Consider the following 144,179-nt stretch of genomic DNA (forward strand, 5'->3'; position numbering starts at 1 on the left):
ATGATAACGTCATAGCACACTGACATTAAGGAGCACAAAACGGGCCCAGCTACAGAAAATAAATATTACACTCGTAAGAAATAAATACGTCTGTAACTTGTTAATTACAGAGACGAACACACCTCTGAGCATCTAAGCTTAATAGTATGTGTTGATGCATTGTCATATAGCAGGACATTTCATATACGTCACTTGAGCAAACGCCAGCTTTTCATTTGAGAAACAAACCAAAAAACACTGCGATCAAATGCAAGCTATTGCAACGAAAGCAAGTTATATCGAAATCTTCAGAACTGCCAATTCGTAGAATTGGCAATTAGTAAAAAAGGTTAAAGATCGCAGGAGCTTCCTCGCTAAAAAATGCTGTGATTATTCGGTGACCCAGGGCTGAAACAATTTCCCCTAGGCCCAACACGCGCCGTATACCTTTCGTTATGATTCTCAGAAATTCAGACTTTCAAAGGAAGCTAGAAAAATGCGAAAATTTTATCCTAAAAGCTATGTGGAGCGCTAGTTCGTCTGCTTCTTTTTGCAGGGGTTGTGATGACGTCAGTACGCCGAGATCTGAGTGGCTCCGATTGAAGGAGAGGGTAGACCTAAACGCAAGCTGCCTTGACGTCTTCCCACTATTCTTTATTCAGAACCAATCATAGCTCGGCATTTTGACGTCACCACAACCCCTACTAAAAGAAGCAGACGAAATTGCGTTGCGCATATCGTAAAATCGTTGATTAGTATACTTGAGAGTTGTGTGAATATTTATACAGCGTGTACTTGGTCAGCCATTTCAAAGTTGCGACAAGTCACTCGCTGTAGATGAGCAATTTAGCCAATGCACTATAACCGCTAGCTCTATAGGTCTTTAACGTGCATCACGCAGTAGTGATACACAACCGCAGGCCGGTACGATGCTCATCCAGATCGAAACGGGCAGGGGTGGGAATTGAACCCAGGTTCCCTGGGTGATTAGTACAAAACGTAAACATTGCAGGAGATTAATCGCTAAAAGTTTGTGATCATGCGGTTACCTGGGGCCAAAACAAATTCCCCAAGGCCCAACATGCGACGCATAAATTTCGAATCGATTCTCAGACACTCCAACGTTCAAATAAAGCTAAGAGAATTCGAAAATTGCATGCTAAATGTCTTATCGATCCTCAAACACATCCGGAAACCCGAGCACCGCTAAGGCGATATTAATGATTCTGTCGCAGAGGTGCTAATATCCAGAGCGATCTTGCACAGAAAAGGTATGAAGTATCCGTCCTTGTCCGTCCTTTCTGTTTATTCTTTCTGTATTAAGTCATCTAAACCAACGCGCTCACGTTTAACTATATCATTCTTTCAGATCTTCACGTTATACCTACTGTCAGAAAGCACGAAGAAGCCCTAAATCGTCGGCAAGCTGCGGCACATCACGACTCCGCGCACCGAACAAACTCGCATCCACCAGCTCTGGGTAAAGCCCCTCGATGTCTTTGCGTTTGTCTTGCAAGTAGCGTCAAATGCGCGAGTGCACGAGGCCCATGTCTCGAGCGGCCCTTGGAAGCAAATGGCGGCGCAGCACTGAAATGAGCGGGGCTTGGAAGCGAATGGCGGCGGAGCACCCGCTCATGGCACGTGTCTCGCGCGCTTCCCCAATAATGGTTGGCGGTACTTGTAAAAAACGCTTTTATCAAGGGGCTTTAGCTCTGGGCGCTGCCATCTTACCGATGACATCACGGCTCTTGAGAGGTCACGTGACGAGTCGTCACTCGGTTGCTACGGAAACCGAGCCAGCTCAGCTCGTTGCTATGGTACCGCGTGTGACCAATCGCGGTGAGAGGCGGCACAGGGAAAAGCGTGGCGCTACTCTGGCAGCTACGCTGCCATATCGAGTGGCTCTAGTTCTAATTCACTGTAATAGACCCTTTCCGAAATTCAGTCTGGCCACTTTGATCACTATCATCATCTGAAAAAAAGGCATACGTGCCGCACTAATGCCGGCCTTTTGTTTACTGATGAAGGAAGAAGGTTGAAGATGCTCCTTAGAAGATGATTCGAGGCTTATACATCCGTGACGTTAGCACGATACGAAGAAGGAATTGAAAGCAAGATCTGCGTAAGCGTTTATTTCTAGCTAGAGCCCAGTCAATCTGTTGGTAGCATCAAGGTGCTCCAAAGCTCCTTGAATTGCATAACTTTATCAAGCCGTGTGCGTGGACCAGGGGTGGCCAGGCTGGCCTGGCCTAAGAGCCGCGAACAAAACCACGGAACTTCTAAGAGCCGCGGGGGGGGGCAAACTTAATTTTTGTTCATAGTCTGTCGGTATGTATGAGTGCACAAGGCTGTACGACTGTACGTATGGGAGTACAAGGCTGTCAAACTGCAAGCTGCAGTGTGTTTTACTGTGAAATCCTTTCAGAATAGAACTTCTAAGAGCCGCGGGGGGGGGGGGGGGGGGGGGTCCCCTTAAGGGGTATTCACACGAGGGAGAAATCCCGGGGATTTCTCCCTGACACGCGCATCCCACGACGAAAACGTCAGGCTTTGCGATGTGCAAAAGCCTCGCGTTTTCATCTCGTGATGCGAGCGTGCCGGGGAGAAATCCCCGGGATTTCTCCCTCGTGTGAATACCCCTTTACGAGGGATCCGCGAGCCGCACTTGGACCAGCAGAGAGCCGCATGCGGCTCGCGAGCCGCGGTTTGGCCACCCCTGGCGTGGTCTGACGCTTCGTTCTGACTGGTTGCATCTTTGTTTCTATCGTCATTGAAAGAGATCGAGAAGGAAATGTGCAGTGAAGCGCACACTGTCATTTGCCTTTGACTTGGCAAAGTGACGGCGCCCGATAAGATATGGCAGAATACATTTTCATTGCCGCCATTAGCACGGCAAAAGTTAAACTGCCGCTATAGCCACCAGGTGGCGCTGAATTTCGAGAAGGATATTAGCGTACTGAGTTGCGGTGAGCGGACGTGTTTCCTGGTTCTCCTCGAGCATCCGAAGCTAAGTGCCAGTTTTTCTTCTTTTCTCTCTCTTTTTTTGAGAGTTGATTGGAAGTGACTATGCGGTAGCAGTATTAGGTTTGAATAGCAGCTGTTAACGTTAGCTTCGCAAAGTAGGCTCTGTTTGAATTTTTGGCGGGAAGGGACGGTTTGTTCCCGGTCTAGACATGGGTCTAGATTTGGGTCGGCATGACAAGGGTGGGGACGAGTTGGTGCAGTGCGAGGGGTGTGGGAGGTGGTGTTACCTGGAGGAGACGGGTTTCGGGAGCCTGGAGGAGGCGGCGGGGGTGAGTTTCGAGTGTCGGCTTTGTGTGAAGCTTCAGCAGGTAACTGGGGAATGGGAGGGTAGAGTTCGGGAGATTGAGGCCCAGCTTAAGGCAGAAGGAGAGAAGCGGGTGGGTCTCGAGGCCCAGGTAGAGGAGTTGACTAGGCAGCTTAATCATGAGAGGGAGCAGCGGGTCGGCCTCGAGAAGCAGGCGGAAGAGCTGGGGGAAGTATGGAAGGCGGGTTTAGAGGAGCGTAAGAGGGAGTGTGACAGTAGGGTAGAGCGCCTGGAAGGGGTAATTCGAGCGAGTGAGAGTAGCGAGGGAAGAAAGGAGGAAGTGTCAGTTCTAGCGGGACGAACCACCAGTCTGCAGGCTGGGGTCCCTGGTGGTCGGGAGTCCGGCCTGTTGGCAGGCGGGCTCGACGACGCTGGAGAGCTGATTGAACCTCAGCTCAATGGCGCCTTCGAGCAGCAGGCGTCGGGCAGTCAGGTGACAGGAGATAAGTCGCAGGACAAAGGCGCGCAGGCACCAGGGGGATCTAGGGTACTGGTAGTGGGGAGCTCTAACGTAGCACGGGTTAGGAGGGGTGTACATAACAGGGTGAAGGGAGACCAGAGGGTAACCGTAGAGGTCCAGCCAGGGAAGTGTATGGTGGATGCTATGACCGCAGCACGTGAGGGGGTGTGGGATAACCGGGAGGGAAGGAACCTAGTAATAGTTCATGCGGGGCTTAATGATGTGCTGAAGGGTAGGAGCCAGAACCTCGGAAAGCAGCTAAACGTGGGAATACGTAAGCTGAGGGACGTGTCTGAGAATGTGCATGTGGTTGTGTGCACCATTCCAGAAGTTCGGGGGCAGTCCGGGTTAACGGAGAGGAGGGTTGTCGAAGCCAACGGAGTAATTAAGGGTATGAGTCGACAGCTTCGGTACGACGTAATGGAAGTAAACAGAGAAGTGTACGAGGCTGGCTCCCGCCCTTTTGCAGATGGCATTCACTACAGTGAGGCCACGGGTTACAGGGTGGGGGATAGGATGGGCCGCACGGTGACTGCTTTTTTGGGGGGACCGAGGGCCCTGGGGGCACTGAAGTAACTGAAAACCCAACAAAGTCAGGAGAGGCACCCAGGGTTAAAAAGAGGAGAAAACGTAAGAACAGGTATAAAAAAACAGCACAATCAGACATTGGATATATTAACATGCAGGGTGGTAGAAATAGGTTAAAATGGGAAGAGGTAGAGGAGCAACTAAGAAAGGAGGATTTAATGGTGTATGGGTTTGTGGAAACACATCTCAGAGACATGGAGCAGCCACCTTGCAACCCTGACTATGTGTGGGAAGAATGCAACAGAATGGAGGGAACGAGGAAGGGAGATGGAATTGGAGCATTTATTAAGAAGAATATGAACTTTCAAAGGATCAGAAAGGAGTGCGCCGAACATTTGTGGCTGAAAGGAAAAGTCGCTGGGGAATCAACAGTCCTTGGAGTGGTTTACTTATGGACAGGGACAGGTGCTAAAGAGGAAAACAGAAAAATGATTGATTGCATATCAAGAGACATTAGTGAACTAGGGAAAGGCTCCGAAATAATTATTATGGGAGACATGAATGCCCATATTGAGGGTCTGGATGGGTATACGGACTCAACTGGAAGCATATTACTAGAACTGGTGGAAAAACATGACTTAGTTTTATATAATACCAGTCAGAAGTGTGACGGGCACATAACTTGGGAAACTGGCAATCTGCATTCAACTATCGATTACGTACTCATGTCACACAAAATATATGGTAAGTTACAAGTAATGAAAATAGATGAAGAAGGTTCCAAAAGTCTTGGTAGTGATCACAAACGTATTAAGCTGAATTTTGCCAGAGAAGTAAATGCTGAAACTAGACAACATAATTTAAAGCAAGCTTTCTGCAGCGACAAAGAGTTGGAAATAGTTGTTGAAAGAATAGAGGCAGCAGTTTCAGGGCAACCGCATACAGATTGGACCTATGAGAACCTAACTAGGCTTTTTGCTCTAGATCTAGACAAAGTTAAGAGTAAACGAAAGGGGAAGCAAGGACATAGACCAAAAAGTTGGTGGGACAAAGAAGTGAAGCAAGCGATACAAAAACGTCAGGAAGCCTCTAGAGAACACAGGTATTCCAAGCGTAGTGGGGAGTCCGAAACGGAAGTAAAAAGAAAATGGGACAATTTTATAACATGTCGCCGAGAGGCATCCGGTTTGATCAATGCGAAAATTCAGAGAAAGGGTGAGGAATGGATGACTAATGTAAGTAAGAAAGATAGAAACGCTGCCAAGAAGTTTTGGGAGCACTTGAACTCACTCGGTGAAACAACGCAAGCTAGACAGAGGTTCATACTCTCGCATCAGGCAGATCAATTAGAGGGAGATGATGCGATACAATATATAGGAGCAGTGATGGAGGAGAAATTTCGGGAACGGGTACATGTGGAAGATAGGAGAACCGAAGGAAGTAGCAGTCCAGTTTGTGACATCGCGGATTTTGGACAAAGAGAATGGGAAAAGGCGGAACGAAGAGTCCCTAGTGGCACGTCGACAGGCACAGATGGTATCCCTATCAAGCTGGTGAAGAATTTGGGTCCTAAATCTAAGGCCAAACTAAGGGAGGTAGTGAGTACCATGATAACAAAAGGAAATATTCCAGATGAATGGAGGCTTAGTAGGATGAGTATGATATATAAGGGAAAGGGAGATAAGTCTGATATTAGGAATTATCGTCCTATAACCGTGACACCGGTTATTTACAGGTTGGTAATGCAGATTATAAAGAACAGACTGGAGGAATGGGTAGATTGCGAGGGCATACTGGGCGAGTTACAGAACGGGTTTCGAAAACAAAGAAGGTTGGAGGACAATTTATTTTCTCTAACACAGTGTATAGAAATAGCGCAAAAAGAAAACAGACAGCTCTGGCTGGCATTTCTGGATATCAAGGGTGCCTATGACAATGTGAACCAAAGAAACCTGTGGGACATAATGGAGAACTTAAACCTAGATGAAGGACTAACAACACTATTAAGGAACATTTACAAAGATAACAAGGTGATTATAACATGGGAAGGAAAGGCGACAGGGAAAATAGAGATAAGACGAGGCCTTAGGCAGGGGTGCCCGTTATCGCCTTTGCTGTTTATGTTGTATCTGAGAGGATTGGAGGATAGACTAGAGAAGAGTGGGCTTGGGTTCAACCTTTCTTACAGTAAGCTAGGCCAAAAAATTCAGCAATCCTTACCGGGATTGATGTATGCGGATGATATTGTACTAATGGCTAACAACAGGACAGAGTTGCAGGAATTAATGAGCATCTGTGGTAGGGAAGGAGAGGAATTAGGTTTAGAATTCAGTAGCGAAAAATCGGCAGTCATGATTTTTAACGAGGATGAAGTTGAGAGGCTGAAGATACAGAATATTACAGTTGAGATAGCTAGTAAATACAAGTATCTAGGAGTATGGATATGTGATGGTGCAGAATATCTCAGAGACCATGAAAAGTATATAATAGGTAAGGGCAACAGAAATGCAGCTGTAATGAAAAATAGAGCACTTTGGAATTACAACAGGTATGAGGTGGTGAGAGAGATTTGGAAAGGGGTCATGGTGCCTGGCTTGACTTTTGGAAACGCAGTGCTATGCATGAAATCCGAAGTGCATGCGAGACTAGAAATAAAACAGCGCGGAGTAGGTAGACTCGCTTTGGGGGCACATTGCAAAACGCCAAACCAGGGAGTACAAGGAGACATGGGATGGGCATCATTTGAGAGCAGGGAAGCGGTGAGCAAGGTAGAATATGAGGATAGGTTGAGGCAAATGGACGGGGAGCAATGGGCACGAAAGGTTTTCAGCTATTTATACATGAGGAGTGTAGACACAAAGTGGAGACAGCGCACTAGGAAATTAAGAGGAAAGTTTTTGGGCTATAGCGAAGATACGGAAGAGCAAGTCTCAGTTAAGAAGAAAGTTAAGGCCACAGAAAAAGATCGGTGGCTAGAGGGAATGCAGACAAAGACGGCTCTGGAAAGCTATAGATTAAACAAAAGAGTTATTGCCAAAGAAAGCATTTATGACAATTCTAGGGGAAGCTCATTGCTGTTTGAGGCAAGAACGGGTGTTCTGCGAACCAGAACATACAGAGTGAAGTACCAGGAAATTGATACAGTGTGCACTGCTTGTGGAGAGGAGGACGAGACGGCTGAGCACTTGATACTCTACTGTAAAGGGCTTCACCCTATGCCTACCGAAGACAACACAGATTTAATAAAGTAATTGGGTTTTAGAGACAGCGAAGGGAGAGTGGATTTCAAGACTGTAGAGATTACCAAGCAAAGATTAAGTGAATGGTGGCAGAAATCGAGAGAAAACTAGGTATTTTCTTATTCACTGATGGCAAGGGGGTTTCATAGCCTCACTTTCTTTGCACTGCGGAGTGAATATAGATTTCACATTTAAATATTCTAAGCTTAAATGATAAAACAAAATGGCTAGGTGGCGTAAGCTACCGCCCGATTCAAAGGGCTCAGCCGTATTCATCCATCAATCCTTCATCCATCTATCCGTCTATTGAATAGTGGAAAAATTAAGCGGCGGCGTCCGCTTAAAGGCACACCGTATTGAACTTACTCTGTGACGCTAGCGCTCTTTTCCCCAGCACTGCCTTGCCTCGCTCGCATACGACGACCACGGGCCACAATGCTGAGCTGAGCATCCCCGGCTTTTAAGGCCACGGTCCCACTGAATGTGGCAGTTTAGGTACTTCTTGGCAGGTCATTACTCATCTCCTTTTAAATACTGTTTTGTGGGATTGGTATCATTCGAAAGGCAATACAATCCTCTTTCATTTGATATTATGTATGTCTTGGTTTTTACTGTACATGCGCATTTGTAGCGTTGCGAATATGATGGCGCGGACCCTCACTTGCTCCGCTAGTTCATGTTCTATGAACGATCCATTAAAGATAACACGGTTCCAATATAGCAGTTTTGTTTAAATGATGTCGGAACAAAATGTAACGATACACTTTTTTGGTATTTGCACTGCTTTGTTTTTTTCATCCCTCCAAATATTGCCCTATAATTGACATTTTACAGCACAAATATGTTTTTAATGAAAAACGCTAGGGTAATGAAATTAGATACAGATGTAGTGCTTATAATTGGTAATACGCAGAAAAAGATTTAATGTTGTGTAAAAGTTTTTTTGTTTAGATATTTCATATCAAATATAGCACTTTTTTGTGCTTCGAGTACTTCAAATGCCGCTGAGAAAATAATTAAACTATGATAAAATCTTTTATAACATTTAAAGCTACAATGGTTGCCCAAAAGGTGGACGATGGCTTTTTTTCAACTTCAAAGTCATAACGCTCCAGGAGCCCTTCAATCTTACCTGCTTTGACGCGTATCTTTTTTGGACATCAAACATATTTATTGGCATCTAATAACATTTATTGGTTGGAATAGATATACATTGGAATGTATTACATTTTCACAATGATCTTGATTTGGTTTCTTAATAGGTGTAGAGCTTAGTTAATTTTAAAAACAATTAAAAACTGTTTGGGTGTTTTGTTGCGCTACCTGGCGGATGGCAGACAAAATGCTGATTTCTAATGTTCAAAAAATTTCCGAGGGCGGCGTTGGCGTCTGTATCATCATCTATCTCCGTGTCTTTTTACCTTTACATTTAAAAAATATATTAAAAGATTTATTATCGATAAATGAATGATTTAAGTACTGGGTCAGGCTAATATATCTAAGACAAATAATTACACAAGCGTAGCGTGATATAATGTGTTCATTATTCGATATGGTTGAAATCAATAAACAATAAAGACGAAGAGGAAAAGAATACACCCGAGTTCACTTCATGCCTAGAGTGAATAAATTTTGGGCGCCGCCATTTCGGGTCTTGTTGAGAGCAAACGCAACTGCCGATCGTCATGGTCCAAAAGTACGACTTCCTCAGCATTAGATGCGGTGCTAGGAAGCTGATTCACTATTGCAATGCTCTGTCGCGGGTTGTTTAAACATTTGTGGGGGACGGAAAAGCGTTTCCCTATGATTTTAGATAAAGCTTCAGATAACTGGCAACCATGATTTTAAGCCACAACATGGCCAAGTGTCGTTACTCTGAACTGTAGCTAATTTACTGACACAAGCGGGAACAATGAGGAAGAGGCAGGTGTCAAAAGGTAGTGGCTTGTGGAATCCACGGGGCTTACCTCATGGCCCCTACACAAGAAACGCTTTTCCGTCCTCCACTTTAAACAGTTTGCGACAAAGCAAAGCAACATTACACGAGCTTCCTAACACCGAATCTAATGCTGAGGATGCCGCACTTTTGAATCATGACGATCGGCAGTTGCGCCTGCTCTGCACAAGCACCAAAATGGCGGCGTTCACAACACTGTCGGGGAAGAGAGTGCCGATACTCTAAGCGCAGCTCATTTATTGGCTCTAGTTCCCGCGAAACTCCTTTTCCCTGACTGAAACTGAAAGTAAATATGAATATGAATAAGACACCATTATTATAGCTTATTTAGTTATAACCAACTACACATGATGAGAGGAGGAAGCGGCCGGGTAGGAGAAACGCGTGTTTTATGTGCGACCGTTCTAACCGTCTCAAAAGAGAAAACGCGCGAGCTTGCGCTGGTTTAAAAAAAAGGCATCCAAAGAAAAGAGGCGGCACGCTGTGTTCTTTGTTATTATGCGTCTAATTGCAAATTGTTGTGTGTATGTTTATACAGCCGGTAGTTAGTCTGCCTTAGTGAGCGTCTGGTGTCTCAGCTGTAGATGAGCAATTTAGCCAGTGCGGTACAACCGCAAACCTGGGGTCTTTAACGTGCACCACGCAGTAGTGATACACGACCGCACGCCGGTACGATGCTCTTTCAGATCGAAACGGGCAGGGGCGGGGTGGGTTCTGCAGCGCGAGCTTTCGCTCCACGTGCTCCAAGCTGGTGTGCGCTAGACCATGCACTCGGCCACCGACCCCCCCCCCCCCCCCCCCCCTTTGTGCGTCTAATTTATATACAAGTATAAGTATTTGAAGATCGACGATGGACGTCGATCGTCTCGAGGTAATATAACGTAATAACAATATATAAATAATAAACTTGTTGAAGGACTGAACGACTCAATTTTTCAATTCTTGGATTGTAATATGGCGGTAGCCTATTGTACTTACTGTTGATGAAGAGCAATATGAGGTGACGGTAATGATTAAATGATGAGGCTCTATAAGGACGACGACATTAGTGGGTATCGAACCACAACGTACAGTGCCAGACTTGTTTCAAGTATCGTGTACCCAAAGACTTCCCTCACCCGCAACAGAATATGGTAGAATCAATGAGGATGCTGCTTTACAACTGTACGTGGAACAGGAAAACTGCAATGCGCAGAAGTGCGGCTTATTCGTTAATATGAAGCACGGATTTCTAGGAGCATTCCCTGATTGACTACTTGGAACAAATGGCCTCGTTGGCGTAAAGTGTCCCCGTCCCAAAAGATTCTTGGAGCATACTTAAACCGCAAAGGAGTATGAGGCGAAAAATAAGAAAAAGGAGCCTGGTGTGAAAGATCCAAATCACCACCATGGCTTCTACTATTAAATACAAGGGCAGTTACACAATACACAAAGAGGGTTTTGTGATTTAGTAATATTTACACTCAAGGGCATTGATATCCAACGTATTCAGAGGGATGACACCTTCTGGTCAACCAACATAGAGTCTTTTCTACTCAAGTTTTACATGGAAGGCCCGACTTCCGCTGCAATTCCTCACGTAGACGAGTTGTCTGACCGAATAAACTGCCATTACTCCCGATCTGGGAATATCTCGATCTTCGTTCGTAGGCCATAGTATCATAAGATCGAGTGGTGTGGCTCTTCGTCCGCCGAATATTGCTTCGGCGGGTGTTTTTACCGTGTAAGATGAGACCGTCGGCGTGCTGCTGGGACAATAACCTGGTGATTCTTCACTGAACTGCTCCTTCCGTAAGCTTCAAAAGGGCTTTTTGTTGTTTCGCACACCATCTGTTCTGCTTGTCCGTTAGTTGCAGGATGCTATGGTGCACTAATGTGATGCCTGATGCCGTTTTTTTTTTTTCTTCAGAAACTTGTTGATTTTATTTGAAGCAAGATTTGGCGCGTTTTCAGAGAAAATTATTTTCGGTAGGGCAAAAGTAGGTAAAAGAGACCGTAGAACGTCAATGACATGTTTGGACGTCGTGGCAGGCATCGTGTAAACTTCCAGCCACTTAGAGTACGCATCGACCATGTCTCCGCAGATGTGGATACGTTTCGTCACCCACCGACTGAATAGTGGATTGTTTTCAGTTACTGTTCATGATGGCGTTGGACTCAAGGAAGACTTCGAGTCTTTCCAGAAAGTTAGCCCAGGTGCCAGGGCTTTTGTCGAAAGCGGTAAGCGTTCGAAACGTCGACAGCGTCGGTAGCCACGTGTTGTGCTTGACAGTGGACACTTACCATTCGCTGAGAAGAAACTTGCTTGTTCGTTTGCCACGAGTCGTCCGATATCAGGTCTAAAGTCCCTTGATAAAACAGAAACACATCGAGGGGCTTTAATCATGCCATGCCGGCGTTAACAGTCTTCATGACGCAGATGCTGTTGCTCCTGTTCACGGCATCACCAAGTACCTCGGACGGCGATGGGGCCTGCCCTTCGTCATGGTCGCGGGAGCACTCGTTCAACACCGACCCAGCAGCGCAAGAGGAAGCTCCTGCTGCCTCACTCCTGACGTGGCCAACGTGGTCCCTCACCGACAACAACCGCAGGATGGCGCACCGTGGGACGTTTCCGTTTCCGTCCGTCGGTTGCCTTCAAAAGCGTCTTCCACCGCTGCAATCGCTGGGGCACGACAAAGCCATGCCGGCGTTAACAGTCTTCATGACGCAGGTTAGTTACATGCAAAACGCAAATTGGAAACAACCAAATAACACCCTACCTTTTGAAATGTCGTGCCCCATCGACAAATGCCCCACGGGCCCTCAAGGAAAATAAATGATGATGATCACCGCAACACCATCTCCCGACAAAACTGGTCTTCATTGTCCGCATGTCCATAGTTAGCAATCACGTGAACTTATAAATTCCCGAACGCTCATAACTTGCCGTCGCTAAACGCCGTTCATTCATAGCGGCTTCATTGCAAATAAACGTCTTCCTATTTCTTCTGATGATTTTCATCATATTCCTCCTAAGCTGTACTTACAACATTACGTGTGTCGGTACTTCCGAAAATATTGCAACGGCGTTTGTTTTCTGGGAACTATAATGTAACAACCTTTACAACATCTTCCGGACCCCGTGAAACACAATATTTCATGACGTTGTTTTAGTCGTCAATAAAATGGTGAGGTAAGTACCGCAAATCGCGAAGCAGTTTACTTGACGTCCGCTTCCACTGGTGTCTTGGAAGATTGAGTCTACTGAGCGTGCATTCCTGCAGAAGAAATTTTCATTGATAGAATATTAACACGTCAATCAACATTTGATTCCTTCTTGGTAAGATTTATTGCGAAAGCCCGTTACAACCGCCGAACCGCATCTCCCTATATCAGAGAACAATTTATACCCAGCCCGACATTCTCGCATACTTCCGTTTGCTGGGCCACGCTACTTGAGCTAGCTGAGCACAGCTGGCAGCGGCGCGAGCAAGGCCACAAGGGGAACGTGATGGTGCTCGAGCCATCCCACTGTGAACCACTAGGTCTGTTCGATTCGTCTGAACTGGCTGAACTAGTTCAGCAGTGCAGGAACTGGTGCATTCGATTCAACCGGAAGTTGTTCGGCCGCTGCACTGGCGCGTTCGATTCATCCCAGTTCTGAACGAGTTCAGACCCAGTTCCTGAAAATCTTGCACCGGCTCCGGAGTTGGTTCAGCGTCCGTGCAGAAGCACACGACAAGAGCAGACGGCGATAGCAGACGACACTCCTCGCCCGTCTCTGCTGGAGGTTCCATTTTTCGCAGCTCTCGCTGAAATGTCTGCGATGTGTAACAATAACGCTGATACGGAGGTTGCGTTTCCTCTCATTTAGGATAATAACGTACCCGCGGTGGACGCGGAATTGAGATTATAACCGAGGGTAGGAATTTGATTGATTATGATGCTCTGAAAGCGTTTTAGGCACCTGGTCGTGTAGGTTTGGCTCCCTGTGGTAAGTGTTGAAATGTTGGCTCACGTAAATTGTTTCGTTTTGATGCTATGTGAGGATCCAAAGTGTTGATATTCTTCCTTACAGAAACGGGAAAGGTATTCCGCTCTTGATAGTCCCCGACTTCAGTTGCTCTTGGATGCATACTGACGACTCCGATACATTGCGGATGTCTGGGATTTAGTACATTGGACATTGGCCCTCGCATGCCCCATAGCTGGGCATAATACAGCATGCATTGTCCGCTGGTATCTGTGGACGCCCACTAACGAGCCTGAGAAAAACGTCGAGAATCGGAATTGGCTTGGTAGTTCCACGCAGGTCTTTCTCGAGAAGCAGAATAAACGCTTCAGCTTGACGCCAAAGTTACGGCCGATACCTGTCTTGGCCAAAACCTTATAATCAGGCCTTTGTCTTCGAGGTGACCGCTACCGACCGCGCGCGGTCGCCAGTGAATCCCGGCGCAAAATCATCCTGATGCCGCGAACCTATCGTCGAAATGCGAGACTCGAAAGACTTGGAGTGAATCTACTATTGCTAAATGAATGTGAAGGACACGAACGCTTACGGAAACGACAGGAACTGAACGGCCGTTAAAAATGCAGACAGAAACACATTTCGTGCAGAAAACGTTTTTAGTACACTCCAAAAAAAATATTCACAGAAAATATTCAGTTGTTATACTTTAAAAATAAGAAAACACGAATGGTCTCATCAAACCGCGACTAATTAAATGTAGCATACAACGTGGCGTGGAGAAACAAGAGCCAACAGATGCAGACGACACTCTGCGCTTCCGCTCGGAAAGCCGATCACAGCGCCATACCTAGCGCGGCGGCTGCACTGGTTCTGCGCCGCCGCTGCACGACTCCTGCACTCCTCTGAACTCGGACAGAACTGGTTCAGAACTTTCTGGGCGAATCGAACAGACCTAATGTTTCGGCCACCCCACGGATGCGTGTCGCCATCTATTGGTTGAACAGCCTTGTTCAAGATGGCTGCCGTGAGACCGCAGCCTTAAGGCGAAAGCTTTACTTGTCCCATTGAGCGAAAAGCCATAAAAATACGATTGAGCCGCACGCGCCGCTCAATCGTATGCTCAGGGAGGACGCTGTCCTTGGCGTCGTCCTTGAGCTCGTCCTAGAGGTCGTCGTAGACCTCTAGGACGACGTTACTGCCCGTTACGCTAAAAAGCGACGTCCTTGTGCCCGAAAGATGCTTGGATGGAACAGCGCGGATTAACAGTCACACTCACATGCACACAAAAAGCAAACAGACTTGCAGCGGTGACTTTCGACCTCAGTTCTATATTTCTTCTTCCTCAAATCTTCAACTTCTTCACCTTTGCCGTTAATGAGAACAATTTAAATTTTTACACACGAGAGACCAAATAGCCAATACACCTTAATAAATAACTAATAATTAAATAAATAAAAGACAACTAAATAAATAATATTAAAAATTAAATTAAAAATTAAATTTAAAATTTTAATAAAAATAAAGCGAAAACTTTCTCATCACTATTGGTGCTTTGATGATATCTCTAGATATGGAGGAATAAAATTGGCTGAGAATGGCGAGGGGAGGAATCATACCTTTGATTTTATATTGTTTTCTTGTCAAGGGGGCGCATCCTACCGCTCGTTATAAAGGGTGCAAACGTCAGCATCCATCTTTCAAGTCTGGCTATGCACGTCTGCACGTGCCAAAGAAGGAAAGATGGCGTCCGAAGCTTTAGAACATGTAACTATTCCCTTGGGATGCGCTCGAGAAGGGACGAAGAAATGGACCGAGACGTGGCTTACTCCTGTTTTCTTCAAGCAACTGACCGCCTTCGTCTTACTGACTGCGGGCAGCGCCTTTATCATGTGGGCGTTCATGGCGCACATGCGTCGTGTCATCACAGCAGAGAGGCAACAGCAACACCGCAACGAGTCCTTCTGCTGCCTCGACGTGCTAAGCGCACTTCCCATCGACGCCGACCAAGACCCCTGCGTTGATTTCCGGAGCCACATTTGCTCAAACGACGCCATGCTTAGCAAAGGTCTCCGTTGGTCTCGGCTAGGAATCAAAGAAACGCTGGAAGAAAGTCAGAATCGCCAAGGTGCATGGGCCGGTCACGTCCTACGCCAGCATTACCAGTCATGTAAGCGTACTATACCGCATGCCGGTCTCTTCACGTATAGACTCACATACGCGATTCTCAAGGCAAGCATGATCGGCAAAGACGCGAACGCGGCAGAGTTCCTTGGATGGATGGCCCTCTTATCGATTCAGCTAAAGACGCCCTCAATTATTTCTATTGGAATCCGGGAAGCCCCGGCGACACCGAGATGTGCGAGAGGCACTCAGATAGACGTATTCGACAATAGAATTTTCACTTACCAGCTCGTCAACAACTGCATAAAATGCATAGACGTGTTTTTGAAGGCGTTTAACAGCGCCCTTGGTACAAACGTCAGTAAGGTTCAGCTGTTGCGGTTTCAATGGCGAGGCATCATGCGAAGTTCGAGTTTTAGGTGTGAGTGTAACAGGTCCGTGCTCCTCGACATCTTGCCCGAGATGGGGGCTTGGAATAACCTCATGGCAGAGTACGAGAAGAGTAACTTCAGCGGAGTCAGTGCCGTGTGTTACTCTTCCAAGCAAGACCTGAAACGGATTTTCGAGACCGTTATGGATCCCACGAGCAGAACTGCATCCATCGCCAGCGCCGCGTTGTATACAGTCGCGCTTGCTTATAAAACAATCGTCCAGGAAGAGATACACTTCGATGCCAGCAACTTCACCTATTTGTGTGAGAAGTACCTGGCTTCCTTTCCAAACCTGTGGACCTCACTCTTCGAGCAGGTCTCCACGTGCCCGGTGAGGGACAACCAAGTACGAGAAATATTTTCCAGTGTCCGTGACACCATCATCTCCATAATCGCTAACGCTAATGCACCAGAGAGCAGCGACCTGACCGACATCAAGGCGTCGCTGAAAGGCATGCGACTCTTTGTGCCGTCCGATGCTGCGGTTGGTGACCTAGAAATTCCCTACGTTAACAATAACTTCGGCGTCGGCTACGTAAATATGAGGCTGTTCGAGTACGCTATCCATCGCCAGCTCAAGATGAAGGGCCAGCCGAGTGTGAACTTGTTGAAGAACCGCGCGGTAGCTGGGGATACGTTTTTGGCAGTGTCTCCTTTCGCTTATGAGCTCTTGGACATCAGTCATCCCGAGGGACGTTTGCTGAACACACCCGTGGTTGGGACGTTCATAGCTCAGGCGATTTGGAAGTATGCATTTCTCCAGACGAATTGGAAGGAATCTATTTGGCCCGTGATTAATAAGTTCTACCGTTGTCCGCTGGCACTCGAAGAAGGCAACCAGTCGTCGACTTACCAAGAAGTCATGGAATTCGCCTTTGTTGTGCCCACATTGCTGGTGAGCTTAAGGGCATCAGAATGGTACAAAGAACACCTTCACGAATGGCATAGCGAAAAATATGTACCAGGTCTGATGAACGTGTCGTATAGTCGAATATTTTACCTGAGATTAGGAAGCACAACGTGTGATGAGTACTTCAACTGGGGCGAAGCTATGAATCCTGTAATGCATTTTATGAACGATTTTTCATACGCGTTCGCCTGTCGCGATCAGTTGGACAGCATCCCAACTGACTGTAAGCTCCCTTGGGTTTAACAGACATCAACTCTCATCAATTTGCATCAAACATTTTGTACTGGTTCCTACCAATGTTCTTACAATAACCTTCTTCAAAATGTTTTACGTTGCGACTTTTTTTATTAGGTGTGAAACTTGTCACGAGGTTGGAAATTACTGGAATGGTAAACCACGCATATTCTGTAATGGTTTTGTGAATTGTAAAAGGCGAAAACTAGAGTTCGTAGCTTTACCGAAAGTTCTTTTTTTTTTTTTTTACAGTTTTTCGAGTGTTTTTGCATGCAAACCATTTGTACGGATACACTTTAGCTTTTTTATTATTAATAGAACTGCATACAACACGTGCCACGCAATGGCGTTTGATCAGAAGACGGTTTCACTCACGGGGTTGTAACTCAAGAAATGTGACAATGCCTTCAGAGGCAGCACTTTGTTCAATGTTTGTACTGTTCATTCGAACAAAATCACTGGTTAGTCTGCAGGTGATCAATGCTCCACCTAACAAGTTGTTCGCAGCGTTTTGCGGGGCTGGAGTTTGAGTACGTAATTTTTATAAATGTTTGCCATGCTAGAGTTGTCCTACAAATGAAGTATTTTACTGAATCACAGTCTCACTCCTGGATTCTACGTTTTCCTCTTCCACTTAAATGTTATCTATGTCCACCCTCCTCCTTTGATAACGTTGCACAGATGATTAAATAAATCACTGCTGGTGTTGATGGTCAAATATGGTAATCATCTGTACGTTAAACGTTAACTTTAAGAACACTTTGCTTACGTTTATTATTGGCTTTGGCGAATCTGGTAACATTGGTGTTCTTGACGAGCGTGGACCTCGAACACTTGTTTCTTAATATTTTTGCAATCAATAAAGCTATTAACATATACTAACTTAATATATATTCGCTAAGAGATATTTCTACTCGTGGTGAAAGAGCCATTCACCGTTGCAAAATCGATATCGAATGCTACATTTATAGCCACTGGCTATATTGTGATCTCACGGAGGTATGTTTAATCATAGGTTTAATTCATCAAGCAAGTTCTTTGCAGTGTCGTGAAGGGAGAAAGGTGAGGGCGTAGCTTTGCATCACGCGTGTTTTGTATAAGCACGTATTTGTGAAAGCAAATTGTTTCTCACAGCCTTTCTACTCAGAGCAGACACTTTTTGAAGGCTGTGCCTACGCAGTGATAGCAAAGCGCAATGCGTGCATGACGCTTTGCATCTCGTAATGCCACAGCGCAGGCTCCATTTTTAGGCCTAAACGAATATTCCGCCTCCGCGTTCGCTGAGCTGATTTCGTAGATGGCAGGGATGGACTCTTTGAGTGTTTGGCGGGTAAGTAGACGCGCAGGCATTTCTTAGAGTGTAGACGTCGTTTTAGAGGCATTGTTCTCGACGTCGTCTTTAAGGTAGTCCTAGTCGTGCTAGAAGTCGTTCTAGACGTCGTTATTGAAATCGTGCTTTAGGACGTCATCCTCTGCGTCGTCCTAGACGCCGTTCTTGACGTCGCCCTCGTCGTCGTCCAAGACGTCATGATTGTGGTCGTCCGAGAGATCGTCCTCGGCGTCGTCCTAGACGCCGTTCTAGACACCGTCACTGACGCCGCCCTTGAAGTCGTCCTCAACGTCGTCCTAGACGCCGTACTTGGCGTCAATCTCTAGGACGTCGTACTCGACGTCGTCCTAGAGGGCACCATGACAGAACAGCACACGACATAACAGCACGCGACAAAACAGCACGGTCAAAACAGCACGCGTCAAAACAGCACAGCGTCAAAACAGCACGGCGACAAGACAGCACGCGTCAAAATAGCACGCGACAAAACAGCACAGCGTCAAAACGGCACAGCGACAGAAGAGCACGGGCCAAAACAGCACGACGTCAAAACAGCACGACGTCAAAACAGCACGACGTCAAAACAGCACAGCGACAAAATAGCACAGCGTCAAAACATGACATTGACAATATAGCTAGAGTTCGGCGTTTTCGGTTTGTATTATTTCAAATTCCGCGCACATTTTTTAAGTTTTTATTCAAAATGTTTCGGTTTATTGCGGTGAATATTTGTAGACTCATAAACTTCTCAGTTATATTAGGTTTATTGACGAAAACCAGTATACTAACGAAAATGCAATAATAAAAGCGTTTGTGTAAAATGTATATTGAGTACCAGGTACTGGTCTTCTTATTTGTTTCCGTCTTTGGCAGCCGACGCGACCTGTTCTGTAAGACGCACTGGGGCCTTATCGTGATCTGACATTATCGTCGTGTGCTCGTATTTGCACACAGGACGAGCATGAGCATCAGTACCACTTCGGTCGGAGAGGCAAATATCAAAATGGAGAAATTAGCAAGCGTTGTACTCGGTGCGCTTTCCCCCATTATCACGACTGCGACAGGTGATAAATTCGCGCCGACTGCAGAAATGAATATGAAACACTCGTAAAACACGCCCTCCTCTAGTAGACGGAAGCTAGGGGTGTTAAAAAATGCGCGGCATTTACGGACGCTCTTGATTTCCGTTGTTTGATTTCACGATTAAACTCTGTTCTTTTAACGAAAAATTCGGTACAAATCCCAGGGGAAAAACCCAGATTTCGTCCTGAAGACCCCTGCCCCCCCGGAGCTTTTGTTGAAAGTTGAACCGATCTTGCAGACAAGCTGAAAACTTCGAAAGGAAGTGGTCATAAGGTTAGTAATGAGTAGGGTTCCGTATTTTCGGAGTTTAGTTTTCGTCAAATTCGGAGGGTGTTTTTCTGAGTTTATTTTATGCCAAAAATTCTGAGTTTATCGGTGTTTATTTTTGTTTGATTACGAATTCTCCGAAATTCGGAGCTCAATTTCGCAGTGTTTCTTATTAAAAATAAACAAATAATATCCAAATGTAAACGTATCCTGGACAAAAAAGAAAAAAAACGCGATTGTATCAATTAATATTTTCTTCAGTTGGATTTGGCGTTGGTGCCATTACTACTGGCAATACTAATTTGTCCTAATATAAAAGTGGCACACAAGTGTTATATCGATAAATGTCTATACCTTAAAATCAATATCCTACTGGAGGTAGTCGCTGGGAAGCCTGTATTTATTCCATGCTATTCCATCATCCTACCGCGCGGCTGCAAGAGGCAGAGTGGAAAAGGATGAAATGGAGAAGTTTCAACTGTCCGCTTTCCCACTTTATGTAATTTCTATCGTCCAAAGGTTTCACGGTTACAAAAACACAACCTCTCCTTCCTCTCAGGCACAAATAGTATGACCCAAACCGGAAACATAAACAGTGACATTTGTCTTGACCCGATAGTACAATGACCTGTTGTCCTGACCGAAATTTGAAAGATATGTGTGGTGGCATTTTCCCAGGAACATTTACTGCACGCGCTGATTAAACCATTAATTGTAAAATATATGTGTGTGTGTGTGTTGGGGGGGGGGGGGGATTGGCACATCGAAATTCAGAGTTTATCAGATAAATCCGAATATACGAAACGTTTACCGGCGGGTAGCACGAAACCCTAGTTATGAGTCACATTCTCCTCCCCCCCCCCCCCCCCCACAGACACACAAACACACCACTCCAAACGCCCTAGAAAACACTGAACTTTTTCAGCTAAGACCGAATTCGGAAAACATTAATTCGGCGTACTTTTACCGGTGATATTCGGTTTAACCCGAAAACGCTGAACCCTAAACATAGCGTTTGAAGTAAAAAAATGCACGTCTCAAATAAGGCACTGTAAAGGAATTGAGGTTCTAGGCCAATTCGTCGAAAGCCAACTCGTCGACGGCCAATTTTTTTAATCTGTTCTTTTGGAAGCAAGTTCGCAGTAAGGAGTATACTCGATGCGCGCATGAGGGTTCCCTGGGCAGTACCGAAGCCCCCGCTGGTGCTTATTCTGGCTAGTTTGTAGCGTGAGCTACACTGGCCGAGGTTGGGCAGTTCGCGTGACTCGCATAATGAGCTGTGCTCCGTGCTGCGCATGCGCGAGGAGCAGTGACGTCACACGGCACACAGCTGGCGCGCCGGAGCCGCCGCCGCCGCGCGCTCCGCCGCCGCCGCGCCCGCCTCGGCGGTCTGCGCATTCCAGAGGAGAGGCGTCATAGCCGCGGCAGACGCACTGGCGCCTCCGCGTGCCCAGCTGTGCGCCTCTGTTGCGCAGTGGGCAAGTCTAACGCTGCACCGGAGCCGCTTGATAGCGCCTCTCATTTTGTGCGCATAAGCTCACACACACTACATATATCCTGGCAAAGCCGAGCTAAGCCATCGAAATTTTTTCGAGCAGTTTTGCTCATTTTTACGCGTAAGTTTGCTGGTGATATCGTCTACAATAAATAATCCAATCGCACGGCAATGTGCTGTTGTTAGTTGTTAAAAGAAAAAAACAGAAAGCGTGTGCGGCAACGGTGTGTTCAGCCCATGCTGCAGTGTAATGCTACAGCATAGAGGCTGCGGCATGTTACTGCTTCACCGGTTTCCAGTCGATCAAGGCCTTCGTCGGCAATAATTTGTGAATTTAACTCAAAGCGTACAACTTCTCGCCTGCAAGCTACAGGCGCGTGTTTCTAGGAGATTTTATTCACGGCGAATGTACCCCGGAGAATCGGTGCCCATGGTACACCTTGAATACGCTCCACATTAAAGTCACCTTATCTTACCATTTCTATGAATGCGTTTGTAATCGGCGCATCTCCCGCTTTTTTCTTCTTTTTTTTTTTGGGGGGGGGGGGGGGGGGAGAGGGGGGGGGGAGGAAACGTTTTACGCTTAGGTGGTAATGACGAAACGAGGAGTACTACGGAACCTCACCGGACCGCCACAAACCAGGAAGTTCATAACTTGAACTTATGGATATCTTTGTCCCAATAACTTTTCCTGTTTCCCTGATACTTCATAAAAGACCAGACAACGCAGCCAACATCGACGCGAAGGTATCCCCTCTAACTGCCCAATCTCTTCAGAGATTAGCGTAGTTCAGTAGTAGTAACTACTGCTAACTTCATTTGTTTTTAGCAATCACACAGCAGCAGCAATCGGGACACTGACTTGAGTGCGATCCCGTCGTCGCCAGCGTACTTTTTTTTTTATTGTTTCTCCACTAGCTGTTAAATAGTGCCTTGCAATGTCCAACCCTTTTTCTTTACGTTCTGTTTTGTTTTCATAAAACGCTACCTATTACAGCCTTTTTACATGCGTGCTGTTTTGTCGTTGTGCTGTTTTGACGCCGTGCTGTTTTGGCACGTGCTCTTCTGTCGCTGTGCCGTTTTGACGCCGTGCTGTTTTGTCGCGTGCTATTTTGACGCGTGCTGTTTTGTCGCCGTGCTGTTTTGACGCTGTGCTGTTTTGACACGTGCTGTTTTGACCGTGCTGTTTTGTCGCGTGCTGTTTTGTCGTGTGCTGTTCTGTCGCGTTCCCGTCCTAGAGACAGCCTAGAACGCAGTCTGCCTCAATGGGAGACTTGTCTCCCAGCTGTAGATGAGCAGTTTAGCCAGTGCAGTACAACCGCTAGCCTGGGGTCTTTAACGTGCACCACGCAGTAGTGATACATGACCGCACGCCGGTACGATGCTTATCCAGTTCGAAACGGGCAGGGGTGGGTATGGAACCCAGGATCTCTGGGTTCTGCAGCGCGAGCTTTCGTTCCACGTGCTCTGAGCTGGTGTGCGCTAGCCCACTCGTACTCGGTTGCAAGAGTGTGACGGGCCTTGAAGCGTAGCTAATTTAGTGGCACTAGCGGGAACAATGAGGAAGAGGCAGGCGTCATGACGTAAGCCATGACGTAAGCCCTGTGGAACCCACAGGGCTTACGTCATGGCCATTGCAGGTATTACAAGCACCTTAAAGAAGGGCATGAATAGTGTCATTAAATAAGATGCGCTTCAGAGTAACGACACTTGGACATATTGTGGCTTAAAATCATGGTTGCCAGTTATCTGAAGCTTTATCTGAAATCACAAGAAACGCTTTTCCGTCTACGACAGAGCAAAGCAGAGTAAACAGTCCTCGACAGAGCAAAGCATTATTGCATCAGCTTGCTAACACCGGATCTAATGCTGAGGAAGTCGCACTTTTGAATCATGACGATCGGCAGTTGCGTCTGCTCTGCACAAGACCCAAAATGGCGGCGCCCACAACAATGTCGGGGAACGGAGTGCCGATACTCTAAGCGCAGCTCATTTATGGCGAATTCGGGTGGTCAATCGCCAGCGAGCTCACGCCGGCGGCACAGGCAACGAAAACCGCGCCAGCGGCGCACCACGTGACCCTCTCCACCCGAACACAAAGCGCCTGCAACTGGCGTTTTCGTCTGCCTGGGTCGCGCGTGAACTTCGTTAACTTCTTCCACGATTATTTTATGATACAATAGGCACGCTCTAGGCATCAGCAACATATATTCGGACTCTGAGATGTGGATAAACAAATTGTAATATATTTTGTTTAGATTCTCGAGGAACTGTTGCCATCTTACAAGGATCCTAGAAGGCTCACCAGCGTCGCCATTTTATATTCCATTTTCTTGTTATTACCTTTTTGCTGGAATCCTCAGCATTTTGATTTGACCCAGCCCTCTAAAATAGTAATGCGCGTTCAAGTGTCGAGCTGCAGCACTATCAATACATTTTTTACAGCGGTGCAATAACACGCTGTGTCCCATAGGAAACTGATCTTGCGGAAGCTTCCTTTAAAATATTTTATCTTTATCTTCGTTGTTTTTGCTGTCTTTCTCGGACCACAGAGGGGTGTCTGTCTCAATGGCTTCGTTTTCTACTCGAACACGCTCTCGGCGACCATTGTTTCGTTTGGTTCCCTTTCCCGATTCGGATATGACGATACCGGATACAGTCTGGCAGACAAGCTGCCCGACCTCTTGGAGCTCGGGCTAAAATTGTGCCGGTAAATTGCCAGCACACGCCTGAGAACTGCCACCCGAACGGCGCGCACTCGCCAGCCTTTGACCACGCGAACGCCCTTGGCGGAGATATGGCAAAATATTTTGCCGGGAAATGACCACGCGAATTCGCCATTAGTGGCTTTAGGCATGAAGTGAACTCGGGTATATTCTTTTCCTTTTCTTCTTCATTGTTTATTGATTTCAATAATATCGAATAATGAACACATTATATCACACTATGCTTGTGTAATTATTTATCTTAGATTTATTAACCTGTCCCAGTACTTAAACCATTCATTTGTCGATAGTAAATCTTCCAACATATTTTGTCAAAAAGTCAAAGTCAAATTGGACGTTTAGTGTTTATACAGTGTAAGGTTGGTCTGCCAGGATGAGGCGACACTGGTTTACACTGTAGATGAGCAATTTTGCCAGTGCAGTACGACTGCTAACCTGGGGTCTTTAACGTGCTCACGCAGTAGTGATACACGACCGCACGCCGGTACGATGCTCATCCAGATCGAAACGGGCAGGGGTGGGGCTCGAACCCAGGATCCCTGGGTTCTGCAGCGCGAGCTTTCGCTCCACGCGCGTCGAGCTGGGTGTGCGCTTCAGCCCACTCGGCCACCGATCCCCCCTATTTTGTCAATGTGAAGGTAAAAAGACACGGAGATTGATGATGATACATATGCCAATGCCGCCCTCGACGATTTCCTGAACATTAGAAACCAGCAGTTTTGTCTGCCATCCGGCAGATAGCGCAACAAAACACCCAAACAGCTTTTATTGTTTTTAAATTTAGCTAAGCTCTACAGGTATCAAGAAACCAAAGCGAGATCATTGTGAAAATGTAATACATCGCAATGTATGCTATTCCATACGATAAATGAGATGCTAATAAGTCTGTTTGATGGCCATAAAAGAAATGCGTCCAAAAAGGTAAGCTTGAAGGGTTCCTGGAGCGTTATAACTTTGGAAATGAAAAAAAAAAAAAAAAAGCCATCGTCCGTTTCTTAGGCAACCATTGTAGTTCTAAAGGTTATAAAATATTTTATCATATTTTAAATAGTTCCTCGGCGGCATTTGAAGCACCGTGACTCGAGGCACAAAAAAGTGCTACCTTTGATATAGAATATCTAAACAAAACAATTTCACACAACATCAAATCTTTCTCTGTATATTACCAATTATAATCACTACATCTGTAGCTAATTTCTTTGCCATAGCGCATGTGATTAAAAACATATTTGTGCTGAACATTTACAATTTTTGGGCAATATTCGGAGAGATTAATAAAACAAAGTAGTGCAAATACCAAAAAAGTATATTGTTACATTCTGCTCCGACATCATCTTAACAAAACTGCTCTATTGGAACCGTGTTATCTTTAATAGATCGCTCTTGAAATATGAACCAGCGGAGCATGTGAGGATCCGCGGCATCATACTCGCAACGCTACAAATGCGCATGAACAATATAAACCAATACATGCATGCTATCAAATGAAAGAGGATTGCATTGCCTTTCGAACGACATCAATCCTACTAAACAGTGTTCAAAAGAAGATGAGTAGAGACATCCCAAAAAGTACCTAAACTGCCACATTCAGTGGGACCGTGGTTACTCATCGGGATCTGACACCAACGCCACGCGCGGCTTTTAACACCCTTGGCTTCACATGGACCATGGGGCACCGCTGCTGCTTTTCCCGCTACTTTTAGTTCTAGTTGATCACTGGAACTCAACGTTTCAAGTTGACTCTAGTTTGTTGTGGTTGTATGTGTTTCTTTTTCTCGTCCGTGTTTACTGAGCAGTCTGTCCCTATCACGTGAAACGTTTACTAATTAATTCAGTTTGCTGCCTTAGTACACCAGATGAAACTTTAACTAAAACACGGTCGCGCATTCAATCTTGAAAACGACACCAAATAAACCAATTATTCATTCCTTATATACAATTAGATGTAAATCAAAACTTAAAACACTAGCTATTTTTTTTTTTTCATCTTTCAGTTCCAGTTAAAGCATTTCCGATGATGATATAGTTTTCCTGTGCGTGATAACGAAAAATAATTAATAAGAGCTTTTAGTACTCGAGTTCCGCGTCCACCGTTGCGCCATACTCCGAGTGGTCGCCTTCACCCCGAAGCCGGCAGGAATTGGTTGGGAGTCGGCCCACTTTGGAGCTTGTTCGCAGGGGGCTGGAAAGTTGGGCACCACAATGGGACGCCTCGGCGACGAATTTGTTACGCTGACGTGATCGATACAGCCCGTTTCATTTGGAACTGATGGCTCGGCTGAGATTCAATCAGACTCTCCCCAGCGGGAGCAAATTGCCTTCACCCTGCCCTACGCTTTCGCCTCTTCTCCTGCCTCCACCACCTCGTCTCGTTGCAGCCGCTGGGGGTCGTTCCTTTTTGTCGCCTCGGTTCTCTCGATTATTAGCACACGCGGACCTATTTGTCAGGCTGGCGCACTCCCTTCTTGCGCCGTTACAGCCACCAGACTGCGAAAAAAGACTTTGGCGTGGTCCGTTTGATCGCATTAGCCTGTTTACTTTTCTTTGCCCCCCCCCCCCCCCCCCCGGGGGGGGGGGGGGGAGGGTACATTATCGCTGCGTTTGAAAGAAGAGTAGTAATTACGCAAGTCGCGCTTCGTAAATGCACCGTTGTTGAAACAATTTGTCGCTTTCCCCTGGCGGGCTGCGAACCTTTGTTCGTTTGTAACTTAGTTGGTCTTACTACGGCTGCTGGGTTCTGGTTGCCGCTCGGCTGGAAACGGCCTGCCGAGTGACTCTTTTTGCGGGGAGAAACGAAAGTTCTCGAAGAGGCCGCAGTGAGCGATATTGTGCCTGGGGCGTTGACCAGAGTCCACGGTAGCCCTCAGCGATCGAGTGGAAGCGGCGCGAGACCCGAGCGACGCAAAAACATTGCACGTGTCCGCTGAGCCGCACATCCGGCGGCCAACTCGGGAAGCTCAGCTGAGTATCGCCGCTTTTTTCGCGTCTCGTGTAGCGGAAGGCCGTAGCGAAGCGGCAGTGATCGCGCGGCCGTGGGTCAATGCCAGCTCGAATGATCCAAGCCACTAAGATTCTGACGTAATCAGAGTGAGGCCGAACGAAGACACTGATTGGATACGAGTGCTGCGCTAGCGTTCGGCTGAGCCTCGTGTCCAATCAATGGCAAGAAGAACGCCCGGCATTGGGCTCGGGTCCGATTGCTGAGCTGACGTCATCAGAGTGTGATGACGCTCCACGAAGGAAGAGGAGATCGTTCACGGTTCTTGATCACTCTAGGTAGTTTAGCCGTGGCACTACATTATCGGGTACTTTAGCTGAAACGCCTATTTTTGGGGGCTGCACTACTTTACGGTCTGCCTATCGAACGAAAACAAGCAAACGTAACGTACTCTCTTTTTCGGCATAACCTGGCAACTGGCGAAAGCTACGACCTCGGCGAGCCAATCAAGCAGTAGAAAAGAGATTTAACTCGTAAAAGCAATAATATAAAAGCGAATTAGGCTATTTTAGTTCATTACCCAGCTTATCTTGATGGTTGTTCTCTCATTTAACGTCCGCCGAGCCTGATAATCACGTGTTGAAGACGACACCTGCGTAACTCTCACCCACGTTCTGAAATAAATCTGTTCCAATTAAAGTCACGCATACAATATAATTTCTCGTTACTATCGTTTTTATCCCAGGTCCCTGTCTTTTTGTGTCGATGTTTTTCTAACGAGTCACCATCGTAATATTTAATAAACATAATTTTTTTCTCTTTCCCTTTTTCTCAGTACTTGAAGGTATCGCTGCGCTTTATTACTTGAAGGCCCGTTGCGCTTTATTACTTCGAGAATATATATATATATATATAGATATATAAAGACATGTCTAAAGTTGCTTCTCAGATTGCATTTTTGTCCCACATGCGGACACTGCAATAAAGTGCTGCTCGAACCCCCCTGAAAACATAAAGATGCTGAACCGAAGCAGACGTCACATTATGACAGAATCCGGAAGATCCGTCTCTTTATATAAAGGCGGCGCCTTGGAGAACACGTCAAAAGTTCAAAACGGACTTCCACTAAGAAGAAGAAAAGTAGGCGCGGTACGAGCTTATCTTATAAAATACGCTGCGTCTTGTTTGCCGGCCTCGACTGGAAAATGTTTTTTTCTTCTTTTTGTGCTAAATCTCGGCTCTACCCGTCTCCAGATTGACGCCTTCAAAGAAGTTCCCAAACCTTATGAAACGGGACGGCTTCATATTCAGTTTGAGGTACCGGAAACGCCTTACTTTATAGTTTGCTTATCTTTTATCTGCCCATCTTACGAATGTAATAGGCTGGGACGTTTACATGAACTGTCAGACTTTTGCAGGAGGAAAACAAAATTATGAACATTTTGAAGGAGGAGCTCTTTTGTGCGACGGTGTGTTATCGAGCCTTGACAAGCTCATGGTGAGTTAGGCGCACTTTTTGGCTAGTTTGGTGCGAAGATGTCAGGAGGAATATTGGCACACACACACACACGCACACACACACACATACACACACACACACACACACACACACACACACACACACGCACACGCACGCACACACACACACACGAGCACGCACACGCACACACTTGCAAAAAAAGGGTTGGGTTACGCTTGTTATTTCTTGCAGCCTTGTAGAAAGACGACTAAATTTCATAACACCGGTTGCTTTTCACAGTTTTGATTTTATAGTGTTGACCGCTTTGAAGAAGCTATTTCTGAGGGCTGAATCGGAAAACTTGTTTACAGATAGAGTTTTATAACGGGTATTTGTCGGCTATTCGCACGCGCAAACGCGTCATGGGCAATGCGCACTTCAGCAGGTCGATTTTGTATTTGTTTAGGAATTGCTATGTTCTAAAATATAGACAAAATTTAAGTGCGACACTATCTGATCTTTTCTGTTTTGTTTTGTTTATTTGTGGTTGAATTGTTTATTGCTGCAGATGTTAGGAAGGATGTGCTGCACGCGGCACTGCCGGAATGTGACTTGGTGATTTGGAAGCATTTCAGAGTCTGGATAAAAGAGGCAGCTTCCCAGACGGACTTGCAACCCGGGAATTCCTTGATTTTCTTGTTCACGTACATGATGCAAGCAATCTCTCGCAAGTTTCTAAAAGGTCGGAGTAGACATTATTTATTTCCAGATCAACAAAATTGCAAAGGTTTCGGACGTGCAACTAAAACCCAGAGGCGAGTGAAAGGCTCATCAGAATGGTTCTGTTCGGCATTCAAGAAGTGCACCAAATAGTTGCATCTTGCTGCAGCTGTTACTTCATTGAAGATAATTAAATATTTTTTTATAGTTCGTCAGTAAAACAAATTTAAACAAAAACACTTGAGCAGACATCTCACACTCGCGCATATAGTATTAATTTTGTACGAATTCGTTCAGTTGCAAAACAAGAATGTCAAGCAGCTTTAGCAAGTTTTGACACAATAAAATTTCAGCGGAGATACATTCTGCACACGAAGAAGTGTAAATTTACAAACTTGTTTTCCCAATTTAGAAAATATAAAAGCGTCCACAGCCACGAGTACCAAGACAATTAGTAAGGCAACAGAAGACAAACTCGCAACTGTTGTTTATTTGGAAGGAACAGATATAAGCAACACAGATATGAGCAACTGCAAGAAACGTATAAACAAATATAAACAAAGGACACGTATAACAACAGTTGCGAGTGCACGTTGTTTGGCCTTACTGCTTCTTCAACCTTTTTTTGAGCGCTTTCATATTTTTAAGCTATGACCCAGCTAGTCCAGTTAGCCACTTTGTCGCCTTCCCATCCGCGTCATGCGTTGGTTCCTAACCCACTAAAGTACAGCTCATAACAATCCGGAAGCTCTCGATAACTTCATAATAGAGCAAAACAAAAACAAAAAAAGCAAGCCGTTGTGGAATTTTAATATATAGCCCACAGCCACGGTGGTGGAATTAAAGGGATGGACGGACTTCCGACGTGTAGCCCGAAATGCTTGCAACATTTGCTCGGATGCTTTCATCGTTAACTCATGCGTACTCACTGGCTGCCGCACACCATCACCCTGATTCCAGCGTGAAGTTGTTTTAGCGGCGAATACGAGGCACTGAGATACTTACTGGCACTGAACGGCCACTTTTTGTCTTTCCGTTTCAAAGAGCGTCGTAGCAGTTCCCATGGAGGTCTACGATCTCACTGACCTCCGATCAAGTTAGAGCCGGTTCGCTTACGTCTTTACCCATTGCGACGATGACATTCGAGGAGAGACTTCTTGATGACCCTAAACCTTTTCTTCCTCTTAGGCACGAAGCCCCGGACAACAATGGGTGGACTTGAGGTACCCTAAAACCCCGAAATACAACCTAGAAAAGAGCAAGCATAGACGCGCTCTGGTTCGTCTTTGTTGTATATTTAGTGACACTGGACGCGAAACCACAAGTTTTCGATCATGACATTAGCAGTGTATCAACTGTTTTCTGCTTGGTATTCATGTGTTACGGTATCAACTGGAAGGCTAGCTTCCGTTTTTGTTTTGGCAGCACTAAATTATTCTGATTAAAAAGAGGATTGTTACTTCGTGGGAATGAAAACCTTTCGGGATATTACGTCTTCTTTTGACAACTAGGGAAGCCTTATGGGCACCCGAATTACAAACCACCTATTCAATACACTCAATATAAATCCATCACAGATCATGAAGAGCTTTGTCAGACGACGTGCTCGCCCAGAAGCGCACGGACTATCGAGAAAGAAGTCAACGAACGTCTCAAAACAAAACTTTAATTAGGCCAGCCATACTTCGTAGACAAAATAGACGCCACCATCAACCTGGTGTTTTGTTCTCCATTTACGACGATTGCAAAGCTTCGAAAACAATCTCGGAAGAAAAGTGACATAATGATGAGAATCGCGACATTCGTATATCATAGCACGCAACCAAATCAACGCAATCAAATCTAGGCCCGGAAAAACTAAGTTATTCAACTATAGTTGCAACGTCATATTGCGGACAATGCGGGATCTTGTTATTTGGTTGAACAGCCGCACCACCATAGTTAACGTCACGATTCATTGAGCACTTTGATTGATCACTCGATAGACAATCGACGATGACATTCGCTTCGCTGCAGACCCATCGTATTTGTCCGCTCCAATGGTCAAACTCGGCTAACATGTACGAGCAGTCATGCTGCTCACACATTATACAAGAGACACGGAGTTTCTGATGATAAAATTTTCTACGGACACACCTGAAGCATGCTCGAAGCCATCTTTGCTTCATGCATGCTTGGAACTTGTCCGCCGACAGTTTCTGTATGACTAATGTGGCAATCATAAAAGGAAGAGCCACGCCTCAGATAGTGGCTCCAGGCTGTCTTTGGTATAATGTATTAGCAGCGGGACCGCGACATAAATGTCGCGTGCGTGGTTCGCGCTGGTCACACAAAGCGGCTTTGAACACATACATTTGCAAAATTGATGGGGCGCACAGTTTCTAACGCTCGGACGAAATACACGAAAGCAAAAACTAAAGCTCTCGTCTCTAGAGCGAGAAATTTGGTTGCTACGCGGAGGTAAGTAGCAAAGTTATAAGCGCGCCTTTAGCAGCGCTTTCCTTCAGCTCGAATGTTTTTCCTATAATGGTAGCCTGGAACTTCCTAATCTTGTTATGAAATCACGCCGGCTGTCTAACCACTACTATCGGTCTCTCGCTCGTGCTAACGATATTGGCTCTCGACATTCACTGAACTAAAAAAAATAAAAACAATCTGAAAAAAAACAGTGATAAGATAGAACGTGCCTTATTTGTTCTATAAGCACCAGGCTCCACGTGAAGTGTCGCTGTAGCCATGGGCACGCAAAAACAGCACTCCTCACCTTACTATTCTACATTATGTTAGCGCTTTCCTGCGAAATTGACAGTACTCATGATTTTAATAAATTTTGTCATAAACGCTGATGATGGCTGAGTCTCGAATATTGTATACTTTCCGGAACATAACCTCCTATAAAATCGGGGGAAATATTTTTCCAGGACTTGCACCGCGGTCATGGGGACTTCGATATGTACGCGCATCAAGCTGCGATTTGAGCTTCGGTGGTGATGAGGAACCGGTTCCTGCGTTAACGAATACGTCGGGCTACCGCTCGAGTGTTGTCGTTAAGGAAAGCGCTATAATTAGTACTGCGAAATGTCTAGCTATACCCCGTCACGCAACTCTAAAGTACCCTATCGTATTACATGATGGTTTCGAACATTATCCTGTATGATATTGTTCTGCGACTACTTGAAAGCGAATGTTGATTATCGTTTGCAGGATTGTTCGGTTAGGCGGACAAGGGATCGCCGCAAGGAATGCTTTACTGAACTTCAAGGCGTCGGTGCTTGGCCCGTAATGGAGGCTCGTAAACCGAAATAATAGCCGGCAATAACGATCAGATAAGCGTCCCAGTAAATAAAGGTGACGTATATGGCGGAATTATTTCCACTCCAGCGCAAACGTTCCGTGATACATTGTTTGAGGTGCAGGCGTGATGAGAGCGGTTTATAAAATGGACCTCGTTTCCGCCAATGCTCGTGAAAATAAAGCACTTGGCAGATCTAAGTTCTAATGCCTGTAGAATGTATGACTCCGCACAGAACGCCGCCAAGGCAAACCATAAAATGTTTCACCTTTTGAATTAGTTAATACGAAGTCCCAGATAGTTGTTATTATTGGCAGCACTCCTCGAAAGTTCGAGTATTTATTGCGACAGCCGTCCGCAAATAGTCCCTGACATTCCTAGAACAAGATGCGACGGGCAACTCTGTATGGCAACAATCGCTACTGGATTTCAATATGACTAGCAACGTCGATTTGACGTCACAAAAATTGTTTTTTTGACACAGAGCGATTAATGGACATGCTTTTTCACTCTGTGAATGACAATCGTCACAATCACACAGCGTAACGAACCAGGTTCTTCACAAGCTAAGCGCATATGACCGCGTGAGTGGAGATCCGCAAACAGAAGATGCCTGACTTCGGTTCACACACACACACAAAATGTCCCATTAGCGCACACAAAGAGAAGTTTGGATTTCGAAGACTCATTCGCAACGCTCAAGTAAAACATGGTTTTGAGGGATATACACGCACGAGATGAATATAGTATATTTTTGTAACACGGTTCCTCCGCTTCACGGCTTTCTTGTTCCCAGTCACCAAAAGTTCAGAAGTCGGTGTCCGTTCCCCTGGCCGATGTCGACGCAACTGATGCAAACTTTGCCACGGCCAACATTCGGACCTCTCGTCACAGTGCGAGGATTTTGGGCGTATAGTAAAATATGTGAAGCAACAAACGGACTGGCCTTGCGGAAGCCAGAATGAAAGACTATAGTTTCTCGGATCACCTACTGGACCTAGACAGCTCCTTCACGTAAACACGAGGGTCACTTCTTTAGGAGAGACTTCAGTCAATACCGCCTAAAAGACAAGGCCACCTCTTCCCCAAACGTCATCGCTACGTTCACCCTAAGGCTCAGAGTGCAGCCAAAGCTACAAGCGCGAGCTAGTTCGCGCTCGTTCCGCGGAAGAATATTTGAAAGCAGCGACGCCTCCAATTTGCTTGCGTCTGCGTCGCCGCCAGCACGTCTCGCAGCGTCTCCGACCAAGCTACGACGCTAACAGGCGGCGACGCCAAGAAGGATGCGTCTGCCGCTGTGCGGCGTTTTTCGTCGAGCTTCAGCGTGTTTGCTGTTTGGGGTGGGTCCACTAGCGATGACGTCAGGCGCAGGCCTTGTCTTCTAGGTGGTGTTACTCCAACACCCCAACAGTTCCCGCTGCACACCGCTTATTTACATGCCTCCAGCGATGTGGGGGAGGGTGGTTAAGGCCAGTCTACTATGAATAGTTCAAGAGTGCGCGTTATGCGGAGTGCACGTTCGTCTGCTTCTTGCACAGGGGTTGCGAGGATGTCGGAACGCCGAGCTCCTATTGGCTGATTGAAAAAAAAAAATTAGTGAGCAGACTTTGAGGCGTCTAGCATTGAGGTCTACCCACTATCCTTTCAATCAAAGCCATTCAGAGCTCCGCGTCACTTTGGCCTCATCGCAACTCCTACGCAAAAGCAGACGACTTACTCTTCTGATTGCTCTGAGACATCTTTGTGGCAGTTGAACTCTTATTGGGTTTACATGCGAATTTTTTTTTTTTACAAAGCATTTTTGATGTGTTTAAAAGCTTATTTTATCGAATGGCAGTTTAGACTCGATATTTGTAGTATCTGTTTTAGCTTCTAAAAATTCTATTAAAACGTAGATAGCTAGACAAGGTTAAGAATATATTGTGCTTAACTAACAAATTATAAAATTATTTGTAAGAAAAGAAAATACAATTCAGTAATTAAGTTAACTATCCAGACACGAATAACAGCATGGCTCAATTAAGAAATTTGTTCCAGTTCTCCATTTCTGCGTTCCACAGCCTTGGGGTATTGCGGCGTGAGAGTTCACGATATATAACACGCCAGGGTTGTCTAGAAGACCACAAAAACCAAATATCTTATTTCGGTTGATTTGACCAACTGCTCTCGTTACTATTCATAGATCGGTCTTATTGTACCGCGAGTTCAACTGGTATCCTTATCGAATCCCGACTGCCATTGAAAATATTGTCCATGATCTTGTCAAGATTCTATTCCACCATACCTAAGCCGTTCTGTGTATCGTCTAAAAGTCGAACCACAAAGGATGCGAATTATTCGGTGCTGCTTCAATCTTGCAACTTTCACACCATCGGCGTTAAACGAGGAAATCACTTTCCCAGGGTACAATGTAATTTCGAAGCTGCCACATGCTCTGAGAGAGTTATGAGGGCAACACAGAACAGCACCCCCTCTAAGACAAGACATGGGCCTCCCGACCTCCGTTTCCCCAAACATCATCGCTAGAGAATCCGCGCAGCAACGTCTACCTTGCGTCAGCATCGTCACCTGCGCGTCTTGCAGCGTCTTACAACGATACAACGAACGCAACACTAGCACGCGGTGACGCCAAGACGGACCCGTCTTCCGCTTTGCAACGATTCTCGGCAAGTTGCAGCGTCTATGCCACTTGGAACAGGTCGGGGATCCACCGACGATGACGTAAATCGAAGGCCTTGTCTTCTAGGTGGTATTGCGCAGAATGCCCAGCTCTAACACTACACGAGCGCTCGTGCGAAAAAGAAAAAAAAATCATAGAAGGACTAGACTCGATGAAACAATGCAAATGTACTTTGGCTTGCGTGTTCATTGCACAACGCAATGGTTTCGGGCTCGGGTATTTCTAAGAAAGAGGCATTTCGGCTGAACGTCCCCATCGCTGCACCATTGTCCAGGGAGTGTTGGACGTTCATCAGCTGTCGTACGCGTGCTCGGAACAGATGCGGTTGAGCAAGATTTCACTGTAGATGGCGTTGATCTCCCCCTCCACGTGAAACGAAGGTTGAGGCGGCGGTCGCCCCGGGGGTCGATGTTTGGGCGTCGGCAGTGGGACGACCTGCGGGAGACGGTGGAAAACAGAAATTGTCCGTTTCAACCACAAACAAAATACTCGGGGACTATACTTTCTGTGGCAGAGAAGAGAGAGAGAGAGAGAGAGCTAGGGGGACGGAGCCAACGGCTCTGTGTTATTGCGCCAAGTAGTTCCGGACTTTCTTGATTTCGGTTTGGGTTTCTTTTTGAGCTTCAGCCTCTTTTCGAGCTGAGACTGCAGCCAATGCCACACGCATGAGAACGCAAAATCGTGACTTTGAAACGTTCTTCCGCAGAACGAGCGCTCGCGCCAAAAAAACACGTCTCAAAGCCAGGAGTGCCTGGTGAGGTTGCGCTCATATATATATATATATATATATATATATATATATATATATATATATATATATATAGCTTTGGCTGGCAGTCTCAGCTTAAAGGCCGACGTACAACCTAGGTTTTCTGCAAGGAAGATAATACTCTTAGCGCTCCCCTATCGTAGGCTGCGAGGAGAGCCAAGTTGGGGTGGTTGGGTCAAGGTAAAAAGTGGAGAGGATACAGGAGAGGAGGAGGCGAGCAAAAGTGGAAGGCGCGATGTGTTACGTCGGCCAGTAAGGGTGAACGGGGTGAGTTTTATATCGCTGTCAGGACGGGCACGGTAAAGGCCGAATCAGCGCACGTCGATAAGGGCAAGATCATGAGCTAGCCCGCCGATTCCTTAAGGGAGTTCGTTCTGACGGCCTTTGATGTGCCATTTTGACCCAGATATCTTAAAGGGACCATGAAATGATTTTAAAATCGAATTTCATCCACCGCACGTTGTAAAAGGTGTGAAAAGGAACACAAAAACACAAGACTAGGGAGACAAAAAAAATTATTTGCTATAGAACTTTTAAAAGAAGACTGGACTCTTTTGCGACTTCTTTCCTTCGAAAGCTCTGCCTTTTCACTACGATGCATACGCAGAATCGGTGCACGTCAGCCGAATCCACATCGCCTATTGGGTAAGAGCCTACCTCACCAGCACCGCGATCGTAAACAATAAATAGCCGGCGAATGTTTCCTAAAAGTTTTGTTAAATAATATTCAGATCCACATTTTGTAGCATAATTAGAGATGTGTGGCGAAAATTGCCAAATTTGATAATGCTGAGAGCCAAGCGCCATCTATCGTGTGGTAAACGAAGCAACTACTGCGCGTGCGCAGTAGGGCAGGGCCAAGTTAGAACGGTTATTTCCTTTGGTTTCCTTCCTCTCAAAACTCTGACTGACTGAACGTTTATTTTTCTACGTGTTCATCTCGCGCGTGCCGACTTCAAGCAGCAAGAAAGAAATGTACTTAAAACAAACCACGACGAACAAGAACGCTGGATCCACAAACACCCGAGAAGAGCGACAACAGCCGCGAATCCCGCTCCGACGAAACTCTCAGAATATAGGCCTAGCAGGCACTCCGACTCGGCGCAGCGTTGCTTCGTCGCAAGACCGTCTGCCTACGACCGGCTGGCGTACTGAATGGAATATGCCCGCGCTACCCTTGTGGACCCTTCCGTATTATAGTTTGATCGCTGACCTCAATTTTAGGTTAAGAGGTGAGGTCAATCTCTTCCCCTTGTTTTCCGAGGCAGTGTTGACGAACACTCGTCGAAAAGGGACCCTCGTCGATCCTCTCCTTGTTTTGTGTGATATAAAGCTGAAATAAACGCTGTATGGATTACCTTCGTAGCACGGTATGTACACTTTGTTATTGGTATGCCATTTTTATTCTGACAGACTGCACGTCACTGTCGAGCTGTAACAGTTCGTGGGAGGTATACGTGCAATACCGGTCCAACCTTTCTTTGCCGAGTGTCGCGTCAGTATCGAGTTGCAATTGTAAAAGATCGGTCCCGAAGCGCTTACCAACAGCGCGAATACAGCACTTCATCAAACGCGCGCGTCCGCTCCGAGTGTGAACAGGTATTTACGTGGCTCTTGCTGACAGTTCAAACGTATCTTTTTTAACGTCGGCTCGCTCCTGCATCTCCGAGACCGCGAAAAACGCCGCGGCAAATTGTTCCCATCTGCACTTCCCAACAGGCATACCGGCGTATGGGACTAGTCCCATGCTGTCGCTGTAGCGCAACGTATCTCATTGAATTTCGTTCAGCTGCGATGCGGCGATGAGAGGCGCCGATTCAGAAAATACGTCGGTGACATCGGCGCAGTAAAACCCACCGGCGCACCCCAACTCGCTAACACTCCCATCTCCTACTGCAGAGAGAACTTCCGGTTCCGGAAACATCGTACGTCACGGCTTGTTTTGCGGTCAAGAAAAAGTCGATATTTCATTAATTTTTTGTGTAGAAGTTAATAAACCGAGACGAAAACGGATGCCTGTTCGGCATTCAGTGAACATTGACGGTTTATTGTAAAAGTTATGTGGAAAAAGTAAAAAAGTCATTTCATGGTCCCTTTAAAGACAAGCAGTTGATGCTCCGCCTCCGCCGCGGGCTTTTTGTTCGTGGTAAGACTTCACCGCACGTGTAGCCAGAGCCCTGAGGAGGGCGACGAGCACTTGCTGGATGCCAAACGTACACTGGGTTTCTAACCTGTTACCGACTATTGGTGGCGAGATGTTTTGGTGGCGCCCTCCTATGGTTACCTTTCGTGACGTCATTACCTTGTGAACAACAAGTTTGAAGGTGTTTGTAAAGAGCATGGTGGAAGCTTGAAATCATAGCATTCTCAAACCAACACTGTCAACACCGTCAAAATTGAAGTTCTTCCATTCCTCTTATTTCCATCGATGGGAAATCCTTTGCTGACGTCATAGTCAGCATTCGGCCTATCGTGGAAGACCGATCACAGCGACGCTTTCGATCGCTCACGCCGCCAATATCACGTAGTCGACGCTGGTTTAAATAGCGAATATCGCAGAAAGACGTTCGCACCTTGTGGAAGTGACAGGCGCATTTTCCCTGGAGGAAGTCCTTGTACCGGGCCACGGTGATGTTGAACGTGTCGATGACGTCGAAGTTGTAGTGGCGGGCAAATTCCGAAAGCCACAGGTTTTGCATCATTAGCTTCTTTTGCTCATTCTGCCCGGGAAAGAAAAAGTATGGAACCACGCAGCATACTTTATTGCTTCTCTGAGTTTAACTGTATTGCGCTTGAATGAATATGTTTATGATAATTTAAATTTCCACATTACGAGCTGTAAAGTTACTCGACAAAAATATAACAGCCAGCGCAACAAACTAAGTGTTGCGAACAATCCTTAACATTATTTTGGCAAAAAGCAAGCGGAACATCAAATACAATAAAGCATTAATGCGAAACAGTCTCTATTAATCACGATTTTATGCATGCATTAAACCTACAAACAACGCTCGATTGTATTGGCTGTTTAAGGTAGTCGACGCACGCACCATGTTCAGGCAGTGGATTCCTTCTACTGGCTGATGAAATCCAGCACCCAATGTTTTGATGATAAGCCTGATTCCCTGAAGATTGTCACTGGAATTCATATACAAAATAAACAGGTTAGTGTTTGACCAAAATCGTGTGAACGTTTTCGAACCTAGAGTTCAACGGGTATCAAATACATTTGTGTGGGCCTATAGTACAAAACAAGAACCACCAATAATATAAATTGCCCCATGGCTTTTTAAAGGGCAAGGACAACTCCGGTCGAAAACAAAACAAAAAAAGAAGAAAAGAGAAAAAAAAAGACTAGTATCGCTTTGGTGGCACGAATAATGATGAATAACGTCAAATTGAAGTCGCGTACTTCACTAAAACCGATTTTATTTTAAAGATGCGACCAACTGCTCTTTAGCGGGTGGCGAGCAGGTTAGTTTTTAGTCAAGCAACACTGGGCGACGCGTACCGCAGCATCCCCGTGACGTCCCGTCGCGGTGGTACTGCGGTTGATTCCCCACGTTGTACCGCGTATCGCAGCACTACGGTGACGTCACGTCGCGAACGTAGAGCTGTTGATCAGTGTTGCCATCCCTCTCAAGCAAATAGTTTCGGTTTTGCCGTAGACGCCAGAAAATCAAACTTTGAGCCCGTGATATTTATAAAACTACACATAATATTGAGAAGAAAAAAAATTATAGCTTGTAATTCAGGATCACTGACTGAGCTAAAGCAGTCTTGATTACAAATTCGAAATATTCACCGGAGTTGCCATTTAAAAATGAAATTCTTACCTTCTGAGTGCTTTTACTAGCATGTGTAGATGTTGTGTTGCCAGCCAATGGACCCCACCCACAATGAGGATTGTGTTGGAGTTGTTCTGTAAAGGCCTCGATCTGGAAAAGAACGCTATGATTTATTAACCCCGATAACGTTCTCTCGAGAAAAGTAGAAAGCACGTTTAAGAGTGATTATTTAAGAGCGCAATTGAAGTCACTCGTCTCCACTAGCTTGGAGGCTACTGCTGAGTAAGCGCCGTAACATGTAGCCTACTAGTGTACTTTCGAGTCCAAGAAAACAATTTTTGTTAATGTACAAAACAGGTTTCCGTTTGATGCCAACTGGCCAATAGGGAGAGCTATAGCTTTGATTTCAGTATTGACAAAATACCGGCACATTTAAAAAAAAAAAAAAAAAAAAAAAAAACTAGATACGTTTGAGTGCGTTTTACTTTTTCGCCAATCTCGTCATGGCGGTTTTGAAAGTTCGAAGCAAAGATAGGAAGGCTGGGCTTGCCTCTCGATGAGCTGGTAGACGGCCTTGTCGAAGACGGGCCTCTGGCTGGTGGGCAGCCAGAACTGGGGGTAGTAGGCGAACGAAGCCGTCGTCTCCCCGCGGTTCAGGTTGCCGTAGAGGCGAATGTCGTGCGTCTTGTCCCAGTGCTGCAGGCTGCCGTTCAGGCGCTCCATCACGTAGTGCATCATGCCCCGGTTCGTCGAGTCCCCGATGAACAGCAACTGATGGACAGATCGCCCAGTTAGGAGTTGTAATATACGACTAGCCTTAAAATGACACTGTAATCCTTAAGGGGGAATGAAACGATATAGGGTTGGAAGATTCATGACTTTGCAGAGACGTACTGGTCCCAGTCTGGCCCAAGTATACTCGCACAGACCGCCACTCATTCAGAAGCCTCTTGGTCGCGTTGAAATTGCGAGGATAAGAGGGGACTATTTCTTTCGGTCTTGCCTTCGCAAAGCTTGATGACGTAATTGCGGGATCGAAACCACCCGCCTGACGAGAGTCGAGCGCGGCTCATGAGTTGGACACAAGAACTGCGTGAGCACACGACTTCGGCTCGTAACAATCAATGCCTCGGCGGACGCTCGGGTAGTGAGTGGCTCGTGTCCAACTACTGCGGTGATGGGAATAACCGAACTCTAACAATGCCTGGAGCTCAGAACGCATTTCCTACTTCACCAACTCCAGCGTGTTGGCATGGTTAACGTTGGTGGCATAGGAGAGGCGCCAGGCCACGTGGCCGCTTCTTCCGGCTCCTAGTTTAGAGGATGAACGTAGCTCATATTTCTTTAATTTCTTGGGGGACTGCTATTGCCTTAAAAGGAAAACTAAAGCAAGTTTCTTCAGTTATTAACGTTAGGGAGTGGTAATAAGTACTATTTAGCGAAAGTAGAAAAATCGTTTCATGGGAATTGTTAGGTTCTGTATGTCGCAAAATGAACTTCCCCGATAAACAAAAAAACAAAAACAAAAGATATATTTCCGGAATATTTGCGTCGGGAGACTCGTTTTAGCGATTCACAAACGTATTCCGGGGTCAAAGTCCGAAATAAAAGCAGGTTCGATAGGAACCGCTCCCAACGAGCCTTGCGATGCAAATATTGCACTAAAATATTTTTGTTTTTCCGGGGAACGCTCATAATGTTACATACCTGCCCTTTTCAAACGTCAAATAAAGCTTTCGTCTTTTTTTTTTTTTTGGGGGGGGGGGGGGGGAGGATTTTTATTAGTGCTCTTTAAAGAGCAGAAGAACGTCCGAGCAATACCTTTTTCCCCGACATGCATCGGGACAGTGTCCTCTGTGGCAGGTGCACGTAGCGGCAGTGGTAGGGTTGCCATCGCGCCTCCCTCCAGAAGCAGGAGTCCTTGTTCGAACACTTCTCGCAGGGCAGGATCCAGCGGCCTGCACGTACAACCGGCCACGAATGACATACTATTGTCGGATGAATTGATCGGCACGCAACGAGAGTTTGTAAAGTCACGTTACGGCAAAGCACTAGCGTGTTTTAGAACAACGTACCCAAAAGCTTTGCGCACGCGAAGCTTTGGCGTACGGTATTCTAAAGCTCGCTGTTAAACGAGTAAACCATACCGCAGCGCCAAAACTAAATAAACCAGAGAGAAAACAAAAAAAAAAAAAAAAAACGAAAAAGAAAAAAAAAAAAAGCGATGTTTCCGCCCGGGATCGAACCGGGGACCTTGCGCGTGTGAGGCGCACGTGATGACCACTACACCACGGAAACGGGGACACGGAGCGGTCACCTAAAGTGAGGTTTTGTACGCGTTGTTGCTTTTGACACCTATGCATGTTTGTAGTGTACGGTTCCTTTCTTGGCGTAGCGATCTAAGTAAAGTCTAAATGAATCTTAATTCTGCGTATATGTACAGTCGGAGTACTCAGAATACGTTCTCTCGCGGCGTGTATATACACGCCGATTCCACTCTCTGCCGTCACACCGCTGGGGTGGCGCTCCTGTCTGCATTACCAAGCAAAGATTAAGTGAATGCTGGCAGAAATCGAGAGAAAACTAGGTATTTTCTTATCCACTGATGGCAAGGGGGTTTCATAGCCTCACTTTCTTTGCACTGCGGAGTGAATATAGATTTCACATTTAAATATTCTAAGCTTAAATGGTAAAACAAAATGGCCAGGTGGCGTAAGCTACCGCCCGATCCAAAGGGCTCAGCCGTATTCATCCATCCATCCATCGCATGCGCAGGTGCGTATTCTCTCGGAAATTCTGTTTCTGCGCAGGCGCAGTGTGGGCGAAGCGGGCTTGTTTGCAAACAGTGCGTTAGTGTATGTATAGGCCCATGCGCCGATGAACCTAACGCCGTGGTTACATTGCTACTACGTGGTTCAAATGACAGTCTCCAGACCCTGTCTGCGGCCTTTCTCGTATGACATCATACAAATACTGTCTGCAGACAAGTGCCCAAGCATGTATGAGGCAAAACGTGCTTCCAACATGCTTCAGGTATGCCCAGATATTTTGTCGTCATGTCCGTAGCAAACACCGTGTATTTTGTATGATGTAGGAGGAGTCGGACAGCGGCTGAAAACGCACCAACCCTGCCCATCTCATACATATAGAATGTAAGCAAACGCGTTCTCAGTCCTCTGCGTTTATAGACGTGAAAAAACTACAGTTAGTTTTTTGTTTTGTTTTTTCAGTAACAAAATATGATGGTAGGCGACAATTCGGATCAATGCCGTATAGCTGCTACTCTCAATGCATACACTTCACCAAATTCTGCGTCTGGCTCCCCCAGGTTTTACGACATGAAAGTTCGACTCCCCTCCCACGCTGTCCTGGAAAGCCGAAGGACTGCAGTTTCCTCGGCGAGATGACGAGACCGGAAAACACTTTCGACCTCAAAATAAAGTACGCTTGCGTGGCATGAAACGTGACGTACGGCGTGCTTGATGTCATATTGAACGTTTTATTTTGGGTTATAGAAACGTTTCGGCGGCCTCGCTGTTCTTCGCCGAGGTATTTTCGTAGATCGCACGGATTGTGTGTCAGGGTGCTCTGTGGACAAGTAGACTCACGCGCTTTTTTCCAGTGTAGTTGAATGCAACAGTCATTAGGCAAGTAACTGAGTAGCGCCGCAATGATTTGTAAAATGTCTTCAGGTAACGCTTGCCGTGGTAGCCTGACCATTGTTCAGCTTATAACGGCTAAAATGCAGGGGGTTGGATTTTAATTCGAACATCTTTCTCAAAAAAAGGGGACAAGAAATAGGCGAGTGCTGTCCTTACCAGGTATCTATTAGGCTCGTTGTTCATTAAAAGAGGGGATAATCGTCAGGGTAAGTAGGCTAATTAACTAAAGCAGTTAATTACCTTTTTAATTATTGGCTCTAGGGGTCATGTTGCAATTGAAGTATTGACTGTAATTCTTAACAACAGGCAGACCAATTCAAAGAAGTTACGAACGGTAATTTAAAAAAAAAATGTTATACAAAAAACGTTCGCGTTTTTTCGTCCGATTTAAAATTTGCCCGCAAAAAGAGTACCGCAAGTCCCGCCCATTATGACGCTTGGAAGAGTGACGTAGTCGTTTTAATCCTGTCGACACTATTTCAGCAGCGTATCCTTGGTGGATGTGCTGACGACAAAAGTGACGACGTGACTGAAACGACTACGTCACTCTTTTCAGCGTCATTGTGGGCAGAGCTTGCGCAACACCGACTAGGAGACAAGGCCGTAGTGCTGACCTTTATTGCGTCACCAGGAAAGGCCGTCGCTGGACCGAGATTGGAAACGAGTGCTGCGTCAGAGATCGGCTCTGAGTCGAGTGTGAGACGAACGTTGACACAATCGTCGTGTCCAATCTGTGTTCAGCGTTGGCCTCCTTTGATGACGTCATCTCATTCAGCGTTACGACTTTGTTATCTGGGAAGCGCTCTTTTTGCGGGAAATTTTTAAGTTTACGAAAAGAAAAACGCGAAAATTGATTGAGTAATATTTACAAAAACAACACTACCTTTTCGCAAACGTTTTAAATTGCCCTCAACTCCAACAGTAATTGCCGTCAATACTGCAATTGCAACATGATTCCTAAAACCAAAAAGCCAAAAGAACAGTAGCAAGACGCCAGCAAAATGAAAAAAAAGGTAATTAAGAGAGGCTATTTCATTAGTCAACTTAGCCTCGGGATCATGTTCTCATCTAATGTCCGCCAAGCCTGATAGAGACATGGTGAAGACCGCTCTCGTTTATCTTTATTCCTTCTGGCTGAATTAAAATCAAACACTCCCTATATTGGTCCAGTTTAGTTTTGATTAGAAACGTCACCCAACCATGTTTTGAAGCAATAAAATGAGCACAATTTACATATAAATAAAACTCCACCAACAAGAACCTGTTTATTTGCAAACGTCAAATAACTACGAGAAAAATACAATTAACTGCCCACGTTTCATTATAGCACCGTCGAATGTTTCGAGAAGTAACAGTAATTTGACCAAGTTACAATATGTAAAACGTTACAGGATCGATATCAATCAATCAATCAATCAATCAATGTTTATTAAAGTGTCCAGGAACAACCAATCGGTATTAGTGCTGGCACACTAAAAAAAAAAATGAGCAAAAACACACACATACAAACACGCATACACACGAGTGCAGAAGGAGAACGTAGTTCTCCAGTCTGAGAATAAAAATATTAACAAGTATGAAAGACACTCAGATTAACAAGGGAAATCAAAAGCACAAAACAGAGACATCACCAGGTGTGAGAGCAAAAAGCAAATACTACATCAGCGCTTTTCCGAACTTGCTCCCGCATGAGTTAAAAATATCAATTGTGTCAGAGTAGCGATTATAACACTCCGCCGATCTTTGGATCGGGTTTAAGTTGCTAAAATGTCGAGCTATATAAAAAGATGATTGGAGCCGTGTAGGCACACGTGGAACTCTGAGCCTCACTTCGGACAGAAGGCTGGGAGAGTTAATCGAGCCGTGCAGGGTCTTAAACAAAAACAACAAATCTGCCTTCACCCGACGCTGCTGGAGGCTCAACAAGTTGACAAGTTGCGAGTTACACACACCGTTCAGACAAGGATCACCATTCTCAAGGTAACGATATTTAAAGATAGAAATAAATTTGTTTTGGACTCGCCCGACAGATGAGCTGTTAGTTTTGGAAATGCCGTTCCAAACAACCGAGGCGTACTCTAGCTGGGATCTAACTAAGGAACAATACAGCGTAAAAAAAGCGGACGGGCTTTTGAACTCCTTCGTTATGCGAGACACGGCACCTAACGTGCGCAAGGCCGATTGAACCACTTTGATGACGTGAGTGTCAATCTCAAGGTGGAATCAAAGACAACTCCAAGGTCCCTCAGTTCACTTACACATGACAGCAGTTCGCCATGATAACTATACGGAAAGAATATATCACGGGTCTTGCGAGAATGTCATTATTTTTGTTTTAGAATGATTCAAACGGAGGTCATTGTCTAAACACCAAAGACCGAAGGAATATGCGTCATTCTGAAGCGCGATGCAATCCTCTAAGGTCGATATTTTTTTGTAAAGTTTTATATCATCAGCGTACTGCAGAAATGAAGAATTTAATATAACTCGAGAGACATCATTTACAAAAATATTAAAAAGGAAGGGGCCCAAGACAGATCCCTGAGGCACTCCAGAGCTTGCCTTGTACAAGGACGAGGTAGTATTGTTGACGCGGACGTAGGCTTGCCTATCAGACAAATAGCTTTTTAACAAATTGTATACCGAACCACATACTCCGTACGAAGAAAGCTTGTATAAGAGGATGTTGTGGTTGACTACGTCGAATGCCTTGCTCAGGTCGAAATAAAAAACGTCAAGCTGACCTCTATTACAAACTACTTCAGAGGCAGCAGACATAAAAGATACGAGATTGGTGGATGTCGATCTGCCGGACATGAAACCATGCTGATTAGGAATGACTATACTACGAAACTTGAAGGAGAGAAATTGATGGATTACCATTTCAAAGAGTTTGGAAAAAGAAGAGAGAAGAGAAATCGGTCTGTAATTAAGAACATCACCACTATTTCCAGATTTCAGGACCGGAACAACCACTGCCAGTTTCCGGTCGTCAGGGAATATCCCTGACGTCAAAGAGTTATTGAAAATTGTGCACAGTATAGGCGTAAGTAATTCATGATAAGCCTTAACAATTGCAGCGGGTATCCCGTCATGACCTGCAGACAATGTGGGTTTCATTTTCTTAATACATAGCCTAACACATTCCTCATCGACAACCACAGAACCTAATGAGTCGCCAAAAACGTCCGAGTGAGGCAAAATAGATGAGGAGCAGTTATTATTATTAATGTAAACTGACGCAAAGTGATCAGCAAACAACTCAGACATGCCCTTCGCACTGTCGCTATGCTGATTCAAGACGATTTCGGACTCAATATTCTTCCCCAAGCGCGATTTAGCGTACCTCCAAAATTTCTTGGAATTTTTAACAAGATCTGATTCCACCGAGTCAGAATGCGCCTGGCGATCACGGTTTAAAATTTTCTTACATCGCTTTCTGCAAATTTTAAGTTCAACTTCCCACTTTGGAAGACCACTTTTCTTAAACCTCCTGTGCAAAAAATCTTTCCGTTTTAAAAGCGTTCTGAGTTCACGAGATAACCAGATAGGGAAGCGAGATTTTTTAGACGTTTTAAGAGGGATATACATGTCCATAGCCTCCTGAACAACAGTTGTGAGGAGATATACTTGGCCGTTGATATCAGACGACTCCAGGATAGAAGCCCAGTCAACACCCGAAAGATGGTGATACATTCCAGTGTAGTCCCCCGCTGAATACTTATATGATGTGTGTGGGGAAGGACCATTAGAGGGACTGAGGACCGGAGGATCAAAAACAGAAAGAACTACATCAAGAGCAGGGTGATATCTATCCTCAGGAACCATAGAAAGTTCACTTCGAGCCACACGTATACCGTCCGTGTTTGAAAAGCATAAATCTAAAGCATAACCTTGGTCGTTTAGAATGTTATTGTGCTGTCTAAGATCTAAAAAGGAAGTAAAGTTGAGGAGATAGTTGCACTTTTGTTTACAATAAAAGTTGCCAGTAAGGACATTGAATTGTGTCCAGTTAATCCCTGGAGCGTTAAAATCCCCCAAGATTAAGATATTGCTCCCCTGTGAACCATTAATAGTATTTTCAGGAGTGCGAGATGCAAGTGGCGCCGAGCGAACCGTGCGATGTGTCAACTAAACGTACTAAAAATATTATTTCTTTTTTATGCACCTTACGAAGCACGTAGTTGCTAAAAGTTCAGTTATGTAGAGCGACTTTCGTAATTGCAGTTAGTCACTCCACAGCTCTATTATTGAAGACAATCTGAATAAGTGACGTCACTAGGGTCAGCGACACCCAAAGCAGTAACCCTCCGCCCCTCCTCCCCCCTTCCTAGTGATGCCACTGATCTGAATAAACTGGTTCTTTTAAGTGCTTACCTTGAGAGCTGCCGTCCGTGCACACGGACAGCTGCGCCGTCTTCTCCAGGTAGCTCGGCCAGTCTGAGGACACCTCGCTGTACAAGCCGCACGGTTCGCTCGGCGCCACTTGCATCTCGCACTCCTGAACAGTAGCAGGACGCGAGCAACACTGTTAGGAAAACTAAGCCTTCGGACCATAGATGTCGCAAACGTCTAGGTGCTACTACAGTAACTGTATATCCTCCGCTTGCGAAGCAGAGTATCGTAATGGCATCCCGCTCTGATTCTCCAAGTATTGCGGGAAGCGACCGTCATTCTTGCAGGAGACTGTGTAATCGTCGCCTGCTTGTTCGTAATTAAAAAAAAAAAAAAGAAGAAAACCTGCAATTACATGTTTTTTAGCGAAGCTTTAAAGTTCAAGGAGCTTCCTGTTCGTTCGGCTTCGACGTAGGACGCACATTTTGCGAACTCAATGCGATTGTGGCGGCCCCCCAGACAACTGTATTCCTCGACGGTTGTCTGAATAAACTTTGATTTGACTTGATTTGAAGAATATGAGTTCCGCCCAAAACTCGGCGCTCTGTAAAGGCCGCTTCCACGCAAGTAATTTGGTTTCAATTTTGTGCACGCGTCTCCTCCGCCAACGAGGTGTTGGCAGAGAAAAGAAAAGGAATGTGATTACTATTTGACTTCACTACTCTACAGGTACACAATGCGAGGGGACACGGCGTGTATACCTGCTTCAAACTGCACACTTGGTGCGTTGCGGCCGGGCTGAACACCATCCTTTCGTCCGTGACGGGGAGCCTTCGGATGACGAGTGTATAGGTGTTGACCACCCAGGGGTCCGGCTGACCCCCGTCCATCACGTACAGCACCAGCTTGTTCTCGCCGACGCCCAGTGTGTAGTTGGCAGGCCTAAATAGTAGACGCAAGAAAACATACCCAAATCAGACACCTCAAAACCAACTTTTTTTAAAAAGTGGTTTGCTTTTTAGTTTTTTTTTTTCGCACTGCCGATTTTACTTGTTCAGCTCTATTCGAATTTGATGCTGTATGAATCATTTTAGGAGTTCTGTACAGCGTACGCAGATGCATGGGAGGGAGTGGCTGGCTTCTAAATAAGCCTTACTTGCGTTAACGTAAAAAAAAAAAGAAACGTTGCCTAGGAAATATTGTTTGCTTTCGTGCTTTTGATATCACTGCAAGCTCCTTATGAGATGAATTGTAAAAAAATTTTAATATAGCAAATAATAAAAAAAATGATAGAAGCATCCCAAACTTTCATGGACATCAACGCCTCGGCGTATACGCTAAAATTAAAATTTCAACTGAACAACAAGCATCGCAATGTTTGTTGTTCATTATAGATGACAGTCATAAAATATCGTCGCAGAACTTGAGTGTAGAGATACATCGTTTAGTCACGCATGTTACTTTAAATACACTAACACAAAATCAATAATTGGGCGTTGTATAGTTGTATATTTATTTATTTCTTAGCGTACGAGGTCAGCATACAAAAAAAGAAATTCTACCCTAAAAAAAAAAATTAAAAAAAAATAACATGCACTACATTAAGTTAGTTTGTCCTGCGCGCTCGAAGTTCCAAACACCCGACAAATCATAATGGTATCATGCGACCTGGGCAGATGGTTCTCGGTTAGAGACGCGCGAGAATTGAGCAGAACGACGAAAATGAACCTTATAGTGCGAGTGATACTAGAACGGTACGATTACATTTTATAAAATAAGAAAGACGTTAACACAAGAAAAATAAGCGTAGCAATAACAAAAGCTTTTTTTGTTTTTGTTTAGAAATATTATGACAACAGTGTCGTTGTAGTTTCATCTGAGGAAGCGAGACAGATTATGTTAAATGGTCATGCATTTCACTCGCTTTAGTAGCCCAGTAATGTTCCGAAAATACTCTAGTTTCACGCGATAAAAAAAAAAAAAAAAGAACACAAAAACATAGGATCCGCAGCATGCTTCTACTGTACGCAATAAAATAATTTCATTCATTATATCAATTTCATCTAGGATTGATGTTGTTATTGATTTATGCATTTTTTGTTGATGGCCTAATGTCTTCAGGTGATAAAGCTCCAGTATATTACTATTTTCAAGAGACATTCTGATCACTTCACCAATGAGAGAACTGATAAAATAACGACATTTTCCCACAAATTGTACCTGGCGCTCCGGCTTGACCTACTGACTTGATGTGACCTGACGTGATCCTAGCTTGGCTAACTTAACGTACATTAATTTAACATAACCTTACCTAACATAACTTTGTCCAACGTACGCGTATCCTAACTCATTCTAAAGAATTCTAGCCCGAGCTCACTTTATCCGAACAAATTGAAATTAAAAGAAAGAGGAAATCGTCGAGTAAGCCAGAAAAAAATAATCAGCGAATAAAACTCGCCGCTTATAGTGCAGCGCTCCTTAAGACATGCATAAAAAATCAAATCAACGAAACGTAAAATTCACGCCACTGAATAAAGTAATCGCGGAAGTAACGGCTATTTTTCGAACTAACCTTTGGCTAACATTGATGTCGAGTAAGCGAGTCACAGAGTCACACATTTTTCGAGCCCGAGCATTCGTGATTGCAGTCGCTTACCTTCAGACTCGGATTACGCTGAAGTGTTTCGGATGTGGGACGTACCTGGGAGGCGCGTACTTGTCGTCGACGCGGACCTCGGATCCGCAGTGGAGCGCGAGTCCCCAGACCTTGAGGAGCACCAGGTCGTACGAGACGTTGGCCCAGTACTCGCTCCGCTGGGGGTTGAAGGCCGGCTGCAGTCGCACCGCGGGCTCGGTCACGATGTGCGACAGGTACGGCATCGTGGACGGCTCTTCCGGGAGAAAAGAAATAGAAGCACCAAAAAAGACACTTTTTTTATTTTATTTATTTGGTGGGGGGGGGGGGGGGGATTTTCTTAAATAGATATATCTAATCATTAACACCTGAAAGCCCGTCACACGCTTACGTTTGCTTAAGAGTCGGAGTTCTTGGGATCTTTAACGACGAAGAGGTCATGCTCGCGCGCTGGCGCCATCTTTGAGGGGACCCTGGAACTGCATTTCCCTAGAGCGAAGGTTTTTCGGTAATTTCCGCAAAATATTCAAAGCAAAAGGTTTTTATAAAAAAAAAAGCGCTAACAAAAACAAACAAAGGGAAACTGCAAGTGTTCCATGGCTACCCGATATATGGCGACAGTGTGTTTTCTCGTCGCAAGAGATCACAAGTGGTTTTAAGGCACACGGTCGTAAGGCGGATCATGGAGTGCCAGATTTATATCGAGAAAATTTATGAAATCGAAGAAGTACTCGATAAGAATAATAGATAAAATGCCAAGTGTTGAACGCTACAACAATTCGTCATGTTAATGAATATTGCAAATAAATTGCACGTCATTTTTTAGGCTTTCCGAAAGCTTTGGGGTTTTAGAAAAGCGTTTCTTGGTAAATTTATGCTACGACCTTAAGGTGGCTCAATTTCGCGTGCCGCACGCGCTATTTTCACGGGGAGCTGATGCTCCGTCTTGCGTTGTGATGATTCCTATGAAGTCTACTTTTCTGAAGGGCACGCGGAGTGGAGGTCGGCCAGTGACGAGTGCCGAAAAAACGGCTTTAATGAGAAATAAAAACTGCGGCGTGGCGTTTAGCCCGACTGTTCACGTTTTTATGTCAAGTTTATGCTGACACGGACAGTCGTGCCGTACATCGCGGTGATTGGCTCTTCTGGGACGCTGTCGGAAATTCTCGGTGCGCTGGAGAACAACTGACAGCCTAAAAAACGCCGGGCGGAGTGAGCATCTTATTATCGCTCCTCAGCCAATCAGACTGCGGCATTCACCGATAAGAACGCCAAGGAACCAACCATGAAGGGTGATTCTGAAAAATCACGCCCCGCGTTAGTACTGTAAGCTCGGCATGTTGTGTCCTAAACTATTCCTGCGACAATATTCGCATCCATAAAATGTACATTACATCTCACACGCGGTAGGTTCTTCGATGTAGGGCTACCAAAGATACGGGCGCAATCAATAGTGCGACTCGGCAAACCTGTTGAGGTTGGTTCGCACACTCGCGTTTGCTTGCGACCGAGTTCTTGTGATCTCTCGAGACGACACAATGCGCTGGCACGCTGGCGCCATCTATGAGGTGGTCCTGGAACTGCATTAATTCACTAGAGCGAAGGGTTTTTCCGTGTTTGTGAGATCAAACCAGGGTGTAAGATGGACAGGTGGGGAAACGAGAGCCAAATGAGTGACCGGATTGTGTCCCCCCTCGGGTTTCTCTTTTTCTGTGGCGCCATCTACGTGGAGCACCGCGAACTCTCACTCCGGGTGGGCGACCGGTGGCGACCGGCTAAACTGACGGAGATGATTTCTCGTGGATTTTCAATGAAGGAATGTCGTGCTCTCGGTTTATTTTGCGCACTCTCCCATAAAGTTCCATGCAAATTCAATTCCAATTTTTTTTCCACTCGCCGCAGCGCCCTCTGTCGCAAATCGGGGGTACCCGCAAGCAGACGAGTACACAATCCGGTCACGGCGCTGCGGTAGGGTTCTATGGGCCGTTTCCCCACCTGTCTATCTTACACCCTGGATCAAACGTACCTACTATATCTATGAGAAATGATCATGTAAACCATCGCCAAAAGTGTTTCGAGTCAATAAAGGAAAAATAATGATGCGCAAATATAAAGGCAATATACTGAAATCCCAAGTGCTCAACCCGATTGATGGCTCTATTAAGTTATCTTGTCTTAAACGACCGGTGAAACGATATTCAATTGAAATGTTTTCACTTGACACGAGCTTACGGCACACCTGGGACTCAAGGATACTCACACGCAACGCCACTGGCCAAGAAACTCCTTTGTTGCGGTGTAATTTCAAGGACAAAAGCGATCATTTTCATTCAATCTCTCCTTTGCAAAATTTGATGACGTAACGTGGGGATCGCAGTACACCGGAGTTACGACATTTGAATGCGGTTCATAGATTGGACGCGAGCATTGCGTGGGCACTCGACTTGGGTTCGTGATAATTGCTAGCTCGAGAAGCATTCGGGTAGTGACCCGTGTCCAATCGCTGCAACGACGACAACAGCCGAGCCATAACAATGTCTGGAACTCAGCGCGTGTCCTGCGCTTTGCCAACCCCAGCGCGTGGCTATGGTCAACACTGGCGGCATATAATCGGCTCCAGATCACGTGGCCGCTTGTTCTGGCTGCGAGTTGAGGGGGTGAACGCTGCTCGTTTTTCTTTAATTTTTTTTCTGGGACTTCTATTGCGTGGGGTGAAAAAAGAACGCGTGTTTCATAGGTCACTAACATTAAGGATCCGTTTTAAGCGGTATTTGCGCAAAGTACATAAATTGTTGCATCGCTCCTTTAAGAGATCACAAGAGGGTTTAAGGCACTCGGTTGTAAGCAGACACAAGTGTGTGAACCAGGCTTTAGTCTGCACACGAGCTTCCCCGTAGAAAGTGTGTTTTTAACGCTTACGCTTTCACGCCTACATTTCCAACAATGATGTGCAGAACTTCGGAGATAAAGCATAATGTGACGCACTCCTGCGCAGCTAATAAATAGCTCGCTTCTACCTCTACAACCGGCAACAAATGTCATGGTGGCCAGACGCTTTGCTAAACGGAATTAAATTTATCTTCAAAACCCGGCACGGTTCTGAAAATACTTTTTTTTTTATTACAGCATTTTGTAATGCTTGGCTGACGATAGAAATTAATATTCGTACTCACAAACAAAATAAACGAAAAAAAAAAAGCTAAAAGTACTCTTATCGTACACGCAGAAAGCGTGCGGCATTAAACGCGACAGTGTATATACGCATCCCGGGCCGACCGAAATTGCATGTCAAAAAGAGAAACGGGAGACAGCGGAAAACCATCGGCCGCGGCCGCACCGTGTTTTCCTTTTTCTTTCCACCCCAGGCGCCGTCGGTGAAATCTCCGGCCGCCAACCGCAGAATACGGTATGAAGCGATTCGTTAAAACGCAGCCTCCCGAGAGCGCAACACCGCCAAGGCTCACAAACGGACCCGAAGAACGTTTCGACAAAAAATAATAATAAAAAAAAAAGTAAGAAAGCGCGAACAAGGACAGACAGCTTCTCCGTGCGACTAACAAACGCTTCTACATCGTCTCCGTTTACCCCGCATTAGGAGGAGAAAAAAGAATTGCTAACGCAACTCCCGCGAAATACGTTTATGCCAAGAAAACAAGAGGAAGAAAGAGAGAAAAAAAAAAAACACACACATTAGAACCTACACATTGCGGAAGAGTGGGTGCGCGGTTTCGAGAGTATTTATGTCGACGTTGAGGCACGCTGCAAATCATTAAAGAGCCCGTGTTTCGTTCCTTGTTCCGCTCGCGCGCGCCGTGCACCGAATTTTATTTAAGTGTTCCTTCGGCGCACACACGCGCGCTTATGTTTGATGCGCTATAACATGGGAACGTGCTGACATGATCAACGCGTGCGAACAAAGATAAGGAAACTCACCGTTGCTGCAAGTGACATCCGTGACGCTTGCTATTGAAAGAACAAAAAACGATGGCAATATAAAAAAATATGTATATAGCAGCAAGCCCTCACTCTTTTACAAATCAGCAATGGCTCGCCAAACATATGTGTGAAGCGAGACGTGAAATTGGAGCGTCCGGGTTTCTGAAGTGTAAGTCGTCCTGCGGTGTGCGCGTGCGGCTGATTATGAACGTTTAATCGGTTTGTTGCAGCGTGAAACATTTCTTTGAATTTCAAGAAGGCCCATGAGAAGGCTACGAGGGCGAACGTGTACGGTCATCACATTATTTTTTTTATTTATTCATTTATATATTCATTCATTCATTCGTTTATTTTTTGTGCTCGCGAACAGCAGATGCCTCCATAATAACACAGAAACAGCGATATTATATATTTGTCAGAAATAACTCTCGATGCTGCTTTCATGAAGGCCACAATAAACGGTTTGAATGCCTCGGTTTGGCGACGCATTGTACTTATTTAAAATATTTATTCCGACGTGATACGCGAGGGCGGAATTTGAAATTATTAAAACGAAAACAACGTGGCTGTCTTCTTTTTTTCTTTTTATTTATCATGGAATTACTGGCGCAATGGCTAGAGAGAACGCGCGCTATGTCACGTCGGCAGGCAAGCCCGATAACTCATACCTCTGTCTACCGCCAAAAAACGCACGAGAAAAAAAAAAAGCGAAGAAAGCGAGGTTTCGAATTTAGTATCGAGTGAATCGATCCTCGTTGGAAACAAAATTGCAGGGTTTGTGGAATACTCGATGAACTACCGTCGTTTAGTGATTCCTAAATGGGCCACGAGGACCTTAGCAGCGTCCTCGTGCATAAATGATCAACGTGCGTTACGAGAGAATAGGCTTTTGTACACAGTCGTCCGCGGGAAATTGATTGGGTGGTTTCAATTGTTGTTTGGTCTTTAAAGGCAACTTCTACAACGAGCTGGAGGAAAATCACAGGCATTGATGGAGTCCTTTTTTTTTTCTTTCTTGTAACGGTCGATACGGTTACAGTCGATGAAACGCGGGAGTACAGACTCGACGGAAGCATCGGGTCGCTGACAGCTGGAGAGACTTAGAGCATGGCTTGATTACACTCGCGCCGCTTGCATCGTGATTGGTTGTGCGGTCTTCTTAGTGGCCAATGCTGCGATCTCATTGGTTGCCGAGAAATAAGGAGATCCCAGGGATTTGCCACGCCGTGCGCTTGTTAGTAAGCTGTGACCGCGGATCGAGAACTGGCCGGTTTGGGTCGCGCTCACCTCTTCTCCGGGCTCGCGTGCCGTTTTTTGTGGTTTCGACACAACCACCAAAAAAGATCAAAGTCGTGGATCATCCAGGGCTCGCACTTAATATTAAAAAAAATATATTTATATTTTGTGCTTTCTAAAAACTACAAACACGTTGGTTTAAAAAAAAAAAAAAGAAGTTGCACAGAGAACCAGAAACACTCTGCATTCTCTGCATAATTTTCAACATCCTGTCGCCGGCTGGACGGCTGTATGAAGCGGACCATGCGACGGCGGCAGACTTGTACTTCAGAACTGTTCTTCGCGGTACGGGCGAATCTGTCTAGCTTCGACAGAGAAATCGTTTGCCGATAAAAAAAAAAAAAAAAAAAAAATTATGATTTATTTCGTACGACACGCCCGACCACCAAGTGCTTCGCACGAAGACGTCGCCGAGTAGAGTCGTCCCTTCCCCTGGCTGAAGACATCGCTCGTCTTACGAGCACGAATTGATAGGAGTTTGTAAACGAGCAAACGTCGAGCACAAAATGCTTGACTTTAACGTTTTTTTTTTTTCTTGTGTGCGACGTGCGAGTTTTTTGTTTCCTTCGCACGGCTAGAAGAAAAAAAATACCGCGGACGGGTGTAGTTACATGACTTCCGGAAAGGTTCTCTCATCCTCTACATGTTTCTTCCTCCCCGGTCCAGTTTCGGTTTCGGTTTCGCGCAGTTGCGTTTTTTGACTTTATTAAAAATATACGTGACGGTGTACCAAAATACTGATTTGGTAACCTTCTAAAGCCATATTAAATCGCCTGGTCAAAAAAAAAATATTTGGCGGAGGAGGGGGTGTCAGTGTCCCTTTAGTCACTTGTCCCTTTAGTCACTTGTCCCTTTAGTCACTTTAGCTTCACTTGATAGCGATAGATAGTAAACAGCCTAATCAAACTCTTTTTCTTTTCAGTGTACGTTTAGCAGTTAGTATTAATAAAAAGCTACACCCACGGACAGCTTACAAGGTAGCTAAAAAATATTATTAAACTCGAGTAATAAGAGACTGCGTAAGTTTATATGTAGGCACCTTAAAATTTAGGCGTCTTAAGTTTTCTTTCGATCTTTTTAGTAGGAGCCTTCGTAATCGCCAATTAAAATTTCGACGTGGCCCCCCACCCGCTGTGGCGCGTCGGCCGAGCGCGCGGGAGAACGCCAGAGCGTAGAAAAAAAAGCCAGCAAAAGTGACGTCATTGGCGGGGTCAGATGACCCTCACTCGCCACTCAGCCGGCTCGGGGATGCCGACGATGACGTCGCGACTTTTTGATCAAGGTAATGACAGACAACAGAGAGGCTCGCGGCATGCCATGCGGCAACGGTTGCCCGGATTTTCTAGGAATAAATGCGGTTTACGTGTACTTCTCCCCAAGATAAGTGCGATAACTGAATTCATAGGACAGAAAGCTATACGGAGCGCAAGTTCGTCTGCTTTGTTTTTTGCGGGGGTTGTCTTAACGTCAGAACGCCGAGTTTTAATTGGCCCTGACTGAAGGCTAGTGGGTAGACCTCAACACAACTGGCATTGAGGTCTACCCACTATCCTTCCATCGGAGCCAATCAGAGCTCGACGTTTTTTTGTGACGTCATCAACCCCTCGCAAAAGAAGCAGACGAACTTACACGCTAAAAAAAGCCCGTGCGTCTGCTTTCCCGCAGAACGCTCGAAGAGCCAATCAGCGAAACTTACGGAGGCAGCTCAGCGAATGACGATGCCGAAACATATGTTTAGACCAAAAACGCAGCCTGAGTTGTGACATTAAGCAATGCAAGCGTGACGTTTTGCATTGCTTAATGTCACAAATCAGACCGCGTTTTTTGGTCTAAACATATATGTTTCGGCATCGTCATTCGCTGAGCTGCTTCCGTAAATTGCGCTGATTGGCTCTCCGAGTGTTGTGCGGGTAAAGCAGGCGCAGGGGCTTTTTTTAGAGTGACCCTCCGTATAGAATCACGATGCGAGAACATAATAAGCCACGCCTTATATTTCTTAAACTCTCAGTGAATATAATCATCTTTCACTACGCAACAATAATACGCAAACTGCAAAAAAAGAAAGCATAGGTAAAAGGTAAAGTATCGCGATAATTAGTTCAACCCCTTGGGCTTGTCTCAGCAGTGTTGTGTTGAGTTGCGAACTGCACTTGGAACAATGAATAGGATGAAGAAAAACTCACGTCGGCTCCAAGCGTAAAGGTCTTGGTTGCCGCCAAAAATGTCTTCGTCCTGCCTATCGTTCGAATGCAGAGATGTGTTGGTCCCTTTCCTGCAAGAGGCGCGCACGGAAATAAAGGTTCAGTTCATCGGTTGCCCAACGTTGGCGCCTCTCCAAAAAGCGAAGAAACGAAGAGTCTGACTTCGCGTTCTTCAATAGGCTGCATCACACACCGGCATTCTTTTACTAAAGCAAGTAGGCATGCAAGCTGGTTCAATACTGACATCCTAACCAAGGAGGCGGGGGGGGGGGGGGGGGGGGGGGGGGGGAGGAGGCACAGAAAACAAAGAATACTAACAGCTTTGTGTTGTCTGTCCCGTTTTTCCCCTGCTCCTAGGTTACCATGCCAGTATTGTTTTACTGGTTGCGACGCAGGTAATTTCAGTTGTATCCACGATTGTCGTCGTTTTCAGAACATTCGAGAGCTGTTACTAAGTAGATGATAAAGGTAGCCCTATTTGTCCTCATTGTGATCTAGGGTTTGATTGACCCAAGCCAAGAATCACCGCATCGCGTGTCTCGGAAAGAAACAACGTTTTATATCATTGATGAAAAGCATTTAAATTTGTTTACAAAAAGGTTTGCTGGACTTCGCTGTCCGGAAGACAACAAAGATATGCCGTAAATTAATCTTCACAAAATCAATATCTCCGGCGTAAAAAAAAAAAAAAATGGAGACAATGAAAGTTGTAGAAAGATATATAGAGAAAACACGAATTGCAGAACCAGGTGGAAACGTAACGGAAATTAAAAAGGAACGCCGAGAATGGAACACAAGAAATAATGTTTTCGTGTGAGCGTTCAAACATAGATAGAAAGTGGATTCGGAAGTTTTGGTACGAGAAACAAGCAGTATTGACCGAGATGAGTGAAATGGCTAGATAATCTCGCAGAGTGGTTCTAAGCTCGCGAACTTTCAAAAATATAAATATCTATCCATAACGCATATCGAAACATTTTACATTTCGTTTCGTATTTTGGGAGAGAGAGAGAAAAAAAAAAAGGAAGTTTGGAAGACGGCGGTCTAGAACGGAAGAAACGCGAAACAAATTACGCAAGAGAAGGTGCACGGCCCCCACGATCCCGAAGCGACTTTTAGATCACCGATTTCAAACTCGCCCCCTTCAAAAAAACTCAGAAAAAAGAAAAAAGAAGAAAACGTAGTTACTGAGACAGAGCTGTAAGCGATTCTGGGCTGCCACACGAGTAAGCCCCCCCTCCTCTCTTCTTTGAAGCGAACATTAAAAAGAGCTCGCAAATCGCCGTTCCCTGCTCGACATTGAAAGATTGCATCTAGTGGCCGCGCGCGCTCACGTTTAGCTCTTCCGACGGTGATCTCCCGCCGCCTTGAAAATCGAAGGTAAGCCTCCCTGCAAGGTATCTTCCCCCAACGAACCCGGGGGACGGGTCGCCTTCCCTACTCGCGTTCCTCACACCGAAACGACCGGCGCGCTTAAAACGCGCGTGCACGGGTTATGTACAGACGAACGCGATATGAATTATGCATGGGCGGCGGAGGGCCGAACGAGGAGCAGGGACCGAGCAGGGAGGGTTCCTGCCCGCAGTAATGATTTCTTCTGCCGTTTTACGAATCTCATATAAATAGTGGATGACTTGAAAGGAGATCGATGCCCACCCCCCCAACTCCCCAATCGGCGGTGACTACCGCGTGTTTTGGGAGATGCTTCGGGAACACGGTAGTGGTGGTGAATCCCCGCCGGGGATCACGGCAGCGGTTGGCTGCGCGAAGGCGGGTCCGGGCCACGGGTGTAGTTTTGGGGTCGCGCGTGCGGCGAATTATCGGGAGTCCCATTTGGAACGATTATTTCGCTGTGAGCGGTGTCTCGTTCGGAGTCGGGTGAAACCCAATGGACCGATCTCCCCAGCCAGTTTCGTTGCACCAACGCTGCTGCGGAATGCGTCGTGGGAACTGTAGTCTTTCCGCACGTGCTGGAACCCCACTCGGGGTTTGCACGAGCAGAGCACGAGACAACATGAGCAGTCTCGTGCACTAGCACATGCCTCCTGTCATAGCCTCCTCTATTGGCGACGTGCGCGACTGAAAGCGCCGCTGTGGTCGGCCGGCCATGATTGGCCGAATGCTGACTATGACGTCAAGAAAGGATGTCTCATCGACAGAAATAAGATGAATGTAAGAGCTTCAATTTTGATGGTGTTGGCAGTGTCGCTTTGAGAAGGTAATGATTTCAAGCCTCCACAATGATTAAAAGTTTAAAAAGCGCGAACAAGCAGGACGAAAAAAGAGACACGTACGACAGGGACAGGCGCCAACTTCCAACTGATTTATTAAAACACGAATCACCGTCAAACTCGATCCCAATCGCCTAAACACATGCAACTGATAAAAATTCCCATCTCTCATTACACACATCAGTCAAGAATGAGAGATAGGAATTTTTATGTAATGAGAGATAGGAATTTTTATCAGCTGCATGTGTTTAGGCGATTGAATTCGAGTTTGACGATGATTCGTGTTTCAATAAATCAGTTGGAAGTTGGCGCCTGTCCGTGTCGTACGTGTCTCTTTTTTCGTACTGCTTGTTCGCGCCTTTTAACCTTTTAATCGATATGAACCAACTAGCACCAACCAAAGTTTTATTTCTTCCACAATGCTCATTGCAAACGGCACCGAACTTGTTGTTCGCCATGTAATGACGTCACGAAAGGGAGCCATGGGAGGGCGCCACCAGAACATCTCGCCGCTAATAGGGGAGTATTCACTCGACGCCATATTTGTGGGTGCTGTAGAGCGCATGCTGAGAACGAGCCCACATCAATAGGCTGCTAAGACCGGCAATCATGATGGTGCGGAATGCACGTTGCAAAAGAACTGTGGAAGCTCGCCGTCAGCACGCGCTCAGCATTCGCGCACAAAGATATGGCCGCCAGCGAATACTCCCAATACCGATAAAGCCTGGCAGATCGCCACGAGTAGGGGCCACCAAAATGGAAAAGGCAGAGCGGCAGACAACGGAAGAGAGGAGAGTCACGTGACGGACGCTGCGCTGCGGCGAGACGCCGAAACACACTTCTCCCGAGCGATAGAATAACCACTCGCGCTCCTCGCGTTCCTCGCGCAACTGCTTCTCTTCTCGTCGGGTTTGAAAGCCATGTTTCGGGTCCTCGCCGCTGCAAAAGCTGTGCGCTGACGTTCAGGTTGCCCGAGAAATGCTCTGTGCTACCAGTTCCTCGCGCTCCAAATGTGCGACCGGGCACTCTATGGTTCCGTCGTCGAACTGCCAGGCGGCGTCACGCATGAGTAGAGCGCTTAGTGAGATCGGTCTATTGTCCGCCTATCCGCTGCCTTCTTTTTTTGTGGATAGAAGTCGTAGAGCTGCTTTTTACTGGGATAAATGACGCGTTGAAGCCGACTGATGAAATATTTCTTCGCCGCAAGCCAGCAGCGTGATGAAAAAATAATTCATGTCGACACTTAGGAAAATATGTAGTACCAAAGGTTTCGCGGTGTGAGGTTAATGCTTAACCAAAGGTTTCGCGGTGCTCCGTTTATTAATGCTTTCGCATTAATAAACCGAGCAGCAAGCTTTTGGAAACTTCCCAGTTTATTAATGCCACCTTTCGTGAAAAGGAACCGCACCGAAGTTTCCTTATTCCAATCCAGGTCTCACAAAAGTCTTGTATGCAATAAATTTAGTGTCCGAATTCGCAAATTATAATCTTTTTTTCTCAATGCAGACAATGTGCCCCTGTCTTTCGTTATGATAGTTTCTAGATCTTGATTCCAGTTTAGTTTATTACTAAAGAAAATACCTAAAAACTTGTATTGTTCTACACGTCTTTCATGTTGCCGGTCTAGTGTGTAAATAAAATGCGTCGTTTTTTTTTTTTACATGAAACGGACACGATAGCTGTTTTATCATAATTAAGTTTCATTCGACATTTATTTGTCCAGTTTTATGTTGCCACTAATGCTTCCTGTAGTCTAAGATTGTCCCCGTTGTCCTTTATCATTCGCCGAGCTGATTTCGTAGATCGCAGAGATTGGCTTTTTGATTGTTTTGCGGGTTAGTAGACGAGCAGGCATTTTTTAGAGTGTATATTACGCAGTCATCTGCAAAAAATCTCATTCAAACTTGATTATTGATTAATATGCCGTTAATATACATTAAAAACAAGACGTCCAAGCGCCGAGTCCTGGTGTATACCTGTTGTGACGGCAAGTCTGTCAGAATCTAATTTAACATAGCTAACGTGTTGACTTCTGTCGGGTTAATATGCGGAGATCCAGTTTAAAATTTGCGTATTTTCGAGTAGCTTTGATAAGTTTGCTACCAATTTTGGATGCGATATCTTATCGAATATTTAAAAAAAAAAATCAAATTACACCATATCAGTTTGGTCCCTTTCATTAGTTGTTTCCGCCACACTATATCCCCTTTGTTCGAACTTCTTGAGCCTCAGCGAAGCGCCAACAACAAGCAGCCCGCTTTTCCATCGCCTTGCTCTATTTTCTACTTTATGAGTGAGAGTTCTACGCATTTTCATGAGACAGAGTTAGGCGGTGATTAAGTTTTTCGCAGCGTTATTATTTTGTTTTTAAAGAATAAGTTCTCATGCTCCTGATAACTTCCCACGCAGTCCTTACGCTGCGCTCTTTCGCCAGCGATGTTGTCAATCCATCTCTACGCCGCGAAGATTTACTGTCCAACCTAGACCAATTCTTCTTCATGTTTCTTTTACAGTCGCACCCCGCGGCTGAGAGAAGCGTGCATCGATCTAATTACATCGACTAGCAGGATTATCGATTTTAGCTCATCAAAGTTTGTCGAGAGAACCGGGAGACAAAGCGCCCTTCATCGAGCGGATCGATTTGTTGCTATCCCCGAAACGCTCCACTGCATCGAGTGCAGACTGTATACGGCCAGACAAAACAAATACAAAACCAAAAAGAAGCAAAAGTTCCTCAGCTGGGTACAGCATGGACATGCGGCCGTGTAGCAGATAGCATCACCGCCCACCGGCCCAAACGGCGACTGCTCCCATCCATCATCCTTCGGGTGACGTAGACATTGTTTGAGCTCCCTGCGGGTTGCACATGTGCAAGGCGCAGTGCAGGCTCGTGTTGCAGTGGGAGGGACAGTGGAGCGCTCCGAAACGAAGCGGCTGAAGCGTCTCCTCCGCCCAATCTCGTCGCTTTTGCTCAGGCTGAACGAATCCGCTCTACGGCATGCAGTTTGCGCGTTCATTCTCAGTTCGTTCATGTGTTTGTCCTATAGCTCGCTGAACTTTGGTAGACTCGTTGCGTGTGCTTTCAGCTGCCACCGTAAGTTCACTTACGAAAGCGGGCGAACACGAGCCTTAATATTTCATTTTTGCTTATCATGGTCGCAGATACTGCCATTATAGTCAGTGGCATCTTAAGGAACGTAAAGCGGGACTTCAATTCTAGCCTCGTGATTGGCTCTCCGGCGTTTTTAATCGGCCAATGCCGTGATCTGATTGGCTGCTGAGCGTAAATGAGATGCACTCGCCACACCCCGCTCTTCTAAATCTCTCAGTGACTCTTAGATTCTGCACGTGGTTCCCAATTCGACGAGCAACACTGGAAAATATATTTAGGTGGCATAAACCTTGGGGCTGGAAGATAATATAAACCTTAGGAATATTTCTCAGTCCTGAACGCTCAAAAAGTAGCCTCGCAGCCACATCAGATGCTGTCTTTTCTGTGAGAAATATTGAAGCAGAACTTTGCAAGTAACCTTGACAACATCCTTCCATTCATTTTTATGCAAAATAAAAATTGAAAAAAAAAAAAATCTAAGAGAAGAAATTTGGCGTTTGCTTATTGGTGTTGTGTTGCTCTCTGTACGTTGAATTGTACAAATGTAAGCCCAGTGATGTAGCCATGACAGCAGAGTAGAGCGAGACGAAATTCGACTGGCGCTTACCAGGTGTCGCTAGGCTCCGACTCGAGGTCTGAGTAACTGTCGTCTCCCAGGCGCCTGTTGAAGTAGCGCTGCAAGGCGACCACCACCGGGTGCATGTCGGCTGTGCGGTGCTGGCTGGTACTGCTGGGGTTCCAGTCAACAAAAATAGAAGCGAAAACGTGAGTGGCTCAGTACGCCTCGCGTCTGTGAGGAACACGTAACACGAAAGCAAGGAGAGCTCGGGATATCACTATGGCTAGAACCTGAGGCTTCCATGTAGAGCTGAACTGTACTGCTGGTAGCTTCGCAATATCGGGGCATCCTCATTTAAAGTAAGGTTTGGCAGAGTTTGACAGTTGACAATCACAAAAACTCGCAGGTGAATGTTATATATATATATAAATATATTTATCTTTAGAGCCACAGTGATTGTGTACACGCACAAACTGTCATGTCTTGAATGTCGTGTTAAGCCGGGGCCACACTTTTTATACATGATACCAAAGACTGTCTGCACACAGATTCGAACGCGAGTCACTGCGAGATCTGTGCTTCGAATGTTGCATGGCAATGAGTCCAAGGAGAAAACCTGGCACGCGGCATTCGAACCACGGATATTGCGGCGGCTCGTGTTTGCACACTGTCTTATGTATGATGTTTGAGCAGTGTGACCCCGGCTTTAAATGGGTTGAGCTGACTGTGACACAATGCACTCAAAATACGTTATAAGTTATATATATATATATACATTAAAAAAACAAAAAATCACGTTTTCCGCCTGTATCATGTACACCACTCATCTGGGTTTATGAATTTTGTTGGAGACAATGAACTGGTTTGTACCTTGCTATCCAATATAAAATGACTGAGCGCAAAATTCTAGTTCGTGCAGCGGGAGGATCCTAGAAAGTTTTCAAGGTTACCATCGCAAGAGTGGGAAAATTTCGTGAGGAGCGTGTATAGGGAGATTGTGTGGGTGTTAGGGGAGCGAGGGTTAATGATTCCTAAAACAAACGATAATGAAGGTGCCACAAAATGTTTCCAGGAAGCACGCAATTTCCAAAATCAAATATGATAAAAAATTTAAGAAGACACCATGAAGTCCATACGAAAACTCATGCAGCTGCTCACCAAAGCATAAACGGGCGGGCAGGTTTGCACGAATACAAATTTATAATATAGTATGTAACAACAGAATAGCTGAAAGTGAGGATTCTCCTTCAAATTCCCAGAAAATATAACGTCAGTGCGTCACTTAGTAAGAATGCACAATTTTTCAGACGCCGCATAAAGGGATAAGCATGCGTCAGTATCTCTTCTTTAAAGTCTAGTGCCCACAAATACAAACTTCTGCTTAATGGGTTAAAGGGCTGTTTTTTTTGTTGTTTTTTTTGTGAGCTGAGTATCTCATGCACCTTCACATGTTACAACATACCTTCATTATAGGCATTCTTAGCTCAGCTTAACAAAAACTGAGAGTACCTGAATCTATGTTAACGTATCAACGTTTTGTGGTTGATGGCCCGCGACAAATACTTACAATAATTACGCAGGAAGGTTGTTTAGAGCGAACGTGAAAAACGAAACTTTGTAGAACTCTTCCCACCTTTGAACATCCTCGGTCCCGCTGCGTACGTCAAAGCTTCCCATGAGAAGTTGCTCCAGTTCGTCGATGAAGGTTTTGTACTGGCCGCTCTTTGAGTTCGGGTACAACTGAAAGAATCAGGAACCGGTTTCGACAGGAGTTAATGATTTGACGTGCGCTATCTTGGACGTGGAACGTTCAGTGAGTATCTGTCAAATGACCCGTGATACGCGAAAGAAGCGAGTCTTCAAGCCGGTCCACACAGCATTGTTTTCTTACGTTGCGGTGTGTTACGAAAACTCACGCCGGTTTACGTCGAGAGTCATCGACACATCTGTGCTTCGCACGAAGCGTGGCAACTTGGTTAAGGGCGGGTAAATTTGTGCGGGACATCCTGTGGCTTCTACGTAACGTAAGAAAACGCAAGAAAACGCAAGAAAACGCAAGTAAACGCTGCTGTGTGAAGAAATCTTTAAACCACATGGCACGCAAAAAAAAAAAAAAAACGTTTTAGCAAAGGGAGTTTTAATCTCAGCTCAAAATATGCCTACACGCTTAGCTTTTCGCTCAAACCTCGGAGAGCCAGTACCCGTAATTTAGAGAAAGAGCTTGGCAAACCGAAAATTATGAGACGCTGTTTTCTTAACGAATAAAGTGTGCGTTGTAACAGTGTTCCCGTAATATGTTCACGTAATGTTCGAAGATCGAAGTGACAGACTCTGTCAGAGTTCCTCATTCTATCGCACTGCGCACATTTTAAAATAGGAATAAATGCTAACTTCGAATGATTCCAGTTGCATGCGAGAGAAAGTCGAGATAAAATTTTCAATGGGCGTTCTTTTATTATTTTATGACGGAGCATCCCACAGCATCAGCCATTCACTCCAGAAATTAACATTCATGGGGAAGCTCCCGTGCGCAGTTTGGCTTACAATAATGCCTTGAACTTATATACATTTCTAGTCGCCTTCTAGAATATCGTGCAACAAATTATTCCGCGATGAAAAACCGGAAGTTGGGAACATATTAAAGAGACGCACAAGCACACGCACCGACTTGAACGGTGTGTGTGCTTGTCCTTTTTTTTTTTTTTTATCGGTTTCCAGTCTTGGTCTTTTCATTATGAATTATTTCACAAGCTTACATGAGATTTTTTTTTTCTACTTCACCATAAGAACGTCAATTTAAAATTTGATATGAAACTTTATGATTGGCTCCTGTCAATAAGTTCTAGTCATAATAGGAATAAAACAGGAAAGATACACGGCGACCTTGGATAAGAAGCTGGTTCTACACAATACCGTGTTTGGTTCTCAGACATGTACACGTTGCCCCCGAAAAAGCAACTAAATACCGTTACTCGTTACTCGCTCAAAAAGTAACTGAATACGTTACTCGTTACGCATTCTCAAAAGTAACGTGTTATGTTACCTCGAAAGTAAACAGCTACTTTTCTGGTTACTTTGACGACCAAATGTATTAACGTTTTTATTTCATGCTTTATTGTGTTCTTTTCAGTAGTCGTTGCACTTAAGTAGTAGCTGCCTCTCCAAGTTTTCATCTTTTCCTGCTTTTGAAGAGTCGCTCTACTGACGCGCTCGAAAGAACGGCAGTGTTGTGCTTCAACAAGAGCTGGTGTGATATTGGATACCCCTCTCTCTCTTTTGTTCTCTCTGCTTCCAAAGTTCGAAGTTGACAATGGGTTCCGTGCCTTCCCGTGTTGGCAACCTCCGGGTTTAACGTTCGTTCTGTACACGATTCTAGAAGGCTCAACCAACGGGCCTTAATGCGTTCGCTGGGTGAAGGACATTCTCAGCTGTAGAGTTCGACTGGCGTGTTAAGCGATAAACATTGCTATACTGTTATACTGTTTACTTGTTTTTTCGGGGTACCCATGTGCCTTTGTCGCAATAGGCGCGTACTCAGGTTATAATTAAAACGAGGCTGTTTCAACGGTGCTGTACGCATTACTCTTGAAAAATAACGAAAAATCGTAACTCGTTATTTGGCCTTAGAAGTAACTAAGTACGTTACTCGTTCCTTTTCTAAAGAAAGTAACTAAATAGGCTACTCGTTACCGAAAATAGTAACTAGGTAGAAATAACTCGTCACTATTAACGCATTGCGTACACGACTGGTCTCAATTTATTAGAAATAAATCGCAGTTATTAAGTGACATTCGGTACACTCGTAAAGGTTCTTAGCCTGTGGTGCCGCTCCCTTTACGTACCAAAATGTCCCAGTGACGCAGCAATAATAAAATTGCCAGGGAACCGATAAGAAATATTTATAACAGTGCACGTTCTTGTCGTGCCCCAAGGCACTTTTATTATTGCTGTAATGGCTCATGTATTCATTCTAGCGCAGCCCAAGTGACGCCAAAGTTTGAATTGTGCGTTCTTGGAAGAAACCCGGCTGCCATAATTTGGTCAAAAAAATATTAATTATAAAAAAATACCGGACATTATTGAAAAAAAACTGCAAGGAATGTTGTGCTCATCATGTGATAAACTTGAGAAATCTCGCGAACGCTGTTTGTCGTTAACATGGTACTTATTCTACCACCATGCAGCGTACCACGAGCAATTTCTTTTCGTCGCCTGCAGACAGCCAGTAGTGTGCCCGGTTTGACCGCCTAACTAACTAGCCTCCCTCCTACTCATGACGAAAAGCAAAAAAGAAAAAAAAAATACCCCGAGACGTTTATGTCTACTGCGATATAAATGACCGTGTTCGACCCTCGGGGATATTACGCAGCACACCGCGGGCGATGAGGTGCTCGGCATGCAACGTCCCACCGATGCAAATAGCCACGCACTCCCAGAAACGCTGACCATATACGGACGCTTCGAGATGTGCGTGACACGCAATTCGGCGAAGTATGTGGGTCGCTGCGCTCGCGGAAACCGGTCACGTTTGAGGGACAGAATCGTCGAGTCATCACTTGCGCCGATTGAACGATTATGCTTGAGCACGGTGGAGGACCACGATTATAGAGTACTATAGTTAGAGACGTTAGACACCTTAATCGTATCTGAAGCTAGTGGATGTTGGGGCTGTATAAATTTATACAGCGACAGCATAAAATAGGACTAGTTCAGTGGTTCGCGCTGGTAAATGTTGCTTCGCTGTTGATCAGCGATAACTGTCCACAAGAAATGTGTTACGAATCGAAGCAGCGCAACATATTTAATGTAATTAATCTTACATTTCTTAAGAAAATAAAAACAACATTTGTTATGAGCGATGCAGGTGATAGGAGAATATCTATGTAAGTACAATTCGTTCTTTCATAAAAAAAAAAATAAAAGAAAAGCGCATAATTTGCAAATTAATGGTAAACAGCAACTGCCGAGACATATTGAGAAATATCCGTGGTAAATATGTTCCCAAAGGAATAGGTGCTCGCAGTTTTTACTTCTTGCTTACCGGAACGTGTGGGTAATGACAGCGTGTGGTATACACAAATTACCAGGCTTACAGATTATTTCTACAAAAATACAAAAACGTTTGTGAAGTGTAATGGAACAGGAGCGAATTTTCGACAAATTGCCTGGCGGATGTTTGAAGCCAACAACACTGCTTCCCCTGGTGGTTTTAACAGCTTTATTCTTCGACACAGACTTAGTACGTGTCGTTCTCTTTCTTGTTAGCATTCCCACTCTCAGGTTTACAGCTATGCTTAACTTACACCAGCTAGCCTGCACCCTCACCATTGCTTCAATATTATACACTTTTCGCCACTCTTTCGCGCGAATGTGCTTAGGTGACTACCAAAATCGTGAGTTATGGGTCACCCAATCACTTACGATTATATAAGCGAGATGTATGCCGGATGCGTCGGATGCCACCCGTGAACGTGTGAGTGACGTCATTATGGCGCTGCAGTTGGATTAATACCATCCCTCTGGCTTGGTAGATCAAGTATTTTCTACGTCACCATCTTACAAAGTTTTCGTATTTGTAACTTATTATAACGTATTTAATGGGGTATTCACACGAGGGAGAAATCCCGGGGACTTCACCCCGGCGCGCGCGCATCACGAGACGATAACGCGAGGCTTTTGCACATTGCAAAGCCTGTCGTTTTCGTCGCGGGATGCGCGTGTCCTGGAGAAATCCCCGGGATTTCTCCCTCGTGTGAATACCCCTTAAAGAACCGACGGGGAACCTATCCGGGGAACTGAAAATTATTTTTATTTGTGTTTTTGTTTGTGCTGGTAGATGCGTTTGGACGATCAAACGAATGTACGTGGGTTATATAACAGATAACCCGGATTACAATAAACCACATAGATCAACATTTTTGAGAAAAAATAAAACAGAATTTCATGACTTGTTTAGTCGTCTTAATGTTCGACCATATTCGGTGCTGATCGATTGTAACATTTTTAATTTCTAAAAAAAACAAGACAAAAAAAAACGTTTTTTTTTTTTTAGTTTATGAACTATAGAAGCTCACATATTTGTCATTTTCTAGAGGATAACAACAAATATTTTTGTCCCTCTCAAAGCGCCTAGATTTATTTATTTATACATACTACGTTCTCCTATAGGAGACATAGTAGGAGTGGCGGGAAACAGAGTTGTCCAACAGTCGACAATGCCTAGACAACAGAGAGAAAAAAAAGAAAAAGATGGGAGTACACATAGCAAGAATGTACATCTATCAATATTAAGGAGACAAGGTGCAAGCTACAACTGCACACACCCAGCATAAAGTGGCAGTTACATAACGTCAAGCACGAAGTTATCAAGCATTATGGACAGCGGCCATGACAAAATGCTGCATGAAGGGGAGGGGGAGAAAAAGCCCCAGCAAAATGGAAGATTTCGGGGGAAGGGAAGGGGGGGGCCCATGCCGCCCCCCCCCCCCCCCCCCCGGGCTACGTACCTGATTATAGAGGTGGTTGCTTAAACGATGAACAAACGCTGGTAAACTGCTAAATCAAATAATTTCCTCAGGAAGTGTATTCCATCCGCGGATTGTTTTTTTGGGAAAAAAAGTACTTGAAAGCATCAATTCTGCAACTATAATCAGCGAACGCCTTGCTGTTTCAATGCCTGGATGGGTATCACGTGACTCCGAATGGCACGAGGTATGCAGATCTATCTAAATTTACATAACCAGAAACTAATCTGCGTAAAAATTTCAACCTGTCCCCCTGCGTGTATCTTGAAGTAAGAGCAGACCGGCCCGATCGTAAAGAGCGAAGACAGATTCCAGGCGACTGCATTTATTAAAAATAAAACGAAGTGCTCTCGAACAAAAGGTTAGGGCGCAAACGAACTGGTGGAGGTTAAACATTGTACTGAGAAGGGATGGACAAACACAAAGCCTTTGTGTATATCCGTCTCTTCTCGTCCCTGTCTCGGGGTTTTTATTCAGAAGTGCTCTTCTCTGTACATTTTATAGCCAAAAAAATGTTTTGCGCAATGTGAGGGTCCCATATAATAGCTGCGTACTTAAGTGCAGATCCGACAAAAGTTTTATAAGTTGTTAATTTTACGTCTACACTATAATGTTTTAAATTCCTACGAAGGTACCAAAGCTTCGACAGTTAATGACAATTTTAGTAGGTTACAACTTAAGAAGGTAGGGCGACAGAAAGGAAGGCGGGGGAGGAAGAAGCAGACGGAACGCTGGAGAGGAAAAGGGGAAACCTCCTCCTCTCTCCAATGTTCCGTCCGCTTCCTCCTCCCCGGCCTTCCTTTCCCTCACCCTACCTTCTTGAGTTGCAAGAGACTTCATAATACACACGTATCAACCGTGGAGCTATGATTGATGCTTAGATCTATCTTGTTAGAGAGAGAGAGAGAGAGAGAAAAGGAAGAAAGAATGCAGCACACCTCAGAATTTTAGATCCTTCATCTGAATACCAGAAGCAAGACTGGAAACTTCGGAAACGTGGCTTTGAACAAGACACGACGCTACTTTTGAAGCTCTGAGCACGTTAAAACAAAAACCAAACTGTCAACAAGAAAAAAACAAAAAGTAACAGAAAAACGCAAGAAACAAGAAAGCAGTTTTTTGCGGCTTGTTTAAAGAGACCGTCCGGCGCCTCGTGAGTAGCTCGAGCATTAGCCCGATTGCCGTCTCCTGCTGCAGGCTGGTAACATACGCACCCACACACAAACACAAAAGAAAGTTGCGCCACTTTGGGGAATGAACTTTCTTTCTGCTCGGGATCTTCCCCCGCCAGCTGGCCCTGTACCCACGGCTGGAGGCGCGAACGGAGACGCGTCTCAAGCCAGGCGAATCACGTACTACGCCTCGAGCATCGTACACTCCGTCCATTGTCTCGCGTTACCCCAAGCGTCGCGAAGCAACCGGGATTGGCGGCGGCGACGACGAACCGCTCACGCCGTTATCGGCTGTCACTCCCTTTCGGCCCTAAGCTGACAGTGTAGTCCAAGCTACGGGCTTGTTGGACCAGTCGTACGCCCAGATTTCGCCACGTGATCAACGCTCCCGCTCGTACCTACGTAGTGTGCCTAGATTACCGAGTGTTCCCAACAGATCGGCCGGGATCACGCGGTTTATAAGGCCGCAATTGCAACACGAGCGGCGGCGAGGAGCTGACGAAGGGGGAGATCGTCTGCAAGAGTCTTCGCCTTTCCGCCTGCTTTCCACGACAACGCAGCTCATGCGCACTGGCAACCAATATGCGCAAGAAGCAATTGTAAATGCTACCCACGGTTTCGGTTGCTCCTTCTCTTAAATCTAGGCTCCCTCTACCCACACGCAAAGAGAGAAAGAGAGAGCGGAGTCAGGTGATGGAAGGGAGGCCGCTGATTGGTCCGGCGAGCGTGTAGCTTTCACCGCACTGTCAGTTTAGGGGTGAAACGGAGTGTAAGCCAGGGGAGCGAAACCGGAAGCGTCCAACAGACTTTCGAGCACGGCCCCGAACCGCTGACTCGGTCGGTCGCTCTACGCGTCCTTATCGGCACCCGGGGCCGAAGCGAACATTCTGCGAATCAAGTGGCACCTGAAGTTATCCGGGTTCTGGACACGTCTGCGCTGCCGCACATTGTGGCGGCCTGCAGAGGAACACGCCGACTGCAGTCGTGTAGAATGGAACTGCGCTGCGGTTCGATATAGACGCTCTGGACTTGGAAGCGACGGGGAGCGGCCGCGAGTCAACGACCGCCGGCTGTTTTTCGGTAGGAGTCGATGTCGTACCGGTGGCCACACTGCGGTGTCAACGGTTGTTAGAGTACTTTTTTATTGGGAGTACGTCAGTCGGTGAGCCATTCCGCCGAGAGCAAACTTCGTATCGGTGAATGTAAAGAGTTCCTAATGTTTTTCTCAATGTCGCTTCCTCCTGGCCAGGCAAAGAGCTGCCGAACATTCGCCTTCAAGTTAAGGAGTGTCCACCGTGAGTTTGAACAGCAAAATAAGTTTTAAAGTCCATGACCAAGAAAAGCAGATAATAATAATAACTAAAAAGAATTAAATTACGTTACCTGAAACCAGAATGCGCGCTGTACCATACGCGCTGTACCACCCAATATCGACTATGGTTATGGACGACGACGGTGACTACGATTGAAATGATATTTTCTTTCCCGAGTAAATCGGTGATCGAGCGTTGATGAGGGACTTTTGAGCGAAACTGACGTCAGTTTGCGAAACTTTGTGCGAAACTGACGTCAGTTGTAGGTAAAGGCTCGTTCACACACTTGCGTTTGACTCCTACCAACCGAGACAAGACCGGGTTTTAAGCCTCTTAAGACGGCTTATATACGACCGGATGCGCAGCAACGTAGCCGGTTTACAACCCGTCCGAAAAGGCTTAAACACCGGTCTTGTCTCAATCGGTCAGAGTCAAGCGCAAGTGCGTGAAGGGGCCTTAACGCCGTTACTTGAAATTCGTTACGTTACAGTCAAAATTGAGGCGGTTATGCACTAAAGTTGAGGGGGAAGTGGTGATGCGTATGATTGGGGTAAATGTACCAAATAGTTTACTAGGAAAGGTACACACACTCCTCTCATTCGCATTAGGCAGAGCGCAAACAGCGCCAAATCGTCCCCTAGCGGTGTGGACACTTCTCGTCCGAGGGAGCGCATCCGCATCGATCTGTCCACGCTGTTGCTCAGTCGCGTGACTTAACGCAAAAATAAATGTTAAAGTATATAAAGAAAAAAAGAAGTGGATTATTTTTAAATTTAATATTAAGCGAATTAGGCAGTACACAACACGCGTGACCGCGAAAACTCACTGGTCATTAATCGAAGCGCGTAAGAACTTTGGCATATTCGCGCGGCGTAAAAGACTAATTAGAACGATAAAACTACATCACTGACAATATGCGATAGTTGCGACAGAGGACACTAAGCGCGCGCGAGGTAAACGATAACGCGATGAAATTTAAACAAATAGTTACACGTACAGACACGAAGGGACAAAGAATGGTAATGCTGGAGATGACTATATATGTTCCATGAATAATATAAGGGCGAGAGGACCCGCGGTACGATGCAGTTTCTCTCTCTGGAATCTTAGTTTGCACATTCGCGCAGCGCATCGCGGCGCCGTTTCATTGCGCACAGCTATCGGTGGGTCTGCTGAAAGCGGGCTGTTTGGCTATAGGTGGCGGAAGATACCGCCCGTTACAAAGGGTATAGCGCCATTACCATCCATCCATCCATCCCTCCCGGCCGGGTTTCATCGGAAAGACCGCGGCCAGCCGCGGGTTGGTCGGAAGACTTCCGGGTTTGGAAACTCCTGGATGGCAACCCCAGAAACACAACGAGCCCCGTGACCATGCACTTTTGGCGCTGCTTTATTAGTCCCGTCGGATCCTCGGCTGCGGTGGAACTTTTAAAGTTAAACGGTGTAAAGTGTTCGGATACACTCTACTGTCTCTCACAAGTTGTCTTCGGTGTTTGTGAAGGTACGAGCCCGGGCGCGTCGGATATTGGTGTTCCGCGGTAACGCTGTTCGTGAGTGTGCGCCGAGGAACGAGTCTGCGAGAGTAAACGTATAGAGCCGCGAAATACTAGTTCTAAAAACGACTTTTCGATTAAACTTGCGAGACAGAGATGAACGCGGTATAGCTTCAAAACGAGACCTCGTTATCCTCCAGGGTCACGTACGACGAATCTGAGAGCCGAAGCCCCCATGTCGTCCTAACATTTAAAAGAGAGACGAAGAAAAAAGAAAAAAGAGAAATAAGTACCCACACGATAGGGCCGTAAAAATAACGTTTCATGGATGTGCAGGTAGGGGAAGAGCGAGGCAGTTATGAAATTACCCTCGCGTCTCTAGAGAAACGTTTTCTCGACTATTTATTTTAGCGGGTTCGGAATCTTCGTGGTTTGAAGTGGAATTACCGTAGACCCGATGCCGGGAGCCAATCGATGCGAGCGAAACAACTTAGAAATCAACCAATCCTGAGGTCGCTTTGGAAATCATCCCCTCCGGCTGATATTTATTTTGTCGAAGATATTTCTAGCTCAACGTATTTACTATTTTCTTGAATGACTTTTTTTTTTTTTTCTTCAAATAAACCCACGCACTCTGCGAAGTCAGTTCAAGAAGTAGAAGAAAAACACACACACACACGTAAAGATAAGAGGATGTCGTAAGATTAAATAACTTTCGTCGTTACAAAAACGTGACCATGAACCGAGGAATGCTTTCCCCACTACATATTTGACATGTATCTTGGGAAAGATGTGGGGTTATTTGATTTGGAGACCTCACTTTAATCATTTGCCGGACTTGGTGCTATGGATATAATCGTAAATAGATCCTTATTTGTACAGTCGATTAATCAGTGAGGGAAGTTGTATTTATTTAGTTTTAACGATTCTACCAGTAAAGTAGTTTTAGACTTGTCGCTTTCAGGTTTTGAGCAGCACCCCTGGTGAGCAAACTCGAATCTTTGTAGGTCGCGTTTTCGTTCTACGTCGCGTTGTGTTCTTTCGAATGCTCCGTTAGTATGGTGCCTAAAACGAATCCTCTACGTGTTTCCCGCCCCCACAGAGAAAAAAAAAGTGGTTTGTTTATTTCCGTTTGATGACGTCATAGAAGTGTCGTGCTGTCACCGGTCGCGATCCTGGCGGTGTCCCAGCAGTTTAGCGCCTGTGGACAGAAGCTGAGCGACGCTGACACATGTTAGTTTACGAGCGTAGATCGTGCCTGATGGAACGCTATACGGAGCGCAAGTTCGTCTGATTCTTTTGCATTGGATTGTGGTGACGTCAGAACGCCGAGCCCTGATTGGCTCTGATTGGCTCTGATGGAAGGATAGACTATGGCCATTAGCAACCGTCACATGCGCTTTGAATAATTTCGTTCGTTTGGCGCACCGCATAGGATGCCCGTCCGGCGCTCTTCCGGCGAGCGGTGCGACATTCTTCACACAAGTGCTCGACTTCTGCATTCTAAAAAACGGTTTGTTTGTCCGAATGTGCCTATATGATTGGCAGGATAACTTTATGCGCACACGCGATGTTTAATATTAGCGGAATGCAACCGGGTGAGGACTTCACTTCGTGCCGTGCTGCGGGGCAGTAGAGATAAGAGATGAGAAGTGTGTTCACATGGAGCTTTCCAATGCCGCCTCCGAGTTTTACCTCGCGTACTCAGGCATATTAAGAAACACAGTAACTGCAATAAGTTATATTTCGTCTGCGGGCGCACAAAACGAACAAACTTCCTGGTCAACAACACTAATGTAAAGGCGTCAGCTGGACGTATGCATACTTATTGGTTGCTACAGCTTGTTGATTTGTATAGATTCCCGAGCTTCGCAGCGTCGAGATTTCCAGCACTGGCTTGTCCACACACCTCGAAACGTTAACAGAAAGGCTCAAGTACAAAAACACAACAAGCATGCGTTAAGACAAGCTATACGTCTCAGGCTTGTTCTAAAGCTTCGAGGTCTGGCCATTTAGGTTAGTTTAGAGACCACAAATGACGCTCTCGGGACCAGAAAACTGAGATAACTGTAGTTAATAGTCCACGCTCTGTGTATAATCCAACGTTACTAAAACACTCAGTTGGGAAACTCCCATGAAGACAGCTGTGAAAAAATGGCCCCAATCTGTCTCCGAGCACCGAGCTAATGACGAACACAACGCCACCATCTCTCCCGCAGCGGCCACTCGAGGAACTGCACGTGACTTGTATTTCGGCTTTAAGAACATATACACCGTTTGAGGTTACAGGGCCCCCTCTCCCCGGCGGACGCGCCGCGTTCAACTACTGAAGTTAAAATGCACCTAGGGCGGGACGCGCTACCTGAAAGGCCCGCTGAGGCATGGTTGTATGAAAACAATACTAATTGTTCCGCAAAACCCTGCGAACTAAAGATGATAAAAACATCACGCGCCCATCATTTGGTACTAAACTCCAATAAATTTCATACAAAAAGAGTCTTTTCCGTTTGTTTTTACGCAAAAACAGGCTTTCAAAAAGCTCGAGGAGACCATAGTACAGACAAACGAAAAAGAGTGGCGCTGTTGTCGCATTTAGCTCGGTCTCGGTGGAGGCCAGCGGCCCAGGTTTCGACGGCGAGTTTCCCAACTGAGTGTTTTAGTAACGTTGGTATAAACTGTTGTCGACGTGTCGATCGAAAGCTAAACCATGCCACTCTCCTCCCGGGCCAACTAGTTCCCAGAGTGCAACGCGCGCCGTGTTGCATGCACTGATTTATGGAAGTAGTTTATTAGGCCAGCGACGTTTGAGGTATTCGTACTGTCTTATAAATTACCTTAAGTGTTTCAAATAAATCGATCCCTAATTGTTTACATTTCCACAGTGGGTAACTCAATCGAGTGCGCAGCGCAGCCTTTCAAAATTTGATTTAAGCGCTGTGGGGAATTGTCCAAGTAAAACTTTTATACTTTCAATTATTGCAAACTAGGCAATGGGCCAGCAAACGCGGTAGCCCTGTCAGGGACACCACCCGATGTTGCACACAAATTACTAGTAAATAACCCAGTCTTTTTTTTTTTTTTGCAACTGACTGGAGATACATCATTTATAAGCACATGCCCTTATTTTTAAATAGTCAGATGTGTCTATTGTCGAAAGTATAACTGTATCTCAGTCATATTCCAAGTAAAACTTCTACAGCTTCTCTGTTAGAGAAAATACTTTTGGAGCGTTATCATTATCTATTTCGTGTATATCAGGTGCGGTTTATCTGTTCTGGCATGAAACAGTAATGAGCCCGTCTTTTTGTGGGCTGCAATTTTCGTACACAGTGTTGCGAGTTTGCGAACGGTATGCCCTAAATGGCGCATTATTTCTCCTTATATTGGAAACGTCGTGGGCGACTTAGACTGCGGAGCTTGTCTTCGTTCGGGTTTATTTTTCGCCTTATTATAACATGTTCAGTAAAAAAAAAAAAAAAAACTTATTTTCCCAGTGAATTGGACAAAATTCTATCACTGACATGCGCAGTCAGCTGGAGACTCGGTGAATATGCGATTCAATAGTTTGCAAATAGCGTACTGTGGAAGAAGCACAATTCGAACGGCGCGAATTCGCTTGTTTAACAAGCTTCCGCGGTTGAAGAATGACAGTCGTACGCAGGCAATAACCTATCCAAGCGAGATTCAAACTCTGGTAAGGTTGAGAATGGCAAGCACCTAAAACAGCGGCGGTCATAGCCCCTTTTTTGCACATCAAGATGATAAACGTATAACACTGACAGCGTGAACTCTCAAGTTCGACAGAGGGGTTAACGCACGACATACCAACGCCAGAATCGTACAGCATCCCCAAAGGATCTCGGGGGAAAGTTGGTAAAGGCGATCAGCAATTATTGCGATGAAAGCGTGAGCTCAAGTCGCCGGTAACTGCCACTCAATTGACGCTGATGAAGTTATGAACATCATTCTTCACGAGCCGCGCGCAGTTTTCTTCTTGTTTTTTTCTTCTCCTTTTTCGGGTTGGCTGTACATAACGGCAATAGATCATTCCGCAGCTTACCTCCCTTCATCGCACTCAGCTCACGTGCAATCGATTGATCTTCTCTTTTCTGTCTCTTGTCGGCAAACCACCGGCCAAGTCGTGCCGCGCTTCTCGGATTACCCAAGTGCGGATAAGTGTTCGTCGTCGCCTCCGGAATAATCGTGTTCCGTTCGCACGAACTAACGCGATATACCCCGTGGGGTGCTGACACTAGTGTACTTGAGCGCACCTCTTTTGCTCGCTTCCTCGGGGCACGTACACTTATGGACCGTATACGTGCAGACAACTGAAACGTTAGAAGACAACTAAAGTTCGAGCGTTATGAATTGCACACTGCGGGGTACAGTAGAAGCGTATTAACACACCGACCTGATCACTGCGTCGGAGTGAACGAATGCACCGTTGCACAAGAAGAAAACCGGCCTTAGAAAGTGTCTCAGTCTTTTCCATTACGCATAAGCAGTTTGACTAGGGTTTAAAAGTTTTTTTGTTTTTTTTTCATACTCCAATATAGAGCATGGGTAGAGCCTAGCAGATCACAGGCTTTGTACACAACCGCATTTTTGTAAACTGAGTGATTCAGCAACTAAGGTATAAGCGACACTTGCAAACTGATAGAACAGGCAAAGGCCGAGTCTTCTGTCCATGAAATTATTTCAAATCCTAGTTGTTGTTGTTGTTGTTTTTTTTTTTTTTTTTTTTTTTTTACAAGTTAAACCGAACGGGTCCCAGGATAACATCATCGGTATCCTATCAGCCACTTGCATTGCACTCATTGACCTACTGTGCGCACCATTTGTTGTTCGAACAGTTAAAAGTGTCGCGAGTGACACATTCGTCAAACTCGCAAATAAAATGGCTAAATAATTTTCTTGGGATGCTGTTGTCGAGTTTCGCTGAAGACATAATCTCACCTGTTGGAATCCACCCGTCTGTATGGACTCGCGACGGGTGTCCAGAAGAAAGACGAGGTCTTCACGGCTAAGGCACAAGTCGTGAGATATCTGGCAGCTTAGACCCTGAAACCAAAGATTTAAAGATTCGGCTAAGTATAGGTCCCCATTAAAAAGATAAATAGTGGCGAATTCCGCAAATACGATCTCTTTCGTTCTTTCTTTATTTGTCAAAATAAAATGAAAGCCGTTTACAACTCTCTGTAACGCCGAATTAGAGCGCAGCTCTTGAGGAGGAGGAGGGTAGGATATACCCCTCCTCCCTCCTCTTCACCTCCCCATCCTGCCTGCTATCCCTCCGTCCGAGCGGCGTCGGCGTAACCGTGAGGTCACGTGACCTCATGGGGGTCACGTGACGTCACTCGTTTCACGTGACATCACGGGGGTCACGTGACCTCACGGTTACGCCGACGCCGCTGAAGCCGGTAACAGGCGCCTAAGAGCTGCGCTCTAAATATTATCTAAGGTGACTTACACTGTCCCTTTACCTAGAGTGGGCTACTTAGGCAAGCGCTTCATGCAATGTTGGCCTGTCTGACAAGTCAACTCGATCTTTGTATGCCGAGATCTTCAGAAAACTGCCGCTTGGTCAGTCTTGTTGTCCACTGAAGTTATAACTAACGCCCCCAAGTGCCTTTTAACGCATTCAGGACAGGATGGTGTTAAAAGGAAATTGCAAATAATATTAATAGACATCTTCATTTAAAGCATTATGCGTAGTGGCCTGCCTGCAAAGTCTGAAGGACCTGGACAAATGAATTGACAACTGGTAAAAATAAAGTTTTGCTACGATTGAAAATATGCAACATATGTAGCCCTAATTCGTGGTTTGGTTAAATTTGCAGCATAATTCAACGACGTTATGCATGAGAAGTTCTGAACTATTGAAATGTGCTCGTGTTCTTGTAGCGGGGAAAATAAATAAAAAACGCAAAGAAGTGACCCGTCCGAAAATTATTGTCGCCATGGCATCCCGTCCGCTGTCAAAATAGACTGAAATTAAACGAATGTTCCGAGTTCTAAAGACAATTTAAATGTTAACTTTTCATCGTTTTGCTTGATTTGTGATAAATATAGACAAGAATTGTGAGAATCCGCGCTGAGAGAACGCGATGAATAAGAGGAACACGGTGGACGCAAGGATAATAATACTAAATTATTCTATTTTCTGTCACTAAACGCTGGTTTACACATTTGCGTTTGATTGTGCCGAGTGTGCTGTGATTTCTTCTAACCACTGGCACATTGGAGCGGTCTGTCAGATAAACCTGGAAAACGTTCAACCTGTGCATAGACTAGACTGAAGGTTTTACAGTACTTGCGATATCAAATCACTATCTTTTTGTGTATAACATTGTCATAGCCCACGGTGAAATAATGATACGTAACAAAATGATAAAAATAGATACGCAGGTCAGGTCAGGAAGCGATGGCGCCAGCGTGCCAGTGTAGCTCATCTCGTCGCAAGAGATCACAAGAACACCGTCAATAAACGAACGCGTGTGTGTGCGAACGGGCATCGAAGGCGACAAGAGCCCGAGGAGTACCCACCATGATGCCGAGGTTCTCGAAGGCTTCCTGAACCGCCTGAGCCACTTCGTCTGCCACGGAGCGCACGCCGAACAGGAGTCGTGCCGTGTCCCGAAGCACGCGGTGCTTGAGTCCGTTGATGGGCTCGTCCTCGAGCTTGGGGCTCTGGTAGAAGCTGGGCTGGCCGTTCACGTCGGTCACCATCGGGTAGAAGGACGTGTTGAAGGTCAGGTCCACGCCAAGGAGCTGGAAGCACTTGGGACATCTGCCCGAGGAAAACAGGGCGCGGCTCACGTGGGGACGGTATCTTCATACAAGAGAACGTCCGCATCAGGGGAGTTTTCTTTCTATATCTAGTGTTGTCACATTGGTCATACAAATACTTGTTTGAAGCATGTATGAAGCCCACAGGATTCGTATATGCTTGGGGCATGTCCCTAGATCATTCTGTCATCGTGTCGTTTCTTTCATGTATGAGCAGCGTGAGTGCGGCTTTAAGACCTGTTCACACATACGGCACAGAGTGAACTCAGCGAAATAGGGGAGGAGATCCGACCGTCGCGCCCCTAGCGAATAAGCTGAGAACTGAGCCCTCAGGGACAACAACAGCACGCATTATTTGCTCGTGTTTCTAACGCAGAGCTCGGCCGACGTATACCTGAAAGCCCTTTGGCATGACGTTTACGCATGTATCACCAACGGAGGGAATCCTTCAGTTTCTTGACCTTAGGTTAAGCTTTTTACTAGAACACATCTGTTGGATGCACGCATGGAGATCTAGGAAAGGCATTCTTCTTTATGATTCCTGTCATTCAAAGCTTGTTAACAGGGGAATCGCTAACTCTTGCCTAGAGGCCTCTTTCAAGAAATCTTGTCAATATAGTGCGCAAGAGAGCTTTGCAAAACAGGTTGACCGCCTGCAGAGAGCGGGTTTTCCAGTGAGTTTATTGGGCAGAAGTGCCGGGCAGTTTAATTAAGAAGTTTAAAGGGGTACTGAAGCCACGCCGCGATAACAGAAATCTGAGGCCGGTGGTTATTCCTGACATGCATTCCGTCGCGCATACTCTGAAGAAATTGGCATAGCGGTATACAGTGTTCCGATAGTGTTTTGTGCACCTAAAAAGTTGGGGCGGTTATGCAGTAAACTCAACAACGCACAGCTGATCGCAGATTCGTGGGATACCAAGCACAGAAATAAGTACGTGGAATGTACGACTCGCGTAGTTTATGAAATTACGCTGACGTGAGGGTCACGTTATGTGGGGCAATCTGGCAGATGTGTGAATGACCGCGCGCGAGAGCGTGCTGCGTCGACAAGGACGACACCTTTCGGGCATCTTGCGGTTCGCTGCAGCATCCTTGCTCGCCGTCATTCCACAACACTAAGATCCTAGCCGAATGCAAAAGCAAAAGTGTCGAGAGAAATACGCGAGGCTTTTGAGCTTAAAAGTAGGGGGAGTGATTGCATCTTCGAAACTTCCTTAGGCCTTTTCATGAATGAATATTAGTTTTTGAAATGGGGGCTGGGCAAAGATGAGTGACGATTCATATGCCTGTCGGGTATATATATGGTGTACTTTTCAAAGAAACTTTAGTTGAAAGTGCGCCCTGTCTTGTTGTCCTTCTGTCTTTCCGTGTATCTTTTGGCGCTTTTCCACCGTAGATACGTTCCAACTGGCCCACATAAGTACCTTGTTTGTTTCTATTATTTCCACCTTGAAAGGGCCGTGCAACGATTTTGAACTGGATTGTTTCTCACATTGCAAAGGCACGTAATGTCTCAAATTACACAGACATTCGAAAATTGTACGATGCTATTTTTGAGAAACTATATACACGATACCTAGTTTTGTTAAAAGCCTATTCGCGATTGTCGTGCAGTAAATACCTTCGATAAGTACTGTATAATTATTTTCTAAATTTCTTATTCATTACTGTAAACGTAATTCCTTACTTCTTTTTCTATTCCCAAAGTGGATCGGGCTTCTTATATTGTAACAGACGGAAGTAAAGTGCTGGAATCAGCGGTGCACGAGTTTAGTAATAAGAGAATCACACGAAACTTTGTCACACCTAGCGGAACTTACTAAAAATCCTAACAATTAGAGCTTCATGCGAGTATTTTCCTCCTAGGGTAAAGGTGGCAGATCATATTAAGTGGACGTACATGACAAAGACCTGATCTGAACGGCTTCGTATCAACCCGGTAATTTATTTTTCATCCCGGAATTATCTTTCAATAGGTCGATACATGGGCAGTTCTTTTTTATGAGTTTTGTCGGGCACAATTTACTAAATTAAATTTACTTCTGTGGCTTCTTTAACCTTTACGCAACCGTAATGAGGGAGAGTTTACGAATTAAAAACGAAATCGGAGACAAAGGCCTGCGCTCAAGGAGTTATCGTTTAAATCTTTACCACGGTACGTTGGCAAAGACATGGCGGGTTTGAACATTACAAGTAATGAATCTGCCGAAGAAGTCAGAAAACTCAAAAGAAAGAAAGAGTGACCAAAATAAACCGCAAGAAAACGGAACTTTCGAACTCCTAGGCTGTTCCGAAATTCTAATTAGTGAAGCGTAAACGCTGGCAATGAAGTTTCTGCACGTTGTAAAGGTTGTGTTAAAAAAATGTGCTGTAAAATATTAAAGAAAGCTTCCTCGCTCGAAGGAAGACAGCTTCCCTCAAGTATTGAAGGTAGCGAAGAACACAATGAAAACGCGTCAGGCGAAAAACAAAGATTTGTATCATACGTAACGGCACCCACAAATCGCCTAGGAGAATTTACATTAAAGACAAACGTTATTGTTTAAATAATTTCTTGCATGATGATTTCTTTGCGCAAATGAAAAGTCATTGAAATTTTAATGTTAGTTTTCGACTCGCTGAGTGCCCGTCGTGACAGATGTCTGATTTCTCTCAAACAGAATAACCAACAAATCATACACTTACATACACCTAGTACACGTGTAATTTGTAAGGCTTTGAAGTTTCGCGTTGTACTGTTATGTTCCATTTCCATTAAACTTATTCTCTCTAAGAACGTTTCGAACCTTACAATTGTTCGTTCCCATGGGATAACGCGCGAACATCGCTTGTCTGGCCTTAAGAAATAGAAAAAAAAAGGAACGAGTGAAACTTGATGCAAATTCAATATGCGTTTGAACTGTCTGGAGGTTCCCGTTACACAATGCAGGCTTATAAAACTCGCTGACTAAATCGAGATAAATATAGAACAATAAATTTGACCCGAACGCGGACGGATGATTCGAGAAAACGAATGCAGACGACGTCAATATGAGCCATCGAGGCGCAAATACCTGAAGCACACACTGCAATAAACGGCAGAATATTCACCTAAGATGCATAGCAATTACAGTTTATGAAATGCAGAGCGTAGCGAGGTACTGAGCATCTCATTATCGCACCACGGCCAATCAGGTTGAGGCCTTAACCGACGAGTACGCCGGAGGACCAATCACGAGGCAAGGAACGGACATTAAGTAAAGTATCGATTTCTGTGCCGAGTGAGGGTCCTGCGATGATATTTGAGGGTCGCACATCTTGAAGCACTGCCATCAAAAGTGAGTATGGCGCATTCGCTAATTGCTCGCCGCGGGAATATCCCTGGCGTTAAAATGTTGCGTTGTACACTCTAACAAAAGCCCATGCGTCTACTTTCCCGCACAACACCTCGGAGAGCCAATTACCGCAACTTACGGAGGCCGCTGAAAGAATGACGATACCAAAACACATGTTTAGATCAAAAAACGCAGTCTCAATTGTGACATTAAGCAATGAAAAACGTCACGCTTGCATTGCTTAATGTTAGAACTCAGACTGCGTTTTTTGGCCTAAACATATGTTTCGGCAGCGTCGTTTGCTGAGCTGCCTCCGTAAGTTGCGGCGATTGGATCTACGAGTGTTGTGCGGGGAAGTAGACGCACGGGCTTTCCTTAGAGTGTAACAACTAATGACTGAATAAAAGGTTAAAAAGCGCGAACAAACGAGGACAATAAAGAAACACGAACGACAGGACAAGCGCTTTCGAAGCGCCTGTCCTGTCGTCCGTGTTTCTTTATTGTCCTCGTTTGTTCGCGCTTTTTAACCTTTTATTCAGTAATGGACCAACTAGCCCAAACCCAAGTTTTAATGCAACTAATGACACTCGCCGATGTTTCAACTTGCAGAGGGTTGACCCGATTTGAACGTCCAGCCTCAGAGCCGTTTTGTTTGAAGGAACAGTGAACTGGGGTCCAACGATCAGCATGCGCACCAGCGTTACAACTGACACCGAGAGCTGTAGGTATTTATCCGCGAAGGCGGTTAAGCTGTGACGTGTATGTCTGCTTAATACTCGCAAATCTTCCTGGTTATGCGCGCTTTAACTCGAACATTCACTCGCTCGTTCACTCACGCAAAGCCCATGTTGGACATGCAGTCATCAGGTTAATGTAAAACCCTATTCCAAAACTCTTAGCTGCAACTGCCGTGCGCCAGAGTAGAGTTTGTACTGCAACTGAAAAGTTTCACAAGAAAACGCGGGATAATATTTCATGCATTTACATCAGGATGGTAACATTTTGTGACGCTTCACGTTTTTGTTTTCCTCTCCAAGTTCCGTATTTTATTCCGCAACGTGTAGACAAACAGAAAAAAAAAGAAAAAGAAAAAGAAAACGAGGTTTGCTTTTGTGTTGTACAGGGTGTCACAAAAGAAAACTTACAGATTTTTTTTTTTTTACCGCAAAAATAAATTAGGCGTCGCAGAACGCTCATTCTCCGCCCAAAGGTAGCTCTTGAGGTCACAACCAGATGCCAAAGTTTCAGCCCGATCCGATACCTGATTCAAAAGTGATTTTCTGAAAATTTCAATAAGAAAATGGAGCCCATTTTTGCCCGTTTTCGGTTTCTGGTGCCATAAAGCCCCCTGTATTTGAAAACTTTGTCGGTCGCCATTTTCCCATCGAAATTTTCAGAAAATCACTTATAACTTTTGAATAAGGTATCGGATCGGGCTGAAACTTTGGCATATGGTTGTGACCTCTAGCGGTACCTTTGGGCGGCGAATGAGCGTTCGGCGACGCCTAGTTTACTTTTGCAGTAAAAAAAAAAAAAAAATTGTAAATTTTCTTTTGTGACAACCTATATTTGCTAAACTAGCAGGAGGATATGCATTGAGGGGCTGCTTTGAGACCTTCAACGTTCATTTTCAGAATTCACTTGAATAGCCTCCAGATTGCGAGTGCGCCATGTCAGCTGGTGATGAGTGAGGGTGTAGTGCACGATGAAATGTTTTGCCACGTTCTATTGATCTGTTCCGGGGCTTTATTTAAGAATTAAAAAAAAATCTTTTTCGATCGATCTTATTATTAAGTATTCGTTGTTGAGTTTCAGAACCAATTACCTTTGTTAGCCAAGGTATACTAATCTCCCCTTGAGATTGATGCATAATGAAACGATAAAAATAATGATAAACGCTCAATCACTATTACTGACGCAAATATAAGTGAATCGATGAGTCGATAAAATTGAAGATTGGCTTTCTGAAAGGAGCATCGATCAAGTGCTCATTAAAGGAAACGAAAACACCCATACACACGTGCAGGTTAATGCGAGGGTATTGATTCATTTCGTTCTTATCGAGTTTAACGGAAGTCTACGGCTATTTTAGTTTGCACCAAGTTGACGGTAAGTAAGTAACGATTTCCTTTGGACGATCAGTTTATGTAGTTGTTTTGTTGCTTTTTTTTTGCTGCGATGCTAATGGCCATAACACGTTTTATGGAGATCGGGAGGCGATGGTGAAGATGTTTCACGGCCCGTATGATGGCTTCGTTCGATGTAGCGGGGGAAAAAGAAAAGACTGAAAAAGAAAACTTTTACAGTAATAAATTCTAAGCCTTACCCGAACAGTCGAAAGCGCTCGGGTAAGGCCTACGCGCGGGGCAGTTAAAACCCCTGGGTATGACATCAGAGCCAGTGGTTAGTTTTTCGGTTCTTCTGGCGCCTATTGATGCGCTCGGGTCAAAAGCTCGTAATATTTGAATTCACGGGACAAAAATACGGAAAAATCACCTCTAACTCGTTTCTTTTTTTTTTCAAGTACCCTTTAGATTTTTTTTTTTTTTAGAGACCGACGACCAGCTCGCGCTTTCCACTTTTCCCTCGCTTTCTCCTCTCCCTCCTCCTGCCCTGTCCACCGTTGCCTGTTTCCTCCTCCCCCATGGTAAGGAGGATCTTCTGCCTTGCAGAATCTCGTGTACGGTCGTCGGCCTTTAAGCCGAAGGGTTCACGCAGAACTGATTAGGCGATCCCACGCGGCTACGATGTTCATTCCCTAAGAGAACGAAAGGAAAGAGGACGGAGCCCAGATTCTCTGGGTTCTAGTTTTCGCTCCAACTCCTCCGAGCTTCACTCTAAAAAAAGTCTTTGCGTCTACTTTCCCGCACAACACTAGGAGAGCCAATCATCGCAACTTACGGAGGCAGCTCAGCGAATGGCGATAACGAAACATATGACCCAAAAAGCAGTCTAAGTTGTGACATTAAGCAATGCAAAATGTCACGCTTGCATTGCTTATTGTCACAACTCAGACGGCGTTTTTGGGTCTAAACATATGTTTCGACATCGTCATTCGCTGAGCTGCCTCCGTGACTTGCGGTGATTGGCTCCCCGAGTGTTGTGCGCGAAAGTAGACACACAGACTTTTTTTAGAGTGTGCGGCGAGCTAACAGACTTCAAAACACACTCGACCACCAGTCTCCCTCGTGGCGTCTAAAAGCAACCCCAGCTAGCGACATCACCTAGAATAATAATAATATAAACAATAAAACCTGCGCACTGGAAGTTTGACGTCATCACAGCGAGATCGAGTGTAGACACATATTAGACACGAGCGGTGCGTCAGCGCTCGGCTGAGCCTCGTGTCCAATAAACGCCGAGAAGGACGCTCGGCGTCGGGCTCGTGCCCAATTGCTCGGTTGGCGCCATCCGACTGTAATGACGTTACACGGAGGTAGAGGAGGTTGTTCGCTGGCTTTGATAATTCGAGGAAGACGCGTGCACGTCACTGAAATAAAGTAACTAATCGTTTTACGAGAAAAAGCAGCGAAGAAAAGATCGGCAAAACATAAGAAGCAAGGAAGGCACAGACACAGTGCTGACTTTCAACTAAAAATGTATTGTAACAAGCTAGAAACGAAAAAAAAAAAAAACAAGAAGAAGGAGAAAAGAAAGCAGACACAAAATAACCGGTAAACATATTTATACCGCGCCAAATTACCTTCATACAAATCTGCTACATTCCTCGATCAAGCCCGCTTCGTCACTCCCTAGCGATACATATATAGAGAAGGTGCGCTAACGCGCCGGTCAGAATATCCCTCCGTGTTTTATTATTTTCTTTTCTAGTGAGTTAGACAAAACTTTCTGTTGAAACCCAGCGCTGTGCCCGTGCCCTTCCTTGTTTCTTCTGTCTCGCTTTTTAACGCGATAGCCGTTAGGGAGCTCCTGTCCCAGAAAAGCCGGCGTTGGCGTCGGAGGGTTCTGACGAGAAACTCCTGATTGGTCGATAGGGTCATGACGTCACAGCTACATAACCTCGCGTAGAAATTTCGATCAACCTACAACGCTCACGTGAAACGTTTCGTCACGAGCGTGGAATGCGGATATGAAAATCTTGAAAGACGTTTACAAATCTCTGTAATGCGAAATGAGAGCGCAGTTCTTGGGGTATTTTGATTTTGCGGTATACCGTGACGGGAGGGTACGCAGCACTTGGAGGGGAGGCTACAGAAGAGGATGGGAGGGTATGGAGAAGGAGGAGGGGGAGGAGAAGGGGGTACGGAGGACCCTCCCCTCCTCCTTCGCCCCTCCTCGCCTCCCCTGATTCTAGGCAACCATGAGTCTAGGCGGTGTTGGCACCAGGACGGTTTTCAACGCACCTCATCTTCCTGATCGCTTGTGATGATGGCGCCGAGTGGAGCACGGCTTCGGCGACCAGGAGCGTTCGTACGAGCACGTCGGAGAGTCCCTCGAGCGCCGTCTGGAGCGACTGCGCTCCGTAGTTGCGCTCCACGAACCTCCAGAAGCGGGACAGGGGCTGGACGCGCATGCTCGGCTGCGGACGAAACATCGGGAAGGGGAGTACAAGAAGAGCTATCGCACAAACAAACTTGTAAATGTTCATACAAACAAAAAAAGGATGCAGGTTGAGTAGATGTAAGTATATAAGGCGAGGGTCCTTACAGTATGGCGTCTAACTTCAGAACTGGACCTGGAACTTCCGTAAGTACACAGCAACATGTTGAGTTCTATTCTTTTTTTGTTGTATTTTTGTAATTTCTTGTGTTTTGAATTTGTTTTTTTCTTTTGCCTCCCCTTAAGTAAAGCCCAGTGGGTGTTTTAAGGGATAATAAATGAAAGGAAATAAAATTCGACCTGAATGAATAAATGTACTGAAACATTCGTCAGAAATAATGATAATCTTGTTACGTGTAAGACGGCGGGTAGTTAGTCAGCCCCGATGGATGTCTACTACATTCGCTCAGAAAGTTTGCCAGTGCAGTACTACGGCTACACTCTAAAAAAAGTTTGTGCGTCTACTTTCACGCACAACCCCCGGAGAGCCAATCACCGCACCTTACGGAGGCAGCTCAGCAAATGGCAATGCCGAAACATATGTTTAGACCAAAAAACGCAGTTTTGAGTTGTGACATTAAGCATTGCAAGCGTGACGTTTTGCATTGCTTAATGTTACAACTCAGACTGCGTTTCTTGGTCTAAACACATGTTTCGGCAGTGTCATTCGCTGAGCTACCTCCGTAAGGTGCGGCAATTGGCTTTCCGAGTGTTGTGCGGGAAAGCAGACTCACGGGTTTTTTTTAGAGTGTAGCCTAGGTTTTGTTTTCTATGTTTCTTTTTTTTTTAACGCGGTTTACGCGGAAGTGATACACAACCACACGCCTGTGCGATGCTGATGCAGAACGGAACTCGCAGTGGTGGGGATTGTTAGACCTAGTGCCACTAAATAAGCTACGCTTCACAGTAACTACATTTGGCCATATTGTGGCTTAAAATCATGGTTGCCAGTTATCTAAAGCTTTATCTGAAATCAGAGGAAACGTTTTTCCGCCCTCCACAATGTTTAAACAGTTCGCGGCAGAGCAAAGCAATATTGCATGAGCTTCCTAACACCGAATCTAACGATGGGGAAGTCACACTTTTGAATCATGGCGATCGGCAGTTGCGTCTGCTTTGCACAAGCACCGAAATGGCGGCGCCCACAACAATGTCGGAGAACGGAGTGCCGATACTTTAAGCGCAGCTCATTTAGTGGCTCTAGTTAAACCCACGATCTCTAGGTTCTGCAGCGGGAGCTTTTGCTCCTCGTGTTCCGAGCCGTAGGAACAAGTTTAGAGCAACAGCAAAGGCTTTATCAGACCGACGTCCTCGGAAAAAGCCTCGCGGAATTGTTTGTCAATCGTACCACCTTACCTCCTTTTAGGAGAGATGGTCCTGGTTATTGTATACAAGCACACACTGTTCTTACACAAATAATAAAAAAAGCTCGAAGTTTTTTGCAACGAAAATTTCGTTTTGCCCTTTCTAAGGTGGTCAGGAATCCCCCTTGAAAAGATCGAGCTGCAGAGCACCAAACGCAGATTCGTAAACGCACGCAGACGCCCACAACCGAAGCGAAGGGAAATGTCCCCGAGTCGGTGACTCAAACACCGGTGGCGACACCGTTTCTTTCTTTCTTTTACTACGCAGTTTTCCCGCATAATCCCCACGGGCGCCGAGAATGAATAAGTAAGCGAGTATAGCGTGTGTGCGTGTGGCTACGGCGGCGCAAAAGCCCGAAGAGTATCTCCTCTGCCGCCCGCGCACAACTTCACCCGAGGACTTTTCTTGGCCGCGGTCCGACGCTAAGGTCTCCCGGAATGCCAGAGCGTAGCCTCATGAAAGTCAAGTGGGACGCCGCCGGGCAGCGCTGGCATCGGCGGAAATGAGTGAGTGACTGGGAAGCGTCTTCCAGTGGCGGGGCGGTGACTTGGGGGGGGCCCCGACTTCCGGCCGTGGGGCTTTACTGGCCGAGAAAAGTCGTTTGCGAGCTATTAACACCCCTGGAGGAAAAATATTGATCGCGTGAAAAGGGGGGGGGGGGGGGGGGGGGCTGAATCTTGCATGAGGAGTTGCTTGGACGGAATGGAATGCCGCGGGACGGTCAACTTTTGGAACGGGAGCTCTGATTCCCTAAGCACTTGAGGGGTTCGGGAGAGCGGGGTTCGGACAAACGGAAGTCTTTAGGGGCGCAAGGAGCGAGGACGTCGCGTTACAATGTAGGGCGCATGGGGGAGGACCGGAGGGAGCCCGTTCTCGTCGGCGCGACTTTACAAAAGGCTGCCTCGGCGCTCTCAATGGCTCGGTTTCGGGAGCGGTGATTTGTGTAATGGAAACACTGCTTAAGCGCCAGGTGCCGTTCTTACCGGCTTCGTTGGTTGCGCCGTGGTATAGGAGCGAAAAACGAAAATGTCGACACTAGATCGCCTACAACGCTATCACTTCGAAGTGCCTGACGTTGATGTCCCCTTCGAGATAACTTTACTTTTTAGATAAAAACACGCATCTTGAAAGGGTCCTCATATACTATATTGCCGCGTGCATGATCGCGAAGGAACGCTTTTACGTTCATCTAGGAGATTCGCGTATACCCTCACTCCGAGTGCAAAAGGCAGGGAGGCCAGAATACCCTTTGCCTAGTCAGCCTCGCTCTAGCTCACTGCCGAATATTCTAGGCCGAATCTTCGAGAAGCCGAGTGTACTAGATAAGGATCTGCTCGTGGCTTTGTCGAGTCACTCAGATTCTCCCGACAATGAGGCAGAGGCACATTCACTCTCTCACTAGCAAGCTAGCTGTCACACCGACGCACCGTCGCTCGCCGCTGCCGCCATCGACGCCCGCTGCTGCTTTCTCGACGTTTGTTCTTCCTTTTGTTTCTGGCACAACCTCGCCGATTAAACCTTTATTTTCAGTTCATTATTCGTCGTCTCTTCGCCTTCATCCGTGACAATATGATTTAAGAAAGCTGTTTTTTTTTCCTGGTACCGCGTTTTTTTTTTGTTTTTTTTTTCTGTTCAAAATAGTTTAAGACGAGTGAATGCACTAAGCCTTTGACCGAGGATTTCGGTCAAGGCTGATTCACAGAGCACCGTTTTCTTACGTTACGAAGCTTATGTACGCCTACGTCGAAGTACGACAGCAAGTCACCGCCACATCCGTGCTTCGTATCCCACCTGCCAAGCTACTATTTTATCCGGTTGCAGTGCTTCGTACGAAGCACGGATGTGCCGGTGACTTGCGATCGTATCTCGACGTAAGCGTACGTAAGCTTCGTAATGTAAAAAGGTGGTGCGTTGTGAGCAAGCCTTGACGTGCTAGATCTCACGAGCTTAAGTAAAAATGCATATTTCTTAATTTGCTTTCATGCACTTTCCGGTGGCCATCGCTGGCGCAGTTATCGAGGTGGCCGCCTATTTTAACACACCAGATGCGCATAACACGCTGCAGCACTAGGGTCACTCAACAATATACTTCACATTTGTGAGTTTAGGACATATTCCAAAAAAATAAATAATTTTTATTTTTATTTTTTAACTTGGCGTTTTTGCAGACATTCCTCAGTTCTGTTGAGGGTGCTTTGCACAACATGAGCACACTCTTCTTGCTCGCCCGTAATAAAAGGAAAAGCCGCATCATCATCATCATCATCATCATCATGCATGTATGCGGGCAGTCACGGTGTGGTGCGGGGAAGCAAGACCCGCATGCAGAAACATTGGAACAGCGCTTCTCCACCGGAGCACTCCCTAGCCGCGCCCACTTTGCGTGACGTAGTACACGTGGTGTGAATTTTCTTCTCGCTAAGCGGCGTCTGCTCTCCTTCGGCCTAATTCAGTGTTTGTTGCACTATAATTACCTACAATATCAATGCGCTGTTTTTTGTTTTGTATTTTCTTCTTCTTATGAAATTGCGGTTTTTGCAGAAACAAAATTTGTTTACAGTCATATATTCCCGCGAAATCGTGACAGTCCCAGCGATAAAGACAAAATGTATTTTTAATAAAAATATTTTGCGGGATATTCGCAACAGCGTAAGTATATTTTCTTTTTTGTTAGAAGGAAGTTGAACGCCCGTGGAGAGTGGCGCAGCTTTAAACAACAATTTCGCACAATGATGCTTCTCTGCGGGGCAGAAGAGTAAAGAGGGGAAGATGACTCCGGTTACGGATTTAACAAACGCGTCCTTTCAAATCTGGTTCGTAAAAAAATAAAACAACGATTGCATTTTTTTTTTAAAAGGCGTTGCAACTTGGGATAGCCCCATTTCGTGTAAAAAGTATGAACATTTCTACGCGGCGGCCTTTGCACAGACGTGTCTGCATGTAGACACTCCCCTGAGCCGTGTGCATCTCAAGCGGTGTTTTTTCTTAGCTTGTACGAAAACAATACCTACAGAGGATGTCTTAACACACGCAGTACATATGTTGCGTGAATAACCGCACTTCTTACACAAGGAAGTCTGATGGTTGCTGGACATCACGCAGAATCTACAAATACCCAGCGTGAACTTTTCCAACTGCATATACTAATACTTCAAAAAATGTTTCTGCAATTCCTAACAAAAAAAAAAAAAAAAAAAAAAAAGAAAAACTGATACAGCGTTTGATAAGGACATACTTCAAAATTACAAAGGCGGCACGCGTGGCCGCTAAGATGTGTAATTAACACAGCCATTAAAAATTATATATATATATTTTTTTTTTGCAATTGAATGCCCGCCGAGCGGAATAAGTTGTCTGGAAATAGTATCAATGTGATCGTCACTTCTTTTAGAAGCAATATCTGTATTAAATGATGATGATGATAATAATAATAATAATAATGATATTATTAATTATCAAGAATCAATTTTATTCGGTGCCAAGGAACAACCTTACTGTCTTGGTGTTGGCACAGCGATACTTACACACACAACAAGTTAAACACAAAACCGACGACACGAAAACATTAACGCCAGGAATACATTGACCACACATATTTGCACACACCCCGTTGCACATCGAGTAGAAGACACACTCTGTAGTGCACGGCATGAACAAGAGGGGATGATTGGCTATGACACCATGACAGTACTGTATTATAAAATAGCGCAAAAACGTCCTAAACATTACTAGTCTTCAAGACAATATATATATATATATATATATATATATATATATATATATATATATATATATATATATATATATATATCGATTTTATCTCCAACAGAACAACAAAGTAAATATACCTACTTCATATCGTGGTAAAAAGGAGAAACAAACTGCACGGGTACAATTTTAGGCTATCAGTTCAAATAATTCGTGCTGCTTATCTCTGTCCCGACTCGAACAGTGTGCCATCTGTTTATCAAAGTTCTGACGACACGAGTTAAAACATCAAGTTCTCCAGAGTACTGTATTCGACATACATGCGCGTAGCCATTTTTTCGCTTTTGTTCTGAAATTCCGGAAAAACACATAATCCGGTAGCTGATTAAAGATATCAGGAACGTAGTAGTCACGCGTTCTCAATTCGTACCTTCAGAGCCGTGTATTGGAAAAATTTGGCTATTCATTGGTTTCAATAGGCGAGCACCTCAAGGCCAACCACAGGTCGCGAAACAGGAATCCCGGAGAAAAGCTTACCGGAGAAAAGTGCACCGAAGAAGACCCCACCGGAGATAGATACACTCACCGGAGAAAAGCTCACCGCAAAACCGGCGGATGCGGAGAAAAGCTCTCCGATTCGTTTTCTTCTATTGGAGGCTATTCTTCTATGGAGGCTATCGGATCATGCGTTACATATAGTAATTTATTATCATTAAAATTCGTCAGCTTTGTAATAAAGAAACTGTCCATTTTTCTCATATTTCTTAAGCTGATTGGGTATATTGCTCCCAAATTAAAAATTATGGGCTAGTGTTTTTTGTGGCTTACACTCTAGTCAACGAAAACCTAACTGAAAACTTTATGAACTTGAAGAACAGGAAAAAGTTGGAAGAACGGCACTTATTAATGTCTGCCTAAAACCTCAAAATCAAAACTCTAAATGCCAAAAATCCCAAAGTGCATGCGCAACAACGCGGTGCCTGAAATTCTCTTTGAAGCTTTTGTTAACAGATTGTTGTCTTTTTTTACTAGTGTACAATGTTCTGATCTTATACTTGCGGCTTTATTAATATACAAAATGGGTGATTACTGATTTCCGAGGAATTAGTAAATAGCCCAATGAACTTAAAGAATATTACAAAAAGAGGACATATTTTTAATGAAGTGCCGAATGCGAATTCTGTTAAATTTCCACGTTTGGCGCGGAATCCGGTAAGTTAAAAAAAAAAAGTCGGTGAGCTTTTCTCCGCATCCGCTCAAAGCCGGTGAGCTTTTCTCCGCATCTGCCGGTTTTGCGGTGAGCTTTTGTCCGGTGAGCTTATCTCCGGTGAGCTTTTCTCCGGCGAGCTTTTTTCCACCGCCCGCGAAACAGCCCCTAGCGGCGGTCGCGAGCTCTAAAAATGCGACTCGAATAATTTAAGCCGTTTTAGCGTCGCTTGAGTAAAAAGGTAAAACTCTTGGCGACTGAAACCTTGGCGCATGTGAGGTTTTCGTCACGTCCATATTCAGCGGTAGAATAAACGAACGTGCGCTTCAAACCAGAGAAAACTGCGCGTAGTTGCGATCATTGGTGCTGCGAGATTGAACACTTCTATTTCACGCTTTAAATGTCGTTTCCAATATTGTGACCTCGAGGTCTGCTGATTGCTCGACGCTGCGTCGCACTTTTAGTTTACGCTCTAACCGCGGGGGGAATATTCGGCGCTGGCGGCGGCCTTTGCTCCCCGCCCATTGGCCAAACTCTCCCAATACACGGCTCTGCGTCCCTTGTGAAACAGCGGGGTCGTTCAAATCTCATTGACGGCATAAAGCAACAACGCGGAACGTGTGGGATCTAGTAGTTGTGTATCCCTAATAATTAAAGGATCACAATTTGCTAAAACAACGAAAACAAAAAACAAAAAAAAAAAAAGAACTGGGAATTTTTAGCTTCTTCAAAAAAGATTCGTGCTGTTCGAGTAACATGAGTGATATGCCACACTTTTTCAAATAGACTTGAGAACATTGTTTACCTTCACATGACAGAGCCTGCGATGTGCGCTGTCACTGTCACACCGTACCTAACCACACCATGTTCTAAAGCATGAACTAGAATTTTTCATACTAATAATAATATTAATAAAAAGAAAAAAAAACTCGTGCACGTGAAATAGTACACGTCAATGGTCCCCTGTATCACATGTTTTTCCTCAGTTCAGTAAATAATAAAAAACATACTCAAACGCACGTCATTCCGATGACACATTCTCAGAGACATCGAGGGCTTTGACGTTCAGGCAGTCAAGGATGTATTGTAAAATATTTCGTTCTCAAGTTCAGTAGACAGAGAAAAACATCTCGTATTACATATCGCGGCTTGAAACGCACACCGATGTTTCCACTTCCCAGCGCGCGCGCTCCATAAATGGTACGTAGAGTGCCGACCTATAAATAATAAAAAAATAAATAAAAATAAATCGCAGGCCACTATTCGTCGTTCACTTCCGAAACTTCGGTTGTCAGCCTGAAACCCTTTCAATGTCGGATGCAAAGCGGGAAGCAGCCAATCTCCGCAGGAGTCGGAAAATTGGATATTCCTTTCAATCTTCATTCCACTTGCCACACAGGTTCTCTTCTCTCTTCTTTTTTTTTGTTTGCGTTCTTTTTGTTATTGTTGCGATTATTTCTGGACACGGGTTTCCGCACCGAGCAAAACAAAAGCTAGCCGGAAACTCTTCTCCGGAATATTACGGGGAAGCCAAGGCGCTAACAACAGCACCAACGCAACCTGCGACAAAGAAACACATACACACACACAAACAGGCGCGCGTGCACACGTGAACAAACGCACGTACACACACCCCATGCACGCACACACGCACAGAAAAACACACGTACACACACGCACACAAGTAGACGTCAGGTTTTTTTTCTTGGACCGTGCCCTTCTTGTCGAGGGCAAATAGGATTGCATCCTGTCAGATTTTGAGAGCGAAAAGGGGAAGGTGGCAAAAAGGGGGAGGCCTAATTCAACGCCTAAGCAACGGCCCGAGTCAAACAAAAACAAACGAACAAATCAACCCGAGGGAGGCGAAACAAGAAGAAAACGATTGTTCGAGCTTATTTGCGCTGTCAAGTCGCAAAATCGTGTTGGGCGAATGGGCCTCTTTTGCTGTAGCTCCTTTCCTAGTTTTTTTTGGCCGCTTTTTCGAAGCCTGTTGTTGCTCTGCCTGTCTTGCGTTATCCGCGCAACTGTTTTCTCTGCCTGGTCCCCTTTTTTTTCCCAACGCTTGCCCTTCTTTCGCACGCCGTCCGCGTTCGCCTGCCGGGATGCTTGCCACAGATCCCGACGAAGACGGTGACGGAAAACGACTCGAACAAATCGACAAAGAAAACTTAAAAAAAAAGGGAGGAAACAAATTGGTGGGTTCTTTCGTGGCGCTTTTGTCGCTGGTTTGCTGCACCCTAAAACACGCGTGAGATACATGACTATCACATTTGTGCTTCATCTTCTTTTTTCTTTCTTTTCCGATCTCTCTCTCTTTCTCTTTCTTTCTCACTCACTTTTTTTCATGTCCGCTCAAAGTAGGATCTTAAATAGGAAGCGTTCGATGGCGAAAGGCGACGTTAGCGCTGGTGCACTTTGGTGCGACGCATAAAGTTTATTTCTCGCAGAACGGGTGAAAAATATAAATAAAGAAATGTTTCTACTTTTCCTCTAGATTTCGGAGACTTTCAGTCTATATTTTTCTCTTTTTTATTTTCCGCGTGTGGGTTGGTTTCTGTCGTCTCGCAGTAGTCCTGGAAGGGGCGACATTTCGGCTGTTCTCGATATTTCTGTCTGAGTGCGCGGAGCTGTTTTCTTTGGGCGCAGCTTAGAGCGAGGCTGGGCCACGACAAGCGTCACTTAAAGAATTGAAGCAGATCGTGTGTCTCCAATTTTAGTTCGGGCTCTTCGGCAAAACTTTTAAGTGCGAAAGTCGATCGCTCCGTCGCGCGAGCAGAAAAATAAGTTATATATATATATTTTTTTATTTTTACTCGTTTAGTGTCGACGGAATAGTGTTCTGGTAGCGAGTTGCGGTAAAAGGTTTTCGGAGCTTGTCAAAATAAGACAGGAGGCGCTGTTACCGTATTTGCTCGAGTAATAGTTGCACTTATTACGAACAGGCCCTTGCGTCTACTTCACCTCAGAACACACAGACAGTCAACCATCGCGTTCTGCATAAAAGCGGAGCAAAAAACGAAGTCGTTTAAGCGTTGTCTTCGGTGTATGGTCAAAACTATAGTCATTAAAAGCTTAAAAAAACGTGAGGCGGGGCCCCTATTATACGATTTCACTTGTTGCTTGGTGATTCGTTCTGCGGTATCGGCTGATGACACAATCTTATCGGTTTCGGAGTGACACTAAGATGCCCACGGAACTCGCCACGCCCCACGTTTCTTAGGATGTCGTCCATAACTATAGTCGGTGACAGGTCAAGAACGAGGTGGAAGCTCCTCCCACCCCTTTCCACTTCAGCGGAGCGAACGTTGGAGAGGAGGTCGCCTCCTCTCCAGCGTTCGCTCTACTAAAGTGGAAGGAGGTGGGTGGAGCTTCCACTTCGTTCTTGATCTGTCACCGACTTTATGGAGAGACCATTCGACCGAAACGAAATGCCCTCTGTCCTCTCAGCCCGGCGCGTCGTCTGCTCCGTATACACTGTGGACAACATATCCGGCTGGCGTGCAAGCACGCTTTGAAAATCGCGTCATTTAGGAAGTATCAGGCGCAAATGTTACACTCGAAAGAAACACTAACCGGCCACAATTGTGCTGTCACCTACCACGCAAATAAAATTTAAGAAAAGCGACTACAATTGCGTAGACAGTGTGATTGGTTTGTCGTAAAAGTCAGTGCGGTTGCGGTCGCTTTTTGGGAGATAGAGTTCGTACTCATTTCGTCCTTTAACAACATGCGCTGGAGATTAAAGAAAACAGCGTGTTCACCGAGCATGAAACAACAACCGCGCAGTTTGTTTTCCTAACGAACAAAGAGTCCGCACAAAACTCAGTTCCTGCCAGTCTTGGATATGAAACCTTAAAGGGCTTACATTATCGCGGATGTTTGTAGTGGTTCATTTGTAACGAAAATAACGTTTTGTTATGTTTACGCGCAGGTGGAACTTGAGAAGAGACCAATAGGTGCGCAGTTGACTTCACTGCACCGATAAAAAACCCAACGATACGGGTGCGTCAGCAGGGTGGTTTGTGCAAAAACTGTCAATTGTTATTCGTAAACAAAAGAAAAAAAGTTAAGCTGCTAACTTTGACGTGACGGTGCTTCCTCGGCTAACAAAATTCTATCATATATGACTGGGAACACGTAAGAAAAAACCGCTCGGGGTTTTAAGTGTTCTGACTCCGGCATAAGACAAAATTTGCGTTTGCATGGCGTTGCACAGAAGCCCCAAGCGAGGTTTTCTCAAACCCAAAACTGCAGAATCAGGATTTTTTTTTTTTTTTTGCTGGTGCAAGAGACGCAGCGGTACTGCCGGTAAACGTCATTGCTGTTGAAGCAACATAACAAAGATACGCCAGTTCATTATTTACTGAAATAAATCAACGAGGTACTACATAGCGATCCTGGAGTATCAATAAATGTTCTAGAAACGCCAACAACTTCATTGCGGGAGCAGCAAGCGAGCGTTAGTTGTGCCAACTACTCTACTAGGGGGAATACATTCCACTCCTCGAAACTACAATAGCCTCGGCGAGGACAGGTTTTCTGGGTCGAATAACTGGACGTCCCGCAGCCGTGACGTTTTCCCCCATTGAATTGGGGGGCTTGGCGAGAGCCATCTATCGTCGGAAAGGTCTCGGCTATCGGGCGGTAAATGATGGAGACGATGGTGATAGTGGTTCTTGATTTTGAGACTGGCATTTCCGTCAAAGGCAGCGCCCGGTGGGCGCGCCGCTGGCCGTCTGATTGTGTGTCTTTTTATCTACCTCATTTTATGTATACATCTATACGCGTATAAATAAAGAACACAACGACGACTACGTTGAGAGGATGACGCACTGGGCGACGGCGTGCACGGAGGGAGAGGGAGGGGTTGGTGAAGTATAAGGCTGAAATATGTTTAGTCCCAAAGCTTGCACTGTGGCAATGAGAATGACGTTTCCGCATGTTCAATGCCACAGCGCGGACTCTTCTGTTTTAGGTCTCAACACGTACCAGCCTCGCCCCTCGCCGATTAATTCATTGATTGAAAATGTTTTATTTCTTTATTTTGTTTAGGGAACATTAGAACCGACGTCATTTTCTATGGGTGTGGGTCAGCGGTCATGGGGTAGAGGTTGGCTTGGTTTGGAACTTGGGGACAAGCAGGAGGTGATGATAGATCAGGCTGCCAGGGTTTTAAGATGTCCCAATTCTTCGCAGCCCCCAGAGCCGTGTACTGAGAGATTTTGGCCAGTCATTGCTTTGAATAGGTGAGCATCTCGTGGCCAAGCACAGGGCTCGAAACAGCCCCTAGCGGTGGTCGTGAGCTCTAAAATGCGACTCGACTAATGTAAGCCGTTTTAGCGTCTCTAGAGTAAAATGCTATAACTCTTGGTGACTGAAAACTTGGTGTTTGTGGGGTTTTTGTTTCGTCCATATTCAACGGTAAAATAAACGAATGCGCGCTCCAAACCAGAGCAGACTGCGCGGTTGCAATAATTGCTGCTGATTTTCTATTGACGCCATTGTCACCGAGGCGCCCAGATCGAACGCTTTTATTTCACGATTTAGATGTCGTTTCAAATAATTTGACGCTACGGTCTGCTGATCGGTTGACGCTTTGTGGCACTTTTAGTTTAGGCTCTAACTGCGGGGCTGGCGGCGGCCTTTGTTCCGCCCATTGAACAAACCCTTCCAATATACGACTCTGGTAGCCCCAGGAGAAGTCTCAGCGGGTATCCCGGATTCAGTGTCCCATTCGGGGAGTGTGGTCAAGAGCTCCCTCTGTAAACTGATGTGATTGGCTCTCTTAAAGAACCCATGGAAAGAAAAAAAAATGATTTTTTTTAAACCGTCTGGTTGAGACACGCAGGTCAAAAAATAAATTTTACGCGAAAAAAAAAATTTAGAGCAATATCGACGGCGAGAGATTTATTTTAAATTCTGCGCGCGAAGTCCATGACGCCACGGGTCATTCCGGAATGGCCGTCTTGGTCGTGAAGGCGAAGCCGCTCCACCTCTCCTCCACGCGCACGAAATGCCGAGAGAGAAAACAAGTGGAAAGGAGGTGACTGCCGACTAAATCGCGTCTCGCGCCGTCAATATTGCTGTAAAAAATTTTTTATTGCGCAAAATTAGTTTTTATGACAAGCGCGTCTTAACCAAACTGTAAAAAAAAAAAAAAAAACATTTTTTTTTTCATAGGTCCTTTAAGCGCTTTGCGTGAAAGTAAACGCTCCTTGTTTTGTGCAGTGTATGGTTCCAAGCATGCGCGCCTGGCAACAACGCCCAACAGTCTGGCGTCCCTTGATTAAGGGTCGCTTTGTCCACCGCTGCGCAGCATTAAGGTGCGCGAACAACACCAACAAGAACTAGCAGTCCACCAGAGGGCCGTTTTCCACTCACCCTGGCGGCGGACACGAGGCGGTAGCTGCGCAGGCGGACCATTCCCTCGGCGTGCACGTAGGCCCTGAGCGGGGACAGGGACGTGACCAGCACGAAGACCCGGACGTTCACGGGCTGGCCGTGAACCAGCAGGGGGCTCGGCAGCGCCTGCTGCACCACCGCGCGCTTCGTGGACGCCCTGGGATGACAACGCCGCAGGGACGCGTCGTTCAGAATTGCGTCGGAACATTGGCAGCTATAGGGAACGTGCATTTAATCTTCTCTCGCTGCTCTTCTTGTTTGTAAGACAGAACGTGTTTTATCAACAAAATTAGATGAGACAAAAAGTACGACACGTCCAACCATTTCGTTGCAGCGTTACATAAAGTTTGAAGCCACATAATGTAGCGTAGAAGCCCAGAGGGAACATTTAAAACAAGCACAAGCAAGACATCGCGACGCGAATCGAACCCGCGACCGAGCGATCGCTAACCGGGTATCGTACTAACTGAGTTTAGCGGCGCAGGTGATGGGAGAGGAACTGCGGAAAGAGGAGGTACACGAGGAACAACAGCGCGGAGCGCAGCGTTGTGGAGGAGAGAACGTTTTACGTCACATCTCGTGAAAAGCACTTCGAAAGCCGGGGTCACACTGCTTATCTATCATACGAAAAACAGTCTGCGTACAGATTCGAACGTGAGTCACCGCGAGATTCGTGTTTAGAATGCCGCATGGCAATGAGTTGGAGGAGAAAACTTGGAACGCGGCATTCGAACCACGGATAGTGCGATGACCCCAGTTTGCAGATTGTCTTTTGTACGATGGGTATGAGCAGTCTGACCCCGGTTTAAAGCGACAGAAGAGTGTAATTTTTATGCGATCTCCTCGCTGGAGTGCCTCAAATATCTGTCGCAGATAGTCCTCGCGTTGTCCCAAGTGCTCCGAGGACGAGACATGTTTTCATGTCCGGTTCGACTCCAACAGCGTGATGCTTCGATGACGCGACCTTTGGTTCCTACCGTTTGCGTCACGGACAAGATTCGCCTGAAAGGTTTGTTATCCCGGCTATTTATCATCCGTTGGGAACCACGAGTTTGATTATGCGTTTAAGGAGTACAATAAAAGCTCGTAATCATTGCTCACTCACCACTAACGCCGTCAAAGATGACATTTTGACAATATGGACTTTTTGTAAGTCGCGTATACGCATAAGCCTTGCGTTACTAGCGGCAGCTCTTGCCATCACTTCGAACACGGATCAAGCACAATCACGCAGGGCCCACAGTCGGCAGCGTACGTTCTACTTGCTTATCTCCGTTTTCATGGGCAGTCAAAGCTGTAGGCTCCCGCGGGTTCGCCCACCTTGGGCTCCCATCAACGCCTGCACGCGCACTCATCGCTACTTACAAAATTCCACAGAAAGTATTACGACGTACTGGCAACCAAGCTTCAACCACTTGGACCCCGTAATTTTCCAGAAAAAGGTTGCATAAGTTTACTGGCTGTGTTGACTCGTCAATCTTTCCCTTTGTCGGTATGGCCTTCACATATGACAATACACTACGTATCACCGTTGATTCTGCCCATCGAATTCGGCAGCGTTTACGACATATTTTGAAACGCTAAAGCATACATACGGGCAATGGCGACAACACGCAAAAACACCTGAAGAAGTCAAACGTTATGCAACCCGAAATTTCAGCACAAAAGACCAGGGGAAAAAACACGAGCGACGGAGGCATAATACTCCTCGTTTTTGTCTCCGTGGTCGGTTTCGTTGTGTAAATGTCTCGGGCTTTGAGATAGCTTTTTACCACCACCCCACTGGCTTTCTTGCTCTTATATGTGTGCAAATGTTAAAGGGAATGAAAGCCGGTACCCGTACGTTCCTTTGAAGGGATGTTGATCGAGCGTTCAGACGAATAAACAACATTAAAAAAGCTGCGCCAGGACAAAGATGCCTTTCACTTCGCCTCCAGATAAAACGTTTTATTCCCGTTAAATGTTTGGCACGAGCATGACCCAGTCTCAAAGTAACAAAGTATGACCATTAGATGCGTCCGGTATTCCCCAAATGCAAAAAGTTTTCGTCTACCGGTTTATGTATTTTACCCCTCACTGCAGGTCGACAATACCAAGAACAAAAACGGAAGTCATCAAACACTCGTGAAAACATGGCGTTAATGACACGAGTTTATAAGATTTTAATTGTCGTGTAATATTTTTGAATGGACGGATACACTGCCATTTTAACTGCCCTGTGTTTTGTGTTCGGAAGGCTTCCACTTTCAAAGATGGCCGTAAACGCAACTTCGTTACTTGTTTTGGTCCGTCGAAGTGTTTCCTTCCCGGCACCATACTAAAGTAACGCAGACCCCTAGTGGACTAAACAACAGCGACGTGGTCTTCTTGTGAGTCGGGGCGCTGAAATTATGCGCCTCCGGTTGGAACCCTCGATGGGGCTCGGAGCTTCTCTGCTAAAAGCTTTGTATCGGGGAACGCGCATAAAAGCCTCGGGCTTGTGGCCAAGAATCAACGTAAAAAAAAGGAAGATAGAACCAAAAAAAATGTTCACTATAAATATTTCAGCGGGATGTTCAGAAAGGGTGAGTTCACTAAGTAAATTCCCCCCTGCAGGAGAGGAATAAGTTTCAGGTAAGGGTGAAATAGTGGCAGAATTTCGTAGATTTGAGCTCCTCCTACAAGCGAATTTGAGATTTGCAATAATAAAACTCACAAACATGTTCATGCAAGAAAAGTAACAAAGAATTCAATCAAAGTAGTGAAGTGCAGAGCTTAGAGAAAAGGAGGGTGTTAGTGAGTGTGATATATGTATTTATGTAAGTATGTTTGTGTTTGTGTCCGCGTGTGCTTATGTGCCCGTACGTGTGTATTAAGTATGTGTGTACCAGAGACGTACGCGTGTGTGCGCGTGTATACTTGTCTTTGTGCGCGTGGGCGTGTTCGTGAGCATGTTTTTGTGTATTTTTGGACAATTGTTGCATCTTCGGAATTAATATTGGTTGCCGGAAGAAGTTCTCCCTCAGGTAGTTTCTAAGCCTTCTGCACAGCCATACTGATATCATAGATAAGTTACCGATTGGCTATTATTGTGTTGTACAAAATTCGTTATTTATTTTTAAACGAGCGGAAAACAACGTTTTTTTCACTTATTCTATTGTAGAGCTCCGATGCATCGAACATTTTGTCATACCTTAAATTGGCACTTCGCACACAGAATGTCTTTTATTTTTTTTTCGTGCGCCCCACTTTGGTAGATAAAGTAATCGTGTCAACTCTCTGGAAACCTTTATAAAAGAAGACTAAAAAAAAGAGAGATAGAAGCAAAATAAATTTGTTTAAAGTGCATTAGCGTCTTTTTCCGACATTGAATGCCTCAGCAATTCAGCTTCGAAGCAAAGAAGCGCTTCAATGGTAACGTCTCCCTAAGAAGGTGCCGCGCTTCAATGTAAATGCGCAAACTTTTACCCTCTCGAAAAAAGAAGGCTGCTTATTCAACGCACGTTCTGGTCAGATATGGTGCGGCCGTGATCGGCGTGTTTGATGGATCCTCCTGGCTCGACAACGATAAAAGGCAAAGATTGGAGGAACAAAATCTGGAACGTTGCACGCGGGCGGAGAGACCGTCAAATTGGGAGAGCTGGAAGATGAAAGAAGAGGCGGCACTTTTGAGCTTTGCTACAATTGCTCCGCTGCGTCGGGATCTCGTTTGATTTCTTAAAAGCTCGCTCGACGAGATTGCAGCAGAGGTTGGAAGTTAGGGTCCTGATCTGATTTCCTTGCCCCAATCATGCGATGATTTATCGCTGCACTTTTTCCTCCCTGTCCTATGTCTATAAAACAACCTTTTCTTAAAAAAATGATTTTCCAGTTTTTTGGTGCGACAGAATAAATGGCACGTAGAGCCAAAGATACTCATAGTGCTCAAGAATTGTAAGTGACATTCATATGGAAAGCTTTTCGCATAATGATCAGCGAATAGCTCAACGGCGAATGCGCCAAACCATATTATGAAACAGGTTACGTTAAATTGAATTTCAAGTAACATCGTTTTTTTTTCCTCTTGTAAGCTTTATGGTTGGAAACATATTTTGTAGAGAAAACCTCCAGCCCGAGCAGTGAGAACGCGGCGGTGCTCTTTAAAGGCACCACACACTCGCTACACAACTTCTGGACGAACACAAATCTCCAACACGTAATAAAAAAAAAAAAAAAAAAAAAAAAAAAAAACGAAAAAAAACGAGATCGCAGGTACAAAATGACACATACAAAAAAAAAAAAAAATGTGTCAAACGCGTCGTTAACAAGTCTTCGTTTTGTCTAAACTTTTGGGGTTTGAGTGGTGGTGACCTTGAAGGTGCTTTATTGAAGTGGTCAGGGAGGTTGGGTGACGTGATTTTCTGTGTTTCGTTTTCTGCTAGCGAAGGAAATTGTTCCGGTGAAGAATGAGGTTGTAGCGCTCGCCTTTGAAGGGTTTTAAAGGTAGGAAAGAAGGTGTTTACAGCGACGTATTTTCTGCTTCTACGATGATCTCTCAGGGTTCAGTTGTGGAAAGAGAGCTATCGGATTTCTCTCTTCCTGCTTTGCGTGGTCTCGGTGCCTATTCGAGCCCTTTTTGGAAAATAAATTTTTTTAGCTGTGTTTGAGACCTTTTCTGTGTACGTGTCGTTTTTGCCTGCAGTGTCGGGGTTTTTCGTCATGCTAAACATCTCCCAGCTCTTTTGCGCCCTTACATTCAGTTCATCCAATTAGTGTTGCACCGAACACCAGCCAAAAAGTTTTCTGCAAAAACCACGCATCGCACAAAAAACGATGGGCGCCTATCAGTCATCGCCGAGATTCGATGTAGTGAGGTACACGGAGGGTTAGGACAGTTACGTTTTGAACCAGTTCTGCACGCTTGAGGTTTTCGTGATCAAAAATAAATGAATGGTTCTAAATACAAACTTGCGGAGTTACATTAAAAACCACTAAATCAGTAAGTTTCAAAACGACTCAAGTCTGCATGGTTAGCACACTTAATTACGGCTACTTACGACCAAAGGGGCTACAAACCGGTTTCTAATCTTCTTATGACTGCCTACGATTGTCTCTGCAGTGGTCGTAAGCAGGTTAAGTAGGCTTAGAACCGGAATTTAGCTTCTCCGATCAAGCGTTGGAACCAGTCTACAGATTACCCAGGATGTTGCGGAAAAGTTACCGCGTGGGGCTGTGGGCGCAAGGCTGGCCGTGCAAAAATGCGAACCATAACGAATTGGAGGCGACCTTTATTTCTAAAGTCCTACGGTGCACGGAATCCATTATTTTAATGAATAATAAATACTCGTTTTGGGGAGAGAAGAAGAACGTGTTGTTTAGTAATTGCCATCATGCTCCTCCACAACATCGCCATGCACTCTGTGGCGTATCGACATATGGTCGATCGCAGTAGGAGACGCATACTGCTTAGGCACGGTGCGAATAGAAAGCCGTCCAGAGTTGCGCGGAGCTAAAGCATCGGACTGCGGACCGAAATGTTTTCGGTTCGATTCCTAGTGGGGAATGAGTATATACTGTTTGATATGAAATAAGTGCGTGTGTGTACGTTGTTTTGGTCATGTTGCCATGGTAACCAAACCGGTGTGCTGATATGCCCAGTCATGGAGTATACGGACGAAGGAACCGACGGGCGGGGGGACAACTTTATGCAGAGCGCAAATTCGTCTGCTTGTTTCACGGGGGTTGTGGTGACGTCTGAACGCAGAGCTTTGATTGGCTCTGGTAAAAGGATAGTGGGCAAACCTCAAAGCAAGCTGCCTTAAGGCCTACCCACTATCCCTCATTCACAGCCAATCAGATCTCGGCATTCTGACGTCACCGCGACTCCCCACCGCAAAAGAAGCAGACGCACTTCTCTACAGAAAGGAGCATGATGTTTCGTTACAAAACAATTGATGCTTTCAAAAAAAAAAAAAAAAAAAAAAAACCAACCATGCGTGGGATTAAGGGTTTTGGAAGCACTTTTAAAACGATTCTAGAAACAAAAATAACAACAACAAAAACAGCACGCGTTTTAATTCTTTCTAAAATGAAGAGTTCTAGTCTTGCATAGAGGAGAAAACGAAAACGTTGTGCGTTTGCGTTAGCGTTGCGTGTTCCACGCTGCGCATGCGCGTTCTGGTCACGCGCCAATTCAACACACAGTTTTGGGCTCCACGCACGCGCACTGTGGAACACCGCAAACGCAAACGCACACTGCTTGTGTTTGCGTTTGTGTGTACGAGCGCCGCTCGTATACGCAATACTAAAACTCACTATTGATGTACTTGGTTGTTTTCCATGACGCCTTTCGAAAGTTGAGAGTATCTGTTTATTTCGACAGCTAGAACGTTAATTACGCGAAATAATTAAACACTAAAAAATTCCAAACGACATATACAAAAAAAAAAAAAGACTCCTGATTGTAGCTAATCCGTACCAATCTTATTTTTGAGCAGTGCGTATTTTTTCCGCGAAAAGCGTGGCCAACGATCAGCGAAACATCCTGCCTAGTAAACAACCCTAAATTGCGTAAAGTGAGGAATAAAAGCTGAGCTAAGTCACACACACACACACAAAAAAACAAATGAGGCGTACGATCATGCCGCTATAGAAACACAACGTTCAATAAGACGCTTCAAAGGGAAGCCCTCGTGACACCTCTCCGTATTATTGCCGAAGCCCCACTCATCCGGGCGGCAGGGCTCACGCTGCCCTTTCCAACAAATAACATCGCAAGAGAAGTCGCCTTTCACCACCGAATCGTGTACATCTGCCCAGGAGTTAGAGTCGTTCATTCAGTCTCTAAACGTGCTTCCAACCGAGGAACGTCAATTCGTCTGGCAGAAATATCTTTCGAGGATTGATTCCGAGAAGCACGCCTCTTGCTTTAACGAACGCGCTGTAAAGTTATCGGGAACTTTCGAGCATTACACTGAATGAACGTTGCAAGAAAAACACTTCCGCTGCACATTTTTTTTTTTTTTTGCATTAGACTTAACACGCAAAAGACTTCCGTGTTGCAACAGAAATATATCGACACGCGCAAAGAAGATGAAGCGATGCACGCGATGTATTCCGTTTTATTTATCCAGATTGTGGTGCGTGACCAGTTTCTAAACTTTGTTGTGAAGTATCAGCATGAAGGGTAATGAAACTGTTGAAAACTTAAGGAGGCAACTAAAACTGCACGGACAAACTTACCGTTTCGCAACAGAGACTAGAGACAGTATTTCAAACAGACAGACTTTCAGTTCTTTAATCACGAATATGCCATATATTACCATTTATTTTAAGGAACTGGTTTACAGCTTTACTGAAGAGAAAATGGCAGAAACAAATGTAGGCCGTTTAAGGGCTGTTCATTTAAAATATGTTCAGACCAAATCTTTGTACATAAGCAAGGCCACTTTACAACAGTACGTTTTTACAGCTTCTGCCCATTTGACCACTTCTCCGCCAATACAAATTTAGCGGCGAAGGGAAAAAAAAAATGCGGTTCTCCGTCTTCACCACCAAAATTTAGTCTATCAACGTAGTTCCTGACCCAAAACTAAAATATCCAAGATGCCAGGCATCGATTCTAAACGCGAATGTTGGTAATTTTTTATTTATTTATTATATATTTATTTACAAATTAAGCGCCGAAGCATTGGAACGGGGGAGTGAGTTTTACTATTGATCAATACCGTCAGTCACATATCAGTACATCAGCACAGGTAAATACACTTCAGCACAGTATGCTTCAGTAGCATAAATGAAAATCATCCTTACGTCAGCATGCGTCGTCACAAGTGGAAACACGCCAACACAACAGACATTAAAGATCAAATATTCACATATCATCTATAATTAAAAAAAAAATGATTCACTTCCAAGTTCTGACACCATATCTGCAGGGAGGTCGTTCTATTCGGATATACTTTTTAGGGAAAAAGAAAACTTCGTGTAGTTTGTCCGGTACCTTATTTCGCGAATTTTTTCGCGGTGATCGCTTCTATCACCGCGAAAACCCCGCCTATGCAATGGGGCGTTTTCAGATATACAGATTTATTAAGTCAGGTTAGATTGTTATAAATAGCATAAATAAGTTTCAGCCTGCTCTTTCTCCGTCTGGTATCAAGAGATTTCATTTAGATACAAACTTTAATTTGTGTGACACTTCCTTCGCTCAAGTGAGTAATTTTTTTTTAGAATAAACCAAATTACTCTTATTTGTATGACTTCGATCTTATCTAGGCCAAGAAACACGTAGTAACAGTCTAACAGACGATGTCCGAGGCCTGTCTCTTTTTCGTATACGGCGGTCTGGTGACATTGGTCATAGAAACTATGTATTCAAACATTTTCGAAGCATAGACACATATGAAGCCAACGTTCATCGAACCTACTCGAGGTAGATCCCCAGATAATTTTGTTATCGTGACTGCAGCCTTTCGCGCGATGTATGGATCAGTGTTACCGCGACTTTCGAGTGTGGGGATCTTGTTATCGCAACCTACATCGCAATTACGCGATGTCGCTATCGGTTGTCGTAGGCATCGTCAGAGGGAATTGAATGCCGCCGAGAGGAGGCTCGCGAGTCTTCACGTCGCCCATGGGTGTCGCGGAAGGGGCTCGGAGGAAGAGCGGTATAAGGACGGAGCACTCACTGCTGTATGCGGGCCCTTCCCAGGGGACTGAACATGTCGACGGCCTCGGGGCCCCCGTCCTTGCCCCCCGGCGCCAGGGGCGTGAGCAGCCACTGGGCGGAGAAGCCCAGGGCGTCGGCCACGTTCAGGAACTGCTGGTACTGGGCCGGCAGCACGAAGCACAGCGGCACCAGGGACTGACGCATCACCGCTGCGGTCGGCACGGCCCGAGAAAGCGGGGGCAAAGCGACGCCTCAGACACCTTACATACGAGAACGGATGGTTATGGCACGCTTCGCGTTCTCATAATTAACTAGCGAAGATCGGTACGAGGATGGAGAACACATGATAAAAAAAGAATGAAGAAGAGAGAGAGAAGAATGAAGAAGAGAGAGGAAGAGTGAAAGTTCGTGTCCAAAATGTGACATGAAAAAAATATATATATATTAGTTCTTTTATTTTTTATATTTAAATTACAGGAAACATTATGGTGTAAACAATTATCGAGAAAACTCTGGGCTATGCTAAGAAACGAAGATGTCGAGAGAAACCTTCACAAACAAGGATTGAAAGAAAACCGAACCCAGACAGGCAGCCAGCACGCTTATTACAAACCTATAAACACCAGTAGCGTATTAACCCTAATCATGAACGAAGTTGTTATGAACACTGCCCTTGCGTCTACTTTCCTGCAGAGCACACATACAGTCAATCATCGCGTTCCGCATAAAAAAACGCATCGAATAACGATGACGAGAACACGACTCTCCGTAAAAATGCGATCTGAGCAGACAGCATTTTCGAAGGCGTTATCTCTGTCCCGTACGTCGCCGCCATTTTTCTCCCGATCGCGGTGATTCGCTATCCCAGTGCTCTGCGAGAAAGCAGACCCACAAGCTTTTTTCATAAACAGTGCGGCTATTACTCGAGCAAATACGGTAATTGCGCGCAAACTGTGGAGTATTCGGCAATCACACGAAATGACCGCAGTATCATTTTTGGAACTACACTTCGCGCGAGATGCGCGGAGCGCTCGCAATGAACAATCCTAATATATACTACGAATAGCCCCTACAACACACAAGAAAGACACATCGCCGTCTACGCAGCCTTTAAGCCTCCGATGCATTAGCTTATCGAAGATGTTTACAGGAGCCGCTTTTTACCGTTATTGGTAAATCAAGTCACCCTCTTCCATGGGCAGAAACAACCCACCGTACCTGAAGAGACGATCGAATTATCGAGAAAAAATTATAAAAGAAAAAAAAGTGAAAGAAGAGCAGCTCACTCGAGGTCTTTGCGTGACAAGAGAATCTTGCTACAAGTGCCCGTCAGGACGCATATAGATAATTGTCATCGTCGAAGACACTTTCCTCAGAACCCCCCTCGCCGAGCCCCGAGTCGGCAGTTTGTGCCTCGGAAAACAAATCGACCCGGCGGGAAAGAGGGGATCGCATCGATGCGAGAGCACTTAAACAGACGGCGGGGGGCGTAAGAAAAGGCGGCGGCATGCAGGTCGGACACGCCAAGAAGGCACGCGATAACAATTCTGGCATACGATTCATAAAGCCAGCGTGTCCCGCGTTGCACCTCGTTCTGTCCGGGTGTCGATAACGACGGTTCGTGAAGCGACTGCTGACGAAATACACTCTAAAAAAAGCCCGTGCGTCTGCTTTCCCGCACAACACTCGGAGAGCCATTCACCGCAGCTTACGTAGGCAGCTCAGTGAATGACAATGCCGAAACATATGTTTAGACCAAAAAACGCAGTCTGAGTTGTGACATTAAGCAATGCAAGCGTGACGTTTCGATTTGCTTAATGTCACAACTCAGACTGCGTTTTTTGGTCGAAACATATGTTTCGGCATTGTCATTCGCTGAGCTGCCTACGTAAGTTGCGGTGATTGGTTGTCCGATGGTTGTGCGTGAAAGTAGACGGACAAACTTTTTTTTAGAGTGTAAGAACGACCATATTATAGACCATGACATCTTAAGAAAGGCAGGGTATGGCGACATGACCAGCCAATCAGATTCCGATATTAGGCGCCCAAAACGCCGAACAACCAATCAGGAACCAAGATGCGTAAAAATAATGCCTTAAGTTTCTTAAACCCTTCGGCGACTATTAAAAAAAATTAAGCTTTTTCTTTTTGTTTTGTCGCATTATTAGATGATGCTTTGTTAAACCATGTGCTTGACAAATTTTTTTTTGCCATGTTTTACAAGATTTGGAACACTGGGGTGTTACGTGGTAGTCGACCATCACTGACCTGGAATTTTTCTGGCGTCGTTCATGGTGTTGCAGAAGGCATCTTTTCTGAGCAGGACGTTTCTGAGGCCGGGTATTCTGTTCACCTGAAATAGGACAGAAACGTTAGCTCGTTTACCATCTGTTTGGTTTGGGAAGCCTAGGAAAAATATATAAGTGCTCGAAGAGCCTCGCAAAACTATTTATAATATATCTGTCGAAACGTTTTAGAAACTTACCTATTTCAACTCGCAGTGTGCTAAAACTCTAACACGATGGTAGGAAAGTAATATGGCGGATCAATCAAATAGCTTCGAATCATAGACAATGTGCTCTATAGTGACTAGGTTCAGTCTTACATACTGGAATGACCGTTTCTGCGTCTAAAACTAAGTATCAAAATTGGCTCTGCTTGTCCTATTCAACTTCGGATCACGTAGACATTAAAAAATAACGAAAAGTAACCATTTCTTGAGTGAGTGCTTGTGATTCTATTACGCCCCGCGCAGGGAAGCACTGTTGAGAACCTTTAACGGCCGCATAAAGAAAAATGGTTACTCTGCAACCCGCTTTTTTAATTAGTTCATTACTGAAGAGTGGGTAAAGAAACATACGCAACCTGTCAGACGCACATACACGAAATAATTTTGAAATAACGTGCAAATGAATATGTGATCATTTCTTGGCTAAGGTGACGACCAACGGTGACGTCTTTTGCGCAGCCAATGGAAATAAGGGCGGTTTTAATCAAGAGACTCCGCTAACTAAGCAATTGCTGAAACGCCGGAAATACCCAGTATCTGACACGTTGTGGCGGCATAAAGTTTTGACTGCTCTGTGCGTAAGCTGCATCTTATGCAAAACGAGATCACGAGTTCAAATACACAGAGGGAAGTTTATAGCTCGACATTTCTTGAATATACCCTCTCGTTTTTATATTCAGGCCTGGCTTAATAAAAGCAACCTTTCTTAGTATGAATTCTAAAGTTTGGAAAGTAATTTTGTGTAACTGGTAATACCTGGAGTCAACAACTTAATTTCATATGTGAAGAGCTCGCAAACGAGAGTTTTGTGTATTGGTTTCGTCTCTAACGTTCCTAAACTATACTTCGTCTCATATTAGCACGGACTAACTACGAAGGCTGTGCAGACGCGATCGGGTATCCTTGACTGCTACACGAGCTCTCGCTGCACGAGCGCTCCTGCAGCCGCCGAGGCTTCATCCAAAGCAACTAGCTCGCGCTTTCAGCATACGCGGCTAACAATATTCCATGCTATAAGACGAGAAGAAGTACAATACCCGAATTTCACGGGCAGTACATGCCAAAAGGCACGCGCGGAGAGGACCGCGAGCTTATTCTCCGATTTCATTACAGCCTTCGGTTTGAAGGTTTTGGAACTGTTGATAACAAAAAAAAAAAAAGACACAATTCTAGATGTCATAGACAATCCACTTCTTACTTAATAGTTGCCGGTCTCAAATATATGAAAAAAAGTTCCCACTGTATTAAATAAACTTCGGATTAAATGACAGGACTTGCAGCTTGCTAAGTTGCTTACTGTCTAGCTGCTTCGCCTTACGAACTTTTACCTGTGTGTTCTTGTGGGACACCGTTCCAGTTCGTGTGGCCAAGAAACGTTATAAAGAAGCACGCGCTATTGCCTAAAAGTATCTTCCTCAAAAAGGATGTTAGTGTTCCTTTTCTCTCATTTTATGTTTCAATATATGCAAGTATTACGTACTCCTGGACTGCCTGCATGCAAGTAATACGCGCAAAGGGTCACCGCCTTTCGGTTAAAAATATTAAAAACACAAATTCCTCCACCAAAAAACAAGTCATCTAATCGACTTATTTATTTATTTATTCAAAGACCGTGAAGATTGTAACTATCCAGTCTGTGAAAAAAGAAAAAAAAAATGGTCGGTGCATAGGTGTACTGTGCTGCATAAATTTCCGGAGAACTACGTGTGGGTGGCACAAAGAATCGCGCTCGAGTCACGCTTGAGAGTCGCGTGAACTTCCCTTGCCGCAGAGGACGCGAGCTGGGCCGCTCGACCGCTGTCCAGGGCGATGAGCGAAAATTGTAGAATCACGATTACCGGAGAGGCGTCTATCGCCGATTTAATCAGACAGTAGCGCGTCGCGTTGAAGCGAGCAAATGAGCGAGCCAGCAGATAAGAAATTGCTGCAAAAACCACTATTTTTGGTTGTCTATGAATTGCGATAGCGTTTGTCTACGAAAACCTCAAGGACGACGTCCTAGAGGTCGGCATCAAAGACAACGTCCAGGACGACCTGTAGGGCGATCTCAAAACCAACCCCACGGACAACGTCTAGGACGACACCTAGAACGACCTCTAGGGCGACCGTAAAGGCGGCGTCTCGGGCGACCTCAAGGACAACGTCGAGGATGACGTCCTAGAGGACGTCATCCTGGACGTCAAACACGATGACCTAAAGGACGACGTCAAACATGATGTCTAGGACGACCTCTAGGACGACATCAAGGAAACGTCCTAGAGGACGACGTCAAAAGCGACGTCAAGGACGACCTCTAGGACGGCGTCCTAGAGGACGACGCAAAAAGCGACGTGTAGGACGGTCTCTACGACGACCTCAAGGACTACGTCAAGGACCGTCATGTCCTTCGAAGAGAGCGCGAATGTGAAGGAGTGTGCGAATGTGAGCTGAAATGGTATACTGCGCATACCAACTGCGCATTAGGAGGCCAGAGTCCAAGAAATCCGGGGGGTAACTAAAGAATGCTATCGCATTAAAAGGACGCGCGTGCGCACTGCGCGGTTCTCGGCAGCAGGCACGGCGCGCCGTCAGGGAGCGCGGCGATGCAAATCGGTCTAGGGTGCCTACATGTCTGTCTGTCTCAGGGTGAAGACATCCATTGTTGCACTGAATGCGCCAGCGCGTTACGCTCTCGCGCACTCGGTGCGTGACTTGGGCGGTAAAATGGCGTCTATGCATTAACCAAAGCTACGCGCTCGAGGTGAACGACACCAGATTGCGCGCACTTCAAAATGCATAAAAAAAACGATTGGGCGGAAAAATGGCTGAGATGTCACCACTCAAGCAAAAGCGCGCGTGTGTATGAAGGCACTCTAAATCGGTCTGTGCTCCGGATTTATCTGTGTGACGTCACTTCCGTGACCAAACTTTCGTGACATCGATCTCCCAACTTTGCACCCCCTTCTAAGCGTGGAAAAAGACGTAGTTATACGTCAAAATATTTCCACCAGCTTGGCAGAAATAGTTTTGAGTTGCAGGCTCGCTTGTAGCGACACTGTACGCACCGCTTGATATCTGGTCAGCTCTGCCGTGTCCGTGCAAACGCCGCTGTCTCCATCGCTGAAGCTCAGGCACAGCAGCATTGTCCACTCGGTCTGCTGGATTGTGTTACCTGTCGGGAATTAGAACACGCATCACAATATGAAGGGATGTCAAGGGTTCGTATTTTAATGTATCTTAGTTCTGCGGAGTATTAGCGAACAGGTTAGACGCCTAACATACGTATTGTCAATAAAAAAGACCAAAGAAAGCAAAGATTACGTAGAAAAATAGCTTCGTGTCGTCGTTATGCCAAGGTACCATGCATATAAAAATATATCAGTGTGGACAAAAGTTTAAAATAGGTTAATGTTTAAAAGGCACGTGTGCTACGAAACCTAAGGTATTCCTTGACTAAAGAAAACTGACTTGCCACTAAGCTAGTTTAGTGACGAAAAGACACAGCATGCTTTAAACGAGACATGAGAACATAGTGCACGGGGTGTGAAAATCAATAAATCAATCAGTCAATCAAACAAACAATCAATCAATCAACACATCAATTAATAACCCGATCGATCAATCAGTAAATCTACTAATCAACCAATTAATCATTCAATAAAAACCAATCAATAAATCTATCGAACGATCAATTAATTCAATATTTTGGACGCAAACAGCTGGCAGGCCATGAAGTAAAACAAAGATACGACCCAAAAATATGCTTCAGCAATACAATCGTCTTGAACCTTTCAAATGTAGTCGTTATGTGCATAGACTAAGTTATACCTTGGACATAGCCGGCTACTGCTAGTGTTGTGTTTGTATAGACCGGAAACCTAAACGACAGACACCACCCGAAAAGGAGCCGTTCACCGATTTCTGGCAAACGGATGTATATAAGCCCGATACCACGTCTAAACGTGTTTTGACACTCTTCATAGTCTGATGAGTCACTCTGTGATGTTTGGGGAGCGAACATCTCGCTATCGCAGGCAAACCTTTGAGGAAGGAAGCGACGCGTCCTGGCAGATTCGCAAAGGGCCCATGAAAGGTACCTTTACAACAAAACCCCACACGAACGAATCTCGCTAAATGAGCTAGTAAAAACTAGACATGAAAGAAAAGCCCAAAACACAAAACTAGGCGAGAAACGGTTCCCTGAATAGCCTCGAAGTCGAGACATCGACGGAAGAACTTCGGGAAGACCTGGAGGCCGTCCTGAGATACGACACGACAGAAAACGAGAAGGGACTCTCCCTCGCGGTTTCCGCCGGCGAATCTTGGCCGTCCCAGTAAATACTCATCAAAAAGGGCACTGAGCACGTCCGCGATGGACCTCGAAAAGACATTAGGCCTTCGACGAGGCGAGCACGTACGCGCTCGCGACTGGACGAGGACCTAATGCTTTCCTCCCATGAGCGCCCCGCGAAAATTTTCCGCTAAACGACGAATTAAGCTGGAGATCGCGCTTCAAATTGAAGAAATCGAAGCGCGCGCTTTGCAGGGCCCTTGTGTTGAAAAACGCCGGAGACAACGGGAAATAAAAGCGAAAAGGTAGAAGAGGAGAACATACGTGGATCTAGCAGCAGACGAGCCGTTTGCGCAGTGCTTGGCCAATGATCTTCTAGGCGTTCCATGTTCAAGATGAGGGTGTTTTGTTTGCTTATTTATACGCTTAAAGTAATTAAACTAATGAAAACCGAATATTGTGCAGCGTGCAACGATCATAGAATGGCAAGAGGAAGTAAAAGCAAACGCTGCATAACTGCTAAAAAAGATTGTTTTAGCTTTTTTTTACTTTGGTGAAGAAAGAAGGCCAGCGAAGCTGTACTATGGTGGGAATGAAGTAATGGCCGGCCGCAAATCGGCAAGCCAGAGTGGAAAGGCTCGAAAGTTGCCGCTATCTATGAGTGACGGCGGGAACCAGATAACAGGAAAGCCGGTTGTCTGGTTGCCCCCGTCGCTTATAGATGGCGGTAGCTGTCCAGAGTTTTGTGTCGACATTTGTTTGCCCGAAGACTCGATACTGGGGAAACTAACCCTTAATAGCTCCGCTGTAAAAAAAAATTTTTGCCGCATATGGGAATGAGGTGTAGTGATGTTTATGGTTGAACACGAGATAAATCGGTCAGCTCTAATTCCGGCCCTGCGTTGAATTGCTCTATGTTTGCGAGCTGCTCGTCGTTACAGGGGGAAGGACCACTTGGGTGGCAAAGTCTCTCGAGCGCTTGGTTTCAAAACGCTCTTCGAACTGTGCGGTTAAATCATGACCAAAAAGTAGCTCGTAAGCACAAAATCTTTCTTCGTACAAAACCGATGATTATTAAAATGCACGCCGAGTCGAACGAGTCAGGGGAGCAGGCCAATGGCAAGATGGCAGTGAGTGAGTCACTCAGTGTGCGGTTAATGAGAACGAAGAATTCCACGTGGTTTCTGCGACGTTTGCAATTTAAACGCGATGCCGACGCTATAGAATTTAAGCGTTTCTAGAACCTTTGTGTTCAAGATAACCCATTTTGGATCATGTTCCACACTAGCTATATATTTCCACAATAGCTATACGAGTGGTAAACCATAGGTAAGTTAGGTGACTGAAAACAAGGGGTTCTCTATGATGCTATAGACCGACACGATGTTTACAAACAAACCCTCGTTTGCTCGCACCAGGTGTGGGCACTGCGCATGCGCAGAAGCCGAATTTACGTGAAGTGAATCGTCTCCGCATGCGCAGTCCCGTCGATAGCGCCACCGCAGCCGTGTGACGTCACGGCCGCGTGTTGGTCTATACAGGTCTACAGTCGCTGGCTGCTGAAGGAACGCAGAGCTATTATGTTTACGCTTCCGGTGTCATGGTGGGCTCTTCTGGGTTCTTATCGGTCATAGCCGCCATTTATTGGCCGCGATGCAATAATGAGAAGCTTGGCACTCCAAACGCCCTACGTTTCTTAAGAGAAGGCTCACCTCAGAGCCCCATAGAGAATACATGAGGTTTTCCGCTATCTTCGAAGAATTGCCACATCATAACGGCTGCGAGGATCTTCTTGCGAATTCCGGCTTTAAAGACATTGAGGCGCTATCGAGACATTAAATGAAACAAATGTTTTATTATAAAATTAATTATATTCTTAAAAAAATATCACGAAAATAGTCAAAATCGGCTAATTGGGCACTCTTGCGTTCGGAGCGAATTTACAAAATTATCTAAATGCAAACAGATAAAGTATTTCATTTAATGTCTTCTAAATTTATTACGGAATCTAATAATATCAAAATCATTCATGTAAGTCGATCTATTCCGTACCTGCAGCGAATTAAAATAACCAAGGTGTCAGTGCTTGTTTTCTTTATTTTGTAAGGTATCACTCTCTCCCGTGGGGAGGCGCTCGCTGTCCACGAAATCGTCCGATTGTAGTTCGGCGGTCGGCACTGTGCAAGGTGTTCTTCCGCGCCCGTATCCTGCTTCGTTCTGGACGCCGGGGCGTCAGTGTGCGTGTCTCGCTTTCCTGGTTCTTTGGTGGATAGCTCTTTGTGTTTTCACACGCGACAAATTCCCCTTGGAGCTATGGGTCGAAGACAACCGTCCGGCAAGCGAAAGCGCCCGAAAGGGTTTCCATTTGCATCTTTTTTTTTTTTTTTTTGTCTGTTTGCGAGTATATGCATCACGTTGTACCACACCACAGTCGCGGATGATTGAAAAAAAAAAATACGATGCTGATGATACGGGACGAAAAGTACACATATTGCCTCACCCTTGAGCGCTGCGTCCTCAGCCGTGGCATTGGGCCTCGAGGACGAAGCTCCGGGCGGCCCAGTTGGAAGAGGCCTTCTGAACCAAGAAGGGGCCCGAACTTCCCAGCCTTCAGCGGCCAGCACTGCGCCGAACATGGGCAGGTCCCGGTTGATGACCGCCTTGTGGCCTTTCACCCGAGCCGCCTTGACGGACTCTCGAAGTGGACGGAGGTACTCGTCTTCGACCTGCGGCCAGAAATAAAACCACGCTCGTCGCTCAAAGAAAAAAAAGAAAAAAAAAAGAGAGAACCAGTGAGATGTGCCTTTTCAATTGGGAACTAGTGCCGTAGCGGAAGCGTGGGATCCTGGCTAGATCAATAAGCTGCTTCGACATCGAGGCGTAAATTTTGACCAAGTTATATATTAAAATTCACTAGAATTAAAAAAAAACTACCATGTTTTTTTTTTTGTTTTTTTTTTTTGAATATGTTACCATTTATAGTCTGTGATAGTCAAAGTATCCAGTAGAGGCTACGCCGGGTTTTGACTGCACGGGCAACGAAAGGTTATCAAAAATAGAAAGATAAAAAAAAAAAAAAACAGACGAGAAAATTGGTGAGCATTACAGTGGCGGTGGTTCTTTGCAAGGATGTGGTGACTTCCGAAAAAAAAAAATAATTGTTTTGGACGCATGACTTGAAAACCATTTCACGGTATGCGCATAATGGAACGTATCCAGGATACATACCTAAAAGTTTTTTTTTTATTTCACATATTACCACCAACGCGTTTTGCTTGGATAAAAACAATGGGACAAAGACAGCGCGCCGCTTCTTTAGGCGACCACCAGAGAAAGATATATTTACCTTAAAAGAGCAACGGCAGGGTGTCGCTCTTTTAATTTTGTGCGTCACCATTTTTCAACAGCCATTAACATTTCGTTCTGGTAGAAAAAGCCAAAAGATGGACGTTGAAGCAGAAGCGAGGCTGTGCAGATCGAAAAGGTACGCTCGCACATCATTAACAACTATTAGCGGCGAGATGTTTCGGTGGCGCCCTCGTTTGGTTACCTTTCGTGACGTCATTACCTGGAGAACAAGTTCGATGGTGTTTTTAATGGGCATGGTGGAAGCCTGAAATCATAGCACTCTCAAAGCAACACTGCCAACACCGTCAAAATTGAAGTTCTTACATTCCTCTTGTTTCCGTCGATGAGACATCCTTTGCTGACGTCATTGTCAGCATTCGGCCAATTGTGGTGGGCCGACCACAGCGACGCTTTCGATCGCTCACGTCACCAATAGTGTCACGCACCACCGCACTTCATGTCCATCATTCTATGTTACGCTGCGCAAGGCGCGGGCGCGAGCGCTATGCGCTCGGAAAAGTGGTTTTTCTGCCGAAGCCTTGGTGAAAATAAAGCCATTCGCAGAGCTACAGTCCCTTGCTCGCTGCTTTCATATCCCTGTACGCAACTTGTGAGGTAATGCATAGATAAACGTTCTCCGATAGATGAATCTGTTACAGTAGTCTAGAAACGCTTTACGCTGACAAGTACCATAAAAACATTTCGTCACGTCCAAGCAAAGCTCTAAGAGAGTGAAGTTGGTAGAAAGAACAGGAAAAGAAACTTCTTAAAGCCTCAGAGTGGTAGCAAATGTTTTAATACTATGTTTGGTTTCGTCGGAAATTCTGATAATAATAAAAATAATAATATAGAAAAATCTAAGTTTATTTTCAAAACTTCGGTTGCTAATGTGAATCTTCCAGGACGTTTACTACAACTCTACTATGTTCTGTTTATTTTATAAACAGACATATTTCGTAGAAAGTTTCGTTCCAATTCATCAGTGTGCGCAACATTTATGCTTCCTAAATTCGCGTGCGCACATGCGCAGCTGCTAGGGAGTTTCAAAGTGGTTTAGTGGACAAGTTAATTGAGCGCGTAAACTCCTCCCTTCATGTATAACTTCAAGGCTTGCAGTAGAAGAACGCCCACACAATTTTAATAGAAATTTGAGGCATTCATGGCCGACCACAGTTAGTGTACCCAAAGAGCCTAGCGCATAAAAACAAGCTGATATCGTTTCCATTGCAGGCAGCTGTACATACGAACTATTCACTTGGAAATAAAAACGTTTAAATCATTCTCGTTAACGGAAACATGTCTTAGATGAAACTAGTTCGCCGCGCAGTACGGCCATTTGTCTAAAAGTCACCACGTTTGCTGCTCAAAAAAGAGCCGCTTTATTTTTTTGACGGGAGTAGCATTCTTGGATTAATTGAAGCCAGATGTAATCTTGCCATTCTTCGCCGCTGAACAGCAAACATGGTGGATGCTCTTTGAAAGCGGTTTACAAAAGGTTCTGAAGTCGTTCAGCAGCGAAGAGACCGTGCAAGCTGGGTGCACGTTTTTATCCCGGAGGTTCCGCTTGTTTGGCTAATTAGGCAGAGCTCATTTAAGGGCGTCTCTTGTATTGGGCTACTTGCGCACACAGGTAATTAGGAGTGCTTTTGAAAGATCCTCTCCTCCTGTACTCGCAGCCAAATCGCGCTTTTAGCAGAACGGAAACTGTGAGTCAAGCTTACAGGCCTCCTGGTCTGTCGTTCTCTTTATGTATACAAACGTTTCCTGCGTATGTACAAGAATCTTGTTTTTGTAACTAGGGTCAAAAGCTCACAAACGCGATGATCAAATGGACCTGGCAAATGTAAATTTTAGATTATAAATGGTTTAGAAAATTAAACTGAATTTGCCGGAGCTGGGATAAGCTTTGGCCAACATGATGGCAAAAACCTGAGATAGGGCTGGAAGTTTTTTTGATTTTATCCTTTCTATGCAAGTCTCAGGTTTTAGCGTCATGACAAATTACACCAAAGCGCCTTCATTTTTAGTGTTTCCACAGTAATACTTCAATTTCCTTCAACCAGAGAACAATAACCCTCAGTTTTAAACCAGGTTTTTCAAGAAAATATAAAAATAGACTAGTTTGGCGTTCCACGTAGGGTCACATTGAACGGAGAATGCATGTCAACACTCGTCGTCACTACGGGAGGCTGTAGACAACCTTTAACAGGCGTTAGGGGCCGAGATGGAACGACGAAGCTCGACCGGTGAATATGTTTTTCACGCACTCGTCTTTTGCGAGATTAAAAACAAAAACTGCAATTGAAGCTTTACTGAAAATTTTAAAAATCACGCATGACTATTTGTTTAATTTTCTGCCTCTGTGCCTTAGCAGATTTGTGAGCTAAAGAGAGATTAACTTTTGACGTTATCGACCTTTACAAAAACATGTTTTGAGACTAGATCGCATTTGCCTCGCTCACGTGGGACCAGTCAGCACGTTTATGCAGAAACGCATCGTGGTTCATGAATGCGCTATAGCGAGATTGAGGGCGCATTATACGTTGTATAACTTCAATGTATCTCTTTACTTTAGAAAGCATCGTAGCTTTATAACTGCACAAACGCACCTGCAGCTGGAGCATATACCAAAGCTATTCATTTGCACCTGTAGCTTTTAGAACAGTCCAGGTTCAGTTGAGACGCAGTAGAAAGTCAGCGGTGCATTCAGTTTTTTTTTTTTTTTTTTTTTTTTTAAAGAAGGGGGGGGGGGGTTGTCACATCCATTTCGATTTTTCATATTTCACTTGGATTGCTTCACGCTTTCATAAACGAGATCAATGAGCAGACAAGAGCTTACATTTGGAAATAAAAGAAGGTTTCAGCTACGCCGCGTTGACAGAAAAACCACTTCGAAGATAAGCCTCACTCGGACAAACATGAACCGCCGCCAACGTGGATGAAATGTTTCAACATTAAAAACAAAAACAAAAAAAAAGAAGAAAAGATACGAAGTATTACGTAAAATAAACTATACATGGAAGCGCTCGCGTACATTAGACAGCTTGCATTAATATACATTTCCTAACTTTTAAATTAGAAAAAATAATCTCGACAAAGGTTCTAAACTCGTTGCTCTCAAACTGCAACAGCTTATTTTTTTCTCTTTCGACAAATATAATTTTTATTACCAAAGACTGAAAATGAAACCAACACTCTCTTTGAACGCTTCTTCTTCATCGCTGTGAGTTTTATCCGTGTGCTTTCATATTCTATCACGTCCAGTGCGGTGCGAGTCCAAGATTAGAACGAGTATTGGACGTTGCTGACTTTCTACCAAACTATTCACTTTTTTCTTAAATTTTAATTGCTGCAGCCAGTTGCCAGCAACGCAAGCAATTAAGCGCTACTCGAATAACATTGGTACAAAAATGAATTACGAAACGGCTAACAATGACATAATTCGTTTACGTCCAGTTTTAGGCACTACAATAAACAAAAAGGTTTCTTACGCTTACAGCCTTCACTTGTCTAGGAAGAAAAAAAGGAAAACAAGTGATAAAAACGATACTTTTGATGCTTCTCCTCTCAGACCGGCCGCGTAATACTGAATTTACTTATACTTGGTTTGGTCTGGACAGACTAAGTAAAGTGGAAGATGGCGTAGAATGAGAAAAACAAATATATATACAAGGAACACATATAAGCGGTGCACATTGCACCGTGGCGCCAAGAACTGTCATACGCGTCATCAGGTCATCGAGCACGTCACACTTGGAACACCGAGAGGGACTGTCAACTATGCCGTGCATGCCACCGCAGGGAATCGAGCCTCAAAAAAAAGCGAGCGCGCGCCTCTCGAAACCTAACTCAATAAAATCGACTGCAGGGACACATCAACGCTATAGCAGCCCACGTGACAGGCAGAACGACAGGCACTCCACCAAATACCTGCGAAGGAATAACAAAAACAAAGAAAAAAGAAAAAGAGAGAAAATAAAACACTGCCGAATTTGCGGCAGTCTAAAACTAGAAACACACTCAACAAACCCAAAAGAAAAAAGTGAGAGTCGAAATCTGGCTTCGATGCAGATATTCCATTAGATGAAGTCAGACCTGCAGCAGGCGAGTGAGCCGTGTCCTCTGGGGACCCGAGGCAAATTGAAATGAGTCTGCAATCTGATTGAGACTCGCTCGCAAAAGCTGAAGGGGGGAGAAAAGAAAAGAGAGAGAAAGAGAGAGAGAGAGAGAGAGAGACAGGACGTTTTGAGTTTCGTATTTCCCCCAGAGGGTCTGAGGATCCTCTGGCGCGCGCGCGTTTTGGGAATTCATTGGCTCGCGAAAGCAATTTATGTACGCGATAATAGGGAGGATCCCGAGGCCGTGCTCCGCCGACGCGCGTGGGGCGACGGAACCACGGCGTGTTACGAAGAAGAGTGGATCGACGACGTTGTAGCGCTCCTCCAGCCGTCGCAGACCCGGCGCCGGGGAATTGGATAGGTGGCTGGCTTTTACGATGTAGTGAGAGCAATTACGCCGAATTGGGATGCCACTAGTCGGCTATAGCTGTTGCTGTCGGGGGCGCGAACGCGGGCGTGCGGAGCTTCGTTTGAATTGGTCGGAGCTGGGAGCCCGAAGAGCTGAGATTGCGTGGAGGTATAGTTGTTACACGGCTGACAATTAGCCGACATGACGCGAGATGAGGGCGTTCAAATGTGTCGCTTGTTGTTCGAAGGTATCGGGAACTGGCGCTTGAGGGTTTATTGGGAAGATGCTAGAGCCCTCGGCTTATATTTACAAAGACATTCGGTGGTATTTTGAAACGCGCCTTGGCAAGCTTTTCAGTCACACAAAATATTTGCTGGGGAGAACTTGACAAGGGGCAATTAAATGTACCATACATTATAAAATATTAATTGCGTCTACTTTGCCTCAAAGCACTTAAGGGAACCAATCGTTGTAATCTCTTGAGGAAAATAGACCAATGACAAAATTGAACATGTGCCTAAAATTAAAAAAAGAAAAAAAAAAGTAAAACTGCTTGAGTTGTGAAACTGAGCATATCATAAGCATAAAAAAAGAGAAAAAAAAAAAAAACGGCGTAGAAGCCGTGCTTTTGCTTAATCATGATCCGAGGGGAGTATATTCCATAGGAATCAAGGTTTCTGGGGCGGCTGCGTGAAAGCTGCTAAGGGCACAGTTTGACTGGATGTTCTGGAAACGCACTTGTCAGAAGTTAAAGTTCTTATGAAGAAAAAGTGTTAAATCAAGCAATCGGCTACTTAAAAAAATGGCTGCGATTTTTTATTAAAGCTTTATATAATACATGATATTCATTATAGAAAATTGGTGTGTCACGTCACGTATATTTTCCCGCTAAATTTAGCGGGGAAACTGAATGGTTGCTGGATAACGTGAGGTAATAAGGAGTTTTCGTAGACCGCGTTTTCCCCTTCGCTAAGTCCTCCGCAACGAGGAAACCGCTACTGCGCCTGCGCGCCCATGGCCTTGACTGTAGAGTTCCGAGTATCGTAGCGGGTTGCGGAGAGCGTTGCGGGATGGCGAAAACGATCTACGATAACTCCCCATTGTCGCATGACGTCGCTTTCTCCCGCTAAAGTTAGCGGGGTAACTGGATTGCTGTCAAGGTCACAAGATCTTAATTTTCCCGCTGAATTTGGCGGTTAACTTAATTGGTGTAGAGGTCACGTGCCGTAAATTTCCAACTAAATTTAGCGGGAAAACTGAATTGATGTTTTGTCCTCAAGACGTGAATTTTCCCGTTAAATTTAGCGGAGAAACTGAGTTGACGTATATGTCACGTGCCGTCGATTTCCCCAAAGTGTATTGGCCACGTGACGTCAGGTGACGTCACGCGATCCCCTTTTTTCACCGCTAAACTTGGCGCGAAATGTACAGACGAACGGACGGACGGACGGAGAAAATTTGGGATTGGAGCGTAGCGTTAAAAAGAAATCATGACATGGTTTAAAAACAAGTTATATATAAAAAAAAAACAACTAAAAAAAAAACAACTAAGAAAACAAGTCAGTCGTTGAGGTTTCAGAAGTGTTCGATCGGATTTGACTTCAGGGAGATTAGCGGATCTCCGATGTCATCTGAAGCGTATCTAAGAAGTACCTTATTGTAACTTAAATTTTTTTATTTTTTTTATAAAAGAAGTGCAATTTTTAAACCAAATAATAAATGTTAAATTATGTTTTTTTTTTGTCCTTACTGCGAGAACTGCGCCGTTTTTGATGGCATTATACATGTGGCCTTTGTAAACGCAGAATACAAACACGAGCGAAATGCACTCTTTTATGACTGGACAACCTACCAGCAGCCTTCCTTGTTCCACGATACGAGAGCTTATTTTCGTCGACGAGCCGGGTGCATAGGTTCGGAAAGCTTACAAGGCCCTCCGATAGTCTCCACCAAGGAAACAGGACTCGCAGATTGTCTACGAAAGGTTATGGACAGAACAGCGAATGCAATTCCTCCCTAAAGTCTACAAACTTGTTTGGTGTACTCTCGTTTCCCGCCACCCAATTGGCGTATCCGGTATGGGCGACGAAAAAACAATAAAACGTTCCAAACTGTAAATAAAAAAAAAAATAGGGGGAGGCAAAAACGTTAACGTTTGACGGTTACGCTTATACCCTAATTGTCTTCTATTGACGTGGCTACGGCAAAGAATATTTTTGTGCATACTGGAAGTGACGACAATTCAAGATGGCGGCGCCCTCGTGAAAAGGGTCTATACATTCTGTTAAAGGCCGACGACCAGACTCCAGATTCTGCAGGGCAGAAGATCCTCCTGACAATGGGAGAGGAGGAAACAGGCAAAGGTGGGCAGTGTATAAAGGGGAGAGGAGGAAGCGGGGGAAAAGTTGAAAGCTCAAACTGGTCGTCAATCTTTAAGCCCGATCTTCTTATTTGAACAAAAAAAATTTCCCCATATCTACCCTATTCTTTAACCTCCTTCGGATTCCCCCTTCTCCTCGCCGGGTAACGCGCCGTATAAAAGGCCCACAGCTCTCCTGGCATTCCTCTTTTCTTTGGTCCTTAATGTAAAACGAAGATAATGCTGTGTTTCGGTAGTGCATATTCAACTTTCAAGTGAATGATGACCATACAGTAATCTGCAAAAGAAAGTACTCTGTCGACATGAAGTTCTTGTCGTACTAAAACACCTGTAAGGAGCGTAGCATGCATTCGAAGCAACTAGCGACCTCTACGGTGACTCACCGACTCCCCTCTCACACTGAACCGCGTAACATGTTTGGCATAAATGGGGTCGCAAATCTGAATTCGCGGCCCGAAAGCATACCTCTATCACCAGCAAAAGTTAACACGCCTCCCAGTTCTCAAAGTTCGGCGTAGATGTTCTACACAAACCCAGAAAACGCCATAAAAGTTCAAATGTTCATAATAAACTTCAAACAACTGACACACTTTATTTTTTGTGTCTGTTTATGGAACATATTTCTCCTACGTTACCCGGTGTCGAGCAATGGCCGTTAGCTGCACCCCACTTGACCTAAGTAAAAGCAGGTCTCGAATCGACCCGCAATCTAGCCAACTATAATACATTACATAGCAACGAAACACACACACACAAACAGACACACACACACAAACAAATACACACGCACACACTAATGCACGTTCTCTGCTTGCTGGGGACAGAAAAAGGATAACAATTTTCCACGTCCGCGCGTTGCGTGGCGCGTCACGTTCTTTATGCGTTCGGGGCATCTCCCACATTTGCCATCTTTGGGAAACAACGACGCGGCCCGTGCTCCGACAATATTTACGCAGAAAGCAGCTGGGGAGGCAACACGGAACGGCACTCCCTCCGATTGATTTGCAGGCTTCTTTTAATTGGCCTCGCGCGCGTTAACAGCGCGTTTCGAGGGACGTGCCATTTATAAGCGTTAGCCCTGATCGAGTGACTGCCTTTTTCGGCGTCTTGCAAAGAAGCCGCTCGAAGAGAAAACTTGGAAAAGAGTCATTTTCTTCTTTTCTTTTTCTGCGTTCAATACGAGGGGTGAATGGCCCGCGCGGTAATGAGCGCGCTGGAAACATCGGGCTCTTGTTTAACGCGTAAAAGGTGAAACACGTGTGCAAAAAAATTGTAAAAAAAAAAAGCTCAAAAACAAAAAAAAATGCAAAAAAAAAGGTTTTAGGTTTTTATTTTTTTTACGAGATACTGTCTATAAATTGCAAATATGTTTTCTTTAACAGCTTATTTGCGATGACTGTACCATAAATTCACACGCATGGTTCATTAGAAAAAAATCATGCGATCAATATTCTCACGTTACAAATTTCATGCGATTTTTGTTCGTTTTTTCCTCACGTGTGCTGAATTCAATAAAAGCTGCAACACATGTGGGAAAAATCATTCGATAATAGACCCGATCTCACCAGCCAGTTTGACTACGCCACCGTTGTCGCAATGCATCGAGGGAATTTAGTTTTTCTGCACTTGCCACAACCTCGCTGGATATCTGCGCGTGAAGAGCACGAGACATCATGAGCTCTCTCGTGCACTGCCGTCTGCTTCCTGTGAACTAAAGTTATGGTGGCGTCACGCATGCGCTAAACGCTTGGTGAGATCGGTCTATTGGACGCAAATCGGAACGCGAGGAAAACGTTTCACTCTATTAGCGACGAGATGTTTTTGGTGGCGCCCCCTTACGGTTCCCTCTCGTGACGTCATTACGTCGCGAAGAACAAATTCGATGGGGTTTGTAATGAGCATGGTGGAAGCTTGAAATCATAGCACTCTGAAACCAACACTGCCACCACCGCCAAAATTAAAGTTCTTCCATTCCTTTTCTTTTCGTCGAAAAGAAATACTTTGCTGACGTCATCGTCGGCATTTGCCCAATCGTAGAAGGCCAATCACATCGAGGCTTTCGTCTCCAGTACTCGAGAAACGAGCGTATTCATTGCGCGAAAACCACAATTATGGTCTCGGTAAAAGCACATTTGAATATTTCCGTACCGCGCAGATACCTTTCTGTAGTCAAGTTTCTGAAATAGGGCGATATATCTGTTTGAGAGTGTGTTCCAATTGTTGCGCGTTTTCCGCTCGATATTTTGCAGATGTTTAAAAAAAATATCCGGAAATAGCACGAACATTTTGAGGAACGCAAAAACACGTTCCACATTATATTAATTTGAAACAGAAACCACGCGTCGGTATTCATCGCACAGAAATCGAAATTACGCTTTTAAAGAAACCGTATACGGGATGAGTTTCGTGTGCTCCGAATGCGCCCATCTCACTAACGCCGCATTTTCACTGACGACTCAACCACATCCGCAAGGCGGTTGCGAACACGGAAAGACGCAATACAAATTCACGCACAGTTGATGTTGGAAAGGAGCGGATACGCTTCTCGGTTGCAATTCGAACGTCGGTGTAAAATGCAGCCTAACCACTCATTCACACTGGAAGCGGATCCGCGTCCGCAGAGCGATGGCGAACGCGGTTGTATAAAGATCCAGTACATTTGCGCGCGCACTTGATGTCATCAAGTGCGCGTGCCATAGTACTGGATCTTTATACAACCGCGTTCGATCGAGTACAATTGCGATCCAGTACAATTGGATAAAGATCCAGTACAATTGCGATCCAGTACAATTGGATAAAGATCCAGTACGATTGCACGCGCACTCGACGACATCAAGTATGCGTGCAATTGTACTGGATCTTCATACAATCGCGTTCGATCCAGTACAATTGCGATTCAGTACAATTGGATAAAGATTCAGTACAATTGCACACGCACTCGGTGACATCGAGTGCGCGTGCAATTGTACTGGATCTTTATACAACCGCGTTCGATACAGTACAATTTTCGATCCAGTACAATTGGATAAAGATCCAGTACAATTGCACCCGCCCTCGATGACATCAAGTGCGCGTGCAATAGTACCATGCTTGGTGATACCACCGTAGCCCATATACGTTTGCCGAACGTTAATCAAAACACATGTTTTGTAATCAAGGACAAACACCTCTATTTGAGGCGTCTTCACGTGCGTACCAGTTTGAGTGGCACTAAAATCAACTTCCCAAGCCGGTATTTTTGCTCTCGACTTCATACACACAATAAAAAAATTAAAAACAAAAAACAGTGAGGGAACCGCCGCCTTGCAGTCCGCGGCATCACAAATACGACAGGCACGAGAGACACTGTTTGAGATGTTGCTGTAACATTTATTACCTGAAGCTAGAAATGCGGTTTGAATTCACCGGAACGCAGGTACTTACATGTATTTGCAGCGCGCTTAAAAGTTACAAGATCCAATAACGTTTTTTGCAGGATCACTCTCAGTACAGCGCGACTTTTAAGTAGGCTACCTACCACAAAGCACGCACAATGCGAGGCACCAAAGTCATTGTGGGTTCTGTCTTACCGCCCAAGGAAGCTGGCAACACTGTACTTGTTGGCAACGGGTATGACAAGAAAAGGTGGACAATTAACAGAAGCCGCGTTTACATGAATGCTTCTAAGTCGCATCGAATCCAGTTGTCGGATTCAATGCGGTCATGTAAACGGCATAATGCGCTATTGAAGCGCATCGCATTCAAGTCGCCAGACAGAGGTGGATCGAGACGGCGAATGCGCATTCATTCAGCCCATGCAAACGGAGTCGCATCGCATTTTGGAGCGGGGAGAATTATGGGAAGGCGACAGCTGCGGAAGCGAGTGAACGGCTGAAAGCATGGCGGCGGCGGAGAGCGGTTCCGTCACCCGTATGATCGCCCGCAGTTTTCTCCCTTGACTCTATGACTTCTATGACCATCATAAGCGAGTGTAATATGCATAGCTAAACTGTTCAGTAAAGGCGCCCCCCCCCCCCCCCCCCCCCCCCCCTTACCCCAGCCTTTAGAAGTACGACTTGCGCGTCCAAAAGTGTCAGAGGTTTCAAAGCAAGCACGAACGACGCCGAGAGCTCCGAGCACTGCGTGGTACCGCAGAACGAGCAGCTCCTACGTCGGTGCCGTTCCTGCGTGCGCCGGAGCCTTCCGGCCTCGCAGTCCGGTCGAGGTTGGCGAGGTTTGTCGACGCTAAGCGCGGCGGCGTCCTCAGAGCGGTTCGAAACGATGTCGCTCGTCAGGACGTGCGCGCGCACATCTCCTCGGATCTACTGTAGAGTGGCCCGGCGGCCTGACCCGTGGCCCGAAACGCATGGGTTTTGATTTTTATTTCGTCTGTAAAGTTCTTGCACAGCATCGAAGACAGCGGGCACGATCCGTACGGTCGTCGGAAGCGTCAAAGCACCTCGACGTGTGAAGCACCGAAAAACGTGATCACGCAGCGCGGTTGGGGCCGGACACACAGCTTTAACATCGTTGCCCTTTGACACGGCATGGCACCACCTTAGCGTAGGGCTTAGTGCGCATTCATGCAAACGTTGCCGCGTCGGCTTTATTCGAAGGACGAATGGAGTCGATGCGCTGAAGTCGCATTCACGTAAACGCGGCTTGAGAGCGCATGAGAGCACTTCACCCATAACAATTGTGTATTCTTCTTACTAGGCTTCATTAAGGTCGGTTCACACAGGGGCGTCTTCCTACATTACGTTACGTCGTGACAGCTTCCGACCGCGTACGTCGCGAGTCATCGGGGCAACCGTGCTTCGAATGAAGCGTGTTGACCGGTTCAAGGAGCAGCTTTGCACGCGACATCCTTTCCGGTGACCTCAGAGCAACCTGTCTCAGATCATGCATATCGTCCAGCGTCGACCCAAAATCACAGTGCTCCGACAGCCGACGAATAAGCTCGGCGATATAGTCAGCGATGCTCTCATCAGGCCGCTGATTGCGTATCCCGAACTGAAACCGCTGCACGATAACGGACGGCCTAGGGTTGAAGTGAGCGTCAGCTTCGAGACGATATCCCCGTAACTTGTCTCGGACGGAAGAGCCGGTGAACGGAGAGAACGAATGATGGCGTACCTCGCCGCCCCGCAGAAAGTGCATAACACAGCACGCTCCTCCTCGGCCACCTTGAGGTCGTTCGCGATGATGTAGAACTCTAGTCGCTCCAGGTACAAAGGCCATGTCGCGTCGGTACCCGGCACGAACTCGCCGAGGGTGCCAAATGTCGTGGCTGCCGCCATCGTACCTTGCTGGCCGAGCGCGTCCGCCTCGTCCCCCGTTGCCGTCGTCGCTCATTTCTTTACCTCGCCGCCAATTTTATACATTTAATAGCGGAAGGGTTACAAGTCTATTTACAAGTGGAATGTCTGCCCTGAGGCATACGCCGTAGCGTTTCATCTCATGGCAGTCAGTCGTCTTTTTCTCTCACGTGACTCGCACCACGTGCAAAGCTGCCTAACGGGGAACCGAGTCGACATCCATGACAGAGAGGTCTCTAGAAAGTATCATAGCACCAGATATTGTTGGAAGAGGTATGATTCGTGGCCAGAGCTGCCGCTAGAACGATCGCGGCACGTCGCGGAGGCCAAAGCTCGGCGAGGGCGGCCAATGTGATGTCGGTGCCGATCAGACTTTCGTTATGTCTCTCATGCTTGAACTCCTGTGAACCGTGTTTGTCTTTTCTCTTGTGTTTGTTTTTTTAGCGCTTTTAACCATGGTTCACACCACAGAGTTATTGCAATAAACGCTTGAGGCTCAGGTGACGCTAGTGTGCTGTTTCATTTTGAAGCAGACAGCCACAGGTCCAAATTTGACTTTCGGTAATGCATGCCTATGGGAAAACGCAAATGCGTTTTCTCTTCGCGCTCGATTATAAGTTCAAATATTGCTTATTGTTGTGACTGGATAAAAAGTTTGGAACGTTTTACAATCGGATGTACAAAAATATGTGTCAGAGCGTTTTTCTTCAGAATTCATGGCGTCGAACAGCGCTCTCAACAGGACCCCCCACCCCTCCCCCCCTGGATAGGGGCCTGTTGAGAGCGCTAGAGTAACTATGCAACGAAAATTTAAACCTGCCAGACCTAGCTACACATTCTGTTGTAGATATTTTTGCCAAAAAAAGACTTGATTATTTTTAAATGTGCTGGTGCCTCACCAGCACATTGCTTCTGGTATATGCATATCCAAGGATACACATAGGTCATTCGAGTCCTGCAATTCTCATATCACGTACAGTTTGTTGTAACAACTGTATCACTCGCGCACACATCCCTAGCCCGTAGAGTCACAAACAAGCGATCCAGTCTCCGAAAATCGACCTGCAAGACATACCATTAACGATCTGAACCACAAGGAAGAACGAAGCTCAATCTTTCCCACCAAAGCTCCCTCTTCACACCGCGCGATGCTTTTAGGTAGGTCAGATATCACTGAATATGAATGAACGCGTCGAAGCAAATAGAAAAGAAAACGAGAGAGAAACCAAAGCACGGAAAATAAACATCCAAGTTTGCCGGGTGCTGGGATGTGACGCAGCGCTACCGTGGGCCGAATTCGAACGGAACCGGAATGACCAAGTGACTGGATCCTTTGTTTCGGTCTCGGAATCGTTATCCGAGAAGCCTCGGCCTCCAGCCAGGCCGCGACTCCAGAGTGTGCTCGGGGGAGGCTGGAGATGGGGAAGCGGGAGAGGCGGCAGCGGCCAGGCTCATGGCTGACCACGGACTGCACTACGGTGATCAGAGCCTATCTATAGCCGTATAGACGCACTCCCTGGCGCCCCTTTCTTCCTCGTTCGCTTCCGGCTACGTGACCGGGGATGGCGAAAGCTCCGTCGGGGCCGACCGACTCCTTGAGAGCCGCACTGGGCATGGTAAATCCGGGGCTCGGAGTCTAGAGAGCCTGGGTTCCAGAGAGAGAGCAAATCAACTCGTGGAGAACGTTTGCAGTTTAATGGCGGACGCCTTCTGCGGACTATGTACGCAACGCGTTTCACGTGACGCTTTACTTCTATCTAGTTACTTTATTTTCGGTAATGAAGGAACGACTTGATTACTCGGCGAGAGAAGTAACTAGTCATTCGTGTTTTCGCTACTTTTTGATCGAGTAGCGAGTATTGATGTCCAGTTTATTCGGAGAGGAGCGTGCAAAACCCAAGTTAGCCTATTTGGTTTTCACCCGAGCTCGCGTCTCACTTTCACGGCAAGAAAAGCGCAAACAAGGAAATAAATAAAAGATGCCCATAAATGCGATAGAAAACCTATGCATTATCAACGACATAAAATATTGGAAGGCCGATACTGCTTAAGGAAGGCGACACATTCAGAGTAACAAACAAGTAAACTCGTTAGTTTAAGCAAAAAATAATACAGTTCGCCAACTAGAGTAATCCAACTACTCTGTGGCCACTTGACTTTATTCAATATTCGCCGCCTTTTTCAAAAATAACTGAAGACAAAACACGTAAATTCGTTAGTTTGAACAAAAATAACACCTTTTTATTAATCTTAGTAACGAGTAACGTATTCAGTTACTTTTTGAGCGAGTGAGAAGTAATGGTATTTATAGCCACAATTGTTTTGTTCTCTTCATTGACGTGTACGTGTCTGCTTTCGTACGCCGATTGGTCGGACGTGCGCATGCGTGACCACCTCGAAAGAGCAGTTGGAAGCCCTCTGGAATCCAGGCACACCCTCGGAGAGGACCGAAGGGTGCGGCCCCGTGGCGTGACCACTGCTACTGCTGATGCTGCTGGAGATGGAAATGGCCGACTTCATTGCGGGGGGGATACTAGAGAGATGGAGCCGAGCTCTTACTCTTTTCTTTTTTCTCTCTTTCTTTCGTGCCTTATAAGAGAGGTTGGTTCGGAATATGTGGTCTTTTTTATTGTTACGAGAGACGCTCCTTTGATTTCGAGGTTGCGGGGATCAGTCGGTGTTCTGAGGGGTTGCAGCAGTTGCGTGTTAGGTTACGAGCAGTGCCTGGTTTATATAGAGTTCTTTATTGATCTACTCTTAGTGCACCGATATTAAAACTAGGGAGGCGGTTGCCGCGAGAATGGAGAGATAAAAGAGAAAGCAAATTGGAAGAATAATAACCTACATTGAAGGACAACACAATGCAACCTTTTTGTTAAAAAAAAAAGAACGTGATATGTAATTAGGGAGTTTCCGTAGACCGCGTTTCCCCCTCCACTAAGCCCTCCGCAACGAAGAAGTTACTACTGCGCCTGCGCGCCGACAGCCTTGACTCTAGAGTTCTGGGTATCGTAGCGGGTTGCGAAGAGCGTTGCGGGACGGTGAAAACGGTATACGAAAACACTCTATTGAGCCAACGGTAGCAGGAAGATGGTTCCGGTCACAAGATGTAGATTGCGTGAAAACACGGTAGAAGACATTAGGGAACTTTCGTAGATTGTTTTGGCAGTCCCGCACCGCTCCCCGCAACCTGCTACGATACTCGCAACTCTACAGACGAGGCCATCGGCGCGCAGGCGCACCAGTGGCTTGTTCGTTGTGGAGGGCTTAGAGGAGGGGGAAACGCGGTCTACAAAAACTCCCTATTGCGTTGAGCACATAGGTTACTGGGAGTTCACGATTCGAATGGTTTCAATATCGTTTCGAGGTCTCGCGCGTAAATATCAAGAATGAAAGCATGGCCATACCGTGTGCAATCAATTGTATAGGGAGTTCCCCGGAAACGAGAACCGTGTTTTTTGGTTCGGATAAATAAACTAGGCATCGCAGAAAGCTCACACTTCGCGAGAATGTGACTCTAGTGGTTGGGATAAAACGCGAAAGTCTGAGAATATATAACGTCCCCTGAATCAAAAGGTAACTGGGAAGAACAAACTTTCTCTCCCTCTCTGAACCAACGTCCAGCTAAGCCTAATATTGTCAAAACAAGAAAGGACACTGTGCGCGCCCGTAGTATTTATTTCAGAAAAAAAAAAAAAGACTTGTCAGCAAGAAAGAAAACAATATCGTCTTTCTTTACCAGATTTTTTTTTTTTTTGCAGAAATAGATGTTACATGCTTTTACAGTGTCATTTCTTGTTTTAACGATATTAGGCTTAAGTGGACGTCGGTTCATAGAGAAATTTTGTTTTTCTCTATTATATTTTGACCAAAGTAACGTCATGTTCTCAAACTTTCGCGTTCTATGCGAAGCGCCAGCGTCCCATTCTCACGGAGTTTGAGCTTTCTGCGTTGCATAGTTTGTTTACCCAGACCGAAAAACACGGTTCTCGTTTCTTGGAAACTCCCTGTATAGGCAACCCGGCAACCCATGGATATTTGATTCGCGTGACACAGACTGCAGTATCTGCGCTTGATATATCAAACTTTATTTTATCACTGCTTTGCTCGGGAGATTAACCATGCTCAGGTCAATCCTTTTGTATCCAGATTTACATATTCCACAAGAAACGACATTGTTGCTTTCAAGAAAAAAGCGAAACATTAGAATTTCCGAAGAATACCGCGGAGCTTTATTTTGGAGAGTTTTTGGGTAGATATTTTGTAAAAGCCCCACTGCATAATGAATATTACAGGCCGGTTTTCTTGACTAACGCGGTAATACGACGATGAGGACTACTGGGTCCGGTGTGCATTTTTATTTTCTCCTTTCCAATGGTGAACATGACATCCGCTAAAGATCGCTACGTTCTGCAAAATTGGAAAAACTAAATATAAACTTGGGAGCGTGTTGGTTTTTGGACAAAGGAGACACAAAGAATAAAACTATCCTTTCTGTCGTCTTTGTCCAAAAACCAACAACGAGGATTTTGGGAGGGCACATTAACAGGTTTGGCAGATAAATTATAGAATCATTCAGCATGAATTCAGTTTAAAATACTATTTCGGCCCCTTCAATCATTTATACTAAGGATGATGTAGGATTCCTTACTCCAGAATTGGCATAATTAAAAATCATCTTCCATCCGACAATGCAATTTTTCTGTCACTCTTTTTCTGTCCCCGTTTATCTAGACCCATTTCTTTTTCTTCTTTCCGAGAAGGGCTGGGTTCAGAAATACTCCGCTAGGAGATTCGCCGTGACTGCCTGGAGCTGAGTTGGTTGGTATGACTTGCTTGTGAAGGTTTCCAGCTGAACGTAGAGGGGGAAAAAAACCAAGGAGCGGAGAAAAAGAGACAGACACTGCTGGACCTCGTCAGGAAGTGTCTTCTTTCTTATGCTGTATCACTGTATCTGTGTTGTTGCGAGTTAAATGAAAACGTGTCCGGCATCCCTTTGTCTTAAGGGAAAATCTACAATAAATATAAGTTAACAAAAGCTTGTGCGTAAGAAAAAAAAAACAAAAAGAAAACAAGAAACAGTCACCTCAGCCGACGTTTTCCTTTACGTGACGTCGATTTCCCCGCTAAATTTAGCGGGAAAATTGACGTCACGTGACTTGACGTCACGTGGCCGATACGCCAATTTAGTTTCTCCTCTAAATTTAGCGGGAAAATTAACGCCACGTGACCTACCAACCGATTCATTTTTCCCGCTGAATTCAGCAGAAACATTGAACGTTTCGTATGCAACACATTTGCTTAGCAGAAAAATAGAACGTTTCACGTATGCAACACAATTGCTTAGCTATGTGCCATGCATTTTTTTTTTACTACGGTACTTGAGGTGAACATGATTATAGATGGTGTTGGCTGAGCCCACGCAATTTTTCCCTAAGCTCGCTATTCGACGAAACCGTTGTACGAAGAGAAGGTGCCGTCACCTGAAAGAGCAGTTTCCTTAGCCGGCTGTTCATCGTGGCAGTTCTGGAGGGAGGCAGGGTGTCCCGCTGGTAGCGCCAGGTCTCCGGCTGCTCCAGGAAGTTCCTCTGCAGAACCACGCCGCCACCGCCGTCACCGAGGCCACCTGAAAGAAGACAGTTGGTTTACTCCACATTTCAGTCTTGTCTCACGAGAGAAATCCACCGCTCGTAATTTCAAAGTCCTCCTTGCATAAATAAAATTCAACTTTGTGTTTGACTTATTTGGTGACTGGGAAAGACCTTAAAGTTTCGTCGTGAAGTATCATTAGGTACGGCGTTTGAATTGAGAATTTTTTTAATTCTACAGGAACAAATTTTGACGAAAAAATATAGCCAAGATTTTTCCTGTTCCAGTGACAGAATTTGAACGCTGCACATGAGCCGCATTCGGCTTTTTTGACTTAGTCAAGTAATTATTTATATGGTTAGTATTAGGCAGTGTGGCTTGCAAATGTATTGGATAGTTTTAATCATATCGGCTCAACGTAGGAAGAAAATTAGTATGCTGTGTTCTTTTGCCCCGTTCATGAAACGATTCCGTTTCGAGTAAGACTCGCGCCTAAAATTTGATAATTGGGAGTCCACTGTAAAATCATAGCTTGGAGTGCTACTACGAAACCCATACAAAGAAGAGATCTGTAGGCTGAGGAAAAGAGACTTCCGTCCCGCTTTATTAATGCGAAAGCATTAACTATCCCATGGAGCGGAGCCGGCAGCGTCTGTAACAGCAAAGAAAATTCTCATTCTTTTATTGGGCGAGCAAAACGGCCCCTAGACAGACATTGACGGTAGCTTCACGACAGCGTACGCTCGTGTCAGGCGTTGCCGGAGGGAGAAGGGGGGGGGGGGGGGGCTGTGGTTGGCTGCGGCCGCTTCACCTCACGTGAGCGCCTGCTCGGTCGCCGGTCGCAACCTCGGCAGAAGCGAAACGTAGCTGTTCACGCCAGTACACCGCAGACCAACTAAGGGGGCGGAAGAACGACATTCATGCTCTCGCATTCACAACTCATAACAAGTGCTTAGGTGTCCTCGGAATTCTTTAACTGTGTGCTGCTTAGCCCCGCTGTCGCTCCAACGTAACCTTCCGGCAAGAACGGATAGGCGTCGGCGGTTGTGTTTCTATTACCACTACGGACATCACGTTTTATTTGGCGTAGTTTCCTCAGAGATAGGCTCCGTGTGGAATAGGAATGCCCACCGCAGTTTAGCAAGGAGCGTTAGGTAGGGATATCTGCGGTCGCCGGAATTCCCGAGCAGTGTCGCCAGACTGGATCATATGTCCGCCCAACTCTCCTACGCGGAACGCAAGTTCGTCTACTTCTTGCCCAGTAGTTGCGATGATGTCGGAACGCCAAGATCTTATTGGCTGATTGGGAAAAAACATCAACAGTGGGCTGATCTCAAGGCGCCTAAAATTGAGTTCTACCCACTATTCTTTCAATCAAAGCCAATCAGAACTCGGTGTCGTTCTGACGTCACCGGAACCCCAGCGCAAGAAGCAGACGACTTCCTCTCCACATACAGTCAGTGACAGCTTAAGAAACGCACTCTTAACTTGCTTTGGTTATTATTGGCTAACGCCAACACATTATTGGCCGCGGAGCTTTCATTAACATGCTCGGGACACGCCCTTCGTTTCTTAAGATGTCACTGACTGTAGTATAAAATTGTCTCTAATCTACTCTAGACAAAAAAAAAAAAATTTGTGAGATTTTGTGAGATAGGTTTAGGCAACAAGAAAGGCCACTTTATGAAATTTCAACTGAATAGATCACTGATCTCTACTATAGGGGGCTGGATGGCGCCTATAGCTGCTCTCCGAGCCCGGCGCAGGTGAAGCCACCGGAAGTTCGATGCTTGTCCCGGAAGTCGGGCGTGCGCTAGCCTTCCTAGTGCATTCAGTCGATATTTTGGACCGTGCTTTTTGTGTCTTTGATTGGGCTTTAATACTCCCGTTATGGTATAAATCCCGAGAATGGAGGCGTTTGAACTTGGGACATATTCACACTTGATCAACTAGAATCTCAAAATGTTTACGTTGAATAGCTTCCCACGATACGTATCGGGTCTGCATGCGCTCTCACTGCGCAACAAGCAGGCTCTCTTGAAGGAACAAGCAAAAATCCAGCGCCCTCGACGCTTTTCGAACCAGCACTCGAAAGGGTTACAAAGCCTGCTAAGCGCTCACTTCCGGGACGAGCCGCTTACTTCCGGTGGCTTCATACCTGTTTGCTCAATGCGCCATCCAGCCCCCCCCTAGTGGAGATCAGTGGAATATATGGCAAAGAAGCGTAAACGTATTAAACGAAAAAAAAAAAATCATCTCTGTACACCGGCCTACAGAACTAAGTATGGTGACGTCACAAACCAGCTGCGAGCCCTTTCACGTACTTTCTTTCTCGACTGCAGGCTTTCACCGCGTTATTCGCTCCAAAGCGACATACAGAAGGCCCAAGAAAAGCGTCACGTGACCGAGCAACAATGGCGTCACGGCATCCTGTCGGCAATGACACGAACGTATGATCTGCGAAGCTGCGAGTTTCTAGAAGAGGTCTTGAAAGGAGATGCGCATCTCACGAGATTAGATTCTTTTTCTTGCCAATCTTGCCAAGAAAATCAGATTGAAGGTCGGGAGCATATAATGGTTTGTTTACATGAGCCGTGACTCCGTCCGTGGAGAATCTGAAGTGCGTCTTCGCTGTAGTTAAATAGACTCCCATAACAAGACGAACTTAATGTCGTATTGTGTAAATGTGAATTTTTCATGTTTTTACATACTACCGACTGGAATTTATACGAAATCAGTAATCCCGGCTTGTATACAACAGTGGAGGCCCGCTTATCACATTGAACGGAAATTTAATAACCTTGCGACAATTTTTTTTTGCCGTTGCAGACGACAGAATTGTAAATCCCAATTTTAAAATACATCTAGTGCGTGTATAAATGATAACTTTGCATCAGTAATTAAGCTTTGAGCGTTCTCATATGAAACCGACTGGAACTTTTGGGTAGCTGTAATCCACATAGATGACATGTAGTTTTGATGTACGACCGTTATCGATGGGTTCGCGTCTGCATCTCTAATGATGTTGCGGCACGCAACGAAGGTTCATTAAGCAGTTCGCTTTAGTCCAACGTACGTTTTTATGTCGATTTATTTCAACTGAAGGCTGCCATGTACTTTTTGTTCGATATTTCTGACTGCGCATCCCTGTTTTGTTGTTGTCTTTCGCAATGGCAGCTGCAACGAAACGGAACAGGGGCAGAATCCGGCAAACGGAAGTACGTTCTTCATGAATTTGTAATGTTTCCCGAAGTTATTCATATATCAAACATACAATCAAAAACTGGTAAGCGAACAAAATATAAAAAAAAGGAGACACGGGAGAATTATTTTCCTAACGCAAGTTTACCAGAACAGGGTGACCGAAATATCCTGATTATCCGACATACTGAATCAAATTTACGCTGGGCCTAAAACAAGTACAAGCTCACATCTTAGAAAAGAGCCAGCTATCAACTGAATAACTAATCAGTTAGTCAGAATATTTAAATGGCCTGAACAAGGAACAAGGAAACAAGTAAACAAGGAATGTTTGCATATATCTCGACCGAGAAAAAAAAACAAATTGGCGTGTGTATGCTTATACAGCCGGAAGTTAGTCTGCCTTAGCGGGCGTCTGGCGTCTAAGCTGTAGATGAGCAATTTAGCCAGCGCGGTACAACCGCTATCCTGTGGTTTTTAACGTGCACCACGCAGTAGTGATGCACGACCGCACGCCGGTACGATGCTCATCCAGATCGAAACGGGCAGGGGTGGGGCTCGAAGCCAGGATCCCTGGGTTCTGCAGCGCGAGCTTTCGCTCCACGTGCTCCGAGCTGGTGTACGCTAGCCCACTCGAAAACCGATCAGCACACCCCTTATTAGCGATGTGCGCGGCCAAAAGCGTCGCTGTGGTCAGCTTTCCACGATTGGCCAAACCATGGGCATATGAGCACTGTCAGATTGTCAACTTGGACGGTGTTAGTTTCGGATTCCGATGGCTCCTAGCTTCTACTTCGTTTTTTAAACACACCATCGAACTCGTCGTCGCCCCCGATGGTAAATAGCAAGAATAACAACTGGTGACGTCACGGCGAGGCAAATCCCTGTCGTGACGTCACAGAGGGAAACCATAAGAGAGCGCCACCGAAACATCTCGGCGCTAATATCTCGATCATGTTGAGAGAGAGAGACAATAACTTTATTTGGTGCCTCCAGCTTCGGCCCCAAGTTACCTAGGACGCGGCCTCACGTCGCTTACGACGGCATCGAGGTGCGTTGCCTCTCAAGGAGCGCCGTGGCCTGCTGAACGGCCTGGAGCTGGGCGTCGTAGTTCTCAATCCGGACGGCCTCTTGTAGTTGTTGAAAATAACCCGAGACTCTGGTAAAAGGCAGGAAACTTAGAAGAAGATAAAAATGACAAAGCAAAAGGAACGTTACCCTTTTCAGTGTCCATTTTTCTTCTACTAAGTTTCCCGTCTTTTACCACAGCCTAGGGTAATTTTCAGCATGACCAACATCCACCAGGTCGTCTGTGCACTCACTGTATTCGCATATATCTTGTCAAGCTTTGCGTCATGGGAAACTGCCGAAGTAGTCACATGCTAAAATGACACACACACACATACACATACAGAAAAAGAAGAAAAAAGAAAAAAGAAAGTTCAGAACAACCATTTGGCGGATAGCAGGTTTCTACCCAAACAATTTCCTAATGTACTTCCTTCCAGCTTTAGTTCAAACGCAGTCGACGCTAGTAGCTAATGGGACCAATCATGCCGCGGCAAAAGTGAAAGTTACCGGGCTTTTTTTTATGATTGATTCAGCGACGATGGAACACGTAAAGAAAACATGACGAGCACCATGATTGTGCACTTTTGACGTCGTCTCATTTGTCTCATCTGTTCGTAGCGTCGGCTGCGTTTAAGGTGAGACAAAATGTACGCACGGCTTCTTTCAGTTATATCTATTAATGACACACACCAGCTTAAAAGAGTGCACAACTATAAATCGTAAAGATATTGCCTCTGGCTCGCACTGGTTTGCTTTCGTTTCGTAGCTACTGATGCATGCGTATGCCCAGAGTACGCGATGGGCTGCCCGAATTTCTCCACCGCATTAACAAACCCGTGGACTACACTCGAGGCATGCAAACCTCCTGCGACATAAACATCACATAGGTTCACAAACGAGATGTCAGTCTCAACCTGAAGCCGATTGAATTGTGCAGGAAGTTTCTTTCGGTTGCATCGCGTCCAGGCAGAATCGTATCCGTTTGTACAGTGCTAGAGGAGAGCGCAGAGTTGGATCAACGCTACGTAAGCCCCAAGTAGAAACCGCAACACTCCAACAATCAGAGCAATTCAGGCTTCGGTGTACGGAGCAGAGGTCATTACAAAAGTCGCTCGTCCATTTAGGTTTGCGAGTACGGCTTCTGGGGACCACCACCTTGCCTCTCGTTTGTAATCGTCCGATAGTCAAGGTTTGCTAAGGCGAGCTCACTGTTGCCAGACGGGTGCCCCAGTAAAGCGTTTCCTACGAACGCTGAGTTGCCAGTCTGAGGGTGGGTGGGGGGGGTGTTGAAGAAATTGGTTGACAGAAAGAACTAGGTACAAAATTCCATTCTTTCACCAAGAATGAGTTGTCGGCAAGTTTAGGAATCGCGGAGTGCAATTATTAGGGACCTTTAGCAAACCGTTGGCGTGCTCCGCGTACCGGACTACCAGAGCCTTTGAAGCATGCTTTTATGCGCGCGCTTAAAAGCATGCTTCAAAGGCTCCAGCAGTGTACGGTAGGCGGAGCACGGTAACGGTTTGCTAAAGGTCCCTATTAGGGAATTTTCGTAGACCGCGTCTCCCCCTCCGCTAAGCCCTCTGCAACGAAGAAACCGCTGCTGCGCCTGCGCACCGATGGCCTTGGCTGTAGAGTTCCGGGTTAGGGCGTAAACCTCTCCGCAACTTACACGCCCTGCGCGTTTCCTAATTTCTAGGCAACTAGATATAGTGCCGCGGAACCATAACAGATGGAGCGCTTTTACGCCCAACTCGTTCTAAACTCGTTCAAACTTAAAACAAGCCTCCCCAGCTCCCATGATGGCAAAGAGGGGCGTTTGTTTAACGAACAAAATGGAGGAAGCGCAACCGTACCAAGAGTTGCCGGACAAATGGCCGCCTCCCGTGACAGCCACACAAAGCAACCTGCCACCGCA

The 144,179-nt window shown here is 45.5% G+C and overlaps 1 protein-coding gene and 1 non-coding gene across 2 annotated transcripts; both read right to left on the minus strand.

Annotated features, from left to right (window-relative positions):
* Positions 1-35,258: 35,258 nt before the first annotated feature.
* On the minus strand, positions 35,259-112,425 carry LOC8023423 (cadherin-like and PC-esterase domain-containing protein 1). The gene is made up of 19 exons (XM_040205334.3): positions 112,401-112,425; positions 110,152-110,341; positions 101,483-101,660; positions 88,626-88,801; positions 80,702-80,945; positions 79,112-79,216; positions 65,287-65,393; positions 63,702-63,824; positions 57,734-57,822; positions 54,252-54,281; positions 50,385-50,574; positions 48,445-48,625; positions 47,726-47,849; positions 41,508-41,644; positions 40,237-40,457; positions 39,735-39,836; positions 38,949-39,036; positions 38,472-38,618; positions 35,259-35,564 (listed from the first exon to the last, which is right to left on the minus strand). Exons 1-19 carry the CDS (start codon positions 112,423-112,425, stop codon positions 35,421-35,423), a joined length of 2,601 nt encoding a protein of 866 aa, XP_040061268.2. The 3' UTR covers positions 35,259-35,420.
* On the minus strand, positions 41,912-41,984 carry Trnav-cac. Its single transcript has one exon. It is a non-coding gene; the product is annotated as a tRNA-Val (tRNA).
* Positions 112,426-144,179: the final 31,754 nt, after the last annotated feature.

Source organism: Ixodes scapularis, unplaced genomic scaffold, assembly GCF_016920785.2.
Source record: "Ixodes scapularis isolate PalLabHiFi unplaced genomic scaffold, ASM1692078v2 PGA_scaffold2__306_contigs__length_199485367, whole genome shotgun sequence".
NCBI classification, from domain to species: Eukaryota; Metazoa; Arthropoda; class Arachnida; order Ixodida; family Ixodidae; genus Ixodes; species Ixodes scapularis.

Excerpts from the sequence above, each read along its gene's own strand:
- LOC8023423 (XM_040205334.3), bottom strand. The coding sequence starts at position 112,425 with ATGAACGACGCCAGAAAAATTCCAG. Across the intron at positions 47,850-48,444 it reads AAGTGTGCAGTTTGAAGCAG|GAGTGCGAGATGCAAGTGGC; the intron begins GTATACACGCCG and ends GCTACTGTTCAG. Across the intron at positions 40,458-41,507 it reads GATGCATGTCGGGGAAAAAG|TTGCTGTTCATCGGGGACTC; the intron begins GTATTGCTCGGA and ends TCTGTCCATCAG.